The 110,441-nt window shown below is 45.9% G+C and overlaps 2 protein-coding genes across 2 annotated transcripts; both read left to right on the top strand.

The window, feature by feature from the left end:
* Positions 1–28,392: 28,392 nt before the first annotated feature.
* On the top strand, positions 28,393–65,798 carry LOC140733756 (lysoplasmalogenase TMEM86A-like). The gene is made up of 3 exons (XM_073057498.1): positions 28,393–28,772; positions 56,421–56,682; positions 65,167–65,798. The coding sequence occupies exons 1-3, from the start codon at positions 28,770–28,772 to the stop codon at positions 65,592–65,594; spliced, it is 693 nt and encodes a 230-aa protein (XP_072913599.1). The 5' UTR covers positions 28,393–28,769; the 3' UTR covers positions 65,595–65,798.
* Positions 65,799–77,875: 12,077 nt separating this feature from the next.
* On the top strand, positions 77,876–79,857 carry adra2b (adrenoceptor alpha 2B). The gene has a single exon (XM_073057485.1). The coding sequence runs from the start codon at positions 78,204–78,206 to the stop codon at positions 79,452–79,454; it is 1,251 nt and encodes a 416-aa protein (XP_072913586.1). The 5' UTR covers positions 77,876–78,203; the 3' UTR covers positions 79,455–79,857.
* The last annotated feature ends 30,584 nt before the right edge of the window (positions 79,858–110,441 follow it).

The raw sequence follows: 110,441 nt of genomic DNA, 5'->3' as shown, positions 1-110,441 counted from the left end.
GAGGCCACAAACTTATCAATCACCCCTCGTATAATGCGGCAATGGGAAATGCACACAATATGGCTTAGCCAACGTTTTGTTTAGCTGTAACGTCATGTACCAACTCTTGTGCTTAATGCTTCAACCAGTGAAGGCAAGCATGCCAGACACCATCTTCATAGACATAACAATACAGCACAGTACAGGCCCTTTGGCCCACAATGTTGTGCCGACCCTTAAACCCTGCCTCCCATATAACCCCTCACCTTAAATTCCTCCATATGTGTGTACCCCTCAGTCTCTGTTCAACTAGCCTGGGTAACCTTCCCGAAATGCATCACTTTGCACTTGTCTGAATTAAGTTCCATCTGCTACTTTCTACATTGTTCCATCCTTTGACAACCTTCTTCGTTGTCCACTGAGCCACCAACTTAACAGATATGGCAACAGTGGACCCAGCATCAATTCCTGCGGCACACCACTGGTCACAAGCCTCCAATCTGAGAAACACCTCTCCACTACCACCCTCTGATTCCTTCCACCGAACCTATTTTGTATCTAATAGGCTAGCTCACCTGGGATCCATCCAGGCCAGTTTACGTATACAGGACCTCATCAGAGGCCTTGCTGAAGTCCATGTAGCCCATGTTATTCCACTTGGCCACCTCTTCAAACAGCTCAATCAGATTCTTAAAGAAAGATTTCTCACACAAAAAGCCCAACTGATTGTTCCTGATCAGTCCTGGTCTTTCTGAATTCAAATAAATTCTGTCTTTCAGAATCCCTTCCAATAACTTTCTGAAGTAAAGTTCCCTGGTGCCCTCCTTAAATAAGGACACAGCATCAGCTATGCTCCAGCCTTCTGGCACCTTGCCTGTCTTCTTAACTCCTATGTCCATGGAAACTCAGTTTGATAAATGGGGAATTGTGTATCCAGTGTGCACAAGATCATGCTCATCCATCAGTCTTCTTCCTTTGTAAGGCTGGAAAAGTGGGAATACTCAAGATTAATAATGTGAAACTTTGGCATCTTTGGTCTTGTTTTATTCTGTACCCAACTTGTTCCTCGCTGTCCAACAACTGCCTTCATCTAACAAGCTGAATTTCAAATGCAAGATCTTATCCAATTTGTACAAGTCTATTTCCTATCCTATAATTTGTTCTCTTTGAATTTTGTTGCCAATATAATTAAAAGAGACTTTTTTTTACCTCTGTTATCAGAACCCCATGATAGTACTGGCAACATAAGGTGCAGAATACAAAATGAAATATATAAACTAACTTTGTGAGTGGTCCTAGAGCCACTCATGGTTCAGGACAATATAACTTGGCCGTGGTTACTTTCTCTTTAAGGAAGGACATTCTTGCTATTGAGGGAGTGCAGCGTAGGTTAACAAGGTTGAATCCTGGGATGGCGGGACTGTCATATGTTGAAAGATTGGAGCGACTGGGCTTGTATACACTGGAATTTAGAAGGATGAGAGGGGATCTGATTGAAACATATAAGATTATTAAGGGATTGGACACGCTAGAGGCAGGAAGCATGTTCCCGATGTTGGGGGAGTCCAGAACCAGAGGCTACAGTTTAAGAATAAGGGATAGGCCATTTAGAATGGAGTTCAGGAAAAACTTTTTCACCCAGAGAGTTGTGGATCTATGGAATGTTCTGCCTCAGAAGGCAGTGGAGGCCAATTCTCTGGATGCTTTCAAGAAAGAGTTAGATAGAGCTCTTAAAGATAGCGGAGTCAAGGGATATGAGGAGAAGGCAGGAACAGGGTACTGATTGTGGATGATCAGCCATGATCACATTGAATGGTGGTGCTGGCTCGAAGGGCTGAATGGCCTACTCCTGCACCTATTGTCTATTGTCTTCATTGTTCTGACTAATAATCTGGTAGGTGCTCATGCATAAACTTGTTGTGGGTTTTTCTTCTCTTTTCTCGGCAAATCTAAAATCTTACTTTGTATTACCTCATCTTTATTACGATATATTAAGTTGTCTGAAGACCATGTTTCATACACAGTGAAGATAGATTGCAAAAATACTTTGTAAATGAATTTTGCTAAATAAAGAATCAAATTTGGTGAATATATTGAACTTTGTGGTTTCTTTTCTGGGCATTTGATTGGTCCATTCAATCTATAATTGCCAACAATCTGTTTGGTCCAAGGTGACCATGTGGTTTTTCCTCATTCTATCTCCAGTAGCTTAATGCAAAGTAGCTTAGAAGGTTGACACAACATTGTGGACTGAAGGACTAGTACTGCGCTGTACTGTTCTATGTTCGATGTTACTATTCAATAGCTATCTTTTTATTTAGAGATTCAGGCGCTAACAGCCCAATTAACCAATTACACCCATGTGTGCGATTAACCTACTAACTCGTACTTCTTTGAAATGTGGGAGGAAACCAGAGCGCCTGGAGGAGGCCCACACGGTCGCAGAAAGAACGCATAAACTCCTTCCAGAACAGCCGCAGAATTGAACTGGTTATCACTGGCGATGTAATACCGCTACATTAACCACTATGCTACCCTGCCACCCGAGAGTACTGCCTGCTTTTGAACCCCGCTCAGATATCTGGTCTGCCTCCCTGTCAAGAACTCTTTGCACTCAGTCTCCCTATCCGATCCATTCCTACCCTCAGCAGGTGTGAACCTTCACCTTCACCATGACCGTGTCGAGCATTCGTGTTTGTCCCTCCTGCACAATAATGCAGAAAGGGAACAGCAGAGATAAAAGCTTTCAAACCTGGCCTGTATCCACGAGGGCAGTTAAATGGGGATCTCTAGTGGGATCCTGGAGAGGGATGGGCTCCGCCAGGTTTCCGATGCCCAAGACACACCGTACGATGAGCAATCACCAAAGAGATCGGTGCGAAAAGCTTGTCATGACGGCGCCCTGACGACTCCACCAGGAGTTAAGGGCGTGCACACAACACTCTAGTGGTGTAATGAGACTACAAACAAGATTATGGATCTTGTGGGTCAATTCAAAAGTCAATACATTAAAAAGAAGAGCTTGTTATTTTAAACATGATTGCAAGGAGATTGGGTGGATCACATCCAAGAGAAGTTAGGATAATTATCCTGAAGGGAGGGTGACAAAAGTGGAAACTTTCTCCATATTAGAAACTTACACTGAATCATTTAAGCAGCTATGATGTATGGGTGCTTAGGTCATTTATCGATTTGACTGAATCACTTTAAAATGTAAATTACTGACAGGTAACAGTGGGAGTCCAGCAACTATATACTGATATTCTGCAGATTTGATGGTGCTAGACAGAAACAATGAGAGAATGCCAGAAAATTCTAATTTATATAGCATGTGACAGGGATCAGTGAAAAGTAATCTCAGAGAAATCTTACATGTAGCTCAGAGAATAAGATGGAGTCATTACCAATCCGTTTATAGCTCTCTCATTTATCAACAGCATTTTGCCTAAAATAATGCATACTTAGTTTTAAATACACATCAGCGACTTGAAGCAGAATAAGATGGAAAATATATGTAGTTGAATAACTGGTTGTAGGTGGAAGTCGTGTGGTAGATACACAAACAGAGAATCCATTATACTGAGCCATTAGGGACCATGTAGAACAGGAGAAAGGGGAGGTGGATATGCAAGCAACTCTGATGGTAGGAGGAAAACAGTAGATTGTAAATGGGGGAATGGAGATCTCAGAGACTCCTGCAGGGATAAAAAAGAACTGGAGGAATGGAATACAGGCATGAGCGTTGTACCTTGGTGAGGGTTGGGCGAGGATGAGAGACTGGAGGATTTGCACGTCAGGGCTAGGAACTGCAGCAAATCTGTCAATCAGGAATTGCTGTTCATTAAATCATGCCACTCGTTTTGAAATTCATGTTGCATGGGTTTCATACCAAAAAATGTATTGAATAAGGCAATACATTTGACATAGTCTACATACTACAGCTTCAGTAAGATCTTTGACAAGATTCCACATGGGAAACTGGTGGAACCGACCTGGAAAAATTGGTAAAATGGATCCAAAATAATAAAGGTAATGGAAAGCAAAGGGTGATGGTGGAAGATAATTTTTGTGGTTATTTGTGTACCACAGGGTCTCTATGCTGTATATATTAATGACTATATAAAGGTATGAATAACAAGTTTGCAAACGATCTGGAAGTTAATATTGAGGAAGATAGTTCTAGGCTGCATGACGCTGTGGATTATTTTGTAAGATGGGCCAGGTGGACATAATAACTGTGAAGTGATGCACTTGGTGGTAGTCAATGAGAGTGGAGTGTGCACAGTGAATGATAGACCCACTGGGAGTGTTGACGAACAGAGGAACCTGACGTACATATCCAAGGAGCCCTGATAAGACGCTGAAGCCAATAGTTACTTGAAGCTAACAAATTCAAGTTTGAGCATAAGTACACGAGAACGGAAGAAAACAGAGGAAGGAGTGGACTACTCGGTCCTTCAAGCCTCCCCCACTGCAATCATGACTGCCCTGACCCAGGCCTCGACTCTCTGTCCAATTCCCCACCACCTTTAGCTCCCCGATCTTACAAATAGCTTTTCTACTTCTTTAAGTACCCCAACGATTCCATGCCCACAACATTCTGGGATAGAGCAGTCCAGAGATGCCCTGTCTTGTCTTCTCAAACTCTTAAATGTTTTGATCCCTTTCATTCTCTTGAACTCCGAACAATATCGTTCTAATATCTTTATCCATTTGTGGTGGAATAACCAGAAGTTATTCTGGCTGGCCGGTGGTGTAGTGGCATCAGGTGGATGGTTCTGAGTTCGAATCTGGCTGGGCCCCAACCTGGGTAGCAGAAGAAAGCCCTGGCAATCTACTTCTGTATCTTGCCACGAAACCCGTATGGACAGGCGGGAGAGAGGCGGGACTGCGCAGGCGTGTGACGTCGGGCAGTGAAGTGCGGGAGATTTAAAAGGTCAGAAAATCCTGATTCGGGTTTATTTCGGAGAAGGACTTCTGAGAATCGGAGCAAGAGTGAGGCGGAAGCCATTTTGAATTTTACCGGTTTTCATCGGAGTTGAGAGAGGCGGGACTGCGCAGGCGTGTGACGTCGGGCAGTGAAGTGCGGGAGATTTAAAAGGAACACAGCCCGATACAGCGGGCAGTGGAGTGAGCCGGGAGTAGAGTGGAGGCCTAAGGGCTTCGGCGGAAGCGGGCGAGGCGAGGAAGACCGGAGCTGCAGAGCTCTCACAGCTAGTTGCTTGGTAAGTAGTCCTGCTTCCTTTTACACTTATAACTTTAAAAGTATTGTTAAATAGTCTGATAGTTAGCTGTATTGGGGCAGAGGGTTCTTGCATAACTCATACTAGTACATTAAATTAACTATATAGCATGGAGCAGGTGATGTGTTACTGCTGCGAGATGTGGGAACCGGTAGACCCCATTGAGGGACACGGCGACTACATTTGCAGCAAGTGTTTGTTGCTCGAGGAACTCCAGCTTCATATTGATGAGCTGCAGTCCAAGCTTCAGACACTGCGACACATCAGGGAGGGGGAGGGTTACCTGGACTCTGTGTACCAGGAGATAGCCACACCTAATAGATTAACTAATGTAGATTGCAGTCAAGCACAGGATGGTGTGGCAAGTAGGGGAATCCAGGAGGTAGGGCTGGAGGAGATGCAGGCCTTGCTCTTGTCCAACAGATTCGAGGCTTTAACTCCCTGTGAGGGCAGGGGCAGGGACTGTGGGGAGGATGAGCAACCTGCCCATAGCACCGTGGAGTGGGGGGCCATTCCAGAGGGGGGAGTCAATAGAAATGTTGTAGTAATAGGGGACAGTATCGTCAGGGGGATAGATAGGGTTCTCTGCAACCGAGAGCGAGAGTCCCGAAGGCTATGTTGCCTGCCTGGTGCCAGGGTTAAGGACATCTCTTCTGGGCTGGAGAGAAACTTGCAGTGGGAGGGGAAGGATCCAGTTGTCTTAGTACACGTTGGTACTAATGACATAGATAGGACAAGGAAGAAGGTTCTGTTACAGGAATATGAGCAGCTAGGGGTCAAATTAAAAAACAGAACCTCAAGGGTAATAATCTCTGGATTATTACCTGAGCCACGAGCAAATTTGGCTAGGTTAAATAAAATTAGGGAGTTAAACGCGTGGCTCAAAGACTGGTGTGGGAGAAGTGGGTTTTGCTTCTTGGGACACTGGCACCAGTACTGGGACAGGAGAGAACTGTTCTGGAGGGACGGGCTTCACCTGAACCGGGCTGGGGTTAGTGTCCTGGCGAATCATATAACTAGGGCTGCAGAGAGGTCTTTAAATTAACTAGTGGGGGGGAGGATTCTAGAGAGCAAATAATTAAAAAGACAATGGAGAAGGTAATGGATGTAGGTAAAAGTGGAGGAATAAAAAGAGAGTGTCAGGAGGGGAAAGAATGTACGGAGATAAGCGTAAAGTTGTACAAAAGGAAAAGGTAGGAAATAAGTGTCAAACATATTTGAAAGTCCTTTATTTGAATGCACGTAGTATTAGGAATAAAATTGATGAGTTGACGGTACAAATAATTACGTATGGTTATGATATTGTGGCAATTACGGAAACATGGCTGCAGGGTGACCAGGACTGGGAATTAAACATACAAGGGTATTCGACAATTAGGAGAGACAGGCAAGAAGGAAAAGGAGGTGGGGTGGCTATGTTAGTAAAGCAAGAAATCACTGCAATAAAGCGAAATGATATTGGCTCAAAGGATCAGGATAACGAAACAATTTGGGTAGAAATAAGAAATAGTAAAGGGAAAAAAGCAGTGGTGGGAGTAGTCTATAGGCCTCCAAACAGCTGTAACTTAGTTGGTCGGAACATAAATCAGGAAATAGTTGGGGCTTGTAATAAGGGAACAGCTATAATTATGGGGGATTTTAACTTTCATATTGACTGGACTAATCAAGTCGGACATGGCAGCCTTGAAGAAGAGTTTATTGAGTGTATTCGGGATAGGTTCCTTGAACAATACGTTACTGAGCTGACAAGGGGGCAAGCAGTCTTAGATCTGGTCCTGTGTAATGAGACAGGACTAATAAAAAATGTCCTAGTAAAGGATCCCCTTGGAATGAGTGACCATAACATGGTCGAATTCCATATTCAATTAGAGGATGAGAGGGTTGGATCTCAAACAAGCGTACTGAGCTTAAATAAAGGAGACTATGATGGTATGAGAGCGGAATTGCTTAAGATGGATTGGGAAAATAGATTAAAGGGTAGATCGGTACTTGATCAGTGGTGTATATTTAAGGAGTTATTTTACAACTATCAAGAAAAATATATTCCACTGAAGAAAAAAGGGTGTAAAAGAAAAAATAGTTATCCGTGGCTAAGTAAAGAAATAAAGCAAAGTATACGACTAAAAAGAAAGTTATATAAGGTAGCTAAATCTAGTGGGAAGATTGAAGATCGAGAAGCTTTTAAAGATCAGCAGCAAATAACAAAAAGATTGATTAAGAAGGGGAAGATAGATTATGAAAGTAAATTGGTGAAAAACATAAAAGCAGATAGTAAGAGTTTTTATAGTTACATAAAAAGAAAAAGGGTGGCTAAAGTAAATGTTGGTCCCCTAGAAGATGAGACCGGGAAATTAATGGTAGGGGACATGGAGATGGCGGAAACGCTGAACAAATATTTTGTATCAGTTTTTACAGTAGAGGACACTCAAAATATCCCAACACTGGATAAACAGGGGGCTTTAGGGGGAGAGAAGCTAACTACAATTCAAATCACCAAGGAAATGGTACTTGATAAATTAATGGGACTGAAGGTGGATAAATCCCCTGGACCGGATGGCTTGCATCCTAGGGTCTTAAGGGAAGTGGCGGTCGGGATTGTGGATGCATTAGTGATAATTTTTCAAAACTCGCTGGACTCGGCAATGGTCCCGGCAGATTGGGAAAATGCTAATGTAACTCCTTTATTTAAAAAGGGCAATAGACAGAAGGCTGGGAATTATAGACCAGTTAGCCTAACATCTGTGGTTGGCAAAATGTTGGAATCAATAATTAAGGAAACAGTAACAGGGCATTTGGATAAACATAGCTTAATAGGACAAAGTCAGCATGGCTTTACAAAAGGGAAGTCATGTTTGACAAATTTGTTGGAGTTCTTTGAGGACATAACATATAGGGTAGATAAAGGGGAACTAGTGGATGTGGTGTATTTGGACTTCCAAAAGGCATTTGACAAGGTGCCACACCAAAGATTATTACTTATAAAAAATCATGGGATTGGGGATAATATTCTGGCATGGGTGGAGGATTGGCTTTCTAACAGAAAACAGAGAGTTGGGATAAATGGTTTATTCTCAGATTGGCAGTTGGTGACTAGTGGTGTTCCGCAGGGGTCAGTGTTGGGACCCCAACTCTTTACAATCTATATTAATGATTTGGAGAAAGGGACTAAGTGCAACGTATCGAAGTTTGCTGATGACACAAAGATGGGAGGGAGTGTAATGAGTGCAGAGGACATTGAAACCCTGCAGGGGGACATAGATAGGCTGAGTGATTGGGCAGACATTTGGCAGATGAAATATAATACTGACAAGTGTGAGGTCTTGCACTTTGGCAGGAAAAATAATAGAGCAAGTTATTATCTAAATGGAGAGAAACTGGAAAGTGCTTCTGTGCAAAGGGATTTGGGGGTCCTGGTGCAGAAAACACAAAAAGTTAGTATGCAAGTGCAGCAGGTGGTCAAGAAGGCCAATGGAATGCTGGCTTTTATTGCTAGGGGGATGGAGTATAAGAACAGGGAGGTCTTACTGCAGTTGTACCGGGTATTGGTGAGACCACACCTGGAGTACTGCGTGCAGTTCTGGTGTCCATATTTAAGAAAGGACATACTGGCTCTCGAGGCAGTGCAGAGAAGGTTCACTAGGTTAATTCCGGGGATGGGTGGGTTGATGTATGATGAGAGGTTGAGTAGATTGGGACTCTACTCATTGGAGTTCCGAAGAATGAGAGGCGATCTTATTGAAACATATAAGATTGTGAAGGGGCTTGATCGGGTGGATGCGAGGAGAATGTTCCCAATGATGGGTGAAACTAGGACTAGGGGGCATAATCTTAAAATAAGGGGATTCCGTTCCAGGACTGAGATGCGGAGAAATTTCTTCACTCAGAGGGTAGTGGGGCTGTGGAATTTACTGCCCCAGAGAGCTGTGGAAGCTACTACACTCAATAAATTCAAAACGGAGATAGACATTTTCCTGGATAAAAATGGCATTAGGGGATACGGTGAGCGAGCAGGTAAGTGGACATGAGGCTAGGTTTAGATCAGCCATGTGATCTCCTGGACCAGTTTTCGATAGCCTGGATGGGTCGGAGAGGAATTTTCCAGATTTTTTCTCCTCAATTGGCAACTCGTTTTTTTTTCCCCGGGTGATCACATGGGTTTGGGCGGGATGAATAATAAAATAAAATGGGCGGCATGGTGCCCTGTTGGTTGGCACTGTTGCCTTGTGGGATTCGGTGAAAACTAGAGTTAAGATTGGATCAGCCATGATCTTGTTGAATGGCGGAGCAGGCTTGAGGGGCCGATTGGCCTACTCCTGCTCCTATCTCTTATGTTCTTATGTTGACATAGGCTTGCCGTGACTTGACAGCACTCAACAGCAACAACAACCAGAAATTAGTCTAGTGAACCTTTTTTTGACAGCTTCCTGTTTCAGTAAATGCTTGCTTATATGAAGGATCTTAACTGTGCAGAACGCTCCAAGTTTCTGAAGTAGAAATTATTGTAGGTATCATTATGTTGCTACCTCTATTAGCTGTGCTTCGCGCTGAGTAGATTTATATTAAATAAAGATAGCAAGAGTCACCAGGAGGAGAATTTGATTGTTTTAAAGATACATCAGGAAGAACTTCCATTGCAATAAATACTGAATACTTCCATCTTCAGACTACCCCAGGAAAATTCCACTGAGAAATAACTGGGTGAGGTAAAAAGTCTCATATTCTGATACATGGTCAAAAAATTAAGATAAGGAAAAAAGATCTAGTGCTTTCCTGGCATATATGATGAATAAACTCTTCTTGGGCTTCCAGCCAGGTATAGGTATCAATTTTAACCAACGTTTCGATGACCAGCTTTGCCATCTTCATCAGGGGTGATGCATGGGCACGTCTAGTCTAGTGGTATTTATACTCTCGTCGTGCATCCTTCCTGATTGGCTAGTCCTCATCCAAGATTGGTTAGGTTTCCACTGTCCCATCTTGTTTACAATCGAATTCCAGTTCTTACTTAGAGCGAGACCTTCATCTTTGTTAAAATTCTTTTCCTCTATTTTATTTCAATGACTTCCTTCAGCTGGTCCCAAAAGCCATTGATGCGGTTCAGTAGTTTTGTGCTGCCGAAGTCCACTCTATGGCCATTGCGAATGCAGTGTTCTGCTAGCGCCGATTTCTCCAGGTGACCCAAACAGACACACCTCCTGCGCTCCTTAATGCCGGTTTCCACAGTATGCCCGGTCCGGCCGATATATGTTGCTCTGCATTTACAGGGAATCCTGTAAACGCCAGCCTTCCTGTCCCAGGTCATCTTTGAGCCGCATAAGCTGTGACTTGAGCTTCCTTACGGATTTGTGGATGGTATTAAGCTGTTACTTCTTCAGGATCCTGGCAATCCTTCCAGAAACCGTGGAAATATAGGCAAGTTAGGCGGTAGTGACGGGCTCCTCCTCGTTCTTAGGTTTCCTGGTTTTCCATCAGCCCTTTTAAGAGCCCAATTGATTTACTTCACCAGGCAGTCCCAAGAGCCATTGGCTCAGCATTGTAATTTTGTGCCATCAAAGTCAATCCTATGGCCATTGCAATGGCCCAGTTTCCCATCAATGAGCGTTAAAGATGAAAGAGTGGAGAAGTAAAAACTATAAACCAGTGACAAATGGGTTGAGCGGAGGGGAACAGTACATGTGATTTATTAGCCTGGTTTCTGGGCTCAGGTTGGGCCTGTATCCTTTTGAAAAATGATTGAGTGTTGATGTGGAAGAACACCCAGTCAAACCAAGTGAAGGGTCTGATGCACCATCAATAGCTCTAGGAGACTGGAAGTGAACGATAGGCTTTTATTAGTGGCAAAAAGGGAGCACGACATCTCGGAGACTGAGGGAGGAGCAGTGCCCCAACCGCCTTTATACAGGGGTCTGTGGGAGGAGCCACAGGAGCAGTCAGCAGAGTGGCGTGTCATAGTTTACCACAGGGTCTTGACCGGAAATGTCGACTGCACACTTCCCTCCACAGATACCGCCTAACCCATTGGGCATTTCATCTATTGCAGTCAAGATGGTCAGTGTTCCTAAATGGGCTGAAGGGCCTGATTTTTGTTGTGCTGTACAGCTGGATGACAAATGCAGTGGTGGTGTGTCCCAAGCCTGGTAATTCTAGATACAGGACTGTGCAAAAGTCTTGGGCACCCTGACTATGTACTGCATGTGCCTAAGACACAGTACTCTGCGTATTTGAAGAATGGCAAGGTATCCAGGGGCACTTGCGAGAGTGGACCTCGCTGTAATTCTGCACCTTCAAGAGGGCAGGAAATAAAAAAGAGAGTAGCAAGATATCCGTTGGCAGCAATAAGCTCTAGGGTGTTGGTGTAGCTGGATTAAGGTGGCAGCTCTATCCCCTCAATTAACAAGAATCAAGCCCTTTTTTCACGATATCACATTCTCAAGATCCAATTAAGTTTATTTTTAGCCGACCAAGGTGCCTACGTGAGCTGGTTCCTGTTGCCTGCACTTGACACCATGTTCGGTGATGACCCAAGTGCAGAGGGAGAGACACTGAAGTGGAATGAACTTCTCACTGAATTTCAATAAGAACTGTAAAGAACTAAAGGAAAATATAAACGCTAGGCCAACAGGACCTCTAACTAAAACTCTCAAACTAAAAATCTAGCACTGGAGGCAGCAACTCAATACTAAATTAATACTGCTCCTTTACAGCATTATTCTAAATTGTGAACAAGAGAAAATCTACAGATGCTGGAAATCCAAGCAACACACACAAAGTACACTGCAGATGCTGTGGTCAGATCAACACATACAAACAAGCTGGATGAACTCAGCAGGTCGGGCAGCATCCGTTGAAACGAGCAGTCAATGTTTCGGGCCGAGACCCTTCGTCAGGGCTGAAGGAGGAGGGGGCAGGGGCCCCATAAAGATGGGGGGAGGGTGGAAAACCAATCAGAGGAAAGATCAAGGGGTGGGGGAGGGGAAGCAGGGAGGGGATAGGCCGGAGAGGTGAAGAAGGAATCTAAGCAGAAAGCACTATGGGTAGTAGAAGAAGGCAGAATCATGAGAGAGGTGATAGGCAGCTAGAAGAGGAGGCAGAGTGAAAGTGGGATGGGGGAAGGGAAAGGGAGGGAATTACCGGAAGTTGGAGAATTCGATGTTCATACCAAGGGGCTGGAGGCTACCCAGACGGTATATGAGGTGTTGCTCCTCCAATCTGAGTTTGGCCTCATCATGGCAGTAGAGGAGGCCATGTATGGCCACACACAAGATGCTGGAGGAGCTCAGCAGGCCAGGCAGCAGCCATGGAAAAGAGTAAACAGTCAGTCCGAGACCCTTCAGCAGGGCAATCTAAATTGTAGTCTTCTTTCCCGGAATGAGGACTCGGGTAAGCAGGGAGCTTTGACGTCACTGTGTCTTGTCACTGAAATGCAAGGAAGAGAGTTAAATACAATGGCAAAGAAGCCCTAACTGGCTGGAATGTGCATTCTCATGAGCGTGATTACTCACCCGTTGCAGCTGCCCACCTGCCAGGGTGCCGGGACTCTGTGGCGGAGTCGGTGGTTCTGACACTTCCATCATGGCTCGAGTCCTCCAGTCTCGGCAAAATCCCTGTGGATCCTTTCTGTGCATTCCCTAGTTTAATCACCTCCTTCCTAAGGTATGTCGTCTGGAACCACACATAATATTCCAGATGTTTTCCCACTAACGTCTTCTACACCTGCAGCAACTTTTGTACTCGCTTTTACACCTGATGATAGCAAGGGATCTGTAGACCTCCTTCACCACCCTGTCCACCCGTGGTGCCACTTCCAGGGAGCTACGCGGATTATCGTGCAGGTCTTATGCACAGCCAGGGTGCCCAGGACTGTATTTGTCAACGTGGAGCGGAGAGCGCGTTTGAAACTCCGATGGGAGCCAAGAGAGTTGGGAATGGCGAGGGTGGAGTGCCGTGGGAGACGTGTGGGACAGGTGGCAGAGGACTGCCAGGGTGGGGGAGGGGAGGGGAGTGGCATGGGTGCAGACACACCCAGCCCTGAGACACCAGGCAAGGTCATTTGATTCCAAACCATCGGTTTACTGATCATTACAGAATGTCCCTCTGGTGCTTCCCAATCCCTCCCCTCTCCCTTTCCCTTTTCCCAACCATTATTCTCCTCTCCCTGCCTTCTTCCCACTCTCAGTTCACAAAAAGAGACCCATATCAGAATCAGGTTTATCATCTCTCACATATGTCATGAATTTGTTTGTGGCAGCAGCACATTGCAATACATAAAATTACTACAGTATTGTGCAAGAGTCTTGGGCACCCTAGCTATACATATGATGCACCATTAATAACTCTCTGAGACGTGAGGCGAGATATCGGCTTTTATTGACTGGAAGAAAGAACAAGCAGCAATTGACCACCATGCTACATCCTGGAGACTGAGGGCAGGGCTCAGGCCCCAATCGCCTTTATACCGGGGTCTGTGGGAGGAGCCACGGTCAGTGGGAGGAGCCACAGGAGCAGTCAGCGGGGGGGCGTGTCCAGACAGGTATATGTAGTTCACCACATTCACCCCACCTTTGTTTTAAAAGAGAGTCCCCATGGGGCGAAGTTTCTTACAAGTATATTTACAGGTTAAGTCTATCAGGTGGTCGAATCTGTTGCTGCGATCTACGTAGCACCGGCTGTGATTGCATCAGAGACGGTGGTTGTGCTGGTTCCGGCCTAACTGGAGGTGTCAGCCCACTAGGCGTCGGTGATCCCTCATGCGTGTGCGCGGTGCCTGGTATATGCGCGTACGAGACGCCCGGTTTAGGAGTGTCGTGAGGAGTCTGTGTAGGGCTCGGTGTGCGCGGTGTCACCTCGGGTACAGGGTTCATAGTTACTGTGGAGTGTTCGGGGTAGTGGTCTGCTGCTCCTGCGGGCGCCAGGTCGCGGACGGAGACCGTGTCCTCCCGCCCATCAGGTAAGACCACGTAAGCATACTGGGGGTTCGCATGTAGAAGGTGAACCTTCTCGACCAGCGGGGAGTATTTATTGCTCCTCACATGTTTCCGGAGCAGCACTGGCCCTGGGGATGTCAGCCAAGCTGGTAGGATGGTCCCAGTGGCAAACTTCCTGGGAAAAGAGAATGGGCGCTCGTGAGGGGTGGCATTGGTGGACGTACATAACAGGGAGCGGATAGAGTGGAGTACCTCGGGGAGGACCTCCTGCCATCGAGAGACCGGCAACCCTTTTGACTTAAGGGCTAAAAGTGTGGCCTTCCACACTGTGGCATTCTCCCTCTCCACCTGTCCATTTCCCTGGGGATTATAGCTCGTGGTCCGACTAGTAGCAATGCCCCTAGCCAGCAGGTACTGGTGCAGCTCATCACTCATAAAGGAGGACCCTCTATCACTGTGGATATCCGAACAGAGTGAAGAGCTGGCACAGGGCTTTTATGACGGACGTGGTAGTGGTGTCAGGGCAGGGGATGGCAAAGGGGAACCACGAGTAGTCGTCGATAATGTTGAGAAAGTAGACATTGCGGTCGGTGGAGGGAAGGGGGCCCTTAAAGTCAACACTCAGTCGCTCAAAAGGGCGGGTGGCCTTGATAAGTTGCGCCTTTTCAGGATGGTAGAAGTGCGGTTTGCACTCAGCGCAGACTTGGCAGTCCCTGGTCATCGTCCTGATGTCCTCAAGGGAGTAAGGCAGGTTCTGGGCTTTCTTGAAATGGTAAAATCGGGTGACCCCTGGGTGGCAAAGATCTGCATGGCGTATAGCTGGTTGAGCTGTGCGCTGGTACACGCTAGCCCCCTGATAGGGCATCAGGGGGCTCATTGAGCCTTCCAGGCCGGTACAGGATATCATAGTTGTAGGTGGAGAGTTCTATTCTCCACCGCAAAATTTTATCATTTTTGATTTTGCCCCGCTGTTGGTTGCTGAACATGAACGCAACTGAGCGCTGGTCGGTCAGCAAGGTGAACCTTTTGCCGGTGAGATTGTGCCTCCAGTGCCTAATAGCTTCCACTATGGCCTGGGCTTCTTTCTCCACCGTGGAGTGCCGAATTTCAGGGCCTTGAAGGGTAAGAGAAAAGAATGCTACTGGCCTTCCTGCCTGATTGAGGGTAGCAGCCAGCGCGAAATCAGAGGCGTCACCCTCTACTTGGAAGGGAATGGTCTCGTCCACCGCATGCATCGTTGCTTTGGCAATGTCCCCTTTAATGTGGCTGAAGGCCGCGCGGGCCTCGGCAGAGAGGGGAAATGTGGTAGACTTGACCAGGGGGCGGGCCTTGTCTGCGTAATGGGGGACCCATTGGGCGTAATAGGAAAAGAAGCCCAGGCACCGTCTGAGGGCTTTGAAGGTGGTGGGAAGAGGGAGCATACGATCGGGATCAGGGCCAATGACCCCGTTTTCCACGACATACCCAAGGATAGCGAGCCGGGTGGTTCCGAACACACACTTGTCCCTGTTATAAGCAAAGTTCAGGGCTTTGGCCACTTGGAAAAATCGTTGGAGGTTGGCGTTGTGATCCGGCCAGTCGTGACCACAGATGGTGATATTATCCAGATAGGGAAATGTGGCCTTCAATTGGCACTGGTCCACCATCCGGTCCATTTCCCTCTGGAAGACAGAGACACCATTTGTGACACTGAAGGGGATGCGCAGGAAGTGATAGAGCCTGCCGCCCGCCTTGAAGGCGGTGTAGGGGCGGTCCTCCGGGCGGATAGGGAGCTGGTGATAAGCGGATTTCAGATCTATTGTCGAGTACACCTTGTACTGAGCTAGCTGGTTGACCATATCCGCGATGCGGGGTAGGGGGTACGCGTCAAGCTGCGTGAACCTATTGATGGTCTGGCTATAGTCCACGACCATCCTATTTTTCTGCCCTGTCCGAACAATGACCACCTGGGCCCTTCAAGGACTTGTGCTTGGCTCAAAGTCCACCACCATCTCCTTGGTCTTGGTGATATTGAGACGCAGGTAGTTTGAGTTGCACCATATCACAAAGTCCTGTATCAGTTTCCTATACTCCTCCTCCTGTCCATTCCTGACACACCCCACTATGGCCGTGTCATCAGCGAACTTCTGCACATGGCAGGATTCCGAGTTATATTGGAAGTCTGATGTGTACAGGGTGAACAGGACCGGAGAGAGTACGGTTCCCTGCGGCGCCCCTGTGCTGCTGACCACCGTGTCAGACCTACAGTCTCCCAACCGCACATACTGAGGTCTATCTGTCAAGTAGTCCACTATCCAATCCACCATGTGAGAGTCTACTCCCATCTCCGTTAGTTTGTGCCTTAAGATCTTGGGCTGGATGGTGTTAAAGGCACTAGAGAAGTCAAGGAATGTAATCCTCACAGCACAACTGACCCCCTCTAGGTGAGAGAGTGATTTGTGCAGCAAATACGTGATAGCATCCTCCACTCCCACCTTCTCCTTATACGCAAACTGAAGAGGATCCTGGGCGTGCCTGGTTTGTGGCCTCAGATTCTGTATTATCAGCCGCTCCATGGTCTTCATCACGTGCGACGTCAAGGCAACAGGTCTGAAGTCATTCAACTCCTTTGGTTGTGGTTTCTTCGGTACCGGGACAATACAGGATGTTTTCCACTGTCTGGGTACTCTTCTCTGCTCCAGGCTCATGTTGAAGATGCGCTGTAGTGGTTCTCCCAGCTCAGCCGCACAGGCCCTCAGTAATCGTGGGGAAACTCCATCCGGTCCAGCCGCCTTGCTGGTACAGATCTTCCTCAGTTGACCTTCCACCTGTGCAGCCGTAATCCTGGGCGTGGGCAAGGTCTCCTGTGAGTGGCTATTTTCCTGTGAGGGAAGTAAGCCTGGTGTGGATTCCTGCGGTGAGGATGAGATTGAGCTGTCGAACCTGTTGAAGAAGTTGTTCAGCTGGTTCGCTTTCTCCACATCTCCACTTATGTTCGCACCCCGCTTTGCACCGCATCCGGTGATGATCTTCATCCCATCCCACACCTCCTTCATGCTTTTTTTCTGCAGCTTTTGTTCTAGCTTCCTCCTATACTGCTCCTTTGCCCCCCTTATCTGTACTCTGAGTTCCTTCTGAACTCTTTTAAGCTCCAACCGATCACCATCTTTAAAGGCCCTCTTCTTCTGGTTTAGGAGGCCTTTGATGTGACTAGTGATCCAGGGCTTATTATTGGGATAGCAGCGAACAGTTCTAACTGGGACAACTGCATCCACACAAAAGTTAATATAGTCCGTTGTGCATTCAGTGACCTCCTCAACGCCCCCACAGAGCCCTTTAGACTTTAGGAGATCTAGGCCTCATATGGAGCCAGTGATCATTAATGGAGAATGTGTGGAGCAGGTTAAGACCTACAAGTATCTGGGAGTACAGTTAGACGAGAAGCTAGACTGGACTGCCAACACAGATGCCTTGTGCAGGAAGGCACAGAGGCGACTGTACTTCCTAAGAAGGTTGGCGTCATTCAATGTCTGTGGTGAGATGCTGAAGATGTTCTATAGGTCAGTTGTGGAGAGCGCCCTCTTCTTTGTGGTGGCGTGTTGGGGAGGAAGCATTAAGAAGAGGGACGCCTCACGTCTTAATAAGCTGGTAAGGAAGGCGGGCTCTGTCGTGGGCAAAGTACTGGAGAGTTTAACATCGGTAGCTGAGCGAAGGGCGCTGAGTAGGCTACGGTCAATTATGGATAACTCTGAACATCCTCTACATAGCACCATCCAGAGACAGAGAAGCAGTTTCAGCGACAGGTTACTATCGATGCAATGCTCCTCAGACAGGATGAAGAGGTCAATACTCCCCAATGCCATTAGGCTTTACAATTCTACCACCAGGACTTAAGAACTTTTTAAAAGCTATTATTAATGCTTTTGAGATAGTGATTTAGATGCATATCATATTTTTTACTGAGTTAAGTATTGTATGTAATTAGTTTTGCTACAACAAGTGTATGGGACATTGGAAAAAAGTTGGAATTTCCCCATGGGGATGAATAAAGTATCTATCTATCTATCTATCTATCTATCTATCTATCTATCTATCTATCTATCTATCTATCTATCTAATGATCCCCTCCCTGAGCAGCCGCTGCACCTCTGACTGAATGAGACCCTGTCCCCCACGCTGTACCTCCTGCTTTTAGTTGCCACAGGTTTACAGTCGGGGATTAGGTTGGCGAACAGCGGTGGGGGAGGGATCTTGAGGGTGGAGAGGCTGCAAGTGGTGTCAGTAGCGCAGCTGTCGGCATGGTGCTGGGTGGGATGTGTGGGTCGGTGTGTGTGTGTGGTAACGGGGTATATGACGAAGTCCCACCAAACTGAGGATTCCTGACAGTGAGTGGTGGGAGGGGCCCGTCATGCTCCATAGTCACACTTTCGAGATGGCTCTGGAAGTCCAGCCCCAATAGCACAGGGGCACACAGTTGAGGCATGACCAGTAGCGCAAAGTCCCGATATTCTGTGCCCTGCACCACCAATGTCGCTACACAACCCACCCGGATGTCTGTGGAATGCGACCCAGAAGCCATGGTGACCCTCTGGCTTACCGGCCGTAGGTACTGTCTTTTAAGGGCGTCCAGTGCCCCTTGTTAGGTCGGTAGGTCCCTGATAAGGGAGAATACTTTCGGACTTACTCTAGATAGTAATATTTTGTACTTCGTGGCAGGCTCAGTCACTGGAATCTGTTCCAAGTATGATTGGAAGAATGCAAGCCAGAGTTCAAAGGCAAGGGCTGCTTCGGAGTCTTGAGGATCAATGTCTAATTTTTCCGGACGTAAAATGCTGTCCATGGTTTAAACTTCCAGTCAATAAAATTGATGCACCATCAATAACTCTCTGAGACGTGAGGCGAGATATCGGCTTTTATTGACTGGAAGAAAGAACAAGCAGCAATTGACCACCATGCTACATCCTGGAGACTGAGGGCAGGGCTCAGGCCCCAATCGCCTTTATACCAGGGTCTGTGGGAGGAGCCACGGTCAGTGGGAGGAGCCACAGGAGCAGTCAGCGGGGGGGCGTGTCCAGACAGGTATATGTAGTTCACCACATTCACCCCACCTTTGTTTTAAAAGAGAGTCCCCATGGGGCGAAGTTTCTTACAAGTATATTTACAGGTTAAGTCTATCAGGTGGTCGAATCTGTTGCTGCGATCTACGTAGCACCGGCTGTGATTGCATCACAGACGGTGGTTGTGCTGGTTCCGGCCTAACTGGAGGTGTCAGCCCACTAGGCGTCAGTGATCCCTCATGCGTGTGCGCGGTGCCTGGTATATGCGCGTACGAGACGCCCGGTTTAGGAGTGTCGTGAGGAGTCTGTGTAGGGCTCGGTGTGCGCGGTGTCACCTCGGGTACAGGGTTCATAGTTACTGTGGAGTGTTCGGGGTAGTGGTCTGCTGCTCCTGCGGGCGCCAGGTCGCGGACGGAGACCGTGTCCTCCCGCCCATCAGGTAAGACCACGTAAGCATACTGGGGGTTCGCATGTAGAAGGTGAACCTTCTCGACCAGCGGGGAGTATTTATTGCTCCTCACATGTTTCCGGAGCAGCACTGGCCCTGGGGATGTCAGCCAAGCTGGTAGGATGGTCCCAGTGGCAAACTTCCTGGGAAAAGAGAATGGGCGCTCGTGAGGGGTGGCATTGGTGGACGTACATAACAGGGAGCGGATAGAGTGGAGTACCTCGGGGAGGACCTCCTGCCATCGAGAGACCGGCAACCCTTTTGACTTAAGGGCTAAAAGTGTGGCCTTCCACACTGTGGCATTCTCCCTCTCCACCTGTCCATTTCCCTGGGGATTATAGCTCGTGGTCCGACTAGTAGCAATGCCCCTAGCCAGCAGGTACTGGTGCAGCTCATCACTCATAAAGGAGGACCCTCTATCACTGTGGATATCCGAACAGAGTGAAGAGCTGGCACAGGGCTTTTATGACGGACGTGGTAGTGGTGTCAGGGCAGGGGATGGCAAAGGGGAACCACGAGTAGTCGTCGATAATGTTGAGAAAGTAGACATTGCGGTCGGTGGAGGGAAGGGGGCCCTTAAAGTCAACACTCAGTCGCTCAAAAGGGCGGGTGGCCTTGATAAGTTGCGCCTTTTCAGGATGGTAGAAGTGCGGTTTGCACTCAGCGCAGACTTGGCAGTCCCTGGTCATCGTCCTGATGTCCTCAAGGGAGTAAGGCAGGTTCTGGGCTTTCTTGAAATGGTAAAATCGGGTGACCCCTGGGTGGCAAAGATCTGCATGGCGTATAGCTGGTTGAGCTGTGCGCTGGTACACGCTAGCCCCCTGATAGGGCATCAGGGGGCTCATTGAGCCTTCCAGGCCGGTACAGGATATCATAGTTGTAGGTGGAGAGTTCTATTCTCCACCGCAAAATTTTATCATTTTTGATTTTGCCCCGCTGTTGGTTGCTGAACATGAACGCAACTGAGCGCTGGTCGGTCAGCAAGGTGAACCTTTTGCCGGTGAGATTGTGCCTCCAGTGCCTAATAGCTTCCACTATGGCCTGGGCTTCTTTCTCCACCGTGGAGTGCCGAATTTCAGGGCCTTGAAGGGTAAGAGAAAAGAATGCTACTGGCCTTCCTGCCTGATTGAGGGTAGCAGCCAGCGCGAAATCAGAGGCGTCACCCTCTACTTGGAAGGGAATGGTCTCGTCCACCGCATGCATCGTTGCTTTGGCAATGTCCCCTTTAATGTGGCTGAAGGCCGCGCGGGCCTCGGCAGAGAGGGGAAATGTGGTAGACTTGACCAGGGGGCGGGCCTTGTCTGCGTAATGGGGGACCCATTGGGCGTAATAGGAAAAGAAGCCCAGGCACCGTCTGAGGGCTTTGAAGGTGGTGGGAAGAGGGAGCATACGATCGGGATCAGGGCCAATGACCCCGTTTTCCACGACATACCCAAGGATAGCGAGCCGGGTGGTTCCGAACACACACTTGTCCCTGTTATAAGCAAAGTTCAGGGCTTTGGCCACTTGGAAAAATCGTTGGAGGTTGGCGTTGTGATCCGGCCAGTCGTGACCACAGATGGTGATATTATCCAGATAGGGAAATGTGGCCTTCAATTGGCACTGGTCCACCATCCGGTCCATTTCCCTCTGGAAGACAGAGACACCATTTGTGACACTGAAGGGGATGCGCAGGAAGTGATAGAGCCTGCCGCCCGCCTTGAAGGCGGTGTAGGGGCGGTCCTCCGGGCGGATAGGGAGCTGGTGATAAGCGGATTTCAGATCTATTGTCGAGTACACCTTGTACTGAGCTAGCTGGTTGACCATATCCGCGATGCGGGGTAGGGGGTACGCGTCAAGCTGCGTGAACCTATTGATGGTCTGGCTATAGTCCACGACCATCCTATTTTTCTGCCCTGTCCGAACAATGACCACCTGGGCCCTTCAAGGACTTGTGCTTGGCTCAAAGTCCACCACCATCTCCTTGGTCTTGGTGATATTGAGACGCAGGTAGTTTGAGTTGCACCATATCACAAAGTCCTGTATCAGTTTCCTATACTCCTCCTCCTGTCCATTCCTGACACACCCCACTATGGCCGTGTCATCAGCGAACTTCTGCACATGGCAGGATTCCGAGTTATATTGGAAGTCTGATGTGTACAGGGTGAACAGGACCGGAGAGAGTACGGTTCCCTGCGGCGCCCCTGTGCTGCTGACCACCGTGTCAGACCTACAGTCTCCCAACCGCACATACTGAGGTCTATCTGTCAAGTAGTCCACTATCCAATCCACCATGTGAGAGTCTACTCCCATCTCCGTTAGTTTGTGCCTTAAGATCTTGGGCTGGATGGTGTTAAAGGCACTAGAGAAGTCAAGGAATGTAATCCTCACAGCACAACTGACCCCCTCTAGGTGAGAGAGTGATTTGTGCAGCAAATACGTGATAGCATCCTCCACTCCCACCTTCTCCTTATACGCAAACTGAAGAGGATCCTGGGCGTGCCTGGTTTGTGGCCTCAGATTCTGTATTATCAGCCGCTCCATGGTCTTCATCACGTGCGACGTCAAGGCAACAGGTCTGAAGTCATTCAACTCCTTTGGTTGTGGTTTCTTCGGTACCGGGACAATACAGGATGTTTTCCACTGTCTGGGTACTCTTCTCTGCTCCAGGCTCATGTTGAAGATGCGCTGTAGTGGTTCTCCCAGCTCAGCCGCACAGGCCCTCAGTAATCGTGGGGAAACTCCATCCGGTCCAGCCGCCTTGCTGGTACAGATCTTCCTCAGTTGACCTTCCACCTGTGCAGCCGTAATCCTGGGCGTGGGCAAGGTCTCCTGTGAGTGGCTATTTTCCTGTGAGGGAAGTAAGCCTGGTGTGGATTCCTGCGGTGAGGATGAGATTGAGCTGTCGAACCTGTTGAAGAAGTTGTTCAGCTGGTTCGCTTTCTCCACATCTCCACTTATGTTCGCACCCCGCTTTGCACCGCATCCGGTGATGATCTTCATCCCATCCCACACCTCCTTCATGCTTTTTTTCTGCAGCTTTTGTTCTAGCTTCCTCCTATACTGCTCCTTTGCCCCCCTTATCTGTACTCTGAGTTCCTTCTGAACTCTTTTAAGCTCCAACCGATCACCATCTTTAAAGGCCCTCTTCTTCTGGTTTAGGAGGCCTTTGATGTGACTAGTGATCCAGGGCTTATTATTGGGATAGCAGCGAACAGTTCTAACTGGGACAACTGCATCCACACAAAAGTTAATATAGTCCGTTGTGCATTCAGTGACCTCCTCAACGCCCCCACAGAGCCCTTTAGACTTTAGGAGATCTAGGCCTCATATGGAGCCAGTGATCATTAATGGAGAATGTGTGGAGCAGGTTAAGACCTACAAGTATCTGGGAGTACAGTTAGACGAGAAGCTAGACTGGACTGCCAACACAGATGCCTTGTGCAGGAAGGCACAGAGGCGACTGTACTTCCTAAGAAGGTTGGCGTCATTCAATGTCTGTGGTGAGATGCTGAAGATGTTCTATAGGTCAGTTGTGGAGAGCGCCCTCTTCTTTGTGGTGGCGTGTTGGGGAGGAAGCATTAAGAAGAGGGACGCCTCACGTCTTAATAAGCTGGTAAGGAAGGCGGGCTCTGTCGTGGGCAAAGTACTGGAGAGTTTAACATCGGTAGCTGAGCGAAGGGCGCTGAGTAGGCTACGGTCAATTATGGATAACTCTGAACATCCTCTACATAGCACCATCCAGAGACAGAGAAGCAGTTTCAGCGACAGGTTACTATCGATGCAATGCTCCTCAGACAGGATGAAGAGGTCAATACTCCCCAATGCCATTAGGCTTTACAATTCTACCACCAGGACTTAAGAACTTTTTAAAAGCTATTATTAATGCTTTTGAGATAGTGATTTAGATGCATATCATATTTTTTACTGAGTTAAGTATTGTATGTAATTAGTTTTGCTACAACAAGTGTATGGGACATTGGAAAAAAGTTGGAATTTCCCCATGGGGATGAATAAAGTATCTATCTATCTATCTATCTATCTATCTATCTATCTATCTAATGATCCCCTCCCTGAGCAGCCGCTGCACCTCTGACTGAATGAGACCCTGTCCCCCACGCTGTACCTCCTGCTTTTAGTTGCCACAGGTTTACAGTCGGGGATTAGGTTGGCGAACAGCGGTGGGGGAGGGATCTTGAGGGTGGAGAGGCTGCAAGTGGTGTCAGTAGCGCAGCTGTCGGCATGGTGCTGGGTGGGATGTGTGGGTCGGTGTGTGTGTGTGGTAACGGGGTATATGACGAAGTCCCACCAAACTGAGGATTCCTGACAGTGAGTGGTGGGAGGGGCCCGTCATGCTCCATAGTCACACTTTCGAGATGGCTCTGGAAGTCCAGCCCCAATAGCACAGGGGCACACAGTTGAGGCATGACCAGTAGCGCAAAGTCCCGATATTCTGTGCCCTGCACCACCAATGTCGCTACACAACCCACCCGGATGTCTGTGGAATGCGACCCAGAAGCCATGGTGACCCTCTGGCTTACCGGCCGTAGGTACTGTCTTTTAAGGGCGTCCAGTGCCCCTTGTTAGGTCGGTAGGTCCCTGATAAGGGAGAATACTTTCGGACTTACTCTAGATAGTAATATTTTGTACTTCGTGGCAGGCTCAGTCACTGGAATCTGTTCCAAGTATGATTGGAAGAATGCAAGCCAGAGTTCAAAGGCAAGGGCTGCTTCGGAGTCTTGAGGATCAATGTCTAATTTTTCCGGACGTAAAATGCTGTCCATGGTTTAAACTTCCAGTCAATAAAATTGATGCACCATCAATAACTCTCTGAGACGTGAGGCGAGATATCGGCTTTTATTGACTGGAAGAAAGAACAAGCAGCAATTGACCACCATGCTACATCCTGGAGACTGAGGGCAGGGCTCAGGCCCCAATCGCCTTTATACCAGGGTCTGTGGGAGCGGCCACAGTCAGTGGGAGGAGCCACAGGAGCAGTCAGCGGGGGGGCGTGTCCAGACAGGTATACGTAGTTCACCACAATATATGTGCCTATGACTTTTACACAGTACTGTACTTGTAGCCTTACACCTCTCCGTTCCACACCATGTCCCAGAGCCCAATCATTTACTGTGTATGTCCTGCCCTAGTTCAACTTCCCAAAACGCACTATTTTGTACTTGTCTCAGTTACCTGTCTCCTTTGGCCACATTCCCATTTGACCTAGATCCTGTTGTAACCTCAGTCAACTCTTTTTACTGTTGACCACACCTCCAATTTTAGTGTCATCCATAACCTAATTAATTATATATGATATTATCATCCAAATCGTTAATATATATGATAAGTATAGGGAGCCTATCTCCCAGATCCCCTTGCAGTGACTTGCCCACCACTGACTTTCAGACAACTGACACGAGGTTCCCAGGATCGTCCCTGAAGCCCTTCTTAAACAAGCGCTCATAGTGAGCCACCTATAAACAGAAAAGGTACTGCCGATGCAATAACTTGCTGGATTTTGAGCAATACACACGCACGCACGCACACTTACGCGCGCACACGCACACGCACACTCACACCTGGAGGAACTCAGCAGGTCAAGCAGCCTTATGGAGGGAATTGAATGTTTTGAGCTGTGACCCTGCATTAGGAGTGGAGAGGAAGGTTACAGAAGCCAGAATAACAGATGGGGAGCGGAGTGACAGGAGCTCAAGTTGGCAGGTGATAGGTGAGAGAGGGATGTTCATTCTGCCATTGAGGACGTCTTCATAAGGCAGTCCCTCAAGAAGGAGAAATTCATTATCGAGGACCCTCACCTTCCAGGACATGCGCTCTTCTCATTAATACCATCAGGGAGGAAGTAGAGCAGCCCGAGGAGCCACACTCAATATTTTAGGAATAGCTTCTTCCTCTCAGCCATTCAGGGTTCTGAATGAGCAATGAACCTATGACCCTGACCTCACTGTTCATCCTATGCATTGTGTACTTCTTCAGTCTCGTCGTAACTGATAGTGTCTTGCACTGCTCTGTACTGCTGTCACCAAACACATTTCACGGCACATGTCCGTGGCAATGAACCTGATTCTGAAAGGGAATTATGTGAGAAGTTGGAAGGTGATAGGTGGAGGAGGTTAAGGGCTGAGAAAAAAGGAGCCTGATAGGAGGAGACAGCGACTGGCTGTCCGTCGTTTCCAACGGTGACGGTTAGATTTGTGCAGTTCTGTTGTGTGTTCGGAGGTGGCTGCTGAGTCCAGGTGTTGGGTGACCTAGACGGCCACACTAGGGGCATGAAAACACTGCTGGATCTGGAAGTGGAGCCGCCGCTACTGCTTTCCTTCTTCGTCAGGCAGCGGTTAGCACCGCTCGGCGTCTCTCCTCCTGGTTGTTGTGAGCGGTTCTCGCCAGCCACTCCGGTTTTGTGCTCTCTGTTCCAATGCTAGCTTTCACGCAGTCTCTGAACCTCCCACAAGACCTGCCACCATTCCTCTTGCCCAGTAAAAGCTCACCTTATAGTAGCTGCTTGGGGATTCGGGAATCCTTCATGTGTATGACATGTCCTGTCCACCGAAGCTGTGCTTTTACAATCATGGCCTCAGTATTCCGGGGTCCCTGCCCTGACGGGGGTCTTGAGGTCTGTGACTCGATCCTGCCAGTGGATGCCAAGGATCGACCTCAGACTAGGCATATCGAATCCCTCCAGCGTTCTGAGGTGTCCAGGTTTCACGTCGATTTGGGAGACAGCTGAGGACTGCAGTTTCATCCACTTTTAGTTTTGTGGACAGGCGGAAGTTGTGCTGATTCAACACAAGGAGTCTCAGTCAACCAAGGCTGGTCGACCAAGGACTGGCTGGTCTTGCATATCCCGGTGCTGATTTCTCTGTCCGGTCAGCCATCACTACAAATGACACTGCTGTGATACTTCCTCTGTTCTCAGACCTGTTCCCGCGATAGTGATAGAGGTGGTGGTAGCAGCTGATCCAGGTTGAGATAGGGCTTTGGTCTTGCTTAGGCTGATGGTAAAACCAAAGAGACGCGAGGCTTCAGCAAATTTGTTGACAATTAGCTGAAGGTCAGACTCAGTGTGAGCCACCAGAGCACAGTTGTCGGCGTAGAGGGTTTCAAGGATGAGTTTCTTGTTCAACGATGAGTTTCTTGACTATCTTTTTTCTGGCACGTAGACTGAAGAGTGATCCATCAAGCCTGTTCTTCAGATAGACACCTCATTCGAGGTCTTTGATTGCGAGGTTCAGTACATATGTGAAGAACAGGTTGGACAGCACAGGGATCAGAACGTACCCTTGCTTCTCTCCATTTCAAATATTGAATGGTTCTGAGGTGTTGCTACTGGAGAGAGCTCGTCCAGTATTACTGTCATGAGAAAGGCAGATGAGGTAGACGAATTTGCGTGGGCATCCCAATCTTGACAGAGTTGTCCAGAGCGCTTTCTGTTTACCGTATCAAACGCTTTAGTTAGATCTACAAGGGTGGAGTACAGTGCACAGGGAATAAAGGGAAGGAGGTAGGGAACCAGAGGGTGATGGTGGGGAGGTTAGGAAGGTAGGGGAGGGGAAGACAAGGGGTGAGAGGGCCACTGGAATGAAGACAGAAGTAGGCATAAGAGCAAAAAAAATAGAGGGGAGTGGTTACTGGGAGTTAGAGAACTCAATGTTGTTGCTGTCATGCTGGAGACTACCAAGACAGAATATGAGGTGTTGCTCCTCCAACCTGTTGGGGCAGTAGGGGAGACCTTGGACAGACACGTCACTGTGGGAATGGGAAATAGGATTTGGAGTGGGTCGCCACCAGGAGATCCTGGCTGCTCCAGCGGACAGAGTGAAATTGATCAACATTTTGTTTATAGATGCACCGTAGAAAGCATTCTTCTAGGGTGCATCACAACCTGGTATGGAAGTTGTCCTGTCCAAGACTGGAAGAAGCTGCAGGAGATCGTGAACACAGCCCGGCACATCACACAGACCAATCTTCCATCCTTGGACTCACTTTACACCACACGCTGTCGGAGCAGTGCTGCCAGGATAATCAAGGACACGACCCACCCAGCCAACACACCTTTTGTCCCTCTTCCCTCTGGGAGAAGGTTCAGGAGCTTGAAGACTCGTACGGCCAGATTTGGGAACAGCTTCTTTCCAACTGTGATAAGACTGCTGAACAGATCCTGACCTGGATCTGGGCCGTACCTTCCAAATATCTGGACCTGACTTGCACTACCTTACTTTCTGTTTTCTATTTTCTAATTACGATTTATAATTTAAATTTTTATTATATTTACTTCGATTTGTACTTCAGGGAGCGCGGAGCGCAGAAACAAATATCACTGTGATGATTGTACGCTCTAGTATCAATTGTTTGGTGACAAAAAAGTAAAAGTTTAGCAGGAAAGGCAACATCCCCATCAATTCCCTAAGGGCGTCTCTGGCCCACGATCACTCGAGGTACAGAAGCAACCTTTGGAGTGGCATTGGGGACGTGCAGTCAGTGAGTTGCGGGGGACAAGGAAGTTCGGCGCCGTCTGTACGAGTGCACCGATTCACAAACTCCCCACCCAGCTCACCCCTTGGGCACCTCATGTGCAGTCTGTGGGAGAGCCTGAAACGCCCATGTCGTCAGCTCAGGGCCTGCCGAGGCGGACCGGTAACACGTCAGCCTCGATACCAAAAATATCCAGAAAGATAAAACCACAAAGGCAGATTACTGCTTCTGGGCTTGTGAGATTTTCTTACCCAACACAGCATCATGTGACTGAACTCTTATCTTTTTTTATACAAACATATGAAACGACATCAACTGAGCAAATGCATGCTGTTGCATTTGTATCCAATACTCTTTAACCACTCAGGAACCTGCAGGCGAGGTCACACCTCCAACTCAGAGTTAGTCAGAGGCTTTCAGAGAAAACTGGACCAGCACCATTACAAGCAGCAATTCAGACACTTCCTGTTAAACCTCCTCTGGAACTGGAAAGCCTTTGACAAGTTTGAACTAGGCAACTTGAGGGAGAATCAGTGTTAACTTGTTGGGTGCATCCACATTCCATTCTGTGGAAGAGAGACCAGTCCAACTTGTTTAAATTTGACTAATAAAATCCATCCAATTACGAGCAAAAGGCAATAGTGGAGCGGCGTTGAATTCAGCCACCCTCATGGTAAGTCCTTTCAAACTTAAAAAATTAATTGTCTTACTCATCTTTTCGATTTCACTAGCTAAGAAAGTGCTGGAAGGGACATTTTTAATGATCAGGAAAATCTTTCAAACAAATGGATCTCTGGATTATAACACACATAGGTTTGTAATCAGGAATGAGCAGGGCAACGTGTGCTGGAATGAGCAGGGCCGCGGAATTGACTGGGGCCTGCGTATGCAGCCCTCTTGACGGCGCAGCAGTCTGATAAATATATGCGGTGTTACAAGCGAAGATGGCCCCTGAGATGAAGTACTTCCTGTCTGTGGAGTCACGCCTGATATACAACAGCAAATTTGGGAGATAAGGTCTAAAAGCCGGCTTGTAAGAAACAGAATTGTTACAAGATCTTTTTACTTTCACTTCTGCATTCTCCTTTTAATTGACAATGATATTAGGGAGCGGCAAAAAATGAGATCATATTCACAAAGATCAAAGGCAATGTGAATTCAGACCCCACACATTATCCTGAATCTAAGTACTCGGTGCTTTCTGCTTTCACCAGTTTATATTACCGGTAGTCTTTTGGTTTCATTCTTTTTAATGACACTCTGTTAAAGATGTGTGGGAGTTGTAGGAAACATGTTATAGATGCTTCCTTCGAAATAGTGTCAAAAGCTAAGGCTAACAGTAGACTGGGTGACATTAATAAACATGAGGCAGGCTTGTAATGTAAAAAAAATAGCTTCAATATATATGCAAGCCAGTTCATTCAACAGGATGAAATCTGGTCACAGGAAACCAGCTGGTGGTTTTATTACCAGAGGAGCAATTTAGAAATTCGGACTAATAATGCAAAGTGTTAAACCCCACTATAGCAACTGGGGAGTTTCAATTTCGATTAATTAAACCATTGGGGCTTGAATCAAAGGTTAGTGTCAGTAGTGAAATCACCAGATTGCACTGAAAATTCAACTGGTTCACTGGACCCTTCAGAGATGGAATCTACCCGGAACTGTTTGTGACTCTAGACCCACAGCAACATAGGTGACTTTTAACCGTCCTTGGAAATGGCCTTGCACGGGGTGAAGTGGATGGGGAATAAACCTCAAGTAAATCATGGCTCTCAAACATGCACCTAGACCTTACTGAACTTGAGGTGAGAACAGTCATATACAGCTGGAAACGTAGTCCCACTACACACTACTCTCGAGGTGGCTGCAGTGGGGTTGACAGCGGTGTTTGCCAAGATCTGGAAAAAGATGTAGAGGTCTTCATGTTCATCTAAACATCTACGTAACACAGGACTCTCCAGCTGTTCCCCAGGATACACATTCAGGCAAGAATCAGAGACACAGGAGATTCTGCAGATGCCAGAAATCTTGGGCAAAACACACACACACACACACACACACACACACACACACACACACACACACACACACACACACACACACACACACACACACACACACACACACACACACACACACACACACACACACACACACACACACACACACACACACACACACACACATCCAAGTTGAAACTCTTTACTAGGACTGTTTATTTCCCCCAGCAGGTTCTGCCTGACCTGCTGAGTTCCTCTGGCATTGTTGCTCAAACAATGACTGAGACCAGCTTGGGGAAGGACAGATTTCCATCCGTGCAAAGCTTGCTGGTCTTTCTGTGCAAGCCGCTGTTTGCAACCAAAGGCTGGAGACGGGTAGAGAAGTCTGGGCTGAGGGACATTCTGGCACACAGGGTGTGTGGGGAAAGGTGACGGTACAGAGTTTCCCTGATAATGCACACAGAAGGGCTGTGGCCCCTGTGTACTCTCAAGCTAATCACTGATGGAATGCTTGTGATTCAGAATTGAACACTATGTTGAAATAGTGTAAATATTCTAAACAAGTGTTGAGGTATAATTGACCACAATAAGTAAGCAGTGTCCTAAACTGTAACCATACACTCAGTGGCCACTTTATTAGGTACACGTGTAATATCTATTCAGCCAATCATGTGGCAGCAACTCAATGCACAGGAGCATGCAGACACGGTCAGGAGGTTCAGTTGTTGTTCAGACCGAACATCAGAATGGGGAAGAGATGTGATGTAAGTGGCTCTGAACGTGGAATGATTGTTGGTGCTGTACTGGGTGGTTGGAGTATCTCAGAAACTGCTGGCCTGCTGGGATTTTCACGCACAACAGTCTCTAGAGTTTATAGAGAATGGTGAAAAAACACAAAAACATCCAGTGAGTGGCAGTTCTTTGTGTGAAAATGTCTTGTTAATGAGAGAGAGATCAGAGGAGATGACTAGACTGTTTCATTGGGTTTCATTCCTAAGACCATAAGACATAGGAGCAGAATTAGGCCATTTGGCCCATCAAGTCTGCTCCTCCATTTGATCATAGCCGATCTATTTCCCTCTCAACCCCATTTGCTTGCCTCCTCCCCCATAACCTCTCCTGCCTGACTAATCAAGAACCTATCAATCTCTGCCTTAAATACACTTAATGACCTGGCCTGCATAGCCACATAGTAACAGATTCTCTACACTCTGGTTAAAGGAATCCCTCATCATCTCTGTTCTAAGTGTACATCCCTCCGTCTGAGGTTGTGCCCTCTTGTCCTAGATTCCCCCACTGTAGGAAACATCCTTTCCATATCCACTCTATCTAGGCCTTTGAACATTTGATAGGTTTCAATGAGATTCCCCCTCATTCTTCTAAATTCCAGTGAGTACAGGCCCAGGGCCATCATACGCACCTCATGTGACAATCCTTTCATTCCCAGAATCACTTTCGTGAACTTCCTTTGAATTGTCTCTAATGTCAGCACATCCTTCCTTAGATAAGGGGCCCAAAACTGTTCACAATACCCCGAGACCTCACCTGTGCTTTATAAAGTCTCAGCATTACATCCTTCAGCAGATTTTAGTCTAAATATGCTAACATTGCATTTGCCTTCCTCACAACCTGCACGTTGACCTTTAGGGAATCCTGCGCGAGAACTCCCAAGTCTCTTTGCACCTTGGAGTTTTGAATTTTCTCCCTGTTTAGAAATCAGTCTACACTTCTATTCCTCAACTTAATAAAGTGGCCACAGGGTGTATATTTTATGAATAGGATCATTTGGTAAATAAGACCGGGATGGGGAATAAATGCTTGCTAATTTTTCTGAGATCTCAAGAATGAATCAATAGAAAACTGATAAAAATGAGAAAAATGTGTGTTCCCCCGATTAAATTGGCTGTAAGTAAAATGCCCGCTTCCGGTTGCAGATGATACTAAGATAGGTGGCATTGTGGATAATGAAGTAGGTTTTCAAAGTTTGCAGAGAGATTTAGGCCAGTTAGAAGAGTGGGCTGAACGATGGCAGATGGAGTTTAATGCTGATAAGTGTGAGGTACTACATTTTGGTAGGACTAATCAAAATAGCACATACATGGTAAATGGTGGGGCATTGAGGAATGCAGTAGAACAGAGTGATCTAGGAATAATGGTGCATAGTTCCCCGAAGGTGGAATCTTATGTGGATAGGGTGGTGAAGAAAGCTTTTGATATGTTGGCCTTTATAAAACAGCATTGAGTATAAGAGTTGGGATGTAATGTTAAAATTGTATAAGGCATTGGTGAGGCCAAATTTGGAGTATTGTGTACAGTTCTGGTCACCGAATTATTGGAAAGATGTCAACAAAATAGAGAGAGTACAGAGGAGATTTACTAGAATGTTACTTGGGTTTCAGCACCTATGTTACAGAGAAAGGTTGAACAAGTTAGGTCTTTATTCTTTGGAGCGTAGAAGGTTGATGGGAGACTTGATAGAGGTATTTAAAATTATGAGGGGGATAGACAGAGTTGACGTTGATAGGCTTTTTCCATTGAGAGTAGGGGAGATTCAAACAAGAGGACATGAGTTGAGAGTTAAGGGGCAAAAGTTTAGGGGTAACACGAAAGGGAACTTCTTTACTCAGAGAGTGGTAGCTGTGTGGAATGAGCTTCCAGTAGAAGTGGTAGATGCAGATTCGATATTCTCATTAAAAAAAAAATTGACTAGGTAAATGGACAAGAAAGGAATGGAGGGTTATGGGCTGAGTGCAGGTCGGTGGGACTAGGTGAGAGTAAGCGTTCGGCATGGACTAGAAGGGCCGAGATATCCTGTTTCCGTGCTGTAATTGTTATATGGTTAAGCTAAGATGAGAGCAAAAGAACCAGCAAATTAAAGACACAGGTGATTCAGCAGAAGCTACACACACGCACACAAACACACAGACACACACACAATGCTGGAGGAGCTCAGTGGGTTAGGACTGTTATTCCCTTCCAGAGACGCAGCAAATCAGGGACCCTGCTTAATGCAGAGTCCTGCTAATAACATTATTCATCAGATGGTGAGGAATGCATTCCCAACACTGATTTGCTACATTTCTGATTTTAAACCATTACATCTGATCTCTGACTTCTCTCACATCCATATCAAACATTTGCTGCCCGTCCAAGCTGTTATCACAAGCCCAGCCTCGTGGAGGTGCAAACTCAGTAGGGATCACTCCCCCTGCTTCAGTCGTGTCCACCCACTTAAAGCAATCGCTGTACAAGTACAAGCCTGCCTGAAGCTAGGATGATATTGTCAATATGAATTCAATTCTGCCTCTAACTCAGTTGCGAGGAACTCTGGTTATTCTGCATTGCTCGTCTGAAGTTGCTGAAGACTGTACTGTGCGATCAATGGGCATCAGCAGGTGGTCCCTGTCCTTTCAGTATCCTTTCCAGTGCAGGGAGATGATCAAACAACGCTCGGTTAGAAACAGAGTCTGGTTCCACGTAAGGAATTTGTTTAAAGCATCCGTCCGTACTGTGTTACTGCCGGGATAAGGAGAGCTGTTTTCTCTTCAAACGATTCCCAGCTGATCTTTAATTTTGATTTTTATCCCCATTCTTCGTCCTCAAGGCACCAAGTCCTTGCTAGGTGCAGTGCCTGGAAATCTTTGCCGAATGAGCTTAGCTGTGATCCTGGTCTAGGCCCTGAAACCCAAACCTAGTCTTGCTCTCACCTGGTACGCGTGCTGCTGGCCGATCAGGAGCAAGAATCCTGGCTCATTGTGGCCGCACGTGTCTGAAAGGCACTGAGATTCATCTGGCTATCCAGCCCAAGTATGGGCTTCATCATCGAGATGGCAGATGAGATTTTATAGGCACAAGTTCACGGCAATTTCTCTGAGTTAAGGAGCGACCAATCAGCAAGAGGGATTCATTAGAAAGGACCAATAAAAATAATTCAAAGGCAAGCGGGCATCTATTCTGTTGGGAGTATGCCAGATTTAGAGTGGATATGGCTCATGAGGCTTGGGTGAGATTAATTCTTCTGTAAGTCTCTCCCCCTCTCTCTCTCTCCCCTCCCCTCTCTCTCCCCCACCTTTTGTTCACTCCTTCATCTATTAGTGGAAAGTAGATTAGTGAGAAAGGCTCTTGGGGCAGTGTTTTGTGGGATGTGGGAAGCCTGGGAGACTTCCAGACTCCCAGATAAACACATCTGCGCCAGGTGCACTGAGGTGCAGCTCCTGAGAGAGTGTTTAAGGAACTGGAGCAGTGGCTCGATGGCCCTCGACTCGTATGGGATAGACAGGAGCTACAGGGAAGTAGTCACCCCTAGGTTGCAGGAGACAGGTAACTGAGTGACTGTCAGGAGAAGGAAGTGCAGAAGGCACCTGTGGCCACTCCCCTCAATAACAAGTATACAACTTTAGATACTATTGAGTGGGACAACCGACCATGGGAGAGATCAGTGACCGGGTCTCTGGCACTGAGTCTGGTGCTGTGGTTCAGAAGAGTTGAGAGGACAAGAGGATGATAGGAGGTTCCTTAGTCAGAGAAACAGAGACGAGGTTCTGTGGGCGTAATAGAGACACCTGGATGCCAGGATCAGGGATGCCTTGGATTGTGTCCGTAGCATTCTCAATGGGGAGGGTGAGCAGCCAGAAGTCTTGGCATATTGGCACCAGTGACATAGGTAGACAAGGTGAGGAGGTCCTGAAGAGAGATTTTAGGGAGTTGGGTAGAAAGCTGAGAAACAGGACCTCAGGGTAGTAATCTCTGGATTGATGCTTGTGCCACATGCCAGTGAGGGTAAGAATAGGACGATTTGGCAGGTGAATGCATGGCTGAGGAATTAGTGCAGAGGGCAGGGGTTCAGATTTCTGGATCATTGGAATCTCTTCCGGGGAAGGTATAAAAGGGACAGTTTACACCCGAACCAGAGAAGGTCCAATATCCTTGTGGGCAGGTTGGCTAGAGTTGTTTGGGTGGGTTTAAATTAATTTTGCAGGGGGATGGGAACCAGAGTGATAGTGCCGAAGATGAGGTAGCTGGTTAACAAACAGAAGCAGTGTGGAGTGAGACTTTTAGCAAGGAGAGGCTGATGACAGGGCAAAATTGCAGTCAACAGGATGAGCTGCAATGTAAAAGGTGGACAAAATCGAAAAAGCTGAATACAGGACTGAAGGTGTTATATTTGAATGTGCACACTATACGGAAATAGGTCGATGAACTTGAAGCACAGTTCCAAATTGGCATGTGTGATGTTGTAGGCATTACTGAATCATGGCTGAAAGAAGATTGTGGCTGGGAGTTTAACATCTAATGATACACTTGTATTGCAAGGGCAGGCGGAAGGTAGAGGGGTGTGACATGGCTCCGTTGGCAAAAAATCATTTGGATATATACCTCAAGAATGGTTGAAAAGAGATAAATATTTAATGAATATACTGTTGGTGGCTGGTAAAAAGACTCTTACTAGGAAATGGTTATCACAAGAGAGCCCGACTTTAAATACATGGATGGAAATTACAATGGACATTTACAAAATGGAGAAGATAACAGCATCTGTTAACCATAAGCTGGAACAATTCGATTCATACAGGGGAAAAATGGTTTAACTACATAATGCCTCATAGGCCTGATTTTATTCTCACAAATCAATGAATCTGTTGTAAAAAAAAAAGATCACTCCTACTTGTAAATAGTTCTTTCCTTTCGCTTGTTTTTTCTTTCCACTCTTTTCTATAAGTGTATACCTCAGATAAATACTTTGTGGAGATTTGTGATATATGTGATTATATGATATATATGTACAATGTCTGAAATACATCTTATGGAAATGTCTGTTTGATGATGAACTTCAATAAAAAATAAATTACAAAAAAGAAAGAGGTGACATAGGGTCAAAAGATGTTGAATCATTGCGGATAGAGCTAAGGAACTGCAATTGTAAAAAGACCCTGATGGGAGTTGTATACATGCTGCCAAACAATAGTAAGGATGTGGCTTACAAATTACAATGTGAGATAGAAATGCATGCCAAAAGAGCTAAGTTACAATAGCCATGGGGGATTTCAATACGCAGGTAGATGTGGAAAATCAGATTGGTGCAGGATTCCAAGAGGGGGAGTTTCTAGAATGCCTGCAAGATGGCTTTTTATAGCAGCGTGTGGTTGAGCCCACTGAGGGATCAGCTATTCTGAATTGGGAGTTGTACAATAAACTGGAATTGGTTAGAGAGCTTAGGTTAAAGAACCCTTAGGGGAAAGAGATCATAATATGATCAAATTTACCCTGAATTTTGAGAAGGAGAAGCTAAGTCGGATGTATCATTATTACAGTGGAGTAAAGGGAATTACAGAGGCATGAGAAAGGAGCTGACCAGAACTGATTGGAAAAGAACACTGGCAAGGATGATGGCAGAGCAGCAATGGCTGGGATTTCTGTAAGCAATTCGGGAGGCACAGGAAATATATAGTCCCAAAGAGGAAGAAGTATTCTAAAGACAAGATGACACAACTGTGGCTAACAAGAGAAGTCAAAGAGAGGGCATATAATAGTGCAGAAATTAGTGGAAAGTTAGTGGATTGGAAAGCTTTTAAATACCAACTAAAAACGTCATTAAGAAGGTAAAGATTGAATACAAAAGTAAACTAGCCAATAGTATTAAAGAGGATACAAAAAGTTTCTTCAGATACATAAAGTGTAAAAGAGAGGCGAGAGTGGATATTAGACCACTGGAAAACAATACTGGAGAGGTAGTAATGGAGGACAAGGAAATGGAAGATAAACTTTGCATCAGTCTTCACTGTGGAAGACAATAGCAGTGCGGTGGAAGTTCCAGATGTCAGTGGTCATGAAGTGTGTGAAGTTACCATTGCTAGGGAGAAGGTTACTTTACTTTATTGTCACCAAACAATTGATACTAGAGCGTACAATCATCACAGTGATATTTGTTTCTGCGCTTCGCGCTCCCTGAAGTACAAATTGAAGTAAATATAATAAAAGTTTAAATTATAAATCATAATTAGAAAATAGAAAAGGGAAAGTAAGGTAGTGCAAGTCAGGTCCAGATATCTGGAAGGTATGGCCCAGATCCAGGTCAGGATCTGTTCAGCAGTCTTATCACAGTTGGAAAGAAGCTGTTCCCAAATCTGGCCGTACGAGTCTTCAAGCTCCTGAACTTTCTCCCGGAGGGAAGAGGGACAAAAGGTGTGTTGGCTGCGTGGGTCGTGTCCTTGATTATCCTGGCAGCACTGCTCCGACAGCGTGTGGTGTAAAGTGAGTCCAAGGATGGAAGATTGGTCTGTGTGATGTGCTGGGCTGTGTTCATGATCTCCTGCAGCTTCTTCCAGTCTTGGACAGGACAACTTCCATACGAGGTTGTGATGCACCCTAGAAGAATGCTTTCTACGGTGCACCTATAAAAATTAGTGAGGATTTTAGGGGACAGGCCAAATTTCTTCAGCTTTCTCAGGAAGTAAAGGCGCTGGTGGGCCTTCTTGGCAGTGGACTCTGATTGGTTAGACCAAGTCAGGTCATTTGTGATATTCACCCTGAGGAACTTAAAGCTTTTGACCTGTTCCACCTGTGCACCACTGATGTAGATGGGGTTGTGCGGTCCGCTATTCCTTCTAAAGTCAACAACCAATTCCTTCGTCTTGCTGACATTGAGGGATAGGTTATTGTCATGCCACCAGGTTCTTAATTTCCTCTCTGTACTCAGACTCATCATTACCCAAGATACGGCCTACAATTGTGGTGTCATCAGCAAACTTATATATTGAGTTCGATGGAAACTTGTCTACACAATCATGGGTGTACAGTGTACAGCAGGGGGAAACTGCAGGGGGAAAGGGTGAGTACAGCAGGTTCTTGGGAAACTGAAAGGTCTGAAGGTAGATAAGTCACCTGGACCAGATGGTCTACACCCAAGGGTTCTAAAAGAGGTGGCTGAAGAGATTGTGGAGGCATTAGTAATTATCTTTCAAGAATCACTGGATTCTGGAATGGTTCCAGAAGACTGGAAAATTCCCTCTGCTCTTCAAGAAGAGAGAAAGGCAGAAGAAAGGAAATTAAAGGCCTTCATAGTCTGACCTTGGTGATTGGGAAGATGTTGGAGTTGATTGTTAAGGATGCTGTTTTGGGGTACTTGCAGGCACGCGATAAAACAGGCCAAAGTCAGCATGGTTTCCTCAAGGTATATCTTTCCTGACAAATCTGTTAGAATTCTTTGAAGAAATAACAAACAGGATAGATATAATTGGTTGATGTGTACTTGGATTTTCAGAAGGCCTTTGACAAGGTGCCACTCATGAGGCTGCTTAACAAGCTACAAGCTCATGGTGTTACAGGAAAGATTCTAGCATGGATAAAGCAGTGGCTGATTGGCAGAAACCAAAGAGCGGGAATAAAGGGAGCCTTTTCTGGTTGGTTGCCGGTGACTAATGGTGTTTCTCGGGGGTCTGATTCTTTTTACATTATATGTCAATGATTGAATGATGGAATTGATGGCTTTGTTGCAAAGTTTGCAGATGGTTCAAAGACAGATGGTGGGGCAGGTAGTTTTGAGGAAGTAGAGAGTGCAGAAGGAATTAGATTAGCAAAATAGGCAAAGAAGTGGCAAATGTCGGGAAGTCTATAGTCATGTACTTTAGTAGAAGAAGTGAAAAGGTTATTTTCTGAATGGAGAGAAAGTGCTAAAATCTGAGGTGCAGAGTACTTGGGAGTCCTTGTGCAGGATTCCCTAAATGTTAATTTGCAGGTTGAGTCTGTGGTGAGGAAGGCAAATGCGATGTTAGCATTCAATTCGAGAGGACTAGAATATAAAAGCAAGCATGTAATGCTGAGACTTTATAAAGCACTGGTGAGGTTTCATTTGGAGTATTGTGAACAGTTTTGGGCCCCTTATCATAGAAAGGATGTGCTGAAATGCGAAGCGTTCGGAGGAGGTTCACAAAAATGATTCTGGGATTAAATGGCTTGTCATACGAAGAGTGTTTGATGGCTCTAGGGCTGTATTCACTAGAATTCAGAAGAATGAGGGGTGACCTAATTGAAACCTATCGAATGATCAAAGGCTTTGATAGAGCGGATGTGGAGAGGATGTTTTCTATGGTGGGAGAGTCTAAGACCAGAGGACACCGCCTCAGAATAGAGGAGCGTCCTTTTAGAACAGAGATGAGGAGGAATTTCTTTAGCCAGAGAGTGATGAATCTGTGGAATTCGTTGCTACAGGCAGCTGTGGAAGCCAAGAGTTTATGTATATTTCAGGCAGAGGTTGATAGATTCTTGATTTGTCAGAGCATGAAGGGATGGGGGGAGGCAGGAGATTAGGGCTGGGAGGAAAAATGGATCAGCCATGATGAAATGGCGGAGCAGACTTGATGGCTTATTTCTCCTCCTATACATTAGGTCTTACGGTCTTAACTTCTAACCCTACCAGAGCAATTCCTTTTGTCCTATCTGTCCCCTTCTCCCACTGATTTTTTGACTCTCTTCCCCATTTCTGACAGAGTCTTCATTCTGAAACCTGAGTTATTAATTCTGTTTCTCTTTTCACAGAAGCTGCCTGACCTGCTGTGCATTTCCTGGTTTATGTTTTAGAATTGCAACAGCTGTGACTTATTTTCTATATGTAGCTAATGGTTGGGAATGAGAAGTCAGCAGATTCCAACATGGAGCAGGCTGTTCCCATCTTTTCCTGACCGGAGTGCAGTAGGAAGTACTAGCAGGTCACAATCTCCGTCTATATACGGCTGAATGGAAGTAATTATTCTTCCCTGGATACTGGCACGGGGAATATTGATTTACCAATTTCCTTCAGGCATTCACTGGCTGGGTACAAATCATCCGATACACAAGGCAGATACTGTATAATGTTACATGGAATTTTTCTGGTGTCCTGGATAAATTTATGGGTCAGAGAGCGTTCCTGTCACCTAATATTCTCGGATTTGTGGCTTTGTGGCAATAACAGCTTCCATGTGAGGTACAGAGTTTGTATGGAAGAGCTTGCTGGGGCTACTTCGTAAGTAAGAGAGCACCCGTGGAACGAGAAACAAAGTTAACTTTCCAGATCAATAATCTTTCATTAGAACTGGAAAAGTGACAACACAAGTGTGCTTTCAGTTACAGAGAGGGAGGATAGTGGAAATAATAAAGGGGATATCCAGTTTCCAACCTGTCCTTAAATTCACTTAGTCTATTTCTGACGTCTCTTCCCCCTTTCTTGATCTTTCTGTCTCCATCTTTGGAGAGAGACTGTTTACTGATATCTTTTATAAACTCCCACAACTATCTTAACAATACCTCTTCCCACACAGTCACTTGTAAAAATGCTATTCCCCTTTCTCAGTCCCTCCACCTGTATCTACTCTGATGATGAGTCTTCCCTTTCCAGAATATCTGAGGAGTCCTCCTTTCTCAGAGAACAGAATGCTGACCTCACCGGCATCTCCTCCATCTCCCAGACATCTGCACTGACCACATCTTCTTGCGCCATAACAGGGATATAGCTCCCCTTGACCTAACCGTCTACCACTTGAGCCTCCACATCCAGCACGTCATTTTCCGCAACTTCCGCCATCTTTAATGAGGTCTCACCACCAAACACACCTTTCCCTCCCTCCCCCCACTGCAAGGATTGCTCTCTCCGCGATTCCCTTTTCCATTTGACCCTCCCCGCTGATCTCCCCCCCGGCACTGATCTCTGCAAGTGACAGAAATGCTACACCTACCCGTTCACTTCCTCCCCTCACCTCCATTCAGTGCCCCAAATGGTTCTTCCAGGTGAGTCATCTACTAAATCTGTGTTTCCAGTGTGGCCTCCTGTACATTGGTGAAACCCAACATAGATTGGGGGCCCACATTGTAGGGGTCTTTCACTCCATCTGTAACGGGAAGGGCTTCCCATTGCTCAGTGATTTAATTCTACTCCCCATTCCCATTTCAACATGTTGGCCCACAGCCTCCTCTTCTGCCTTATATTCTGTCTGGGTAGTCTCCAACATGATGGCACGAACATCAATTTCTCGCCTCCCCCCCACCCCTTCTCTCATTTCCCATTCCCCATTTTGGCTTCCCTCTTGGCCCTTCTCTTTTCCTCACCTGCCTATCACCTCCCACTGGTGCCCGTCCTCCTTCCCTTTCTCCTATTCTCCCTTCCCACTCTCTTCTTGAGAATTATCTTCTCCACCTATCACTCCCAGCTTCTCACTTCACACCTCCCCCCTCAGCTGGCTTCAGCCTATCACCTTCCAGCTTGTAAACCTTCCCCTTCCCCCTCCTCCTAAGGCTTCTTCCCCCTTCCTTTCCAGTCCTGATGAAGGGTCACTGCCTGAAATGCCAATTGTTTATTCCTCTCCAGAGATGATACCCTGCCTGCTGAGTTCCTCCAGCTGGCTTTCATCCATCAGCAAACTGAGCATAGGAGCAGGTTTATATGATGTTGCTGAGTTCACACTTCCAGAACCGTGTAGAGTTTCGATTACTTTGTCACAGGAAAGACATGGTTAAACTGGAAAGAGTGCAGAGAAGATTTATGTTGCCAGGACTAGAGGGCATGAATTATTGGGAGAGCTTGGCCAGGCTAGTTTTTTATTCCTTGGAACATAGAAGACTGAGGACCTGACCTTGGAGAGGTGTTTAAAACCATAAGAGACATAGATAAGGTGGAAGGTAGTAGTCTTCTCCCGAGGGTGGGGAAGTCAAAAACTAGGGGTCATAGGGTTATGGTGCGAAGAGAAAGATTTAAAGGGGACTTGAGGGGCAAGATTTTCCCACGAGGGTATGGAGGAGAGGAAGTGATTGAGGCAGATTAAATAGAAGCATGGAGGGGAAGGGATTGGAGATGAGCTGAGTGGACACAGTGGTTGGCATGGTCTGGTTGGGCCGAAGGGCCTGTACTTACACTGTATTGCTCTATGACTCTGCAAGTCAAGGGTGTATCTAAAGGAGCCCAGACTATGACTGCCTTTTCGTGGGGTAAATGAAAGAACATAGAAATCTACAGCACATTACAGGCCCTTTGGCCCACAAAGTTGTGCTGACCATGTAACCTACTCTAGAAACTGCCTAGTGTTACCCTACCGCATAGCCCTCTATTTTTCTAAGCTCCCATGTACCTATCTAAGTCTCTTAAAAAGCCCTATTGTATCAGCCTCAACCACTGTTGCTGGCAGTGCATTCCACGCACTCACCACTCTCTGTGTGAAAGACTTACCCCCTGACATCCCCTCTGGACTATGTCCCCTCATGCTAGCCATTTCAGCCCTGGGAAAAAGCCTCGGACTATCCACACGATCAATGCCTCTCATCATCTTATACACCTCTATCAGGTCACCTCTCATCCTCCGTCACTCCAAGGAGAAAAGGCCAAGTTCACTCAACCAATTCTCATAAGGCTTGCTCCCCAATCCAGGCAACGTCCTTTTAAAACAAGGAAAGCGTCCTTGTTTCAGCTCTACGTCAACACCCTTACCCATTCCAATTTACTGTTGCTGATTTCTGCACTGGCACATAATTTGAAATTTGAACTTTTCATGACCTTTGCTACCTGTGTCCACCCTGAACTCACTGTCACATGATCCATACCCACCTCTTCTCTTTCCTGACTTCCATCAGCAACTTCCATCCATTATCAGTGAACACCATCCCACAGTTGTCTCATCGAGAGTCCTCCCACCCAACTTCAGCTAAGAACTCATTTCCCCTCAGTTCTCCCAGTTTCTCGGTCTCCATTTTATTCGTTCTGATGATAAGAATTTCCACACCATCTTCCTGCTTCCTTTCTATTAGAGTCACAATGAAAGGTCTCAGCCCAAAATGGAGACTGTTTATTCTCCTCTATAGATGTTGCCTGATCCTTTGAGTTGCTTTGGTAGTTTGCATGTGCTGATCCATTCCATCACCATTGTCTCCAACAGTGTCTTCTCTGATTCTTTCATTTCTGCTCCCATCCAGATCAAGGATGGATTCTCTTGTTCTCATCTTCTGCTCTTCCCCCAGTCTCTACATTTGATAGGTTATCCTCTGCCCTTTTCGCCACCCTTGAGGAGATTCCTCCGCCAGACATATCTTCACCTCTCTTTTCAGCATTCCAAATGGCTCTGCAAATGGAATCATTTTGCCAAGCTCCGTATGCTGTGCTCCACCAGGACTTCCCAGTTTCCAGGCATTTTAATTCAACTTCCCATTCCCACTCTCACATGTCTGTCCTCAAACTCCTCCACTGTCAAGTCGAGACTAAGTGCAAATTACAGGAGCAGCACCTTATATTCCACGTGGGCAGTCTCCAATCTGATGGCATGAGCATTGAATTCTCAAACTTCTTACCACATTACCATTCAGATCATTGATATAGATGACAAACATAAATGGACCCAGCAGCGATCCCTGCAGCACCCCTCTAGTCACAGGCCTCCAATCAGAGAGACAACCATCTACCACCACTCTCTGCCTTCTCCCACAAGGCCATGTCTAATCCAGATTGCTACCTTACCTTGAATGCCAAGTGACTAAACCTTCTTGACTAACTTCCCACAAGGACCTTGTCAAATGCCTTGCTGAAGTCCACGTAGACAACATCCACTACCTTGCCTTCATCAACTTTCATGGTAACTTCCTTGAAGAACTCTATGAAATCTCTGCTAGGGTCCCTGCAAATTCAGCACTTGCCTCCCACAGGGTCCAAGGGACATTTTGACAGGCATTGGGGTTTATCCACTCTAACTTGCTTCAAGACTGAAAATTCCTCCTCTGTAATCTATACAGGGCCAATGACCTCACTACTACTTTGCCTCACTTCTATAGATTCCATGTTCATCTCCTGAATGAATACAGATGCAAAAAAAAACCATTTAAAATCTCCCCAACCTCTTTTGGCTCCACCATAGATTACAATTCTGATCTCCCAGAGGACCAATTTTGTCCCCTGCAATAATCATACTCTTAACACATCTGTAGAATCCCTTAGGATTCTTCCTCACCTTGTCTGCTAGGGCAACCTCATGCCTTCTTTTAGCCTTCCTGATTTCCTTCTTAGTATTCTCTTGCATTTTTAAACTCCATAAGCACCTCATGGACATAGAGAAGATGCTTCCTATTGTAGGACAGTCTATGACCAGAGGACACAGCCTCTGTCAAGGATGTCACTTTATAACAGATGAGCAGGAATTTCTTTAGGCAGAGGGTGGTGAATCTGTGGAATTCATAGTTACAGATGGCTGTGGAGGCCAAGTCATTGAGTATATTTAAGCGGAGGTTGATATGTTCTTGATTAGCCAGGGCATCTAAGGTTATGGCGAGAAGTCAGGAGAATGGGGTTGAGAGGGATAATAAATTAGCCATCAGGGAATGGTGGAGCCGACTGGATGGGCTGAATAGCCTCATTCTGCTCCTATGTCTTTTGATCTTATTGTCTATTTTTCCAGATGAAGGGTCTCGACCCATAATGTTGACATCCCATTTCCCTCCAAAGTTCTACCTGATCCGCTGAGTTCCTCCAGTGCTTTGCTTGGTGATCATTCCTTCTTCTATCTCACCTAATTAAGCAGTTTCCCCAAAATTACAGGAGATTCCACACCATCCTTTCAACTCTTCCCTTCTCTCCACCCAGGAATCCTCTTTCAAATGAGTGGACCTGCATCTGCCGGTCACTATGTGATCTTCTCTACAAATTACATCGAGTAGGCCCGATACCTGCAGATGATCCCCCCCCCCCCCAATCCGTCAAGGGTAACCTGGGGCTTCTTGTCACTTTAGTTCCCCAATTCACTCACACTTTAACTTCTCAACCTTTGACCTCCTGCACTTTCCCAATGAATTGAAATCAGAACCAGAATCAGGTTTATGATCACCGAAGTACATTATGAAATTTGTTTTATAGCAGCTATATAGTGCAGTATATAGAAAATTACTGTTATATTAAAAATTAATTATGCAAAAAGAGAGTAAAATAATGAGGTAGTGTTCATGGACCATTCATAAATCTGATGTCAGAGGGGAAGAAATTGTTCCTGAAGCATTGAGTGTGCTTCTTCAGGCTCCTGTACCTCTTCCCTGATGGGAGTAATCAGAAGAGGGTATGTCCTGGGTGGCGATGGTCCTTATTGATGGATATCGCCTTTTGAAGTTGTCCTCGATGGTGGGGGCTAGTACTGATGATGGAGCTGGCAGAGTCTATGGCCATCTGCAGCTTTGTGAACCCAAAGTAAGCTCAACTGCCTGCTGCCATCATCGACCTTCAAACTTCACAGCCTGACAGCTTTTTTCAGTTGTTGCTGAGGATTTCAACCACACAAACCTAAAAACAGTTCCACTTACAGTAAATTCTATCAATGTGCTGACTTTGGTAGCAGAGGAGAAAACACATTGCACTTAGCATATACCAACATCCATGGGGCATACAAGACTAGCCCTCTCCCCCAGCCTGGATACACTGATCACCAGAAGACCATAATACATTAGAGAAGAATTAGGCCATTCAGCCCATCGGGTTTGCTCTGCCATTCTGTCATGGTTAATCCCAGATCCCACTTGACCCCATACACCTGTCCATAAACTTCGATGCCCTGACCAATCAGGAAACAATCAATTTTTGCTTTAAATATACCCACGGTCTTGGCCTCCAGAGCAGTCTGTGGCAGAGTATTCCATAAATTCACTACTCTCTGGCTAAAAAAAATTCCTCCTTACCTCTGTTCTAAAAGGTCATCCCTCAATTTTGAGGCTGTGCCCTTTAGTTCTCCCCATCCTCTCCACGTTCACCTTATCTAGTCCTTTCAACATTCAGTAGGGTTCAATGAGATCCACACACATTCTTCTAAATTCCAGTGAGTACAGGCCCAAATCTGCCAAGAGTATGTTGGTCCCTTCATTCCCAGAATCATCCTCATGAAACTCCTCTGGACCCTCTCCAATGACAGCACATCCTTTCAGAGATAAGGGGCCCACAACACTCCATGTGCAGCCTGATAGTGTCTTATAAAGCCTCAGCATCATCTCCTTGTTTTTATATTCTATTCCCCTTGAAATAAATGGCAAAGTGTATCTGTTATGCTCACCTCTGCTAAAACGCACCACCTCAGTTTGCAATGAGATCAGAATTCGGCCAGAAGGACCACCTTGGCACTGCTTTGAACACGCTGACTGGGGCATGCAGCTACCTATGGTCATTGAAGAACACACAGGCTCTGTGATCTGCTGCATTCTGAAAGACATCGATGTCACTGTTCAGGCCGATCAGGTGCCACTCTGACAGAATGGGGCCACACCCGGAAAATCTATAGCCACTTCTGTGACAGCAGGGTCACATGGCGCAAGTGGCACAGGGCATTCAGACTCCCCCCGCAGGTCAATGACAGGGATGCCTCTCTTCCTGACGGGCTGAACGTTTTGATGCACCAAATGATGTGCCGGAGAGAAAGGCCCCTCCTCCCCCCCGAGGAGCAGGAACTGCGAGGAAGGCCGAAGCCAGGGTTAACCCACGCAAAGCCACAGGACCTCACAACCTGAGACTGTGCAGCCCAGCAGGCGGCCCCTAGGGCCGGACGCTCCGCCCTCCGCCTCGGACATTACTAATGCAGGACTGGACAATTCTAACCACATCATTCAGTTTGCAGACGACAGAACGGTGGTTGCAATGATGAAACAGCTTCCGGGTAGGAGGTAGAGCAGCTTGTGGACCGGACTAAAGAGATGGCGGTGGACTTCAGAAAGACGCAGGCTGACCACCCACTCCCTACTGCGTATCGATGGCTTCTCCACGGAGAGAATCAGTGAGCCAGGCAGTCTTACCGGGTCCCTCGACACAACCCCTTTAGCCCGGGGCTAAAGCCTTTAGCCTTTAGCGGCATGTCCACTTCCCGAGGCTGCCCCCTCTCTCGCCCCATGCTACCGAAGCGCCACCGGGAGCGTCCGGACCAACCACACCACCGCCTGGTACGGGAATTGCAGGACCCCGCGACAGGTAGTGAGGAGCGCTGGAAACATCTCTCTCTAACCCCACCACCCCACCGTTCAGGGCGTATATCAGGAGCGCCTCGTACGCAGAGCCTCCACCCTTCCCACGACCTCCTGCCGCCGGGCAGAAGGCACCACAGCGCCAGAACCAGAACTTGCTCCTTCCCTCAGGCCGTTAGACTTCTCAGCAACCTGCAGCCACCACCCCCTCCCCCGCCAACTCCAACTTCCCAAATCACAGACACACTCGAATCCCGCACTGGTCACTTTCTCATCTTTTATTGCCGCCGTTTCACACATCATATGATCGCTTTGTTTTATAACAGTGCCAGTAACATTAGCATGGGACTCCAGGCTGTGCCTTTCAGGGACTTGTGCCGGTATTATTCTGTGATCGTAACTCTTCGTGCCCTGTGTGGCTGTGATCACTGTGTTATGCATCCTGACCCCGGAAGAAGAATGGTTCGTTTAACTGTACATGGTTGAATGGCATTGAGTTTGAAATGAACCAGATGGAGGGTCCTCCCTGGAAACCCTGACTGTTCATTTCCATCTCCAGATGCTGCCTGGCCCGCTGAGTTCCTCCAGTAGTTTGAGTCTTGCTCGAAGCAGATTTCTGTTTAGATGTGTCACAGCCCTGGAGGCTCAGTGCTGAATTCAAAACTTCCAGCCTTGCCCCCGTGTGTGGGAAGTGGCTGGATCTGATGTGGGGGTCATCATCCTGTAAACTTAACCCACCTTTTCTCTCTCCACAGATGATCTGCTTAAATCATCCTAGCATCCCCTTTTCCCCCCACGTTTCCAGCAGCTCTCTCTTACAGTTGCACACGTTTCGTACTTATTTTATTGATACAGCACCTTCTGGCCCAACGAGTTGGTGCCAGCCAGTTACACCCCTGACCAATTAACCTACTAACCTGTAAGTCCTTATGGTGTGGCAGGAAGCTGGAGTACACCAGGGAGACGTACAAGCCCTTTACGGTGGGAACTGAACCCAGGTCGCTGGCGCTCTGTAGCGTTACACTAACCACTATGCCAACGTTCCGGCCCAACTCTTCCGAACACCCTCAGTTCACATCCTGTCCACTTGGATGACGTGGAAGTAGTTTCACCTGGATAACTATGGTCTCCACTCCAGGCCCTTTGGGCTCTGCTGTCCAGCAACCCCCAACAACCCTGATGTACCCTAACCCAATCACGGGACAATTTTACAATGACCAGTTAACTTACCCGCTATGTTTTTGTGGGGGGGGGAAGCGAAGCAAGCGGAAGAAACCCATAGGGAGGACGAAGAGTAACTCCTCACAGAGGCAGGAAAGTTGCTGCCGGTGGTAAGTGAGACTAGAACTAAAGGACGTAGCCCCAAGATTCCAGGGAGTAGATTTAACGGAGATGAGGAGGAACTGCTTTTCCCAGAGGGTGGTGAATCTGTGGAGTTCTCTGCCCAATGAAGCAGTGGAGGCTACCTCAATAAATATATCTAGGGCAAGATGGATAGATTTTTGCATAGTAGGGTTTTGGGGAAAGACAGGTAGGGGGAGATGAGTCCATGGCCAGATCAGCCATGATCTTATCGAATGGCGGAGCAGGCTTGACAGGTGAGATGGCCGACTCCTGCTCCTATTTCTTATGACATCAGGATTGAACTCTGAACTCCAACGCACCGAGCTGTAATAATGACATGCTAACCGCTATGTTACCGTGGTGTCCCACCTTTAGTTTTTTAGCTTTTGTAGCCACCTCTGTGTCCTAAAAATACAGATTTTGTATTTATACAAAAAAAGGACTGGATGGATGGGATAATTTTCCCAGTTCATCGTTCTTTATATGTTCTGCCTGAACCATTCCAAGCCTTTATTCATGAGATTCTTGAACAACACAGGTTGACACATTCTTTTTGTCCCCTGTCTAATGATCTCCCTGAACTGCCTTCCCTCTATCTGAAGCCTTGTCTTGTTCATTTTGCCCTGTCAAATGAAGCGTGACAATGTCTGATAACTGCGGGGCACGGCACATGATCAATAAGGACTAGACCAGAGAGGAGGAATCGAAATGAGCTCAGGAATTGTGACAGCAGGCTGCGAGGCAGGCAGGGTGACATCTCTGTGCGGTCTTTGCATTTGAATGATATCTCTGTTAAGCCATTACTGACCAGACTGCGCATTGGCTCGACACTTCAGCACTGTCAAAAATTATGAATGACCACTAGCCAACTTCACAGTTTGAAGTTCGCCTCATTTCTTAAAGGGGAAGTGCACCGTGCTAAGGCAGTCGGAATTGGTTTAATATCGTCATGTACCAAGGCGCAGTGAAAAGCTTGCCTTGCATACTGTTCAGGTCAAATCATGCGCAGTGCGTTGATGCACAACGAGGTGAAACCATAACAAAACGCAGAATAAAGTGTAACAGCTGCCGAGAAAGTGTAGTACAGGTAGTCAAGAAAGTGCAAGATCAGAAATGAGGTAGACTATGTTAAAACTTCTTTGATCTGTGCTAGTCATTCACTGATTCAATTTAAAATTGTACATCGTTACCATTTGACGAAGGAGCGCCTCTCTAAAATATTTCCCAATGTTGATAGTTATTGTGATAGATGTAAAACTGAGATCGCTACATTGACACATATGTTCTGGTCATGTTCTATACTGCAACAGTTCTGGAAGTCAGTCTTTTCGACAATTTCTAAAGCACTCAGAATTAACCTACAACCTAATAACCTAATGACTGCACTTTTTGGAATAATTCCTCAAAATATCCATTCTGTGTCTGACCAACATGTTATTGCATTTGTTACATTGATAGCTAGGAGGGCCATTTTGTTGAAATGGAAGGATATATCAGCTCCTACTTTGTCACAATGGTTCTCTCAAGTGACGCTGTGTCTTAGCTTGGAGAAAATTAGAAGTTGAACCTTTGAACCTTTATTTGATTTTGAGAAAAGATGGGGCTCAATTGCTCGCTATTATCATTTGAGCTAATTGAGAGATCTTCTCCGCGATCTAATTGTAAATTTTTTTGATATATTTTTCTTTCTTGCTGGCGGTTTGATGTTTATTTTTAGAAGCTTTTTGTATGACGCATGGCTCCGGGGTTGCACTCCTAATGGGTTTTCCCCCACTTTTTTGCTTAGTAGGGTTTTTTTTTATTCACAACATTTTCGATCTTTAAGATAATTTTTTTTTCCTTGAGGCATTGTAAGTGTTGTTACTTTGATGTACTTGTGTTATTTTTGAATAAGAATAATAAAAAGATTTGAAAAAGACTACGTTGAGATAGGTAGGGCACCAGGGTAGAGTAGCGCGACGCCGTTACAGCTCACGGCGTTCTGGAGTTCAGAGTTCAATTCCAGCGCCATCTGTAAGGAGTCTCAGTCTATTCTCCCGTTGGGATGTGTGTGTTTCCTCCGGGCTCTCCAGTTTCGTCCCGCAGTCCAAAGACATTCTGAACTGGTCATTGCAGGCTAGGGTTAATCAGGGCTGCGGCCTTGCTGGAGTGATGCAGTCACAGGACCAGAAAGGCCTACTCCGCATTGTATCACAAAGTAAACAAATAAATTGTGATGTCAAGTGCCCCTCTTATCAAACAAGGAACTTGTAACAATGGAGAAGAGCGGAGCTTCCTCGAGCCTGGAGGCACCTGCGCTCAGGCTCCGCACCAGAATCAAGTTCTGGTTTCTTATCAGTGATATGTGTTGTGGAATTTGTTTGTGCAACACCAAAAAAAATTACTGTAAGTTGCAATAAAAACTAAGATAAATAAATGTTTTAAAAAGGGATGGTGAGCTAGTTCAGAATCAGGTTTATTATCACCGGCATGTGATGTGAAATTTGTTAACTTGGCAGCAGCAGTTCAATGCAATATATAATATAGATGAGAAAAAATAATAAACAAAATAATAATAATAATAAATAAATCAATCAATTACAGTATATCTATATTAAATAGATTAAAAATGCAAAAAACAGAAATACTATATATTGAAAAAGTGAGGTAGTGTACATGGGTTCAATGTCCCTTTAGGAATCGGATGGCAGAGGGGAAGAAGCTGTTCCTGAATCGCTGAGTGTGTGCCTTCAGGCTTCTGTACTTCCTACCTGGTAGTAACAGTGAGAAAAGGGCACGCTCTGGGTGCTGGAGGTCCTTTATAATGGACGCTGCCTTTCCGAGACACCGCTCCCTGAAGATGTCCTGGGTACTTTGTAGGCTAGTACCCAAAATGGAGCTGACTAGATTTACAACCCTCTACAGCTTCTTTCGGTCCTGTGCAATAGCCCCCCTCCATACCAGACAGTGATGCAGCCTGTCAGAATGCTCTCCACAGTACAACTATAGAAGTTTTTGTGTGTATTTGTTGACTTGCCAAATCTCTTCAAACTCTTAATAAAGTACAGCTGCTGACTTGCCTTCTTTATAACTACATCGATATGTTGGGACCAGGTTAGATCCTCAGAGATCTTGACACCCAGGAACTTGAAACTGCTCACTCTCTCCACTCCTGATCTCTCTGTGAGGATTGGTATGTATTCCTTCGTCTTACCTTTCCTGAAGTCCACAATCAGCTCTTCCGTCTTACTGACATTGAGTGCCAGGTTGTTGCTGCGACACCACTCCACTAGTTGGCATATCTCACTCCTGTACGCCCTCTCGTCACCACCTGAGATTCTATGGGTTCATAGACTGCTCAGAAATCTAATGGTGGAGGGGGAAGAAGCTGTTCCTGAAATGCTGAGTGTGGGTCCTGTCCTTCCCTGATAGTAGTAATGAGAACAGGACATGTCCCATATGCTGAGGGTCCTTAATGTTGACTTTACTTTAGAGTCATGTCATCTGCAGAAATTCTCTGATGACTCAGCAATAGTTGGATGCATAAAGGGAGGATGGGAGGGTGAATACAGGGCCCTGGTGAGGACTTTGTCAAACGGTGCAAGCTGAATCATCTGCAGCTCAACATCAGTAAGACAAGAGATGGTGATGGACTTTAGCAAGACTAAGCCTGCATTGCTCCCTGTTACTATTGATAGTGAGGACATGGATATGGTGAGGACCTACAAGTACCGGGGATGCACCTGGATGACAGACTTGAGTGGAGCATCAACACAGAGGCTGTGTACAAGAAGGGCCAGAGTGGCCTCTACTTCCTGAGGAGATTGAGACCATTTGGAGTATACAGGCCTCTCCTTCACATGTTGTCGCCAGTACAGTCGTTTATGTGGTGGCATGCTGGGGCAATGGCATCAACATGGGTGATGCCAACAGGCTCAATAAACTGATTAGAAAGGCTGGCTCTGTATGGGAGTCAAACTGGACACACCAGAGACTGTGGCAGAACGAAGGACCCTACTGGCAATTCTGGACAATGTTTCTCACCCTCTGTACGCCACCTTGTCTGTTACTAAAAGCACTCCTCTGTTCAGCCAAGCAGCCAACGACTGGTCCTCTCCCTTGGCATCTCTGAGAGCCTTATGGAGGTCATATCATGATTTTGTGTAGAGGCCAAGGACACCTGATTTGCTTGCTGCGGTTGGGGGTGGATTCCCTCCATTCATCCATGATATTTGGTTTGGGAACACCTGGTCTTCCTTGGGACACGCTCACTAATAAAGTCTGTGATGGTGGTTATCTAGCCTGGCAGCTGAGTCTATGACTAGTCTGCTGACTCAAAGCAGCCGTGTAGAAGCTCACCTGTGTCCCCAGACCAGCACTGTAATGGCTTTCAGTACTGGATTCTCCCACTTCAGTTTCTGTTTGCAGGGAGAAGGAGCACAACATGGTGGTCTGATTTACCAAAGTGTGGATGGAGGATGGCTCGGTTGGAATCGTTGATGGTTTTATAGCAGTTGAGGGCGTTTAGGCCCCTGGTGGGACAGGAATCATGCTGGTGGTATTTTGGTAACACACTCTTGAAGTTGGTCTGGTTGATGACGAAGGCCTCTGGGAATCCTGCTAAAAGGCTAAAAGTGACCGCAGGATATAATTTGTGGAGCACAGGCTTCGTGTCCACCTGGGGTGGGATGTAAACTGCCGTCAGGATAGCTCCAGCGAACTCCCGTGGCAGGTTGTGTAGGCGGCACTTGTTCTTAGATATTCCAAAATGGGTGAGCAGCAGCCCAAGGAGTTGATTAAGAAGCAGAACCAGTTACTGGGAATTTGTGCAGGAAGTGGACCGTGCGTGGGGATCTGTGACGACTGATCCTTTAGGAAGTAGGCTCGGTATCTGTTAAATAACTACACTGAAGCTTTGCTGGGAAAGCTGAAAAGGGGGAGAGATCTCCCATATCTCTTGCTGACCTGTGGGTGCTCAAGGAGAGGGATCTTCAACTTTCACATTCTACCAGCTGCACCTCGAGCCACAGATACCACTCCATTTACAGGAGTCCCATCACATGGTTGTGAACATTAACGTATTTTACTGATGCAGTGATGATTAGTGATGGAGCGAAGGTTGGTGGAAGAGGGAACCTGTAGTAAAGCTGATGAGTGGGGAAATCACATGTGCTTGAGTTGAGGGGTCCATATATACACCATTTCTTTTTCTCTTCCCCTCTTCAGTTGACAATTAGAGTTTAGAATTTATTTAAATCTTACATCCGTCCCACAAAGTGAGGGAGTAAAAACCTTTGCGTTATGACTGTTGCAATGTACAGGCATGTAAGTTTAAAAGTCTAGTGGCTTGTAGAAAGAAACCGTCCTGTAGCCTGTTGGTCCTGGATTTAATGCTGCCGTACTGTTTTCCAGACGGAAGCAGCTGAAGCAGTTTATGGTTGGGGTGACTGGTGTCCCTGATGATCTTCCAGGTTATCTTTCTGCACCTGCTGCTGTAAATATCCTCAGTGGAGTGAAGTTCACATCCACAGATGCTGTGGGCTGTCCGTACCACTCTCTGCAGTGCCCAGTGATCAAGGTTGGTGCAGTTCCCGTACCAGGCAGTGATACCAGTCAGGATGCTCCCAATGGTGCCCCTGTAGAAGGTCTTGAGGATTTGGGGGCCCAAGTCGAACTTCTTCAGTCGCCTGAGGTGGAAGAGACGCTGTTGTGCTTTTTTTTATTCCTTCAAATAGGGCTGACTGGGGTCACTTTTGCGCTGAGTGTGTGCTCAGCCATGTGCAGCTTAAGGGCAGGCTGAGCTGAACCTGGAGATGGACTCTGGGCATCAGACCTGTACCACACTCTACCTGGCGTTATGCACTGTGTAGTTATGGCTTTAAGTTCCTCGGCATACACATCACCGAGGATCTCACGTGGTCTGTACATACTGGCTGTGTGGTGAAGAAGGCACAACAGCGCCTCTTTCACCTCAGATGGTTGAAGATGTTTGGTATGGGCCCCCAGATTCTAAGAACTTTCTACAGGGGCACAATTAAGAGCATCCTGACTGGCTGCATCACTGCCTGGTATGGGAACTGTACTTCCCTCAATCGCAGGACTCTGCAGAGAGTGGTGCGGACAGGCCGGTGTATCTGTAAATGTGAACTTCCCACTATTCAGGACACTTACAAAGACAGGTGTGTAAAAAGGGCCCGAAGAATCATTGGGGACCCAAGTCACCCCAACCACAAACTGTTCCAGCTGCTTCCATCCGGGAAATGGTACCGCAGCATAAAAGCCAGGACCAACAGTCTCCGGGACAGCTTCTTCCATCAGGCCATCAGACTGATTAATTCACGCTGACACAACTGTATTTCTATGTTATATTGACTGTCCTGTTGTACATAATATTTATTATAAATTACTATAGTTGCACATTTAGTCAGAGATGTAACATAAAGATTTTTACTCATGTATATGGAGGATATAAGTAATAAAGTCAATTCAATGTTCACTGCTGGCATAACATAGCCAGGGAGTACAATGGTGGTCCAATCGCATCAGAGCTGAGCGGCGAGCAGCAGCTTGATGCCAGTGACAAAATCGCGGATGATGATAACAATGATTTGGATGAATCACTGGCAGAATGACTGAGGTTTGACAGAGTCATTCCCTGAAAGATTATGAAATGCCTCAGACTGTTCACCGATGTTCCCCAAGGAGCTCCACAGACCCATTTGCTTGGCCCTGTGACCTTTGAGTTGTTCGGCACCAGCTGAACACTCACTGTACTCTTTAAAATGGTGATATGAGGTCCATCACAGGTCCCATTTTGTACCTGAGCTCAAAATTAGGTCCTAGTTTGTTACTTTGAACAGCTAAACTCACTCTTGCTGTTTCAATCGCAATAAATTCCAGTGTCCTGGTGAGACACAGAAACCACTGGTGCTGGTTTGGTCTCAGTAACTCCAACTTTGTAATGAAACAATGCCATGGTAGTGTAACGGTTATTGTGATGCAATTACAACTTGAGGTGGTCCAGAATTTGTGGTTCAATTCCGGCGCCATTCTGTGAGGAGTTTGTACATTCTCTCCATGACCCACAAGCGTGGGTTTCCTCTGGGAGCTCCAGCTTCCCCCCACGGTCCTGTTAGTTGGTCATTGTAGATTGGCTTGTGATTAGACTAGTGTTAAACAGGTGGGTTGCTGCGTGGCAGGGCTCGTGAAGAGCCTGCTTCATGCCGTTTCTCAAAATGAAACAAATATGTGAGAGTGGGCCGGATCATGTTCAGCCAGGCCCCTGCACTAGATCCACAAGATGGCACTACGCTGAGCTCATCTATCAGGAACTGAGCACTAAAATGCAAAGGAGTGGGAATGAAGCTCATTCACAACAAGATGAGCTGACGTGGAGAACACTGGAAAGATGAAGAACCATTGGCATTATGGATATTAAAGAAAATGGACGATTGTAACATCCAACACTTCTATTCTTCATAAATCCCAGAACCTGAATGTTGTTTATCCAATATGCCGGGTCTTGAGGACATGAGTTATAGGGAAAGCTTGAATAGGTCCTAATCTGTTTACTCCCTGTCGTGTAGGAGAATGAGGGGGAGTTTTCATAGATGTTTACATAATTATGACGGGTGTGGACAGGGCTAATGTGAGCAGGCTCTTCCCACTGAGATTGGGTGAGACTACAACTGGAGGTCATAGGTTAAGGGTAAAAGGTGAAACATCTAAGGGGAACATGAGGGGGAATTTCTTCACTCAGAGGGTGATGGGAGTGTGGAGCGAGCTGCCAGCACAAGTGGTGGATGCACGTTCAATGGTAACATTTAAGAGAAGTTTGGATAAGAGGGATATGGAGAGTCCTGGAGTGGGTCAATGGGATTAGGCAGAACAATAGCTATTGTATAGAATAATAGCCATAGGTTGACAAGGACTAGATGGACAAAGGGCCCAGTTTCAGTGCTGTGTGGCTCTGTGACTCTGACAAATTGGACCCATGATTCAAGATATCAGAAACTAACAAAATAATTACCTCTAAACCTAACAATTCCTTCTCCTCACTAAAGGTCCTAAAGGAGTTATTCAAGCTGGTGCCCTTCCTGCTGAGTGTCTGCATTTACTTCGTGCTGGTGCCACAATCGTCCTGTCCGATATGGCTGAGAGCTTTCCTGAAGTGCTTGCCGATTCTGTTCCTGTGCATGTATATACTGATGCCTGGAGAACACGTGTCCAGACACTCCAAAGCTCCAAAGCTCCTTGCTGGCCTCCTGCTTTCAGCGGCTGGAGATGCTCTCCGCACACTGTCTGCGCACCAGTACCACGTTCACGGTAAGTGTGGCAAACTCTGCTGAAAGGCTCGTGGATGTAAAGAATGCTGAAAGATGTTTAAGCGTTTGCAACACCGTTGCTGTCGATGCCAGATCTTCAAAGAGGCTAAGTAAAGTGTCAGCTGGCCTTGCTAGTAACAGGGATGGAAGAAGTCAGCTCTGACAGTCAAAGTCAAGGTTTTTGTCATATGCCCAAGTACATGTACCCACAGGCGCAATGGAAAAGTGCAGCAGATACACACCGTTCTCACAGGAAACCCACATAAACCTTGCTCTTTATCTACAAACGTGAACTGTTTAAGACTGATGACATGAGGTCCTGAAAACAATGACAGGAATTGTACAATTTTAAAATCTAAAACTTACTTCGCAAAGGAGGATTTATAATGGGATTCTTCACATAAGAAAGGTAATTGGCAGGTCGTTTCTTTTTTTAATTATGCTCCCAAACTGTGGAATTCAATACCTGAAACTGTACGGGATGCAGACTCAGGTGACAATTGTAAACACCAGCTCAAAATCCATTTATTTAACCTGGCCTTTACTGACATATTTTTGTGTTTTATTTTCATTTTGCACTTTATCCCATTGAATAGCAGTTTGAACTGCATCGTTTGTGTTAGCCAACTCTGCTAACAGCCACGGGACTCCATGGTGAGAAGTCCACCTTTCATAAGCATTGTACATCTAGGATCGATATGATTCAGGGTTCAACCAAACAGAAAAGTCGCAACGTTCCGATTAAAGAAACCTCGATTTGAGCGAGTGCTGTGTAAATGTCGCCCAAACAAACACATACCCTTACAACACCATATTCAAACAAATTTCATGATTTCAGGACCCCCCCAGTCCATTTGTAAATGGAAGTTGCATATCTTATCATGGGGAAGGACTTAACCTCCATGTGCATCCCCTGTCAGCCTGGCTAGGGGTTTCCCAGTTCTTGGAGTCCTCCTTATCTCATCTTCAGCTTCTCCAGCTTCAACTACCCCATGTGACCCTTCCTGTCTAGCAGAGGATGCCCCCCCCACCCCGTCTATCACTCATTCTTTCCAGCAGCTCAGGTCACCCTGCTCCGTGACTGAACTTAGTCTCCCTCAGATTAAGCAGGTGCTGCTGAACATCTTCAACCTCTGCTGGAGCTAACCGGTGAGACCTTTCTCGGAAAGGGGTTTCCTCAGCCACTCTAATCACATGCCAAATACTTCTGGAGCAACTCAGTGGAAATGGCATCTTCATGTTCCAGCATCTTCTCAGCTAATTTTCTTTTCCATTCCTCGAGTATCAGTGAGTTGCATGACTTTGTATACCAACTTCCTCGGTCCAGGGGACTGTTCCTCTTCCGTTTCCCCCAGAAAACTAGACATTATCGTCACAGGAAGGAGAGGGGCGATCAGCACCCACGTCTGAGGGTAACATCTCTTCCTGAGGTGTTCCTGCTAATCACTGTCAGCCTGTTTGCGTACATAGACAAAGATTTCTGCAGTTCAGATCTTACCAGCACTTCTTCGGGTAAGCGTGACTCTTCTTCCTGATCATCAGGAGAATCCTCTTGGCTGGTATTGGACATTCTGGTTCCTGTCATTCTAGCTATTTGTCCAGGATGTAACACGACAGGTTTAGACTAAGTGTACCACACAGTTCCTCATTTCTGCTCATCATCTGGCTTAGGGGGAACTTACTCAAAAGCAGCTCTGGAACAGGGTGAACGGACAAAGTTTTCAAAAGGTTCTCTCCATTTCTCTCCTTTCATGCTTCCACAAGCCTTCTCACAACGGAAGTATTCATTCCCACTAGAATGGAAGCTCCACTCTTTTCAACCAGATCTGGGCAGACCAACACTAGTGTGTCAATGGTCTCAGTTACTCCAACATCTGCTTACAAAAATTCCAGTTTCAACGACCAAAGACCAAATACAGGTACTCAACAGTACTAAGGCCCCAAATCTCAGTGGCACTAAGTGGTATCAATGGTAAGTGCATCAAATACTGGTGGTAAAAGGATCTGCAGAGTAAAGTAACTTGAGGACCTGTGTCAATTAGGGCTCTAGCATAAACACCTTCAATCCGTATGGATACATCCGAGCTTGGTTCCACTAAACCTTCAGGAATAGCGTTCTCCATTTTAGCATTTCTCTTGATGCGCTGATTGGAGTGTATCCTCTCCGGTACACCAGCCCGTTCCTTTACTGGGTTCCTCCATAGCTTTGCCTCTTTCCTTCACTGTTCGATTAACCGCTGACTTGGTCTTCAACAATTTTCCTACCCCTCGCAGTCTCGTTTGAAATGGCCATCTTCTCAGTTGTAACAGAAAATACTGGTCGCCTTTCTAGTCAAGAACCCTTTTCAGCAGCAGTCCACTGTGTTGTGAGTCCTACAGGTGGATCGGGTTTCCCAACAGACATACCACATTTAACTGACACATTTGCAGACGTCCATTGAATCAGCTGAGCTCGAAGGTTTCCCACCTCATTTCCTCAAAAACTCTGTCTCTGTGGCATCAGGGGCCACTTTAGCAGCAGAGGCTACCACTGAAGACACTACTTGGCTTTTGGAAATGTTCCGCTTCTTAGTCATGTTTTTCTGCTCTCTGAGTAGCTTGGTAAAAGATGGAGGAGGGCGCATCTTGTGGGTCATTCGAATATGTAGAGCAATCGTGTCATGTGACAGCCCACCCTTCACAATTTGCCCCGTCCTCAAGCCATTTCTCTCAGACAGTTGAGTGCCCCTTTGTGGCACAAACAGGGCAGCAGTTTCTCCAGCCTGAAAAGTCAGGCAGACAGCTTCTCTTCTTCCTCCTGGAATGTGTGCCTGAACTTCATCATCAGATCGACTGCAGGTTCAGCAGGGCCAAAAGCACCTTCCAGAGTTGCAGGGAAATAGCAGACGTGGCTAATAGACTTTGTGCCTTTAGGACACTCACTATGTCAGCTGCCAGATACTCTCTATCAGTCTCTGTCTTTTCATATTATCTGAGCACTGTAACTGAGTAACTGAGATGTCTGCTCAGCCCAAGCCTCATATTCTTCTTCATCGTCGGATGTGGGCTTGACTCCAGAGAACACTCCCAGCCTACAATAACTTGGGCTCTCTGCATTTATCAACCAGTGATGCAATAGCCAAAACCAGCTCAGAATTTCAATCAGCTGCTGAAGGAACCATTGGAACTTTCACATCAGACAACGCTTTTCCCTTACTTCACAGAAGCGAGATCAACTCGTCTTTGAAGTCTTCACCCTCAGCTACATGCTGCCCTTCTCTAATAAAATGGACTGCCCATGGCCCCGCCTCTCCAGGGTCTCCCAGCCTATCACATCACTGCTAGTCTGGCATACTTAACAGCCGATTGGTCAAAACACCCTTCAATCAGTATGATTTTCCCCAAAACTTTTACAGAGCTTAGCGCTCTGAATAACAGTTCATTGGGAATTCGGACATCAAACCTTGCTAAAAACACAAGCATTATTTGTGGATAATCACTGACTCGCACCAAGCCCTAATCCTTGTAGCATCCTAGTCACTTTCCCTGATTAAATACAGGTTTAAACGCACAAACAGCTTAATTAATTCTTAACAGCAATTACACGGCACTCAACAAGTCCCCGGATAATGCCCCCCACGAATGTAACCCCCTCACTGGCTTGCATGCAAACTTGGCCCGGTAGCCAGCTCTGCTAACAGCCGCAGGACTCAGCAGTGGGAAGGCCTCCTTTAATAAACAAAACATGTATGATTTGGGGTTCAACCAAACAGGAACATCCCATTAAAGAAACCTCGACTTGAGCGAATGCAGAGTAATTACCGCCCGTACACAATTGTCCATTGGTAAGAAATTACAGATCATACACTGCATAAATTATAAAGGAAGTATATTTACAAATTTTGGCTTTATTGAACAGTTAGTAGGAAAAGTTTTTAAAAAAATAAAAGGACCCATTATTGTTAAACCAGTCCAAATGTGTACATAAAGTTGGAGCTCATCCTGGATTCATCTTTAATTCAGAATACTTCTGGTGTTTTCACTTATTGATTTCTGTAAGTTATGTGTGTTTGGAATGGTTATATCTATTAAGTTGTTATCCTGTTTTACTATATCCAGACAGTTATTATAGATTGTCCTATCTGTAACAGCAGATCAATTATTATTATAAAAGGTAGACCATACTAATTGATCACTAAGGACTGTAGAATCAGAATCAGGTTTAATATCATTGGCATATCTTGTGAAATGTGTTGTCTTAGCAACAGCAGTACAATGCATAATAAATATAGAAAAAACTGAATTACAGTAAATGTGCATGTCCTCCTGCATAAAGTTAGTCTCTGTCTTCCCTTTACTGGAATCCTCATTCATGCCAATGTTACCCTGAGCTCTCCCAAGCACTGTGTTGTCGACCAGCCTCCTACCGAACCCCATCCTGCCGTTGTCTGCAAGGAGTTTGTAAATCCTCTCCGTGACCGTGTTTCATCCCACGTTCCAAAGACGCAGGTTAATTAGTCACATAGGCCGCGTGGGCTTGTTGAGCTGGAAGGGCCTTTTACCGCGCTGTTTTTCTGAGTAACACACTCCCTGAAGTTATCCAAAACCATGCTGGCTACATCCTAACTTGCATGTCTGTTTTCTGCTGATCGATCCTGACTTTGCCCAGATTGTAATACCCTGATGAAATTAAATTTTCATCTTGGCACACAAGCTCCTCTGACAGTTCTTTTCCTTCACCCGCTGACAGGCTCCTCCACCCAAAAACATCTATAATTCCCACTTCAATGTTGCTTTGGCACCAAGTTCAAGTTTATTGTCATTGCCATACACACCCAGAGTACAAATGGCATGAAAACTTGATACTTACAGCAGCACAGTGTTACATACCCCGTAACTGGGTCACTTACCAGCAAAGATAGAGAGGTCCGTTGAAGTCTGATGGTACTATTTTTAATGGTATTTATTGATAAAAATACACAAAAACAATATCAATGCAGACATACATATAATATACGTCGTCAATACTAAATCTAAAAGCGCGGGTATAATAATAATCAATAAGAAATAGCTCTATCGTTGTCTAGGGGATAATGTATTGTCCGATGGAAATCTAAAAGTCACTCAAGTTCATTCAAGCTGCAGCTTTTTTGGTTGGAGAGAGAGACGGAGGTTTAACTTGCCCATTCCTTTTATGATGTCGATCCTTCGAGAGTCGTTGGGGGCTGATTTCCCCTTTGTGGTTAGCTAAAGCCTTGCTTCTGTGGTAAAGGCCCACCAATTCCGAGGCAAATGGAAAAGGACGCACGTGGGCTTTTCCACCGGCTTTCGCTATTACGCTGTTACAGGAGATCTAGCATTTCTTCTGGTGCATCTGAGGGGCTGTTCCCACAGACCCTCTTTTATCCTGACTCACAGGGTCTCAGATGTCAATCAGGTTGAGATGATGCAATCCCTCCACCAACCCCCCCCTCGGGTCATTGCCTGGGGGGGGGGGGCTTCGATGAATCGTACAGTATTCAATACACAATTCCGTCTCCAAAAGACAACGACCTGTTCCGTGGCTTTGTATCTCGGAGGCCCAGGACACATTCCAAACATTGAGGAATCTGCGTGTCTCTCTCTCATTTCCTGGGTCTCCTGACTCGAATCAATAGCGATCCTGCGATTCTCAAAAAGGAGGGGGCCACAGGCGTAACAACAGCATAAACATAAACTACATAATTAAATTAACTTTAATTAACATTTATTGGCACAGGCTTCATGGTAGTCTAATTGGTGGTTGGCTTCTGCCTGTCTTGAAGGACAATGGGTGATGATCATCACAAGCCTGGGTGGAAGGTAGGGAGATCCTGAGATGCCCGGTTGCCAGGGTCCCCCTCTCGGCCTCACCAGTGTAGTCCAAAGGAAAGCTTATGAAGCAATGTGTGTGGCACCAGCTCGACTGCAGGAGCTGCCGAGAGGATGTTCAATGACGTCCAGCCGCCTTAGGGGCTCCACTCTGGATTTGCTCCCGTAGCCTTTGTCTGTCCCAAGGCTGCCCACAAGGCTGGGGATCTGGTTCACGAGTGCCAGGGTGTGTCCACACACCGGTAGGCCTGCGTGCTACATGTGCAGGAGCCAGACCTCCTCCCTGTCCTCTGTAGTGAACTGAGTCCGAGAGGATTTCAGCTTCCGTGTGTGGCCAGCAAGAAGGCACTAGATGAGGCTTGCTGTTGGAGAGGCTATGTACTGGCAGGGAGAGACTTACACATCCAGCTCTCCTTTTCCCAAGACTGCTAGCCAGCGGTGGAAGCTGAAAGCGAGAGGGGCAAGCACTACCCACTACACCACCACACCAGACGCGTCACAACAACCATTCTGACACCACGGCAGTGTGGCGGTCAGCATAATGCTTTACAGGGCCAACGACCCAGGTTCAGCTCTTGTCGCTGTCTGTAAAGGGTGTGTACAGTCTCCCCGTGACCACGAGGGTTTCCTCCGCGTGTTCCCGTTTCCGCCCACATGGGTCACATGGTTAACTGGTCACATGGGTGTAATTGGGCGCTGTGGGCTCGTGGGGCCAAAGGCGTTGTATCTCTAAATAAGTTAGAAACGTCTTCTCCAAACCGGAGCTTTGCAAAAGCAGGCTAACTAAACACTAATCAAAGACCATCAACAGGATAAAGCTGCTAAATTTTCTACCCTACACACCACGAAACACATGGCAGTTACTGGTCCAATCTATCGAGCATGGCACTGCTCTCCCCAAGAAGAGGCAGTAGGTGTAGGGGAACACCTCCACGTGCTTCCATCCAGCTCACACGCCTCTCGGTCCGGAATCATATCAGCATTCTCCTGGAACAGCCCCATTCATCACAACAGGGGCAATTCGGGATGGAATATTAATCGCGATTTTCCTTGCAATGTCCGCGGCAGGAGAAAAGAATAAATGAAAAATCACCTGTTGATGTTGTGCCTCCTGCCCGCCAGACGGAATCTCCCCCACCTCTCTCTTCCTTGAAGTTGCTCATTAAGCCTTTCTCGATAAGTTATAGGTCACACTTGATAATTGCAGCGCCACTGAGAACATTCAGCAGATTAGGCAGCATCGATAATATAGATAATCTCAGCACTTTCCCAGACAGAAAAATCAATTGGGCTTCTCGGTTCTGACCAACGTGTGTTGAATTTTGTACGCTTTAGTATTTCTGTGAAGTAGCCTGACTCAGATACAAATAAAAGATTTCTCCAATGGGTCAGGGCTTGTTTCCTATACTGGTAGTACGTCTGGTGTTTGGTGAACCCAATGTGCTGATCTTATACATGAGAATAATTGGCTGCAACAAATTACACAAAGTAAGATATGTCAGACCTAGATATCGAGAATTCCCAATTCTGATCACTAAGTGAAGTGAGTATGTTCAGAGAGAAAGGCGTCAGATTCTAATGTAATAGCATTCGCCACGTGGCCTCACCTGAAGAACAGCTACAAATCAAGTTTCAAAGTCACCAATACCTTCAGCTGAAAAAGCAAAGTAAATCGAAAAGAGCAGAAAATATAAAATTGATTTGCAAAGAAGCAAGCTGCTGGCGGAACTCTGCAGCATCCGTGGAGGGAAATGGACAGCTGATGTTTTAGGTTGAGACTCTGCATCTGGACTGAAAAAGTAAAGTGGGGATAGCCAGCATGAAGGGGTGAAAGGAGAAGGTCCTACCCCATCCCTTCCCTTTACTTCTCTACACTGGCTGTTTCCCTTCTACTCTTTCAGTTCAGATGAATTTCCTTCATAGACGCTGCCTGACCCAACAGCCCTTTTGTTTTTGCTCCAGAGTCCAGCGTGCAGCCCGTTGTGTATCCAGTATAAAATAATACAGTACAATACAAAAGTCTTAGGCACATGTATGTAGTGTGAATACCTAAATTACTGTAGTAATTGTATGTATTGCACTGTACTGCTGCTGCTTAAAAAAAAAACAAATTTCATAACATTTGTGAGAGATGATAAACCTGATTCTGATATGGGTCTCTATTGTGGACTGAGAGTGGGAAGGGGGCAGGGAGAGGGGAATCGTGGTGGGGAAAAGGGAAAGGGAGCGGGAAACACCAGAGAGACATTCTGTAATGATCAATAAACCAATCGCTTGGAATCAAATGATGTCTCAGGGGTGGGAGTGTCTGCATCTACACGCCCCCCCCCCCCACATCCCGTCCCTGACACTCCTTCTCTGCCGCACCCCTCCCGAGGAGCCCTGCCCTCGCCGTTCCCAGAATCCCTTGCTCTTGCCAGATTTACAAACTCACTCTCAGCTCCATGCCAACAGATACAGTTCTGTGCAATAGTTTCAGGCACCTTTGCTATGTATGTGTGCCTAAGACGTTAGCACGGTATTGCATATTAATCATAATTTTATCTAAAAGCCGTTGTTCAGGAGTATCAGGAAAAGGGAACATGCTAAGGTATCATGTGAAAAGCATGTGGCAATGCAGAAACTGAAAAGTTTGTTAACTCTGCTGTTGTTTCAGGTGACTCCTTGTTTGGCCTCGCACATGTCTGTTACATCTGGATGTTTGGTTTGAAGCCTTTAAACTTGCTGGCAGCCTTTTTCCTGGTGATTATAGGCACCGTATATTTGCTGTTCCTTAGCAGGTGTCTCTGGGAAAAGCCCCAGCCCCTTCAGTGGGCCGCCTACATCTACATCGGTCTGATAGGCACCATGGCCTGGCGTGCCAGTGCCAAGACACTCTTCAATCAGCACTGGTCCTGGGTCAAGCTGTTTGCCACTATCGGAGGAATGCTCCTTCTTGTTTCTGATTTCACCTATGCTGTTAGTGCATTCTGTTTTCCTGTGTATAACTCGGGATTGATAGTAGCCACCTATTATGTGGCCCAGATGCTCATCACAGTCTCAGCTGTAAACTCTGGGAATACAGTTGCTAAAAACAGAAAATAAAGCCCCTTACCATCGCGTTCCACAGTAAAGCAGCTGAGGATGTCGCTCTGAAGCTGAAGCCATATTGAGGTAACGGCAGAATGGAAACAAATCTTGTTATTCGTCGATGCAAAGACACAATCATTCTTCTCCTTGTGTCTTCTCTTGCCTCAAATCAAGTCTGTAAAACAAATAAATGTTTTCCTAAAAAAAAGTTGATTATCCTTATTTGTGCCATGTTTATACCTCATTGCCTTTTAATGGAGTTCCTGTGTGCACAGGAGGAGTTTGCACTGAACAGGCTTTTAGAATCATGGAGTATTAATAGCTCAGAATCGGGCTGTTTGACCCAAATAATTTGTGTGAGTATTCTCCTTACTTTAGCTCTCCCTGTTAACTAGTCCTTCTATTTGTTCCTCTCCTATATGCATGATCTTTTGTTTTGGACTCACCATGACAACCATATGACCATGAGATATAGGAGCAGAATTAGGCCATTTGTCCCACCGAGTCTGCTCTGCCATTTCATCATGGTTGATCCATCTCCCTCTCAGCACCAATCTCCTGCCTTCTCCCTGTATCCCTTCATGCCCTGACCGATTAAGAATCGATCAACCTCTGCCTTAAGTATATCCAATGACTTGGTCTCCACAGCCGTCTGTGGCAACGAATTCCACAGGTTCACTGCTCTCTGGCTCAAGAAATTCCTCCTCACCTCCGTTCTAAATGGAACCCCCTCTTTCCTGAGGCTTTGTCCTCTGGTCTTAGACTCCCGCACCATAGGAAACATCCTCTCCGCATCTGCAGTAGGATCTTGTTTCAATAGGTAATGCAAGAATCAGATTCAGAATTACTGACATAGATCATGAAATTTGTTGTCTTGTGGCAGCAGTACTGTGCAATTCATAAAATATTACAATGAGAAAAAGAATATATATATTAGAGCAAAAATAGTGAGGTAGTGTACATGAGTCCATGGACCATTCAAGAAGCTGACAGCAGAGGGGAAGAAGCTGTTTTTGAATCACTGAGTGCTGGTCTTCAGGCTCCTGGACCTCCTCCCTTACAGTAGTATTCAGAAGAAAGCATATTCCGGGTGGCAGCCACCTTCTTCGGGTATCTCCTTTTGAAGGCAACCTTGGTGGTGAGGGAGATAATGCCCATGAAGGAGCTGGCTGAGTTTACGGCCCTCTGCAGCTTTTCCCCATCCTGTGCATTGGACTCTCCATACCAGATGGTGACACAACCAGTTGGAATGTTCTCCAACTTTCAAAGTTCAAGTTCAATTATCACAGCACATATAGGCCACCAAATGCAATTCTAAGATTTCTTTTCTTGCAGGCCTATTCAGTAAGTCCAAGAAACATAATAGAATCAATAGAAGACCATGCCAACTGGGCACTCCATCAGTTTGCAAAAGACAACAACTGTACAAATACAAAAAGAAAGAAATAATAATTGTAAATAAATAAATACTAAAATATTGAGAATGTGAGATGATGAGTCCTTGAAAGTGACTTGAAATGGGTTGTGGGAATGTTTCAATAATGGGGCAAGTGAGGTTGAGTGAAATTATCCCCTTTGGTTCAAGAGCCCGATACGGTTGAGGGGTAGTAATGGTTCATGAACCCCTAGTGGTGTGAGTCCTGAGGCTCCTATACCCTCTTCCTGAAGGAGAAGAGAGAATGACCTGGGTGATGGGGGTCTCGGATGATGGAAGCTGCTTTCCTGTGAGAACGCTCCATGTAGATATGCTCAGTGGTGGGGAGGGCTTTACTTGTGATAGACTGGGCCATATCTATTACTTTTTGTAGGATTATCTGTTCAAGGGTATTGATGTTTCCATACCAGGCTGTGATGCAGCCAGTCAATATACTTTCCACTGCACTTCAATAGAAGTATGTCAAAGTTTTAGATGTCATGCTGAATATTTGCAAACCCTTAAGGAAGTAGAAGCACTGCTGTGCTTTCTTTGCAATTGTACTTTATTGCTGGACCCCGGACACGTTCTCTGAAATGATAACAATGAGGAATTTAAAGTTGCTGACCTTCTCAACCTTTGATTCTCTAATGAGGACAGGCTCATGGACTTCTGTTTCATCTCCCTGAAGTCAATAATCAGCTCCTTCGTTTTGCTGACATTGAGTGAGAGGTTGCTGTCTTGGCACCATTCAGCCAGATTTTCAATCTCCCTCCCATATGCTGATCAGTCACCACCTTTGATTTGGCCTGTGACAGTGGTGTCGTCAGCAAACTTGAAAATGGCGTTGGAGCTGTGCTTAAACAAACAGTCTTAAATGCAGAGCGAGTAGAGCAGGGGGAAAAGCACCCAGTCCTGTGCTGATGGAGATTGTGGAAGAGATATCTTTTGCCAATCCAGACTGATGGGGGTCTGCAACTGAGGAAATTGATGATCCAAATGCACAGGGAGGTACTGAGGCCAAGCTTTTGAAGCTTATTGATTAGTTTTGAGGAGATGATGGTATTGAATGCTGAGCTGTAGTCGATAAAGAGCATCCTGATGTATGCATCTTTGCTGTCCAGATGTTCCAGGGTTGAGTGAAGAGCCAATGAGATGCCATCTCCTGTGGACCTGTTGCTCAGGAGGAATTAGGAGGAATCCAAGTTGCTTCTCAGGTAGGAGTTGATATCTTTCATCACCAGCCGCTCAAAATGCTTTATCACTGTGGATGGAAGTGCTTCTGGATGATCATTTGGATGAGGCAGGTCACCACATTCTTTTTGGGTGCTGTTACAAGTGAAGCCTGCTCGAAGCAGGTGGGTACCTCAGACTGCTGAAATGAGAAGTGAAAATCTCAGTGAACACTCTAGCCGGTTGATCAGTTCAGGTCTTTAGTACTTGGCAAGGTACCCTGTCTACCCTGTCTGATTTCCATAGGTTCACCCTCCTGAAGGATGCTCACACGTCAACCTTGGAAACTGATGTCACAGGATCGTCAGGGGTTGTGGCAGTTCGTGATGGTTCCTCCATGTTTTGATGGCCAGTGAGCATAGAGCTCACCTGGAAGCAAAACCCTGTTGTCGCCTATGTCAGCTGACTTTGCACTTAAGAGGTGATAGCGTTCAAGCCTTTCTACAACTGTCAAGCATCCTTTGTTGATTCAAGTTTAGTCAGAAGAATACCAAAAGATTCTTCAGATATATGAAGTGTAACAGAGAGGCGACAGTGGATATTGGACTGCTAGAAAATGCTGCTGGAGTGGTAGTAATGGGGGACAAGGAAATGGTGGATGAACTGAACAAGTATTTTGCGTCAGTCTTCACTGTGGAAGACACTAGCAGTATGCTGGAAGTTCCAGGTGTCAGGGGTCATGAAGTGTGTGAAGTTACCATAACCAGAGAGAAGGTTCTTGGGAAGTTGAAAGGTCTGAAGGTAGTTAAGTAACCTTGACCAGATGGTGCACACCCCAGGGTTCTAAAAGTGGTGCCTGAAAAGATTATGGAAGCACTAGTAATGATCTTTCAAGAATCACTGGATTCTGGAATGGTTCCGGAAAACTGGAAAATTGCAGATATCACTCCACCCTTCAAGAAGGGAGAGAGAAACTATAGGCCAGTTAGTTTGACCTCAGTGGTTGGGAAGATGTTGGAGTTGATTATTAAGGATGAGGTCTCAGGGTACTTGGAGGCACATGACAAAATAGGCCGTAGTCAGCATGGTTTCCTCGAAGGAAAATCTTGCCAGACAAACTTGTTGGAATTCCTTGAAGAAATAAGAAGCAGGGTAGATAAAGGAGAATCCATGGATTTTCAGATTGCCTTGGATAAGGTGCCACACATGAGGCTGCTTAACAAGCCTCAAGCCCATGGTATTACAGGAAAGATTGTAACATGGATGAAGCAGTGACTGATTGGCAGGAGGCAAAGAGTGAGAATAAAGGGAACCTTTTTTGACCGGTTGTTGGTGGCTAGTGGTGTTCCGTAGGGGTCTGTGTTGGGATCGACTCTTGTTACATTATATGTTAATGACTTCGATGATGGAATTGATAGCTTTGTTGCAAAGTTTGTGGACAATGTGAAGATAGGTAGAGGGGTAGATAGTTTTGAGGAAGTAGAGAGGCTACAGAAGAACTTGTGCAGGACTCCCTAAAGGTTAATTTGCAGGTTGAGTCTGTGTTGAGGAAGGCAAAAGCAATGTCGGCATTCATTTCACGAGCACTAGAATATAAAAGCAAGGATCTAATGTTGAGACTCTATAAAGCACTGGTAAGACCTCACTTGGAATATTGTGAGCTGTTTTGGGCCCCTTGTCTTAGAAAGGGTGTGTCGAAACTGGAGACCGTTCAAAAGAGGTTCACGAAAATTATCCCAGGATTGAGTGGTTTTTCATATGAAGAGTATTTGATGGTTCTGGGTCTGTACTCACTAGAATAAGGGTTGACCTCATTGAAACCTGTTGAATGGTGAAACAATGGATGTGGAGAGGAGGTTTCCTATGGTGGGAGATTCTATGACCAGAGGACACAACCTCAGAATGGAGGGGCATCCTTTTAGAATGGAGATGAGGAGGAATTTTGTTAGCTAGGATGTGGTGACCATATCTTATGGTCTTACGGAGTTGCTACTTTGCCTGTGAAATGGCTTTCTGGAGATCATACCTGGACATCTTGTAACTTCCTTGGTCACCAGACCTGAATGCGTCTGATCTGGCCCTCAGCAGATTGCAGATCTCATTGTTCATCCAGGGCTTCTGGTTGGGGAAGAGCCTGAATGATCTTGCAGGGATACTCTTGTCTACAACTGTTTTAATGAAGCCCGTGACAACCATGGCGTATTCATTCAGATCCACTGATGAGGCCTTGAACATGGCCTAGTCCACCAACTCAAAGCAATCCTGTAGCTGCCCCTCTGCCTCTTGCGACCTCCTCTGTGTTGTCCTAATGACTGGAGCCTTGCTCTTTGGCCTCCACCTGCATGCAGGTAGAAGGACAGACAAGTAATCAGATTTCCCAAAATGTGGTCTGGCCAAAGAATTCCTTATCTTAGTATAACAGTGGTCTTGTGTTTTAGGACCTTTGGTGCTACAGGTTATATGCTGATAGTCATTTGGCAGGGATCCTTGACTATTGGGATGAACTGTTTCTTGTTGGGAGATGGTATCACGCATTATCTCAAGTGCTTGATTAGAGTCAGCTGCTGGTGGTATGCATCACAAATGAGAACCACGGTATAACTCCAAGGTACAACCGTAGAAATCTGCAAGAGTCTTTGATGACATACTAAAAGTCCCCTCAAATTCGTAAAGAAAGCCACTGACATGTTTTATTCGTAATTGCGTCAATATGTTGGGCCCAGGATAGAGCTTCAGACACGTTGACACCCAGGAACTTGAAACTGCTCACCCTTTCCACTGCAGATCGCTCGATGAGAACGCTTGCCCTCGATCTTCCTTCCCTGTACTCCACAACTGACATTCAGTGCAAGGTTGTTGTTGCGACACCACTCAACCAGCTGATCTGTCTCACTCCTGTATGCCTCCTTGTCTCATCTGAGGCTCTGCTGACAATGGTTAGTCCATTGGCAAATTTATAGATGGTGGTTTTGCTGTACTTAGCCACACAGTCATGGGTGTGGAGAGAGCAGGGCTAAGCACGCATCCATGAGGTATGCCTGTGTTAATTGTCAGCGAGGAGGGGGTTCTTGATTAGTCAGGGCATGAAAGATTACAGAGAGAAGGCAGAAGACTGGAATTCAGAGGGAAATGGATCGCCCGTGATAAAATGCCACAGTAGACTTGATGGGCCGAATGGCCTATGCCTTGAGGACTTATGGTTATCATGGTGATAACCACGTCACAAAGTAAAGTTTACGACTACAAGTAACCCAGGTCCATTTCTTCTTTGTAGAAATTCAGGAGAAAGCACAAGAGAGATTGAATAGGTTAGGACTTAAGTCTTTGGAACATAGAAGATTGAGAGGAGATTTGATAGAGGTATACAATATTATGAGGGGTATAGGTAGGGTAAATGCAAGCAGGCTTTTCTTGTTGAGGTTGGATGGTGGTACAACTAGAGATCGTGGGTTAAAGGTGAAAGGTGAAAAATTTAAGGGGAACATGAGAGGAAACTTCTTCACTCAGACGTTTGTGTGACTGTGAAACAAGCTGCCAGCACAAGCCCGATTCCAACATTGGATAGGCACATGGATGGTAGGGTCCCGGTGCAGGTCAATGGGAATAGGCAGTTTGAATGGTTCTGCATGTTCTAGATGGGCTGAAGGGCATGTTCTGTGCTGTACTTTTCTATGAAGCTATGATAAAGAAAGCATTGCTGTCTTCTCTAACATAGAATTGAAGAGCAAGAGGTTTTGAAACAATTTTATCAATTCAATAAAACTTTAGAACATGGTGCGTGGCTCTGGTCCCCACACATCGGGAAAGATGTGCTACACGAGGTTTGTGAGGCAGCGGAGTGGATGCAGAGGAGATCCACCAGGATGAAAATGATGAGAAACTGGATCAGCTGGCCTTCTTTCAGCAGACTGGGGTGGGGAAGTGTGGTGGGGTGGAGGGTTGCACCTGATAGTGGCAAACAAACTTACGAGAGTCATAGATAGAATAGTTATCAAAAAAATCGTTTCCCATGGCAGAACTGTGTAAGTCTGGAGGTCAGAACTGTAAGGTGAGGAGTGAAAGATTTAGAAGAGATCTTTTCTCTTCCCAGAGGGTGGATGGAGGTTGATTGCACTGACCTGGGAGGTGGTGGAGACAGAAGAGTTCACAGTACTTCAGAATCCTCAGGATTAGCAGCACTTGGATCACCAGAGCATAGTAGGCTGCGTATAAATGGGTATTTAATGGCTAGTATGGGGCATGATGGGCTGAAGGGCATGCCTCTGTGTTGTATCACATAATGAGAACAACGATGACTCACCAGGCAAAGGCTATTGCCACTGCACAAACTGCCTATTTGCAAATATAATCTGAGAGTTTTATGATAAATTTGACAGTGGGGTGGGACAATTGAATTTGTGCCCGATTCCACCCTCCACTGATAACTAATGTGAACTTGTCAATAAAAAATCACAGGAAACTGAATATGACTGGGTATTTCATGGTATTTCCATTCTCCAGACCAAAATAGGGAGTTGGTTATGTTATAAACAAGGAATTGAAAGATAGTTTGCCAGAGCCATCTTATTTTACTGGTGTACCAGCAGGTCTCAGGGTTTAAATAGTTCAGATATACTATAATCTAAACACAATGAATTAATATAGATTTTGATTTTTTTTGTGTGCATAATCAGCAGGAGTTACAGTAAACCTTGCCCTGCATTAAAATATTCATGTATCAATAAAAGTTTTTTTCCAGAATTTAATGTTGAGGAATCAGAATTAGAATCAGAATCAGGTTTATTATCACCAGCATGTGATGTGAAATTTGTTAACTTAGCAGCAGCAGTTCAATGCAACACATAATCTAGCAGAGAAAAAAAAAACACAATAATAAATAAACAAGTAAATCAATTACATATATTGAACAGATTATTAAAAATGTGCAAAAAAACCAGAAATACTGTATATTAAAAAAAGTGAGGTAGCGTCCAAAGCTTCGAAGTCCATTCAGGGATCGGATGGCAGAGGGGAAGAAGCTGCTCTTGAATCGACCAACTGGATCAGCAAGGAGTGTAGGTTTTGATCTCATTGTAGGTTTACGTGAATCAGTATCTGACTCATTGCTGATAAACAGAATCTTAGTAAATAAAAAAGAACAAAACGGTTGAACATTCAGGAAATAAACGAGAAAGGAACGAATGATTCTACGCATTAAGATTAATAAAGAACACAGAACATGGAACATAGCGAAGCACAGGAACAAGGCCTTTGGCCTATGACCTCAGTGCTGATCCTGACACCAAATTAAGCTAATCCCTTTTGCCTGCACATGGTCCAAATCCCTCCACTCCCTCCATATCCACGTGGCTCTCTTAAATCCTCTTGAACACAATTAGCATGTCTAACTCCACTATGAACCCACTTTCCAAGCACCTGCTATATCTGTGTTAAAAATATGCTCTCCCTGAATATCCCTTTTAAACATGTTCCCTCCTGCAAATCTATGCTCTCTAGTTGGCAACATTTCTACCTCGGGAAAATGATTCTGACTGTCTCCCATCTCTACGCCTCTCATAATTTTATAACCTTGTCAGCCTTTGATACTCCACAGAAAACAATCCAAGTTTGTCCAACCTCTCCTTATAGCTCATATCCTCTAATTGAAACAGTATCCCAGTGAACCTCTTCTGCACCCTCCCCATAACTTCCACATCCTTCATGTAGAGGATACCAACAACTTTATCATTTCCTGTCAGAGTCACCTTAAGTACAGACACTCCTGTGCCTTGTGTCACTTTATGGATGTAGGATCAATCTACATACGTAGGCTATCTTATGTCTCCCGTATATATTTATTGTGCTTTTCTAGAATATTATTGTCTTATTATGTTTGTTTGTGCTGCATTGAATCTGAAGTAACAATTACTTCTAGTGCTTTCACGGTGTATATGACGAATAATCTCTTCTTGGGCTTCCAGCCGGGTACAGATATCAACGATAACCGACGTTTCGATGACAAACTCTGCCATCTTTGTCAAGGATGATGCCAAGGCATGTCTAGTCTGGTAGAATTTTAACAAAGATGAAGGGCTCTTTCTAAGTAAGAACTGGAATTCGATTGCAAACAAGATGGGAGAGCGGAAACCTGATTGGATGAGGACTAACCAATCGGGGGGGACAGAATACAGGGGTAAAACTACCACTGGACTAGGCATGCCCAGGCATCATCCCTGAAGAAGATGGCAGAATTTGTCATTGAAGCATTGGTTATAATTGATACCTGTACATGGCTGGAAGCCCGAGAAGAGTTTATTCAAGAATTATTTCATTCTCCTCTACACTTGTGTAACAGAAATGATGTTAATCAATCTTGATTCTTGAATAATAATGGAGCACCTAAAGCTGCATGCCATACTCCAGATGTAGCCCAAAGTTTTGTCCAATTGCATCATGACTTCCTGACTCTGATGCTCTCTTCCCTTAGTGATGAAGGCAAGCATGTCATCTAACTTCATTACCAATCTAAGTATATGTGTACTTACATTGCCACTTTTAGGGAGGAGTGGACTTGGGCCCCAAGATCCTTCTGTACATTAATGTCGTACAATGTTCTGTATGTCAATCTATAAGGCAAACATTAACAAGTAGTTGCAGCTTGTGTACAGATATTTGATTCCTAATTTCTAGGTTTATATCATATTGGGATTTGAAAAACTATACCTACAGTCTATAAAGACAGAGTTATACAGTTGTTGTGACGTGTCTAGTGTGGTAGTGCTTGTCGCTCACATTTCCATTGGCTAGCAGTCTCGCGAAAAGGAGAGCTGAAGGTGTGTGTCTCTCCTTGCCAGTACATAGCTTCTACAACAACAAGCCTCAAGTGGTGCCCCCTCACTGGCAACAAACAGAAACTGAACTCCTTTTGGACGCAGGCTGAACTACGGAGGACGGGGAGGAGGTCTGGCCCCTGCACACGTAGCACGCAGGCCCACTGGTGTGTGGACATGCCCTGGTCCTCGTGAACCAGATTCCCAGCTATGGGTAAATAGCCCCACTGCCTTGTGGGCAGACTTGGGAGAGACGAACGCTCCTTAGGAGTGGAGCCCCTAAGGCAGCTGGACATCATTGAACATCCTTCCGGCAGCTCCTGCAGCCAAGCTGGTGCCAAGCGTATTGCTGCACAAGCTCTCCTCTGGACTACACTGGTGAGGCTGAGAGGGGGGTCTTGATGACTGGGCATCTCAGGATCTCCATACCTTCCACCCAGGCTTGTGATGGTGATCATTGTCACCCATTGCCCTTCAAGACAGATAGATACCAATCAACCAAGTTTAGAGTTATACAGCAGGGAAACATGCCAACCAGCAACACACACAAAATGCTGGTGGAACGCAGCAAGCCAGGCAGCATCTATAGGAAGAAGCACAGTCGATGTTTCGGGCTGAGACACTTCATCAGGACTAACTGAAAGAAAAGATAGTAAGAGATTTGAAAGTGGGAGGGAGAGGGGGAGATCCAAAATGATAGGAAAAGACAGGAGGGGGAGAGATGAAGCTAAGAGCTGGAAAGGTGATTGGCAAAGGGGATACAGAGCTGGAGAAGGGAAAGGATCATGGGACAGGAAGCCTAAGGAGAAAGAAAGGGGTAGGGGAGCACCAGGGGGAGATGGAGAACAGGCAAGGAGTAATTGTGAGAGGGACAGAGAGAGCAAAAAGGAGGGGGGATTAAATAAATATATATGGGATAAATAAAGAAGGGGAGGAGGGGCATTAATGGAAGTTAGAGAAATCAATGTTCATGGCATCAGGTTGGAGGCTACCCAGACGGTATATAAGGTGTTGTTCCTCCAACCGGAGTGTGGCTTCATCTTGACAGTACAGGAAGCCGTGGATAGACATATCAGAATGGGAATGGGACATGGAATTAAAATGTGTGGCTACTGGGAGATATTGGGAGATCTACTGGGAGATCTGGTGGACAGAGTGTAGGTGTTCAGCGAAATGGTCTCACCAATATATAAAAGGCCGCACCGGGAGCACCGGATGCAGTATACCACACCAGCCTACTCACGGGTGAAGTGTCGCCTCACCTGGAAGGACTGTCTGGGGCCCTGAATGGTGGTGAGGGAGGGAGGATGTTTACCATACCAACTAGGATATTTACCCAAAGTAGTCTGGTCCATACCTAACCAATTCATGATAATAATTTGTTACTATTTGTTAGATATATTGTAAAGTTTTTATCAAGTGTATTCATGCAGGTAGTGGCAATAACAAAATGATGGTTTAATTACTGAAGCAGCAATCCTGAGGTCAGAATTAATTAGATAAATGGGATCAATTCAGGTCCCACCACAGCAGCTGGAGAATTTAAATGTAGTTAATTGCTTTAAATCTGGAATTTAAAAAAAAGACACATTTGCGGTGATTGTCACAATCTAGTTCACCAATTTCCTCCAGACAGTCTTATACCCACAGACTCCTAACTATAGCAAAACAGGCTCTTCAAGGTGTGACTGCAATGGGAAACAATCGGCCATCTTCATCTACCTCCCACAAATGAGTTTTATAAGACTTCAGCACACACCATAAAACGCAGCAGGGCAGGGAGCAGAAATGAATAAGCAGTCGAACGCTTCGGGTCGACTCCTCATCAGTCGCTTAACATCACAGCACCGCATTCAGAAATCTGTCACAGTGGTTCAAGCAGTCATGTTGTGCAAATAACGATCTATTTGCTGAGTTGGCAACCAACGACAGGAGTCACTGTGGTCCCAACTTTCCCTGCCTCTCTCCAGGGTACTGATGGCAGCGCTTCCAAACTTCATTCCGTCAATTTCGATAAAAACGTTTTTTTTTTGTGGAATGTTCCTCAGCGGACTATATTAATGCAGACGTGAATCCATGTAAATGATTTAAAAAAAAACAGCAAGGAAAAGCAGATGGAAATGTTCGGTGGCACGGAAGTTGCTTTGACCGGCATTTACAAAGAAACGGTCCCGTATATACAGGCAAGTCTGCCCCCACAGAGAGAGAGAGAGAGGGCTATATGTCCTTTTGCATGTACCCTTACTGCCTCCGTTACTCGCTCTACCGAGAAAGCGATAACGCTGCTATTTCGAGGATCCGCGCTGCTAAATGTCACGTACAATAGGCGATCTGTACACAAACCCAGCCTCGCTTAATCCGGGGTTTCCCGATAGTATTTTCAGAACAGTTAGACTCGGAACACTGAAATGATATTGTTGCGTTTATTAATGACTATCAGACTTCAGTGAAAGTTTCAATCAAATGTCTTATTTACCTCTTTGATAAAACTCCCAATATCTTATTAATCATTATTTATGCGGCTCTGCTTCATAAAATTAGTGATTTTTAAAAAAAAATCTACAGCCACTATCCTTTCACATCGAACATTGTGGATAACGTGGCATCCTGAAATGTTCCGTTTGGAACTTTCAACGTGGGTAAAACCTGTGCAAGTAGCCCCGGCTCCCTCCCTCCCTCCCTCCCCTCCGTACCTCCAGGAACCTCACATTAGTCGGGCTTATTGATGCAGCTCCGTGACCCTTTTGCGCAGCCAAAGAGCGTTAGGGAGACTGTGTGCACAGATCCGAAACCTCTCTGCAAGTCGCTGATAGTTTTGAAAGGGTCGCGCTGGACTGCATATGAGGGACGAAATAACTTGGTAACCGCGGGGAGGCGACGATGACGGCAACGTGATCTCTTACGTCGGTGTAGGGGGCTGTTTGTGTGTGTGTGTGTGTGTGTGTGGCGCGACCCTCCCCTTTAAATGCGGAGTGCCCGGACAGTGGAGGCAAAAATTTAAATGGAAATAGAGTTTGTCATCAGTCAGTGCACACTATCTTCAGCTGATAAAGTCTGATACTCACAGCCGCCAACTCCAGCTGCCCTGGAATAAAGTGAGCCGTTGAGCTGAATGGAACGGAACAGGGAGGAACGCTCCTGGCGATGAGCTCGGGCGTTACAGGGGAACTGCCACCGGGTTCGCTGCAACTCTCCGACTGACTGAGCCAGTCGGCTGGACGGGCAGCGATGGAGTGCCCGACGCTCCGCGGCAACGCCAGCTCACTGTGCAACGGCAGCCAGCAGGTCCTCTGGGGGGAGCGACTGTCGGTGCCGTACACGCCTCGGAGCACCGCGGGTATCGCCACGGCCATCACCTTCATCATCGTCTTCACCATCATCGGGAACGTGCTGGTCATCATTGCCGTCCTGACCAGCAGGTTGCTGCAAGCCCCCCAGAACCTCTTCCTCGTCTCCCTCGCCGCCGCGGATATCTTGGTGGCCACCTTGGTGATGCCCTTCTCTCTGGCCAACGAGCTGATGGGCTACTGGTACTTCAAGCGGGTCTGGTGCGAAATTTACCTGGCCTTGGACGTTCTGTTCTGCACTTCCTCCATCGTGCACCTCTGCGCCATAAGTTTGGACAGATACTGGTCAGTGACCCAGGCCATTCAGTACAACTCCAAGAGGACACCGAGGAGAATCCGCTGCGTGATCCTGACCGTCTGGCTCATTGCTGCGGTCATTTCCTTCCCCCCTCTCCTCTCCATGAACAAGAAGCTGAGCGAAGAGGAGATCCCCGTGTGCCGACTGAACGAGGAGAAATGGTACATCTTATCTTCCTGCATCGGCTCTTTCTTTGCCCCGTGCGTTATCATGATTCTGGTGTACCTGAGGATCTACCAGGTGGCCAAGCAGAGGGCGAGGCAGTCACCGGGCAGCAGGAAAGAGGAGGGGGTCAACCCCAACAGCTCCAAGAAGCCCGCCGAGCAAACCACGCCCTCCGCCCCCAATGGACAGGAGAAGGGCGCCCAGCCCGAGAGCAAGGGCAAGGAAGATTCCTCATCCTCGGAGCCCGAGGAGTGCTCAAACAAGGAGAAGCCCCGGAGAAGGACTGAGCCGCAAGAGAGCGGGCAGGGCGCGGAGAATTGGAATTTCCAAAGCCAGGATCACTTCGTAAAGCGACAGGGTCTCTTAACACCCAACGCCCTCAGGAAGAAAGCAATCCAGAACCGGGAGAAAAGATTTACCTTTGTCTTATCCGTGGTCATCGGCGCTTTCGTTTTCTGCTGGTTCCCTTTCTTCTTCTCCTATAGCCTGACGGCCATCTGCCCGAAGACCTGCTCAATCCCGCCCGTCGTCTTCAAGTTCTTCTTCTGGATTGGATATTGCAATAGTTCCCTGAACCCCGTCATCTACACTATCTTCAACCAGGACTTCAGGAGGGCATTCAGGAAGATCCTTTGTCGAGAACAGAGAAGGTCTCTCTACAGAGTCTAGGGAGCAGGGGTCAGAGTGCGGGTGGGGGGTGGGGGGAGGTGGGATAGCCGCACGGCAAACCAGGGCGCAAGTAGAAACCAAAGTTTTCCAAATAAACGAACGGCATGTGACTATACTGATATCTTAGCTGATGTTCTTTTCAGATAAACGGGCTTTTGAGGGAAAGAGGCGGTATTGGGTAAAATGCCACTTGGTCGATAACGGGATTGCACCGTCCGCTCTGGCCGAAGAGCCGGACCCGAGGGTGAATCCGGAGAGGAGAGCCGCGCCGTGCTCCGGATCGACGTGAGCTCGAAACTCGCCGAGGAGTTTCGAGGATACAGGGGGAGTGAGTTTTGGCCCGGCTTCTCGCAGGTAGACCGAGTCTTCGTAATAAAATTACTGACCCTGACTTTTCAACACCTCCGTTGTTTGAAACGTATTTTCTTTACCCTCTTCAGTGCAGGAGAGATATCAGGAAAAATAGACTAATAAGGTTAGATTTTAGAATCCTGAATCAGGTTTAATATCTCTGGCGTATGTCGTGAAATGTGTTAATTTTGTGGCAGTAGTGCATTGGAATAAATAATAAAAATCTATAAATTACAGTGAGAAATACATTTTTAAAAATAAGTTAAATACATAGTGCAAAAAGGAGATAAGATCTGAGGCAATGAACATGGGTTCATCGTTCATTCAGAAATCTGATGGTGGTGGGGGGGGGGGGGTAGAGAAGGGGGTGAGGAAGGCTCACAGCCCTCACTGCCCTTAAAGCCAGACTCTTACAGAATTTGCAACATGATTACCGGTAGGTATCAGCCATTGCGCCCGAAGCTGTTCAAAGACAAAATAAATAGGAATTGCCATTTAGTTTCAGCCTGAGCCTTGCAACCCTGGTAGACCTGCTAACTAGGTTTAAAGGTGGTGATGAAGCTATAACTGTGAGGCTGAAGTAAAATCTCGAGGAATTCTAAAGAGTTAATAAAGCAGCAAGTTTCAGTAACACGGAGCCGTCAGACCAGCCCCAGGGCCACAGTCCCTTCATGAACAATGGACCAGATACATGGTGCTGTCTAATCTCCTAACCAGGGTAGGGGTGTCCAAGGCTAAGGGGCATTGGTTTTAGGGTGAGGGAAGAAAGAAAGATTTAAAAGGAGGCTGAAGGGCAGCTTTCTGCAGGGGGGGGGGGTTAGTATATGAAATGAGCTGCTAGTGACTGAGGCAGGTACAATATTATACTTTAAGAAGGTCTTGAACATGGAGGGGAGGGGAGGGGATATGGACCAAATGCAGGAAAATGGACTACGTGGACACTATGATGGGGCAATAGGGCCTGTGTCTGAACTGAATTCCTCTGCCACACTATAAATCCGAAGTTGCACTGTTTTCTGCCACTGGGATAAAGGGAGTAAACTTGAGGCAATAGACACACACTTCATTCCCAGCCTTGGAGCTAAATGCCCCCTTCCACAAGTTTGCATTTCTTTTGATTTTCTCCTGGAGCAGAGAGAGAGAGATGATGACTTTAACGCAATACAATCGATACAGCAGGGAAGGGGGTCAGAGTGCAGTGTGGCTCAGGTCAGTGTCCATGGTAAGGTATCGGTAGCCTTGGTTTGTAAATTTATTGATAAAGTTATTTGATGCCTGGTCAGTCACAAATTTTCAGATCCACATAATCCTGCATAAAAATATCCTCATTATCTGCTGTTTAGAGCTTTTGTTCATGATATAAATTGTTCTGCAGAGCTAAGGGAATAATTTTTGCTGCTTACTGCCATCGTCAGGCAAAGTTCTATAGGTGCCATGTGGTAGGGTTTATTCTCAAGCTGATAGATGGAACAAGCTTGGTCTCTTTCTCCACAAAGCAGATCCGAGGCTTGGGGAGGTGAAGCTGCGATGAACTGCACCACTGACCGAGGATTCGTCCTGACTGGGTGTGATCTGTGTGGGGTTCATCCATTCCTCCTATGGCTGCATGGTTTCCTCTACCAGCTCTGGTTTACAACCATATCACAAAGAGGTGCTGGTTGGTAGGCCACCAGGACTTGTCCCTAATCTGCAAGTGAGGGGTAGGATCTGGCGGGGTGGGGGAGAGGAGGGTGGCAGGGAGTTAGGAATGCGGAGAGAAAAAAACTGGGTTAAAGTGGGATTAGTGAAAATGGGTCAGTGTAGATTTAAGGGTTTGGAAGGCCCAGTGCCGTATCACTCTATGGGTTATACCCGGAAAACTCGAAGCAGGATCCCAGAGTTACTTTTAGAATAAGAAATAATCCCTTATGGCATTTTCTGTGTCACAAAGTTCTCCTGAATGATGTTTCCTTTCATCTGAAACTTTGCTGCCAAGATTCCAGTAGGTCAGAGCATGCATGGGGGGGGGGGGGGGGGGGGGGAATCTCAAGGGCATATTTAAAGGCAACTGTAATGATCTCAGAAGAGTTTAACTCTCATATTGATTGGAGCAACCAAACTGACAATGGGTATTGTAGAGGAAGAATTTGTGGAGTGCATCAGGCATTCATGTTTGGAGCAGCATATTGTGTAATTCAGTGTATTCAATTTATATAGGCACAATTATAATGGTCTGGGGGTGGAAATGTCTATTGTAGACTGAATGAACAATCACAGAGACCAGTTAGTAGGAGAATGATGGATAGAAGACAACTGTATTCAAGTATGAAGCAAGTTTATTCCAATCAAAAAGAGGAATTCCATGAGAAAGACACTATCAGTGTTTAATAAAGGATGTAAACGGTGATACTAAATTGAAAACTAGGGCCTACAAAGTAGCCAAGGCTGGTGGCGGACTAGAGGAGTGGAAAGTTTTTGGGATCTAGCAGCAGAAGACAAAAATCTCATAAAGAATAAAGTGAATTTTGAGAGAAAACTGGCCTGTGGTAAAAGATAAACAGAGAAGGTTCCTGTGGATGAGGGCAGCTAAGGTAAGTGCTGGTCCACTAGTGAATGAGACTAGTGAATTAATAACAGCAAACAAACAAATGGCAGATGTGTTGAATAAATATTTTGCACCATGGAAGACATTGCTAATATCCTAGGGTACTTGGTGGGTTAATTTCAAGTTACATGGCAGAGCTTACAAAACATTCCAATTACAGGGAGTAAAGTCAGGGGCTGAAGTCACCAGGAATTGTTAAAAGAAGTAGTGGCTGAGATAGTGGACCCATTGGCTGAAAGTTTTCATATCTCATTAAACTCTGGGAAGAGAGCGTGAGATTGTGAAGCAGCCAAAATGAAGGAAGTCAGAAGGCAGGCTATTTGGTTTATTAACCGTTGTTGACAAATGCTGCAGTCAATAACCAAAGAGGAAATGGAGACAGAGTCATGGGGTCATAAAGCATGGAATCAGGCCCTTTGGCCAAACTTGTCCATGTTGACCAAGAATGATACCTCAGCTAGTCTCATCACCCGGCAATTACCCCCACATCCCTCTAAACCATGGGTTCCCAACCTGGGGTCCACGGCATAAAATGGCTGGCACTCCTGCTCTAAACCTTTCCTATTCATGTATCTTTCTAACTATCTCAAATATTGTCAGTGAATCTGCCTCTACTTCTTTCTCTGGAAGCTCGTTCCATATACGTGTGAAAATGTTGCCCCCCCCCCCCCAGGTTCCTTTTAACCCTTCCCCTCTCACCGTACACCCATGGGCTCCAGGGGAAAAAGCCAGAGCCAATCGTCTTTCCTTATTACATGAGCGCTCCCATCTTGATAACAATCTTGTGAATCTTTTCTGCATTTTCACTGACGTATGGACATCTTTCCTCTAGCTGGGTGACCAGAACCCCACTAAATACACCACGTGCGGTCTCACCGAGGTCTTGTACAGCTGTAACATGACATTCCAACTCTTGCACCGAATACTAATGGAAGCAAGTGTACCCAATGCTTCCTTCACCACTGTCTTTCCACCTGCGGAGAAGGTCTTGGTCGCTAAGGACCACAGGGCAAAGAGCAGTGATGTACTGAAATGTATCCACATTATAAAAGAGCAGATGCTTGTCATCTTAACGAGAATGTCGTACTTCTACCGCTAGGCCTCTTTGTTCTACAACCCTCCCCAAGGCTCTGCCGTTTACTGCGATAAGTCTTCACACAGTACTGTGTTAGATTTTAGCTTCCCAAAATGTAAGACTTCACTTTTGTTCAAGTTAAATTCCATCTGCCATCTCTTTGCTCATTCTCCATGCTGATTTAGATCCTGTTGTAATGTTAGACACCTTTTCACAGTTAACTGTACCACACAACTTTGGTCTCATCGGCAAAGTTACTAACCATGCCAATTGCATTCTCGTCCATGTCACTGAGACATATGACAAACCACAGGGAAACCAGACCTGGGGCTCACCACTGGTCACAGGTCTCCAGTCTGCCACTCCCTGACTACCACCTACAATCACCTTGTCACTTGGCCACACCTCTGCTTATATGCCTCTAACCTGTTGACCACTGCCCTCCACTATCACTTTCTGACTCCTTCTACCAAACCAATTTTGGATCCAACAGGCTAGCTCACCCTGGATCCTCTTTATATATATTTAGAGATACAGTAGCAGGCCCTTTCGGCCCACTGAGCCTACAGCGCCCAGTTACAACCATGTAACCAACTAACTTAATAACCTGTACGTGTTTGGAAAGTGGGAAGAAAACAGAGCATCTAGAGGAAACCCATAATGTCATGGGCAGAACAAGCTCCTCACAAACAACAGTGGAACTGAACTTGGGTCTTTGGCACTGTAATATTGTCATGCTAACTGCTGCACAATTGTGCTGGCATCTTGTGTGATCCAGCCTTCCAAACCAGCTTGTCATGTGCGATGTAATCAAGCGCCTTGCTAAAGTCCATGTACACAGCGTCTATGGCCCTCCCCTCACCAATCCACTTGATCACTTCCTGAAAAGACTCAGCCAGTTTTGTGAAACATGATTTAGCCTGCAAAAAGCTATGCAGGGTATTCATAATCAGTATTTGCCTTCTCAAATGCAGGTGGACCCTGTCTCTCCGTAACCCCACCACAGGCCACAGGCCTGTTGTTCCTTGGCTACCCTCTGCCCCTCAGTCTTTTGGTACCTTCCCATGAGAGACAAAGAAATGTCTCTCCCTGGGTCCCAGCTATTTCTTCTTTGCCCCCCCCCCCCCCACAACGTTCTAGGATACACTTGATTAGATCTCAGGAATTGATCACCCTTTATGTGCTTTAAAACGACACGCATCTTATAATGTGGATAGATTTCAGGGCATCACTGTTTGCATTTTCACAGAGCAACCATCTCAGTGAAAGGGATGCAGACTCGATTACACTGCAGCAACGTTATTCCATCTGGGTAGCCTCCTATCTGATGGCGTGAACTCTGATTTCTCCAACTTCCAGTCATTCTTTCCCCCTCCCCTCCCTCTTCTTCATTTCCTCACTTTGGCCCCCCTCTTACCTCTTCTCTCCTGCCCATCACCTCCCATGGTGCCCCTCCTCCTTCCTCTTCATTCTCCCCTCCTATCAAATTCCTTCTTATTCAGCCCTTCACATCTTCAACCTATCACCTCCCAGCTTCTTACTTCATCACCCCGCCCTCCCCCACTCACCCGGCTTCACCTATCTCCTTCTAGCTTGTACTCCTCTCCCTCCTTCCAACCTCTTATTCTGGCTTCTTACGCCTTCCCCCCCCCCCCCCCAGTCCCAAAAGGCTGAATTCATCTCCTTGCACGCTGCCTGACCTGCAGAGTTCCTCCTGCATTTTGTGGATGTTGCTCCGGATTTCCAGCGTCTATAAATCTTCTGCATCTACAACGTGCCTGAAGTCCACTTCAACCATCCATTATACTTTGCGCAGTGCTTATTCGCTCTCTGTTATATTCCCATAGTACATTTGGCAGACACGCAACTGAACATACTTTGTGGAATGCGTGGGTAACTTATGTTAAATTGTGACAGTTGACAAATTACTAACTGAGCATGAAGACTCACGTTAAAAGCCCAGTTGGATATAATGAGAAAATAACCCAATCGTTATGCCTCTAGCCCCAGCGAATGTTCATCTGTTTCTGTCTTATGCCTCTGTCCCCTCGTTCCCTTTGTCATTTCCTTGTTTCAGCAGACATTCATTCTCCACTGAGATATGATTTAACTGGCCGTTCTCCAGTTCCTCACAAAAGAAGCTAGGTACCGTACGTGTGCGTTTCACCGGGCCATCTGATAGTGAACGGGCACCACGGCCCAGCTGTAGACCGACCCCAGACACTCACAAGTACTCACTTCAGCAGGGGTGGTTTAAGGGAAGACTTTATGTTGTAGCAAAGCACTTCACAGTTAATGACATACTTTCCGTTCCTGAATACGCAGGGAATACAATGACCGGCCTTGCACAGCATCTCCCCACAAGGAGCAGTCTCCCGCTAATGTTGAGCAAAGGCTAAAGACTGGTCACGCTGCCAGGAGTAACTCCCCAACCCTCTTCAGAATAACATAGTGACATCTTTGGAAGCCAGCTAGGAGAGCAGGTGATCTAATATTGCAACAAAGCCAGCAGTGCAGCAGACCCTCAGTATTGCATTGGACTGTCAGAGTGGATCAAGTCTGTGTGGGTCTGATCCAGAATGCTGTGACTTAGAACTAGGACTGTCACGATATGAAAATGGGGAGGGGAATCCTTTGAAGGTGTTCTTGTCCTTTACCTGGAAGGGCTGAACTTCTGATAATCTCGCAACATGAAAGTGTTGCTTTTTATTCTAAACATCGTATTAAAGTGAACTGCACTGAACAGGGGAAATGCAAAATGCTGGATGAACTCAGCATCCATGGAGGGGAATGAACTGTCGATGTCTTGTGACGAGATCCTTCGTTAGGACTGGAAAAGAAGGGGGCAGAAGTCAGAGTAAGAAGGTGGGGAAGGGAAGGAGTACTAGCTGGCAGGTGATAGGTGAGACCAAGTGTGGATGAGGGTAGGTGGGTGGTTGAGCTGGATGAGAGTGGGTGGGTGGGCTGCATGATGGTGAGTGGGTGGGCTGGATGAGCGTGGGCGGGCGGGCGGGCTGGATGAGAGAGGGTGGGTGGGCTGGATGAGAGTGGGTGGGTGGGTGGACTGGATGAGAGTGGGTGGGTGGGTGGGCTGGATGAGAGAGGGCGTGTGGGTGGGCTGGATGAGAGAGGGCGTGTGGGTGGGCTGGATGAGAGAGGGCGTGTGGGTGGGCTGGATGAGAGAGGGCGTGTGGGTGGGCTGGATGAGAGAGGGTGTGTGGGTGGGCTGGATGAGAGAGGGTGTGTGTGCTGGATGAGAGAGGGTGTGTGTGCTGGATGAGAGAGGGTGTGTGTGCTGGATGAGAGAGGGTGTGTGTGCTGGATGAGAGAGGGTGTGTGTGCTGGATGAGAGAGGGTGTGTGTGCTGGATGAGAGAGGGTGTGTGTGCTGGATGATAGGATGAAGTAAGAAGCTGCAAGTTGATAGTTGGAAGAGAATAAGGTCTGAAGGGCTTCCCCCACCTTATTCTGACTTCTGCTCCCTTCCTTTCCAGACCTGATGAAGGGTCTCGGCCTGAAACTCTGACTGCTTATTCCCCTCCATAGGTACTTCCTGGCTTGCAGGGTTCCTCCAGCGTTTTGCGTGCAGCGGCCACTGCGATTCATATAGGGTTTACTGTTCACTCCAGGGTCAGATAGTTAGTTTGAACATGCTCTTCAACACAGAACCATAACTTAGTCAGATCATGTTACCTTGCACCTTTGCAGAACCCACTAATAAAGGAATGCTGATAAGCTCAACTGAATCTCAAAATAAATTAATGACCTATCTAACATTATCAAGTGAATTGAAATTTCCTCCAATTAAGTGGTGAGATGACTGAAGCCAATCCGTCAGTTGCACCATAAACCCCCTCTCTCTCTGAATCTTTTCCATCGTGTTGACAGAGTCGTAGAGCCATACAGAATGGAACAACTTCCTTTAGCCCAACTCATCCATCTGACAACGATGTCTATCTGGACGAGTCTCATTTACCTGCATCTGGCCCATATCCCTTCAAAATAGGGTCAGAGAGTCAGAGGTTCTTCACTGCATGGAAGCAGGCTCTTCAGCCCGACTTGTCCATACTAACCATGATGTCTCTCCAAGCTAGCCCCATTTAGACCATAAGACATAGGAGCAGAATTAGACCACTTGACCCATCAAGTCTGCTCTGCCATTCAATCATGGCTGATCTTTCTTTCCCCTTCTCAGCCTCACTCCCCGGCCTGCTCCACCTAACCTTTGATGCTGTGTCCAATCAAGAACCTATCAATCTCTGGCTTAAATACACCCAATGACCTGGTCTCCACATCTGCCTGTGGTAACAAATTCCACAAATTCACCACCCTCTGGTTAAAGAAGTGTCTCCATATCTCTGTTTTAACTAGCTGACCCTCTAACCAGAGGCTGTGCCCTCTTGCCCTAGACTCCCCCACCATGGGAAACATCCTTTTCACATCTACTCTATTTAGACCTTTCAACATTCAAGAGGTTTCAATGAGATCCCTCCTCATCCTTCTAAATTCCAGTGAGTAAGGACACAGAGCTATCAAATGTTCCTTGTGTGATAACTTCACATTTACCTGCAGTTGTCCTATATCCTTCTAAATCTTTTCTATCTATTTATCTATCCAAATGCTAATTAAATGTTGGAATTGTATCCAATTCCATTATTCCCTTTGGCAGCTCACTCCATATACCCACCACCCTTAAAGTTAAAGATGGCACCAATAAATGGCGACTCCATTTGCAGCTCCGAAGGGGGGAGTCCAATATTCCTACTACAGCTGAAATCCACAATCGCAGCCATAGGTACAGTACTTAAGTAAGCACCTTTGTTCCAAGATGTTTAAAATATCTATCGCTCCCCAAAATTGGTGGACTGCAGACTTGGGTCACCAGTGCAATTTTTCTTTAAGATAAAGGGAGCAAGGATGGCGTGCTGGCTGTAAGCACAACAGAAACACAGAGCCTTTACTACCCCGCCCCCAACTATCCTACTAGGGAATGTGCAGCCTCCAGAAAATAAAATCAGAGCAAGATTACAGTACCAGAAGGACATCAGGGACTGCCGTGTACTTTGCTCCGCAGAAACTTGGCTCACTCCTACCATTTTGGACGCAGCAAAATCCTAATACACACCATCCACTGCAAAGGCAGGATAGCTGAGTATTTTAGAGGTAGAGGAGGCGTAGTATGCTTTATGATTAACTTATCGTGGGCAGAGACTTAGTGGTCGTCTCATCCTGCTCACCTGACCTGTAACATCCTGTGGTCAAGTGCCATCTGTTGCATCTGCTGAAGCGGTTTTCCATCGTCATCCTGGTAGCAGAGTACATTCCACCTCTGGCCAACATCAGACAGGCACTGTGATCATCAGTCACAAAACAGTGCTCCCTGATGCCTTCCTCTTCATTGTGGGGGATTTCAACCAGGCCAGCTAGAAGAAGTCTTTGACAACTACCACCTGTGGAACCAGAAGAGCCAGCACAGTTGACCACTGTTACATCACCATCAAGAGCGCTTTGATAAGTCCTATCATCTGACTGTACTTCTACTCCCAGTGTACAGGCAGAGGTTAAAGACCACAGCCCAGTGGTGAGGACCATGAAGGTCAGGGTAGGTGGAGAAGCACTTACAGGATTGCTTTGAGTTGGTGGACTGGGCAATATTCAGGGATATTATTTTTGAGTCTGAATGAATACACCACAGTTGTTACCAACTTCATCAAGACCTGTGTGGATGAGTGTGTGCCTTCAAGAACATACTGGGCCAGCCCAGATCAAAAACCATGGATGAACCAGGAGATTCGTAGTCTGCTGAGGGCTAGATCCCTGGCATTCAAGGCCAGTGATCCAGAACTAAACAAGAAGTCCAAGGACGGCTATTTTAAGAGTGATAAAACAATTCCGATTGGGGTTAGAGACAGAATCAGCTGCACATCAGTTCTGGCAGGGTTTGCAGGCCATTACGTTCTACCAAGTGAAACCTAACATCATGAATAGCTGTGATGCTTTGCTCCCAGATGAGTTGAACATTTTTTATGCACGCTTTGAAAGGAAGAATAAAACTACCCCTGTGCCAGTCTGTGTGCCAATCCCTGTGCCAATCCCTGCCGCATCTGCTGATCCTATGATATCTGTCACAAAGGCCAAAGGGGTCGGGCCCCAATTGTGTACCTGGTAGAGCTCTGCAAACCTGTGGTGGGAGTGTTCATGGACGACTTCAATCTCTCACTGCTGCAGATGGAGGCTTCCACCAGCTTCAAAGGGATGACGATCATGCCAGTGCCCAAGAAGAACAGGTTGAATTGCCTCAACAACTTTCAGTCATCACACTGTCTACTGTGATGAGGTCCTTTGACAGGTTGCTCATGGACAGAATCAGCTCCAGGTTAAGCAAAGACCAGGACTCACTGCGATTTGTCTATAACCACAACAGGTCTACAGTGGAAACAATCTCACTGGCTCTCCACTCAGCCTTGGATGACCTAACAGCTCAGTGTAAAATACAATCAGACCCTCAGTACTAATCAAGAAGCTTCAAAATCTGGGCCTCTTTACCTCTGTCTGTAACCGGATCCTCGATATCCTCACTGGGAGATCACAGATCACATCAGAAATAACATCTTCTCCTTGCGACTCTCAACACTGGTGCACCTCAAGGATGCCTGCCCTACACTCGCCACACCCATGACTGTGTGGCAAGATATAGCTCAAACACCACCTAGAAATTTACCGATGGTAGAGCTATTGTTGGCAGAATTCCAGATGGTGAAGAGGAGGCGTACAGGAGTGAGGTAGATCAGCTGGTTGAGTCGTGTCACAACAACAACCGTGCACTCAGTGTCAGTAACACGAGGAATTGATTGTGAGCTTTAGGAAGGGGAAGGTGAGGGAACACACATCAGTCCTCATCGAGGGATCAGCAGTGGAAGGGTGGGCAGTTTCAAGTTCCTGGTTGTCAACATCTTCAAAGATCTATCCCTGGTCCAACATATTGATGCCATTACAAAGAAGGTATTACGGCAGCTATATTTCGTTTGGAGTTTAAGCGACTTGGTATGTCACCAGAGGCTCCTAGCAAATTTCTACAGATGTATTGTGGAGAGCATTTTGCAGTACTGTACAAATGCTTTGAGCACATGTACATTGCTAGGGTGTCTAAGACTTTTGCACAGTACTGTGTATTATGTCTTTCCAGTTACCGAATAACACTTAATATTTCTGAGCTAATAAAAAGCTAAGTACTCTTATTTCTATTTCCCAACCAACTTCCTACCATGCAGGACTGTGCAAAAGTCTTAGGCACCCTAGCTATATACAAGTGCCTGACACTTTTGCACAGGACTGTAACTGGTTGCAACACCATCTGATGCAGAGGAACCAATGCATATGATCGGAAAAATCTGTAGAAAGTTGGAAACCCAACCAGCTTCATCATTGGCACGATGAAGCATAGCAGACATCTTCAAAGGGTGATAAATAAGCATTCAACCCCCTTTAATATGACACATCAGATCATCACTGGTGCAGTCAATTCGGTTTAGATGTTGCATAATTGGTTAAATGGAGATCACCGTGTGCAGTCAAGGTGTTTCAATTGATTGGAGTAAAAATACACCCGTATCTGGAAGGTCCAACTGCTGGTGAGTCAGTATCTTGGTAAAAACTACTTCATGAAGACACCCCCAAGCAACTCCGAAAAGCACAAGTCTGGTGATGGCTACAAGAACATTTCCAAGTCGCTGAATATCCCTTGGAGTACAGTTAAGTTAGTCATCAAGAATTGGAAAGAATATGGCAGAGCTGCAAATCTGCCTAGAGAGGCCATCCTCAAAAACTGAATGACCGTGCAAGAAAGGTCTCGTGAGAGAGGCCACCAAGAGACCTAAGACAGCTCTGGAGGAGTTACAAACTTCAATGGCTGAGATGGGAGAAACTGCGCATACAAGAACTGTTGCCCGGGTGTTTCACCAGTTGCAATTTTATGGGAGAGTGGCAAAGAGAAAGCCACTGTAATAAAAAAAACTCACATGAAATCTCGGCTAGTGTTTGCCAGAAGGCATATGGGAGACTCTGAAGTCAGCTGGAAGAAGATTATATGGTCTGATGAAACCAAAATTGAGCTTCTTGGCCATCAGACTAAATTCTGTTTGATTCAAACCAAATGCCACACATCATCAAAAACACACCATCCCTATGAATCATGGTGATGGCTGCATCATGCTGTGGGGATGCTTCACTGCAGCAGGCCCTGGGAAGCTTGTGAAGATAGAGGGTAAAATGAATGCAGCAAAATACAGGGAAATCCTGGCGGAAAACCTGAGAGAACTGTGACTTGGGAAAAGATTTGTTTTCCAGCAAGGCAATGACTCCAAGCATAAAGCCAAAACTACACAGGAATGGCTTAAAAGCAACAAAGTTAATGTCCTGGAGTGGCCAATCAGAGTCCAGATCTCAATCCAATTGAGAATTTGTGGCTGGACTTGAAAAGCGCTGTTCACTCACGATCCCCATGCAATCTGACAGAGTTTGAGCAGTTTTGTAAAGAAGAATGGGGAAAATTGCATTGTCCAGACGTGCAATGCTGATAGAGACCTATCCACACAGACTCAAGGCTGTAATTGCTGACAAAGGCGCATTTAGTAAATACTGACCTGAAAGGGGTGAATACTTAGGCATTCAATCATTTTGTGTTTTATATTTGCAATTAATTTAGATCACTTTGTAGAGATTTGTTTTCACTTAGACATGAAAAGTCTTTTTCTGTTGATCAGTGTCAAAAAAGGCCAAACTAACTCCACTGCAATTCAGTGTTGTAAAACAATAAAGCATGAAGACTTCCAAGGGGAGTGAATACTTTTTTTTTTTTTACAGCCACTATAAATATATATTCTTATTGCAATTTATAGTTTTTTTTATGTATTGCATTTCACTGCTGCCACAAAACAACAAATTTGATGAGATTCTTCGGTGATATTAAACCCGATTCTGTTTTCATTCTGACCCTCTGAGAAACACTTGTGTCACAGGTCCCTGTTAAATCTTGCCCCTCTCACCTTAAACCCGTGTTCTCTAGCTTTAGACTCCCCTACCCTGTGAAAATGACTGCTACCTACTGCTACCCTTTCTGATTTTATATACCTCTACAAAGTTACCCCTCTGCCTCCTGTGCTCCGGGGAAAACAGTCCCGACCCATCCAACCTCGACTTATCAGTATGGAAGAACAGCAAAATTTTGGGATCTATGTCCACAGAACTTTCAGAATTGATGTGCAAGTTGATATGGTAGATAAGAAGGTGCATGTTGCATTATGTTCAGCTCTAGTTGCCTTCTTATAGGAAGGATGTGGAAGCTTTAAAGAGGGTGCAGAGGAGATTTAAAAGGGTGCTGCCTGGATTAGAGAGCATGGCCTTTGTGGATAGGTTGAGTGATCCCCATAAGGTTATTGATGGCAGAAGATCCCACTACCTGTTCAGATGCAGATTTTCACATCCCGAGTGCTATTTAAATGATGCTGTTGTGCCGACCTCATCCACTTCCTCTGGCAACTCATTCCATAAGACCATAAGTCAATAAGCTATTTTTAGCCCATTGAGTCCGCTCCACCATTTTAACATGGCTGATCCAATTTTCCTCTCAGCCCCAATTTCCTGCCTTCTCCTCGTATCCCTTCATGTCCTGACCAATCAAGAATCTATCAACCTCTGCCTTAAATATACATAAAGACTTGGCTGTGGCAAAGAATTCCACAGATTCACCACTCTCTGGCTACAGAAATTCCTCCTCATCTTCATTGTAAAAGGACACCCCTCTATTCTGAGGCTGTGTCCTCTGGTCTTAGACTCGCCTACCATAGGAAACATCCTCTCCTCATCCACTCTATCAAGGCCTTTCACCATTCAATAGGTTTCAATGAAGTCAGCCCTCATTCTTCTGAATTCCAGCGAATACAGAACCATCAAAGGCTCTGCAAATGACAAGCCATTCAATCCTAGAATCATTTTCGTGAACCTCCTTTGAACCCTCTCCATATACTCCATGTTCCATATACCCGGCACTTGCTGTGTGAGGAAGTCACTCTTCCGTTGCACCCTTTACAGCTTAATGATATCTTTCTTGCAGTCGGGTGATCTGCACTGCCCACAGTACTCCGAGATGTAGTCTCACCAACATCTCGCACTGTTGTAACATGATGCCCCAGCTCCTGATTTGGTGCATGACCGATGAAGACCAGCATGCCGAATGCTTCCCTCGCCTCCCTGTGTCCCCACTTACAGGGAACCACATACCATATAACTATCTAACAATTACAGCACGGAAACAGGCCATCTCGGCCCTTCTAGTCCATGCCGAATGCTTGCTCTCACCTAGTCCCACTGACCCGCACTCAGCCCATAACCCAACATTCCTTTCCTGTCCATATACCTATCCAATTTTACTTTAAATGACAATACCGAACCTGCCTCTACCACTTCTACTGGAAGCTCATTCCACAAAGCTACCACTCTCTGAGTAAAGAAATTCCCCCTCGTGTTACCCCTAAACTTTTGCCCCCTAAGTCTCAATTCATGTCCTCTTAATTGAATCTCCCCTACTCTCAATGGAAAAAGCCTATCCAGGTCAACTCTATCTATCCCCCTCAAATTTAAATACCTCTATCAAGTCCCCCCTCAAACTTCTATGCTCCAAAGAATAAAGACCTAACTTGTTCAACCTTTCTCTGTGACTTAGGTGCTGAAACCCAGGTAACATTCTAGTAAATCTCCACTGTATTCTCTCTATTTTGATTCAGATATAATTTCCTATAATACCTGCACTCTCAATCTCTCTGTTCTCCAGCAATACAGTAAACTAAGATCGCAGATCAAATGCAGTGTTCTAATTAGTCTGCAGGAACAGAGCACGTTGAGATGGGAAAGCAGGCAAGATTTTTGGATTACTACATAGCAGCAGATAATGTGCAATTAGGAAGCAAGGCAGCCCACAATTTGAATACTGCACACACAAATTCTTCTCGTTAATCTTAAAACAAAGTGCGAAAGAACAAAAGCTGAGGAAAGATTTACAGCGATGTGGCTGTAAAGGCCTCCCCGCCACTGAGCACATCTACATGGAGCGTAGTCTCAGAAAAGCAGCAGCCGTCATCAGGAACAGCCGCCAGCCAGGCCATGCTCTCTTCTCACTGCTGCCATCAGGCAGAAGGTACAGGTTCAGAAAAATGTACTACCCCTCAACCATCAGGCTCTCGAACCAGAGGGGGTAACATCACTCCACTTCACTTGCCCCATTCCCAAACTGCTCCCACACTTTCAAGGACACTTCATCTCATGTTCTCAATATTTATTGTTTATTTATTATTATTATTTCTTTTTTTCTTTTGTGTTCGCACAGTTCGTTGTCTTTTGCACTTTGCTTGCTTGCCTGTGCTGCTGTAGAACCGAGAGATTTAGAGTTAATTCCATTACGGTTCTTAGATTTACTGAGAATGTTCACAAGAAAAGGCATCTCAGGGTTGAATAAGGTGACATATATGTTCTTTGGTAATAAATTTACTTTGTACTTGTAAAAATCAGATAAGATAAAATCTGCAAAAATGAATAAACTAGAGTGAAGATGGAGAGGAGTGGTAGCAAGATCATGACAAGATCAGCTCGCAAAAATAGACTGTATTTACACAAATGTAAAATCACCCTCTTGAAAAGAGAGTGGTTATAACTTGGACTTCATTGCATGCCAGAAGGATGGTGGCAACATAATCAATCAATAAGGGATAAAAACTTCAGAGGAATTTGCAGGCCAGACCGAGAACACAGAGTCATATCTGACCTTCCTGGCAGATTTTTATCAACACACACAAAATGCTGAAAGAACTCAGCAGGTCAGGCAGTCCGACATTTAGGGCCAGACCTTTCGTCAGTTCTGAGAAGGGGGGGGGGGGAAGATGCCAGCTGGAAGGTGGTAGGTGAAGCCAGGTGGGTGGGAAAGGTCAAAGGCTGGAGAAGGATGAATCTGATGGGAGAGTAGAGTGGATGTGGAGATGTGGAGAAATTACTTTAGTCAGAGGGTGGTAAATCTGTGAAATTTGTTGCCACGAGCAGCTGTGGAGGTCAGGTCATTGAGTGTATTTAAGGCAGAGATTGATAGGTTCTTGATTAGCCCGGGCATCAAAGGGTATGAAGTGAAAGCAGGGGAGTGGGGATGACTGGATGAAGTGGATCAGCCCATAATTGAATGGCGGAACAGACTCAATGGGCTGAATGGCCTACTTCTGCTTCTAAATCTTATGGTCTTATGGATCATAGGAAAAAAAAGGAGGGGACCCAGGGGGCGGGAAGTAATAGGCAGGTGAGAAGAAATAAGTGTTCAATTCTATCAATTATTCTTAATGCTTACATATCTCCCATAGTCATAGAGTCTTAGAGATCTGCAGCACAGAAAGAGTCACTTTGACCTATCCAGTTCATGCTGAACTATTCTTCTGTCCAGTCCCATGGACTCCCACTTAAGACTGCTACAGACTCAATCAAAAATTTGGCCACACTACTACTCCCTCGGCTTATCAGCAATAACCCACCCATCGGTGATCACCACCTAACTTCCAACCTTCTTCAACTGGTGCTTGCCAAAAATTCGGCTGCTCTTGTCCTGACTGGCATCAAGACCCAAACCTCCTGTACAGTGCGTGTTCACTGGGCTAAACTGCAACACGTCAATTTTTAAATTCCTATTCTTATCTTCAGATATTGTCATGAACATGGGCTTCCGTCCACCTGCAACCTCCTCCCAGAAACTGAGTCTTCAAATCATGTCTCTTACTGCCACACCTGTGCACACGCAATGAAAACAAATGGTTGAAGGGAAGTAGCAGTACTTGAACCTGGTGGTGTGGGGCTTCAGGCTCCTGCCCAGTGGTACCTGCGAGAAGATGGTGTGGCCCAGGTGGTGGAAATCTTTGATGATGGATGTTGCCTTGAGGCAGGGTATGGAGAGATGTCTGGCAGAGTCCACTACTCTCTGCTGTTTCTTACCCCCTTGTACATGCCAGATCATGATGCAATCGGTGAGGATAGTTTCAACAGTACGTCTGTAGAGGTTAGAGTCTTTGGAGACAAACTGAACTTCCTTCACCTTCTGAGAACAGAAAGACGCTGGCAGTGCTTACACCCGTTCCCTGGGTCTTCTGAAATGTTAACGCCCAGGAATTTAAATCTGCTGACCTTCTCCACCATCAAATCCCCCCAGCGTAGACTGCTGCATGTTTGACTTCCTTCCCCTTGCTAGAGTCAACGATCCAGTTCTTTACTTTTACAGACGCTGAGCGAGAGGTTGTTGTTGCAGCACCTCTCAATCAGGCGCCCCATCCCACTCTTGAACACTGACTCGTCGCTGTCATTCATCCAACAACAGTGGTGTCATTGGTTATTCCGGTACTTGAACCGCCAATTCAGTAGTTCAATGATCAGTTTTGTTTGATAATGACTCTGCTGTGTTGTTGATAAATTCCACCCCATTTCCTTAGCCCAGGAGGCATTAAGCAATTCCAAACACCATTGACACTGAAGATCAGAGGTGCCTCATGTTTACTTTATACCTCATAGTTTTACACGACAAGCAATATCCGTCAAACATACCTTTTAGTCCCTCAAGGTGAAAGTATACAGGCCATCCCCGGGTGAACATAGAACATGGAAATCTATAGCACATTACAGGCCCTTCGGCCCACAATGTTGTGCCGACCATGTAACCTACTCTAGAAACTGCCTGGAATTTCCCTGCCGCATAGCCCTCTATTTTTCTAAACTCCATGTACCTGTCTAGGAGTCTCTTAAAAGACCCTATTGTATCCGCCTCCATCACCGGCAGTGCATTCCACGCACCCACCACTCTCTGTCTGAAAGTTTACCCGACATCCCCCTTGTACCTACTTCCAAGCACCTTAAAACTACACCCCCTCGTGTTAGGCATTTCAGCCCTGGGAAAAAGCCTCTGGCTATCCACACGATCAATGCCTCTCATCATCTTGTACGCCTCTATCAGGTCACCTCTCATCCTCCGTCGCTCCAAGGAGAAAAGGCCAAACGGTAATGAAAGGTTTCTGATTTAGTGGAAGCCAATGTTGTTTATAAGTTGGAAAATACACAAAAATCACTCATTATGGCAGAGTACCTCCAGAGTCGCAATAAATGGCTTCAGAAGTAGGTAAGTGATATGAAAGGTTAGTTACTAAAAGCGGAGAGAAAGAGAAGAAACGAGCTCTGAAGTTTGTCAGAACCAACATATCAGTGCACATCAGACTTTGGAATTTAATAATATTATGGAAGCTTGATTGTATGCATGCAAGTTAGCATCCATAATCAGAGGATAATCTGTATGCCAGGCATCTCAATGTTTGGTTTATTGGTAGTTTCAAAATCAGCACTGGATCCTATGACATCCAATCCAGAGCTTTCCTATGGAATGCCCGCTTCCACCCTAAAGCCCCTCTCCGAGATTGGGAGCATGCGGTTGGGGTAATTATATATGTCAATGTTTATAAGACCATGAGATATATCAGCAGAATTAGGCCATTTGGCCCATCTAGTCTGCGCCACCATTTCATCATGGCTAATCCAATTTTCCTCTCAGCCCCAATCTCCTACCGTTTTCCCGTATCCCTTCATGCCCTGACCAATCGAGAATTTATCAACCTCTGCCTTAAATATACACACAGACTTGGCCTCCACAGCTGCCTGTGGCAAAGAATTCCACAGATTCTCCACTCTCTGGCTGAATAAATTCCCCCTCATCTCCCTAAAGGTCTGGGCTATGTCCACAACTCTCAGCAGTGTCTTCCAGTCATGTGCAGAGCAGTAAACTAAACTAATCTAATCATTTACAAGGCATGCCAAGCGTAGGGAAATGCTGGAGGAACTCAGCAGGCCAGGCAGCATCCATGGAAAAAAGTACAGTCGGTGTTTTTGGGTACTTTTTTCCCCCCATAGGTGCTGCCTGACTTGCTGAGTTCCTCCAGAATTTTGTGTGTGTTGCTCAGATTTCCAGCATCTGCAGATTTTCTCTACCTTCTGGCAAGAATGTGGAATATTCGCCACTTGCCGAGATGAGAGCTCTATGGAAAACCATCCAGATTGAAGCGGTCTATGCAGAAATAGAAAGCATACTGTCGGCCATCTACACCAAGGATGCATCCTATAGATTCTTAAGATGCAGTGCAGTATTGTGCCTATACTTCTTTGGCAACACCTCCCAAACCCCCGACTTCTACAGTCCAGAGACAATGAAGGCAGCCAGATGGCAAAGCTACCATTTGCAATTCCCCTTCAACCAAGCACCATCCCGACATGGAAATATATTTTTAATTTCCTCTTCATCCAGTCCTGGAATTCTCTGTAGTCACAGAGCACTACAACACTGAAACAGGCCCCCCAGCCCATCTAGTCCATGCCAGACTATTATTCTGCCTAGTCTCATCGACCTACACCGGGACCATATCCCTCTATACCTTTCCCATCCACGTACCTGTCCAAACTTCTCTTAAATGTTGAGATTGAACACACATCCACAACTTCCTCTGGCTGTCATAAGTTGAGACTGGACCCAAATGCAGGACGCAGACACTGAAGTACGAGGAACAGGACGGGACAAAACTAAAGGACAGGGCTGGGGAAGCTTGACCAGGACAAGGAGCCTGGGGTGGACTCTAAGCTCGAGACTGGACACGGGCCCAGAGCCTGGGCCTTGACTTGGGCTCAGACCCCCAAACCAGGCGAAGATGAGGCAAGGCCTGGGTTCTAGGAGTTGGAGGCTTGGAGTTCCTGGAGTCTTGAGTCTTGGGGTCCTTGGAACTAGCCTCCTGGGTGGGCCGCGGGACACAACCCAACAGAGGCAAGGAACAAAAACGGTCAGAACCAACAGCAGGGTAACAGCAACCAGCCTGACTTACCCAACAGAGGCAAGTGACAGGAAGGAACAGAACCAACCGCAGGGTAACAGCAATCGGCCTGGCTTACCCAACAGAAGCAAGGGACAGGAAGGAACAGAACCAACCGCAGGGTAACAACAAACAGCCTGACTTACCCAACAGAAGCAAAGGACAGGAAGGAACAGAACCAACTGCAGGGTAACAACAAACAGCCTGACTTACCCAACAGAAGCAAGGGACAGGAAGGGTCAGAACCAACTGCAGGGTAACAACAAACAGCCTGACTTACCCAACAGAAGCAAGGGACAGGAAGGGTCAGAACCAACCGCAGGGTAACAACAAACAGCCTGACTTACCCAACAGAGGCAAGGGACAGGAAGGGAGCTCAGTCTGGGATGGCTCCAAGACTCGAGGCGGCCAGTAACCTCAGCAGGCTACGGACCAGCCAAATCCATAACTCACTGACTGTACTGGCCTTCCACCAGTGGGTTGCTCCAAGGGGAGACTGACAAGACAACCCCCCCAACTACACTCAATCCCAGAGCCACTTGTATTCCCAACCAACAAGATGAGCATCAGGTGCAAATGCTTGAGTCCAACCGAAACAAGGGACAGTCGGAGGACCCGGAGTCCGGAGTCCGCGGACCGGACTGTGAATCGGAATGCGGACCGGACCGGACCATGACACTGGCAGCTCGTTCCACACTCTCACCACCCTCTGAGTGAAGTTCCGCCTCATGTTTCCCTTAAATATTTCACCCTTAACCCATGATTTCTAGTTCTGGTTTCACCCAGCCTCAGTGGGATTTGCCCTATCTATATACCCCTTGCAATTTTTGTATACCTCTATCAAATCTTCCTACGCTCCTGAGAATAAAGTCCTAATCTCTTCAGCCTTTCACCTAACTCAGGTCCTTAAGTCCTGACAACATCCTTGTAAAATTTCTCTGTACTCTTTCAACCTTATTGATATCTTTCTTAGGTTGGAATGAACAACTCTGTGGCTAAGCCATCACTCCTTACTGCATTGGTTCAGGTGGATCCATCTCTGTTGCCCAATGGCGGTCAGTGCTGGTGATAGTCAGGTGCCATGAAATATACCAGAATTTGATTCAGGTTTATTATCGCTGACCTGCACGACATAAAATCTTTTGTTTTGTGGCAGTGACGCAGTGTAAAGCCATAAAATTACTATACGCTACATAAATAAATGGCGTAAAAAGGATTAATGAGGTAGTATTCACGGCATTCGGAAAAAGCAAGATCTGTTTTACAATTCCAGAGCTCCTGTGTTGAGCATTCATTATGTTTCTTTGCACATGATGGGACGTTAATTATTAACACCTCTGCCTAAAGTGTTCCAGCAGCGCAGGCAAATCATCATTAATATTACTTCAGTATAGTTTATTGTCATATACACCAGGGTGCAATGAAATTCTTTGTTTGCACCTAGCTCACAGAGTACCATCCTTTTATTAAATTTCTCGCTCTTTTTGTGAATCTGGTATGATCTTAGTGTAAGTTATCAATCTGTAATTTTGCTTTCCTTTACTCTTTTCTTCCTTCCTCTCCTCCTTCCCTTCTCCTTCTCCGTTCCTTCCTTTCTTTCTTCATCCTCTCCCCCCCACAACACTCTTTTCCTGATTGCCCTTCTGCTTCTAGCATCTAATGAATTCTATTGGGCTATTCCACTGTGGCGTGAACCACAACCAGCCAAAAGACGTGGTCCTCTGGTATTATACCGAGCAGTTTCCGATGCAGACAGTTCTTGGAGGTCAGTTGAGAGGATCCTAGTATATCCCTGCAGTTTACATAGTTCCAGCTGTTAAAGGCTGTTTGTAGTTTTAAGGCTACGACTTTGTTAAGTACACAACCAGATGAAGTACAGTTTGCCAAACTAGTCTCTGAAACAAACAGTCTTGCTGTTGAGCCCTGTTCAGTGCCTAACCCACAAGTTATGCAAAGAACCCTGTGGATTACAATTCTTAATTCTTGGCCTGAAGGATACTGACACCAACCTTCGCTCAATTCAGACTGATTCAGGCAAACGCAGCGACCATTGCCCACTGAGTCAGCTTTAATAAAATATACAATTTAAGTCTTATCCATTTGACTCAATGGGCCCAAGGATAATAGACTCCCAGATCAGTTCATCTCTCACACTAAACCAGCTTCTGGGAATTTCTCTCCCAACAATGTCTGTTCTGGTTTCTGTTGAATTCAGACTGATAGAATCACACATCAGTTCTGTTTAAGACCTTTAGAACCAGTGCAATGTAATTTTTCGCAGTAAATTTTATTTACATCCAAGCAAAGGAAGAATCAATGGTCGTGTCATTTTCTGAAGTGGATCTCATTTAGGCATTTCTGCTGCAGTGTAGTTCTCATCTGCGACAAAACAGATTTTTATTGCAGAATTAGTCACAGAATTACTTTCTTCAATAAAAGCAAGAATGACATAGAATTCCCTTGGGTTGTGAAAAAAAAGAAAAAAATCCCATATATGAATGTCTTTTCTTCAATATAATACCATTCTTCAATTGCAATTTATTAGCTCTTTGAGATTGGATGATTAACAGGACAAATCATTTTTTGAGCAGTAGAAACGACCTTGTGTTTGTTTAGTACATTTCTGTTTCTTGGTGACTGGTCTTGTATAAATGGAGGAGAGGTCCTTTTAAATATTACATTCTTCTACAGTGGACTTGTTACACCCGAAGTAAATATGTTTAAAAACACAAATCTGATGGATCTTAATCACCCAAATGTTAATATAGTTCAGGAATTATCTGCCAGGGTAAGGCTGCTGTTACCTGCACAAAACATCATTGCCGGAGTTATTGGTGGCACAGAAAAAGATGGCAAGGTGACTGGTAGTTGTTTGGTTTGTCAAATCGGTAGTTTGATTTGGGTTTTTCCTTTTCTTAAGATAGTTAATGAAGATTTCCTTTTGTACTATCAAGCCATGATCCACAGAAATTTCTTGGCTAATGTAAGAGTGATTTTTGGGTTTAGGACATTTAACGATTGACTTTGACCAGTCTTACATCTTCAAGTATCTCATATCTGAGTGTATATTTTGTATTTGGATTTTTGTGATTTACTTTGGAGTGCAGCTCTGAACAATGAGTTCCTAAAAGCAGTGAATCACAGACCAGACGAAGCTGATTGAAATTCATTTGGATAACTGTGATGTGGATACCAATTAGGTGGTGTGAAGGTTGTGTGTAGTTTCAAAAGAAAGCATTGTCCATACATTGTAAATACGGAGTGTCTTTTGATGTCCGGCACATTAGATATCGAGCCCCACATCCTGGAGACCTTTCCACTGAAAGCGTCTCCATATGAAGCCTGCTGTACCTTGTTTTGTCGAATAAAGAACCGGCTTTGTATCTTTTCTCCGGTAACTTCATTCACGCAACAACATTTGATGTCAGGAGTGGGATACCTTCGTGACCCATCGCGTGGCCAGTGATTTTAGCAGTCTAAGTGGGTGAGTATTTTTACAAATCAGCACTCACGCTTGAATCTGTTCGGGTCGGTGGTACATGGGAACACGAGGTTTCACAAACACGGAGAGCCGAACTACAAGTGGCGCGTGCACATGTGTTGATGTAAGAGAGGAAACTTTGCGTATTAATTTGGTGAGGGGGATCCACCAGTCGCGAAGGCTGGTACCGAGGTTCGGGCCGCCAGAGTGGAGGCGCGTGTACTCGTTAGGGGAGCTGCATTTTAGCGTATATACATTTTGCAAGTGTGAGGCAAAGGAATACAGCAGCCAGCGTGAGCTTAGATGATCAAAAGTGGCAGACTGCAGAGTACATCCGCTGTGGTTTTTAGAATGTGCTGCTTAACTGGTACCCATCTTTTATATTTTGCGTAGTGTGGGAATTGGTGTGGAGATATCTCAGGGAGAGGCTTTACCCAGATATATCTGCCAGGGTGGCACCTATTGAGGTCAGGCGTTAGGCCGAGAACCCTGATGATCCAAGCCAGCCATGACACGTGTTGGTGAAGATGAAGGCTCGAGGAATATGTGGGACAGTATGTCCCGGGGGTGCAGGATGGTGCGTAGGCAAATACCGGGAGCGCCAACAATGAAGAAAGATATCTCTTTTTTAAAGGGGAAGTGAGGCAGCGACTGGGGGGAGGTGAGAGTAACTGGGGAACGATAATGGCAGTGATTATGGCTGCTGAGATGGCCATGGGTCGTGCAGAACGTAAATATTGAACATTTGAGGAGTATTCCGGGTTGGATGATCCAGGGAGGGACGACCCAGTCTTCCTGAAAATGGTGAAGGAAGGCCTGAGCTCAGCCCAGCAGGAAGTTTTAGATTTCGTTGTAACGGTGGGGTCGACCTACTCTGCGATAGTTTCCTGGGCCAGTGAGATAGACCGAAGGAAGTGCAAGAGAGATCGTAAAGCGGCTACAGTGGATGCAGCTGCTCTGATGTCCCAGAGGGTTGTTTGCTGGTGACCAGGGCACGAAGCAAGGAACTGCTGGAATAGACGTGGGAGGGTAAAGGAGTTGATACGCTACAGGTGCGGCCTGTGGTTGGAGACAGTGTCCAAAGCAGAGGAAAGAAAAACAGGTGACCGTCACAGCAGACACACAATTTCTCACCCCACCGGTGCCCAGTCTGACCAATCTGACTGTTGATCAGATCATAGAGCGAGTAAAGACGGCTCCTAGGTCAGAAAAAGATGTGGCGGCGGGCCCCACTGCCAGCGCTGGTGACCCGCGGATGTACACAACAGGGGGACGGCAAAGCGATATGTTAGTGGACACGGGGGCATTGGTATCGATAACAGACCTACCGTTGCCAACAACCGGACAGGCCATTTATATTCGGGGTGTAGGAGGGAAAACAGTGAAAGCAGAAAGAAGCGAGTCGCAAATACTCGAAATCAGGGAGTGCAGCTTCCAGTGTATTGCTGGGTACGTCCAAATAATGAGGGCACTATCCTTGGAATAGACATCCTAAGGGAAACAGGGGCTGATATAGATTCGGGAAAGGGAGAAATAATATGAACAGGTCAGGGGCAGCAAGCACGTACAGCCAATAGAATACAGAACCTGGCTAGCATAGTTGTAGCTGCCCCGATCACCAGAGATTGGAGCAAGGGTGGTGTCCCTGGGTTACTCTGTCAGCAGTGTGGGCTAGACACAAGCAAGATTGTGGTCGAGTAAAGATAAACCCAGTTGAAATAGGGGGGGGGGCCTGTATGAACCCCATAAACTACCTTATAAAAACTGACGCACTGACCACTGTTCAGGGTAAAGTGAAGGGACTAGAACAGGGTTCGGCAACCTTTTTGCCTCTGGGGGCCGGATCGCGTATTAATGAGCGGACAGTGGGCCAGATAAATGCCATAAAAAACTGGAAATATCGGAATTATCCATCTAGTTATCATATCTAGTTATGTTTTGCCTCAAATTAATGAATAACGCATGCTCGAAAACCATTTGTGCTTAACCAGGATGCCAATTAGTAATTAAAGAACTCAGTTTAGTTGCAATTTATTTCAATCAAGGCATCTTTTGAATCTATTAAAAGGACACAAAGAACCTTTAGACATAAAATGTATGAGCATTATGCATTGAATGGTGGGAAATTAAGTATAATAAAAAAGAAAATTTTAATGTAAACGGTCGATAAATCAATGTGAAACTTGATGCTGTTTGCTGCTTGAAAGCTTCTCAATATTGGGTGTCAGATTTGCTGATGCCAAGAGCAAGACATTATCCAGACGGGCATCAGTCAATCTTGTTCTCAAATGGTTCTTGGTGCTTCATTTTTGAAAATAATTGCTCACACAGATAAGTGCTGCCAAACAATGATGCCATCTTTTTTGCATGGACCACTAAGTTAGGATACTTCCCACTTGGAAAAATATATTTTCTATAGAAGTCAAGCACTGCCACATCTTCAGAATGAAATTTCGATCTCAATATGTTGTCACACTGCATCTCAATCAATTCCATTTGAAAAATTTCTGATGCAGTGTCCACTTCAACATCAAATGGAGTAGGGAACAGCCTGAACTCATCTGCATGCAAGCAAAAAATCAGCAAAACGAGATGAAAGCTCTTTTCTCAATTCTTGGACCATATTCACAATAATGCCTGGATCTTGTGCTTTATTTTTTTGAAAAGTGGGAAAACGTGCACAATTTCTTTTTTGAAGCTGGTACTCCCACAATTGCAGCTTTCTTTCAAAGGCCACAATATGACCATACATCTCATATATCAGCCGATTTTTTATCCTTGAAGTTGAAAATTCAAGTTATTTAAATGAGAGTGTCACTGTTTCTGTTTACAGATTTGAACGATCTCATCTGAAAACCTGCGTGTGCACAGGGAGTATCTAATACATATTAATAAGGCAGTCTGCCTTCCCGTTGTTCATATATACCAGTGTTTGGTTTGGTACAAAACGGAACCTGGGGCCAGTGTAACAAGACACCATGCACTCCATCAGTGTGGTTGCGTGAAACACTCAGAATAAGGAAAAAAATCGCTCGCGGGCCAGATAAGCATAGTATCCCAATATTTGCTTGCAGGCTGGTCAAAATACCTTCGCAGGCTGGATCTGGCCTACCCCTGGACTAGAACACCTGAGGACACATAGAGAGACTGTGGCAACTACTAACTCGGCTATATGGCCAGTAACGAAGCCACATTTCTAAAGACTTCTAGAAATGTCTTATTTGATCTGCCCTATTTGAGTAGCTCCTCCTTTAGGTTGGCCTTTCCTGGTACAAATTTACCTTTGTCCAGGAGGGACTGTTGGAGCGATTTTTGGATTTAGGCCATTATACATTTAGCAACCAGTCTTCACACCTGAATATGTGTTGTGGATTTGATTTGGAGTGCAGCTCTAAACATTGGATTCCTAAAAGCCATGAATCCCAGACCAGAAAATGCTGATTAAAATTCATTTGGATGCCTGTGGTGTGGGTGCGAATGGGGAGGTGTGAAAGTTGTGTGTGGTTTCAAAGAAAGCACTCTCCATACATTGCAAATATGGAGTTGTCCGTTGAGGTTTGGCGCGTAAGTTATTGAGCCCCATGTTGAACCAGCAGACGTTTCCACCAAAAGCGTCTCCATATGAGGACTTGGCATATATGTCCTGACGAAGGGTCTCGGCCCGAAACGTCAACAGTGCTTCTTTCTATAGATGCTGCCTGGCCTGTTGCGTTCCACCAGCATTTCGTGTGTGTTGCTCTCCATATGATGCCTTGCTTTGTCAAATAAAGAAGCTGCCTTGTATCTGCCAGTACTTTTCTCCGGTAGCTTCATTCGTGCAACAACAGGCCCTATTTTCTATAACACAGAGACACAAGAGACGACAGATGCCGGAACCTGGAGTGGAAATGAGCAAAGTTCTGGAGGTTCTCAGCGGGACAGGCCGCGTCTGTGGAGGCAAAGGGATGGCTGACATTTTGTGCAGGGTCTCAAAGCATGACCCACCCCCTTGTCTCTGCCGACGCCTTTAAAACCCACTCAGTTCCTCCTTTTACGCTCCAGAAACACAGGCAGTGCTTTACAGCCAACGGGACCAGAATGAGTCTACTCACATTTTCGTAGCCATGCAGGGTCTTTGCTCCCATTCTAAGGCTGTTTAAGATGGAAATATATTTGCACAGTAGATTTGAGATGACCAAGTAGTGCGGAAAAAATATTTAGCAGTCGATCTAACAACCGCAAAGCAAGGAAGCCTGCACGCTTGTGTAGAACAGTACAACGCAGGAGCAGGCCTCTTGGCCGTGAACTAATTAAACAAGTAATTAAATGTCAAAGTATACTATCCTTTCCGGTTATGAAATATCCACATCCTCCGTATTCTGCAGACCTCCATCAAGTCTGCCTCCACCAGGCACCCACCACTCTCTGTGTAAAAACAAACCTTGCTCACATGCAGCTCCTTTGAATTTAACCCCTCACCTTAAACGCATGCCCTCTAGTATCTGAATCTTTGGCCCTGCGAAATTGATACCACCGTCTCTGCTCTATCTATGCCTCTCAAACTTCTATCAGGACTTCCCTCAGCGTCCATCACTCCAATGCAAGTTTGTCCAGCCTTCCTTTCCCATAATGATTTGACCAGAAATGACTGCAATACTCCAAGTATGGCTGACCCGGACTTTTATAAAGCTGCAACTTTACTTCCTGACATTGGAACTCAATGACATGACTACTAAAGGTAAGAGAACTAAATGCCTATTCCACGGAGCATCTTAATAAATAAATAAACTCACCATACGAATGGGAGGGAGAATAAAACTACACCGGATAGCACCATATACAGTATATCCTGTGGGCGAAAACATTCCTGCTTAGGCTCCTGTTAAATCTCACCCCTCATATCTTAAACTTAGGCCTTCTAGGTCCTGATTCCCCAAAACAGACAGTACAAGGATGTAGGATATAAGGGAAGGGGATAGCTCTTACAACCCGTCAAGGTCACGGCCAATCTGCCCCATCCAGTTTCCGCGTCCTGTGCTCTCTACGGTTTACGCCATTCCACCTGGTACTCAAGATGTGCTCCCTCACAACGAGAGAACCAAAATCCCTTCAGTGCGCAAGGGGGACCTTGAGCTTTAAAACTCCTGTCAGTTTAATTCTCCACACCTCTCTGTCTCTGGCCTCTAACCAGCTTCAGTGTGTCGGGAACTTACCGCGAGGAACAGGACGTCTTCTTCTTTCAGAGCAATTTACAGCCATCAGAACTGAACAATTTCAAAAAACCCTGCGTTTATTTTATCATTCCTCCCTTCACAGATGTGGCTGTATGACCAAAGTTCAAAGTAAATTTATTGTCAAATTACATACGTGTCACCATGTATATCGGAGATTCATTTACTTGTGGGCATTCACAGTAAGTGCAAAGAAACACAACAGAGTCAATAAAAATCCAAAGATGGACAGATAATCAATATGCAACCCGATCACGCACACTCAGAATTTCAGGAGCAGCTTCTTCCTCACTACTACCACACTTCTGAATGGACAATGAACCCACGTACACCGCCTCACTATTCTTTTCTTTCTTCTGCTCTGTCTTTGCGCTACTTATTTAACTTTATTTATAGTTATATATCGGAGATTTGATAGAGGTATACTATGAGGGGTAAAGACATGATAAGTGCCAACAGGCTTTTCCCCACTGACGTTGGATGGGACCATAACCAGAGGTTAAGGGTGAAAGGTGAAAAGTTTAAGGGGAACATGAGGGGAACCTTCTTCAACTCAGAGGGCCGTGAGAGTGTGGAACGAGCTGCCAGCACAGGTGGTGGATGTGAACTCGATTTCGGTACATGGATGGTAGGGCTATGGTCCCTGTGCATGTCAGTGGGAGTAGGCAGTTTAAGTAGTTCGGCATGGACTAGATGGACTGAAGGGTCTGTTTTCTTTTCAGTGCTGTAATTTTCTATCACTCTACTCTGTTACATTTCTTATTGAAATTTATCGTTTTTATTATTATGCATTGCAATGTGCTGCAGCTGCAAAACAACAAATTTCACAACATATGCCAGTGATATTCAACCAGATTCTCATTCTCATTCTGATACACGAAGCGAGTGATGCATAGAATTGATAATGGTTATTTTTTTTGTTTTCATTCATGGCTCTGTCACAGTTCTATATGTCCATGGTTAACTGACTCAGGCTGTTGTAAATAGTAAGCTTATTTTAACACGAGTTGCACTTAATAACAGATGCAAAATGACATTGCTATTTTTATGTAACAGGAAAACGAGATGCTGGAATCTGGAGCTTGAAAGCAAAGAGCTAGAAGAACTCAACGGTTCAGCTGGCCTCTGTAGAAGCGAAAGCGATGTGTCAACATTTTGGGCTGGTGCCCTTCACCAAGACTGGGCAGGAAAAGGACCTCACCCTGCCCAGCCCCTGCCCTTTATCTCTTTGTTTCCAACTCTCCACCCCACTTTCACCTGCCCATCACTCTCCTCCACATCTGGATCCACCTAACACCTCCCAGTTCTCGTCTTAACCCTGCCCCCCTGAACTTCTGTTTACCGGCTACCTTGCCCCTCCCTCCCCCATCACAGAGCTGCAATCTGAAACATCAAAAAAAAGTCCCTCTCGCCTCTGCAGATGCTATCTGACCTACTGATCTCCTGCTTGAATTTCCAGCATCTGCAGATTTCCTCATGTTTACAGATCTCCTCCCGCAGTTTCCTTACAGCTGCATGGATTACTTTAATAAGATCTTTGTGTCTAATTAATGCTGCAATGAACAGATTTCAGATCAAACCTTTTATCACTTTTTACATACCTTGCCAGAAAAAAACACTGCCAATCAGAAGATAGATTAACAAAATACTCATCTGTTTATCAGTACCCAGTTCCAACAAGTCTAAATATAGCATTACCCTGCTCTGTTGATTGTCACTTTCCTGAGTTAGTAAGCAGACACTTCTGAAAGCTATGATATATTTGAAACAATTTAATTGTGCTGGACAAGCACTCACTGGCCAGTTTGTTAGATATCTCCTGTACATACCACTGAGTGTATGATCTGCTGCTGTTGCCCATCCGCTTCAAGGTTCGATATGTTGTGCGTTCAGAGATGCTCTTCTGCACACCACTGTTGTAAAGTGTGGTTATTTGAGTTGCTGTCGCCTTCCTGTCAGCTTGAACCAGTCTAGCCATTCTCCTCTGACCTCTCTCATTAACAAGGCATTTTCTCCCACAGAACTGCTGTTCGCTTTCTTGTTTTTCACGCCATTCTCTGTGAACTTTGAGTGACGATCCCAGGATATACTCAAACCATCCCACCTAGCGCCAACAGTCATTCCACGGTCAAATTGACTTGGATCACATTTCTTCCCCATCCCGGTGTTTGGTCTGAATAACAACCGAACCTCTTGACCGTGTCTGCCTGTTTTTAATGCACTGAGTTGCCACCACGTTTGGACGTTTGCATTACCGAGCAGGCGTACAAGTGTACCTAATAAAGTGGCCACTAACTGCAAATGATCAGGCTCTCTGGAAGTTGGCACATTACATTGAGTGAGATTGCAGCTCCCCGTTCATTTCAGCTC

Source organism: Hemitrygon akajei, chromosome 1, assembly GCF_048418815.1.
Source record: "Hemitrygon akajei chromosome 1, sHemAka1.3, whole genome shotgun sequence".
NCBI classification, from domain to species: domain Eukaryota; kingdom Metazoa; phylum Chordata; class Chondrichthyes; order Myliobatiformes; family Dasyatidae; genus Hemitrygon; species Hemitrygon akajei.
This window is presented reverse-complemented; position numbering and strand designations above follow the sequence as displayed.

Excerpts from the sequence above, each read along its gene's own strand:
- adra2b (XM_073057485.1), top strand. The coding sequence starts at position 78,204 with ATGGAGTGCCCGACGCTCCGCGGCAACGCCAGCTCACTGTGCAACGGC.
- LOC140733756 (XM_073057498.1), top strand. Across the intron at positions 56,683-65,166 it reads GCACCAGTACCACGTTCACG|GTGACTCCTTGTTTGGCCTC; the intron begins GTAAGTGTGGCA and ends CTGTTGTTTCAG.